The sequence below is a fragment of the Trichosurus vulpecula genome, chromosome 3 (assembly GCF_011100635.1).
Source record: "Trichosurus vulpecula isolate mTriVul1 chromosome 3, mTriVul1.pri, whole genome shotgun sequence".
NCBI classification, from domain to species: Eukaryota; Metazoa; Chordata; class Mammalia; order Diprotodontia; family Phalangeridae; genus Trichosurus; species Trichosurus vulpecula.
Genome location: NC_050575.1, coordinates 181,155,035 through 181,276,930, shown reverse-complemented (window position 1 = coordinate 181,276,930; position 121,896 = coordinate 181,155,035). Strand labels below are relative to the sequence as shown.

The 121,896-nt window shown below is 39.1% G+C and overlaps 3 protein-coding genes and 1 pseudogene across 4 annotated transcripts; 2 read left to right on the top strand and 2 right to left on the bottom strand.

The window, feature by feature from the left end:
* Nucleotides 1-5,962: 5,962 nt before the first annotated feature.
* On the bottom strand, nucleotides 5,963-13,874 carry LOC118842324. The gene is given in 6 exon segments (XM_036749891.1): nucleotides 5,963-7,174; nucleotides 7,177-7,425; nucleotides 7,428-9,279; nucleotides 9,281-10,509; nucleotides 10,576-12,491; nucleotides 13,586-13,874. Coding segments are annotated over 5 exon segments (5,127 nt in total). The 5' UTR covers nucleotides 12,182-12,491; nucleotides 13,586-13,874; the 3' UTR covers nucleotides 5,963-6,983.
* A 112-nt stretch (nucleotides 13,875-13,986) lies between these two features.
* GID8 (GID complex subunit 8 homolog) lies at nucleotides 13,987-29,623 on the top strand. Of its 2 annotated transcripts, none has more exons than XM_036753127.1 (5): nucleotides 13,987-14,163; nucleotides 15,950-16,079; nucleotides 18,579-18,775; nucleotides 19,104-19,301; nucleotides 24,500-29,623. In XM_036753127.1, exons 2-5 carry the CDS (start codon nucleotides 15,962-15,964, stop codon nucleotides 24,671-24,673), a joined length of 687 nt encoding a protein of 228 aa, XP_036609022.1. In that variant the 5' UTR covers nucleotides 13,987-14,163; nucleotides 15,950-15,961; the 3' UTR covers nucleotides 24,674-29,623. The 2 variants fall into 2 exon arrangements, with proteins under 2 accessions (XP_036609022.1, XP_036609023.1); XM_036753128.1 differs by lacking the exon at nucleotides 13,987-14,163 and adding an exon at nucleotides 14,390-14,550 and having other exon boundaries at nucleotides 24,500-25,263.
* Nucleotides 21,742-24,013, bottom strand: LOC118841215 (annotated as a pseudogene).
* Nucleotides 29,624-35,118: 5,495 nt separating the features above from the next.
* Nucleotides 35,119-73,134, top strand: SLC17A9 (solute carrier family 17 member 9). Its single transcript, XM_036751016.1, has 13 exons — nucleotides 35,119-35,308; nucleotides 46,747-46,944; nucleotides 48,508-48,647; nucleotides 59,224-59,323; nucleotides 61,619-61,749; nucleotides 62,776-62,872; nucleotides 63,364-63,460; nucleotides 66,227-66,314; nucleotides 68,220-68,254; nucleotides 68,850-68,965; nucleotides 70,064-70,119; nucleotides 70,415-70,444; nucleotides 71,745-73,134. The coding sequence occupies exons 1-13, from the start codon at nucleotides 35,151-35,153 to the stop codon at nucleotides 71,906-71,908; spliced, it is 1,410 nt and encodes a 469-aa protein (XP_036606911.1). The 5' UTR covers nucleotides 35,119-35,150; the 3' UTR covers nucleotides 71,909-73,134.
* Nucleotides 73,135-121,896: the final 48,762 nt, after the last annotated feature.

Here is a 121,896-nt window from a genome sequence, read left to right as displayed (position 1 = left end):
AGCTTCTAGGTAAAGAAAACCACTCTACTGATGCAGGCTGTAACTTTCTCTGCTAGGTACAGTCTTAGAGCTGCTTAGAGTACTAAGAAATTAAATTATTTGTCCAGGGTTACTTAAGAAGCTGTGTTGGAGTTGGAGCTAGAAACCAGGTCTTTCTGAATGAGGCCAATTCTCTAGTCATTTTGCTTTCAATACTTCTCAATAGAATGTAATAGAATACATGTAATAGAATGTAATAGAATACATTATTGCTTCCAAGAATTGGTACTAAACTGATACAAAGTGAAATAAACAGAATAATTATACAGTAACCATATCAATAAAGGAAAAAAAAATTATGAGCCTTAAGAACTCTGACCAATTCAACTACCAATCATGATTACAAAAGTCAGAAGATGAAGCACAGTACCCAATGCTAGACGGAGATCATGGACTCTAGATGCTTTTTTGACCAGGGACATCATGTAGCATTGTTTCACTTGAGTAGGTTTACTTGTCAAAAGGTTGTTTTTAATAGATGGAGGGTGAATGAGATGCATTTTTGACCAGGGACATTATGTAGCATTGTTTCACTTGAGTATGTTTACTTGTCAAAAGGTTGTTTTTAATGGAGGGAGGGTGAATGGGAAGGTAAATGATGACACTATTTAAGAAGAGACAAAAGAGATTAGAGCATTTAAAAACACATGGAAGAGACCACAAGCAATTATTTTATCTATTGGGTAGATGGAAAGGGAGAGTGGGTTAGGTTACAAATGGCTTTGAATGCCAGAGGATTTTTTATTTGATCTTGAAGGGATTGGGAACCATTAAAATTTATTGAGTTAGGGGTAGGGAGAGATGTGTGTGAGAAACAATTACTTCTCTCTTGTATTAATAACTAATTATTCAATCAGAACCAAGGTTTCCCCCCCTTTCAACTTCTTCATCCAGAAATCAAGTGGTGTGGGAAATCTCTCCCTCTCAAAGATTTACCCAGGCCAAGATCTAATCAGACAGTAAAAGAAATTCTAAGTTTAGGCTAATGGGTGCATTCCTACTAATTGTTTTTACTTAGACAGGTCTGGCAAAGTGTCGATTCTCCGTTTTGTCAGACAGGTGATATGGAAATAGACAAGTATCTTTGACTAAGATTTGAGTGAACCAAGTCATGTACCCTAAGACCCTCATTGTAATACTTATTTTCTCATTGATTGTTAATCAATCAGAGATGATTGCCTCCCTCAGGAACACCTAATTTTCCAAGAGCATATAAACTGTGAACCTACCACCATGAGTGGTCTTTCGTCTAAGAGAGGCAGCTAAATGACCACTATCTTTTTTTTTTTTGGCAGGGCAATTGGGGTTGAGTGACTTGCCCAAGGTCACACAGCTAGTACATGTGTCAAGTGTCTGAGGCCGGATTTGAACTCAGGTCCTCCTGACTCCAGGGCCAATGCTCTACTCACTGTGCCACCTAGCTGCCCCGACCACCATCTTTTTAATAAATATGCTGGCATTATTAACAAAACGATTAAATTACTCAGAAATTATGTCTCTCAAACTTTTTTAAATGCCATATGTGTGACTTGGTTGGACCTTTGCTTTAGGAAAATCATTTTGGTAACTGAATGGAGCATGAACTGGAGTGGGGAAAAAGGTGTGGCACTAGCAGGCTATTGCAGTGGGTCAGGCCTGAGAAGATGAGGGCCTGTACTTGGGCAGTGGTGGCAGTATTAAGAGATAAGGGGGCATATCTGAAAGATGTTGCAAAGGCAAAATCAACAGTCCTTAGCAACAGATTGGATATGGAGTGAAAGTGAGGAGTCAAGAATGACACCTAGGTTATATACTCTCTATAAATCAATCAATAAAGTAGTAAGCTCCTACCATGTTTTTGACACGGCGATGGGGATACAAATAAAAAAAATTGAAACGGAATGCAGGCATACAAAATGGTAGCTGGATTGATCAAGAAAGGCTGCATAGAGGTATCACTTGAGGTGAGCTTTGATAGAAGCTAGAAGAGTCTAAGCTGCACAGAGGGAATGTAGGTAGTGGGTTCCCAGGCATAATGCAAAGGCATGAGATGGGAATGTCCTTGAGACCAGTAACTAGGACAATCTGGTTGGATTGTGTGAGAGGGAGTAATGTAGGAATCAAGGAGAAACCCTAAATTAGATCTGGAGTAAAAGATGGTTTCAAGGAATTGTATTGCAGGAAGAGAAAACAAGCTAGTTACATGGTAAGAAAGAGGCACTTTTAGGAGGAAGAATGATAGGAAGGCCTCCAACACTGATGGACCTTACCTCTGGGAAGTCTTCTGGGAAGATATGGACAAGAGTCACAGGGAGTGCACAGACATGGATGCGTTTTAATCCACATTATTGGAAGAAACTTCCCAGGCAATGGGTTAACAGAGCCATTTGAGTATTTAAGACCAAGTGTTTGTCCTGCGGGTGGAGCCAAGATGATGGCTGGAAAGCAGGGACTTGCTTAAGCTCCCCCACCAGGTCCCTCCAGACACTTATAAAAATGGCTCTGAACAAATTCTAGGACTGCAGAACCCATAAAATAGCAAAAGGAAGCAGGGCTCCAGCCCAGGACTGCCTGGATGGTCACTGGGAAGGGTCTATTGCATGGAGCTGGGACCCAGAGCAGAACAGAGCCCAGCATGGGCTGCGCCAGGACCAACCAGAATGGGAGCCAGGTGTAACAGGCCTTAGGGCCCTGAATCATTGAGCTGTGGCAGTTACCAGACTTCTCAACCGACAAACGCCAAAGACAACAGAGAAGGTTAGTGGGAAAAGCTTCTGGACCAGAGTGAAAGGAGTTTGCGGTTGGCCACAGTCTTGGGGTGTTGGCCACCGTCTTGGGGGGTGGCAGAGGTGGTGCACCTCTGAGGCTGCTTCCAGAGCTACAGCTGCAGTTGCCTCCAGGTCCAGGCCCACCTGGTGGGAGGAGTTAAGTGGCAGATTACAGCGGGAGTACAAAGCCTGCTTTGCCCTGCCTGGATCTGGGCCGCAATCCTGGTTGGCGGTTCTTGGGGGAGAAGGAGCACTGGTGTGGCAGAGCTTGCTGTGTAGAAGTAGCTCTGAAAATAGCAGCCCAGCCCCTCAAGCTGGGATAAAGTACTCTCTACTCTACAAGTAGTCTTACCCCGACAAAAAACTCAGGGGTCAAGTAGTTGGCTGGGAACATGAACAGGCAGCAAAAACGGTCTCAGATTCAGACTCAGACTTTGGAATCTTTTGTTTGGTGACAAAGAAGACCAAAATATACAGCCAGAAGAAGTCAACAAAGTCAAAGAGCCTACAACAAAAGCCTCCAAAAAAAAATATGAATTGGTCTCAAGCCACGGAAGAGCTCAAAAAGGATTTGGAAAAGCAAGTAAGAGAAGTAGAGGAAAAATCGGGAAGAGAAATGAGAGTGATGTGAGAAAACCATGAAAAACAAATCAATGATTTGCTAAAAGAGACCCAAAAAAATACTGAAGAAAATAACATCTTAAAAAATAGACTAACTCAAATGGCAAAAGAGCTCCAAAAAGCCAACGAGGAGAAGAATGCCTTGAAAGGTAGGATGAGGCAAATGGAAAAGGAGGTCCAAAAAACCACTGAAGAAAATACTACCTTAAACATTAGACTGGAGAAAGTGGAAGCTAGGGAATTTAGGAGAAATCAAGATATTATAAAACAGAACCAAAGGAATGAAAAAAAATGGAAGACAATGTGAAATATCTCATTGGAAAAACCACTGACCTGGAAAATAGATCCAGGAGAGAGAATTTAAAATTATTAGACTACCTGAAAGCCATGATCAAAAAAAAGAGCCTAGATATCATCTTTCAAGAAATTATCAAGAACTGCTCTGATACTCTAGAGCCAGAGGGTAAAAGAGAAATTGAAAGAATCCACCAATCACCTCCTGAAAAAGATCCCAAAAAGAAAACTCCTAGGAATATTGTCACCAAATTCCAGAGCTCCCAGATCAAGGAGAAAGTATAATAAGCAGCCAGAGAGAAGCAATTTGAGTATTGTGGAAAGATAATCAGGATAACACAAGATCTAGCAGCTTCTACATTAAGGGATCAAAGGGCTTGGAATATGATATTCTAGAGGTCAATGGAGCTAGGATTAAAACCAAGAATCACCTACCCAGCAAAACTGAGTATCATGCTCCAAGGCAAAATATGGACTTTTAAAAACATAGAGTACCTTCAAGCTTTCTCAGTGAAAAGACCAGAGCTGAATAGAAAATCTGACTTTCAAACACAAGAATCAAGGGAAGCATGAAAAAGTAAACAAGAAAGAGAAATCATAAGGGACTTACTAAAGTTTAACTGTTTTGTTTACATTCCTTCGTGGAAAGGTGATGTGTGTAATTCATGAGACCTCAGTATTAGGGTAGCTGAAGGGTGTATATATATATATATATATATATATATATATATATATATATATACACATATATACACATACATACATATATATATATATACATATATACACATACATACATATATATATATACACACACATACATATATACATAGACAGAAGGCTCAGGGTGAGTTGAATATGAAGAGATGATATCTAAAAAATATAAAATTAAGGGATGAGAGAGAAATATATTGAGAGAGGGAGAAAGGGAGAGATAGTGTTGTACCAGAAGCGAGCGAGACACACCACAGAGTATAAGTTTTAAGTGGAGAATTTATTAGCCGGCGGCCATCGGGGTACGGCACCACAAATCAATGGCAAATGTGTTGGGGTGATGGCTTGGCTTATATAGGATATGGGGGTACAGAGTAAGGGGGAAGAGGAACAAAGGTCCTGGCTGATCAAAAGATTCAGTCACGTTATCGTACTAGTGGGATAATCTCATTTACATTCCTTGGTGGAGTCACAGAGTCCCAGGGATATCTCCCAGGAAGGGTCTGTCAAGTTATCTCTCAGTGGGATGGTCCTATCTATTGACATTCCAGGAAGGAACCAAGGAGTCTCAGGGATATCTGCTAGACAGGATCTGCCAGGTTATCTCTCAGTGGGATGGTCCTATCTATTGACATTCCAGGAAGGAGTCACCGGATCCTAGGGGGCTTGTTAAATGCCAAAGATATCTAAGTCCATTCTTTCTGGGGGGTACTTGTCAATAGCTAGGGGTTTCTCAGGGGTTCCTAATTTCTCCTGTATTACATTTCCCACCTTTTCTATGGAGGAGCTTTCAAACCTTTGAAAGAGGCCCTAGTCTGAGGCGTCTAAAGTCTGGGGCACCAAGATAGGAACAGTATTTATATGAGAACGAATAAGTTTTGAGATATAGGAAAGTAAACATGGACCTACAGCTACGGCCAGTATCAATAGAATGAGGGGGCCAGCCAAAGCACCAATCAGGGTGTTGAGCCAGGGAGAGGCACTGAAAAAAGATTGGTACCAATTCTCTCCATTCTCCCTCTCCTGCTGCCTCCTCCGCAGTCCTTCCCTGACCAAAGAAAGACTTTCTCAAATGACTCCCAAATTGTTAGCATAGAAACAGCAAGCTTCTTCCAGGGCAGCACATAAGCCTCCCTGCTTCATAAGAAGAAGGTCCAGACCCCTTCTGTTCTGGAGGACCATTTCAGCCAGAGAATCGACCTGCCGTTCCAACTGGGCAACGGATTTTTCGATGTGAGTGATATCCAGATCGACTTGAGCACTCAATTCACGATAACTGCTGTCACTTCGAATGAGGGCTGCAGCGCCTACCGCTGTTGAGCCAGCCAACCCCAATCCCACTAGTAAGGGGATGAGGATGGGCACAGCTCGCTGAGACCTCCCTGTATGTACTAGCTTGGAGTGCGAGGAGAAGAACTCTCTACCTTCCAAGCCGGTCATGAGAGAGAATCTTGGTAGAATTGCAACCAAAACACAGAGGGGGTCCTCCTGTGTTAGCAGTATCGAGGCACGGGCACACCAGGTCAGGCCATCCTTGCAGGCCAACCAGGAACCGGGTGGGGCCATGAACCAGTATGAGTCAGATTCGGGATTAGTCATCTCTATGGTTCTGGAGCAGAATCTATGGAGGGGATTTGAGAGAGATGTGGAAGAAGTGGTTAAGCAGGTGCCTGTCCCCTGCAAATCACCCAGCGTAAGCCTAGGCTGATCCCAGGTGCATTGGTCAGCAGTAGAGGTTTTCCCAATGGCCTCTTGCAGAGCATAACCCATAAAGAATGGGGGTTGGGGGTCTATGCAGACCCAGCAATCTTGAGCAAGGTTATGATTTGTTATGTTCACAAGCCGATGGGTTGATTCTAGGAGACGGAAAAGATGTAAGTTCTGATTGGGGGAATGGATGGGCGGCGGGTACAGGACAGAGACTGGTGCTCCTGAGCCTACTGGCATCTCGGGAGGCTTTGGGACATTTGGGACATCTGGGTCACCTGGGACATCTGGGGGTACCGGGATATTTGGGACACCTGGGAGCTGTGGACTTAGACCTTTGAGGACTGATTCTAGAGGTCCTATAGGGGATGATAGTACAGGAGGGGCCTTATCTCCACTGCTCACAGTGAGAGTCATCCTATCTCCTAGTTCAAATCTCCCATTCTTACCCTTTCCCCAATTGAACTGAAAGAGGGCTAAGGTCCGGGAAACTTGTGTTCCCCAGATAGGGTCTGAGGGATTTTGAATAATGATATTAAGGTCAATTCCATTTGTTTGGATGCGAAACAATGGATCTGGACCCCCCTTACTTCCCGCCCGTTCACATAGGGATCCCTTAGGGTCAGTTGAGACACAGTCACAAGTACAGAGAGCCGGGCAACCTGAATCAGTGCAGAGTAAAAAAACCCACCACTGCCGGGGATCCTTTAGATCTGGGAAACAAAGTGTTGAGGGGGAGAAAGATGCGGCTGGAATTGCTAAAAGTCCAAGATTGTCCTTTTTGTATGGTGACCACCCAGTCCAGGTCGATTTTTGGGGCATGGGGGTTTCGGGGAGAAACATAAGGGTAGAGCAGGAAAATCAGGATGAGGAGCGAGACAGTCTTATCTTTAGTGGATCTCCAAGGGACTCCGCTTTCCATTTCTCAGGCGGGGCTGCTTTGACTCGACTGTGGTGAAGCCAGGCAGAGATGTTATCAACCTTGATGGCGGTGGGTGTGGTGAGAATTACAGTACGTGGCCCTTTCCACTTCGGGGCAAGATCTGTAGCGTATACTTCTTGACAAAAACAGTATTGCCTGGTTGAAATTTATGCACAGGGTTGAAGGTTGGGATGGGCAGCGCGTCTCGCACCTGCTTGTGGAGTGAGTTCTGGGTTTCTTGGAGACCCTGAAGGAACTTAATAATAGAGGAGTTAGTTGCTTCTGCTATCAAGTCTTCTCTTACAGCAGGTAAAATGGGAGGCGGCCTCCCGTAAAGAATTTCAAAGGGGGACAAACCCAGTTTGTTTGGGGTGCATCTCACCGGAGGAGAGCAAGAGGAAGCAATGTTACCCAGTTTTCACCCGTTTCCAAACAAAGTTTTGTAAGGCACTCTTTTAATGTACGATTCATTCTTTCTACCTGGCCTGAACTCTGAGGCCTATATACACAATGTAGTTTCCAGTCTATTCCCAATGCCTTAGATATACCTTGGGAAATTTTAGCAGTAAATGAGGGGCCATTATCAGAACCAATCCTAAAAGGCAATCCGAATCGGGGTAAGATTTCATTCAGGATCTTCTTCACTACGGTTTGGGCAGTCTCATTTCTAGTGGGGAAGGCTTCCGCCCAACCTGTGAAAGTGTCTATAAAGACTAAGAGGTATTTATATCCTGCTGCAGGTGGCTTAACTTCCGTATAATCTACCTCCCAGGCCTCCCCTGGTGCACAGCCCTTAACTCGTGCTCCTAATGGGGCCTTTTTGCCTTGTTTTGCATTTACTTGGACACTTACTGTGCACCAATCTACTGCATCTTGTATCAAATTTGTTATATTATGGATGTAATACCTCTCAAGTAGCTGGTGCATTTTCTTAGATCCCAGGTGAGTTGAGTCATGGACTTCTCTAATCAATTCCCTTGCTAAAGCTTTTGGAATAAAAATTTTGTCCTCTATGACCCACCATGATCCTTCCTTCACCTCTCCCTGTTGGATAGCGAAGGAATCATCCGAGGAGGAATAGACAGGACTGGGAGGGAGCGGGGTGGGCATCAAGGGGGCAATGAGGGAAGAAGTGGCCGAGAGCCGAGCAGCAGAATCAGCAGCTCGATTGCCCAGGGCCTCAGGGGAGTCACCAGTCTGGTGACCAGGACAATGGATAATAGCAAGCCGTGAAGGGAGTTGGAGAGCGTCAAGAAGGTCTAGAATTTCAGATTTGTTGCGGATTTCCCTACCAGCAGAAGTGAGCAAGCCCCGTTCTCGATACAAAGAAGCGTGGACATGGGCTGTAGCAAAAGCGTAGGGACTATCAGTGTAGATGTTAACAGATTTTCCCTCCGAAAGACGGAGGGCTTGGGTAAGAGCAATGAGTTCAGCCCTCTGGGCGGAGGATCCGGAGGGGAGGGGGCTTGACCAAAGAACATTGAGAGATGGAGAGGAAATGACAGCGGCTCCAGCATAGCGGACACCGTCTTTAACAAAACTACTTCCATCGGTAAAGAGTATCAAGTCTGGGTTCGAGAGAGGAACATCTGTCAAATCAGGACGAGCAGATTGGACTTGGTCAAGAAGTTGATGACAATCATGGATAGGGACAGACAGATCAGAGTCAGGTAGCAGGGTAGCCGGGTTAAGGGCTCCTGTATGAATAAAAGTCAAGCGAGGGTGGTCTAATAAGAGTGCTTGGTAGTGAGTGAGGCGAGAGTGGGAGAGCCAGCGATCTGGCGAGGAGCGGAGGAGGGTCTCAACCGAGTGTGGGGCTGAAATAGAGAGGTTTTGACCAAAGGACAACTTATCAGCCTCCTTGACTAAAAGAGCAGTAGCTGCTATAGCCCGGAGGCAGGGCGGCCATCCTGAGGCTACGGGATCATATGCCACAGGCCGCTTCCATGGTCCCAATGGCTGTGTTAAGACACCCTTGGCTATTCCCATTTTTTCCGTCACAAAGAGGTGGAAAGGCTTGTGGATATCAGGGAGTGCCAAGGCTGGTGCAGAGAGAAGGGCATGACGGAGGTTATCAAAAGCAGCTTGTTCAGCTTCCCCCCAAACAAGGGGCCCCTGCCCGGAGGAAGCAGAGTAAAGGGGTTTGGCCAGATCAGCAAACCCAAGAATCCACATCCTGCAGTATCCAACCACACCTAGAAATTCCCTCACCTGTTTCTTAGTAGATAGATAGTAGAATAGGGATAGCCAGTACTGCCCTTACCCGCTCAGGAGAGAGAGATCGCTGCCCCTCCCGTAGAATGTAGCCTAGATAAGAAACAGACTGGAGGCACAATTGTGCTTTCTTTGCAGACACACGATATCCCAAAGACTGCAGAAGGGACAGAAGGGCACGGGTAGAGGTCAGGCACTCATCATAAGAGCTAGAAGCCAACAGTATATCATCTACATATTGCAGGAGGGTACAAGAAGGATGTTCCAGACGGAAGGGTGCCAAATCATTATGAAGGGCTTCACTAAAAAGAGTAGGAGAATTCTTAAACCCTTGAGGCAACCGAGTCCAAGTAAGTTGTCCAGAATACGCCCCATCTGGGTCATGCCATTGAAATGCAAAGAGAGGCTGGCTAACGGGGGCTAAAGGAATAGAGAAAAAAGCGTCCTTCAGATCAAGGACAGTATACCAAACCTTATTTGGAGGAAGAAGGCTAAGTAAGGTGTATGGGTTGGAGACATCAGAGGGTAAGGTTTCTACCCGCTTGTTGACTTCCCTTAGGTCCTGGACAGGGCGGAAATCCTTGGAACGGGGCTTCCGTACAGGCAGCAGAGGAGTATTCCAAGAGGAAGAGCAGGGCACTAGGATCCCGTGGTCTTGGAGACGTCGGATGTGTGTAGAAATGCCTCGGTGTGCCTCCTGGGACATAGGGTACTGCCTAACAGCAATGGGAGCAGCTGAGGCAAGGAGCTGAACCACCACTGGGGGATGATGCGCAGCCAGGCCTGGGGGATTGGATTCAGACCAGACCTTGGGAAAGTCCTGTTGTAACAGAGAAAGCACGGGAGAGGGAGAGGAAAGGTGGGGAAGTGCCGCAGGGGTCACAGCAAGAAGGTACTCAGCCGAAAGCGGCAGAGTGATTTCAGTATTTAGAGACCCTTTGGGAACGTTTCCCTCAGGCAGGGCAAAGGTGAAAGTGGGGGATGGCGTAGAAAAAGAGATAGTAGCCCTGAGTTTATGGAGAAGGTCTCGTCCAAGAAGTGGGTATGGGCATTCAGGCATGACAAGGAAAGAATGGGTTACCGTTCCTGTGCCAAGGTCAACCACTCTATCAGTGGTCCAAGGGAAAAAGGCAGCTTGTCCTGTAGCTCCCTGGACAGACGTGGATCGGGTTGACAAGGGGCCTAATGGGGTCTTGAGCACAGAATGTGCGGCCCCTGAATCGACCAAAAAGTTAACTGGATGTCCCCCAACTAAAAGCTGAACTCGGGGTTCCTTAGAACCAGTGGGGGTGGAACCCGGACACCCCTAGGCTTGACCGGTCGTGACCAGCACTGAGGGTGAGTGAGCCCTCCCTCCTTTTCCTTGGAGACACTCGTTTTTCCAATGACCAAACTCCCTACAGTAAGCACACTGGTTCTTATTAAGGCAGCTGCGAGGAAGGGACTGATGCCCCCTTTTCCCGTTCCCGTTCAGCGACTGGAGGGCTGCTACCACAACTTTAGCACACTGCTTACTAGTCACATCTGTAGGGGTGTCTCTATTGTAAAAAGCCTTCTGAGCTATCTCCACTAACTGAGATATGACCATTCCCTCAAAACCCTCCTGTTTCTGGAGCTTTTTTCGGATGTCCGGGGCCGATTGGGTGGCAAATGCCACGTTAATAGCCCTTCTGTTTTCTGGGGCCTCTGGGTCAATGGGACTGTAGGTCCGGTAGGCCTCATATAACCTCTCCAAGAAGGCTCCAGGAGCCTCGTCGGGTCCTTGCCTGATTTCAGAGATTTTAGTAAGGTTTGTTGGTTTCCTTGCAGCTGATTTCATGCCCTGAAGCAGATACTTGTGGTAATTACTAAGGGAGTTAAGGTCCCAGTTAGGGGACCTGGCCGGGTCCCAGTTAGGGCGGGTAGAGGGAAAAGCTTCCTCGACCTCATCCTGGTGGTCCTCAGGGCGACCCCCGGTGGCTCCCAGTACAGCCTTCTTTGCTTCCCTTTTTATCCTATCCCTCTCTTCTGTCGTAAACAAGGCAGTAAGGAGTTGCTGACAGTCGTCCCAGGTGGGGCGATGGGTCTGAAAAACAGACTCGAGCAGGCTAATAAGGGCCTGGGGTTTTTCAGAGAAAGGAGGGTTCTGAGTTTTCCAATTGTAAATGTCACTTGATGAAAAAGGGACATATACCAAGGAAGAAGTCCCTTCTGGCCCGAGAGTCTGTCTGAGAGGGAGAATGGGGGTTGGGTCTGGGAGTTTGGTAGAGGGATTAGTAAAAGAGGCGGCCAAGGCATAGGGAACCCCTCCCCGGGTGCAAGATGGAGACAGAGTGGGGACCGGATCCAGGGCTGAGGTGTCGGAGAACTTGGAGGACTCCACATTATCGGGAAGGGGAGGGTAGAGTCCCTTTCTCGGGGACCTGTCAGGAACTGTGGGAGACGAAGGGGAAGGGCGATAGGGTGGCGGTCTGGAGGGGGAATCTTTCGCCAGGATTTGGGAAACTGCAGGGAGCTCAGAGGTACAGGCTAAGGGAGGCTCCATATCTTCCGGCGGCGCCTGGAAAACAGGAGCCTCAGGGCGTTTCTGGACCCCCTTAGGAGTTAGGGGTCGAGCAACCAATACTCTAATACCATTTTGAAAGGTACAGGTTTTCAACCAGGGAGGGGGACACGTGACTAGTTGCAACCATATATCAATATAAGGATACTGATCCGGGTGTCCTGGATCCCCTGTTATTACTCGGTGTACCGCCCCCACAACCCCTCTATCTAATGTTCCCTCCGGGGGCCATCCTACACCGAAGGTTGGCCACTCAAACCTACATAAAGTTGACAGTTTTCTCTTGGTCACTTTAACACCATACCCTGAATGAACAAATGCATCAAAATGGGATAGCATACAATCTAATGGAGTCTGAGGTTTAGAGGCTGATTTTCCCATTCTTATTCACTAAGACAAACAACAGGAAGACTGGCAGCAGATGGACAGGGAGGTAAACGCCAGATTCCGTATTTACAGGTAAACAGAGGTTATCAGCCTAAGAGTGAGCTTCCTGCAGTGATTCTACAATTTCAGGAGTTCTTTCTCTCACTCTTTCTTCTCTCACCCTCCTTCCCAAAATCAAACTAACCAGTTTCCAAACTTTCAATGATTTAATCCTAGAATTTGCCCGAATTTTAATCCTATTCTCTCCGTAATTTCCATGTTGGCCAGACGGGAATGAGTGAATCTTGCTGTCATCGGATTTGACCTGAGGAGGGAATACCATACACACTCAATTGGGTATCATACCCCACAGGAAAGAAGGAGGAAGAAGATAAAAAAAAGGGTGGGATGATAGAAGGGAGGGCAGATGGGGGAGGAGGTAATCAAAAACAAACACTTTCGAAAAGGGACAGGGTGAAGGGAGAAAATTGGATAAAGGGGGATAGGTTAGGAAGGAGCAAAATATAGTTAGTCTTTCACAACATGAGTATTGTGGAAGGGTTTTACATAATGATACGCATGTGGCCTATGTTGAGTTGCTTGACTTCTTAGGGAGGGTGGGTAGGAAGGGAAGAGGTGAGAGAATTTGGAACTCAAAGTTTTAAAAACAGATGTTCAAAAAAAAAGTTGTTTTTGCATGCAACTGGAAAATAAGATATACAGGCAATGGGGCATAGAAATCTATGTTTCCCTACAAGAAAGTAAGGGAAAAGGGCATTGGGGGGGAGTGGGGTGACAGAAGGAAGGGTGACTGGGGAACGGGGCAATCAGAATATATGCCATCTTGGAATGGGGGGGAGGGTAGAAATGGAGAGGAATTTTGTAATTCAAAATCTTGTGAAAATCAATGCTGAAAACTAAAAATATTAAATAAATAAAAAAATTTAAAAAAAAAGAGGCAAGTGCTCTACAGAGGATACAATGAAACATCAGATCCAACCATCTAGGCGTTCTCATGGGGGGTGGGGGTGGGATATGCAAAACATATGCAAAGTAAATACATGATAATTTCGCGGAATTGGCACTAACTACTGGGAAGGAGGAAGGAGAGGGGAAGGTCAGCCTAGACCTCGAATGAGTAGTATTTAAACAGAATTTGAAAGAAGCCTCTCTCCAAGAGTTGAACCGCCTCGTGAGCTGTGAAGAAAAATAAAACTACCCTTTCCCCGCCCCCCCCCCCCGCCAAAAAAAGGGGAGGGGGGAGAAAATGATTGTCCACTCGGTTGTAACCCAGTTATTGACCAATTTAGGCTGAACCCTAAAGAAGGGCACACTGATCCTTAACATAGTCCTACCACCCAAGTCCCGTTCTTCTGAGCAGACCTGTGGGATATTAATCTACATCCCCTGGCTTCCCACCTGCTCCTCGGCTCAATATTTTGGGTCACAAGGCTAGGCCCACCAACTTCCTCGTCAACTCCAGGCTCTGAACCAACTGTTATTGTTTTAGTGGGAGGTGTTAGTAGCGTTAGCGTCCCCAGGACATCCCACAACTGGACAACTGGATGACGCAATCACTACGCGACGCCCACCTACAGCATCCATTTTGGCCTCTGGAGATGTCCTCTGATTGGCTTTCATCCCTTCCCATAGCTCCTCTGGGGGAAATGCTGGGAGAGAGTTGGAAAGGGGGCAGAAAGAAAAAGTTTCTACGTAAAGGCGGAAGCGACGGTTTTGCCTTTCCGGTGTCCTTCCCGCCCCCATTCCCTCACGGGGAGATTTCATTGGTCCTCAGTTCGGAACTCTCGCGAGAGATCGTTGAGCGGGAGGGGGCGGGTGGCCCATCTTCCCTCCTTTGCGGCCTCCGCCTCCTTCTCCTCAGGCGCCTCTGCCGCCACCTCTCTCCCCCTCCCCCTTCCCCGACCCCCTCCCTCGAATCGGCCGTGGAGCAGAGGCCGTTGCCGAGACCGCGCAGCCAAGGAGGAGGGATCCTTACGGTAAGATGGCGTCGGCGGGGAGGGGGCCGCGGGGGGCCCAGGAAGCCGGGCCCGAGGGTGGCCTCCTCTCAGCCTCCCTCCATCCCTCCCGCCCTCGGGCTCCCCGAGCCCGACGCTGCCTTCCGCGGTGGGCGGGGCCGGGGCTGTGGGACGCAGTTTGTTTTGGTCTCGGGAGAGCGGCTGGTCTTGGCCTGGCGGGGCCTCCGGCCTTTTTGTTGAAATGGGAAGAAGGAGGAGGAAGGAGGGCGGCGAAGAGAAGCAGCGGCGGCGGGCGGGCCGGGCAGTCTTATCGGCTGCACTCGGAGCCTGCTTAGTCTCGATGGCTGCGAAGGTAGTGGCGCCTGCTGGTAGGAAGTCTGCATGTCGTGGAGGCGCTTCTGGAGCGAAGTAAGGCAGCCTGCTATGTTTTTCCGTGTGTTCATATTTATAGTGGTCAAAAACCCAGTCCAGAAGGGGTGGGGGAACCTCCGTTTTTATCTTTGAAAAGGTGGCGTGGTCTATTGGTGCAAAAAATTGCAGTCGGAGACACAGGAGACTTTAATTCTCAGCATTTGGAGTCGAAGGACCTGGGTTAGAATCCCGGGTCTGCCGCTTAGTAGCTATGTGACCTTGGGCCAGTCAGCTTACTTCTCAGTTTCTTCGTCTGTAAAATGAGGGAGTTGGACTAGATGTCCCTTAAGTCCTTTCTAGCTCTAAATCTGTGGTCCTGTGTGATTTACTGTCTGTCTGATTTTGTTTAGTGACTAACTCTTAGTTTCTTCATCTGTGAAATGGGAGCATTAACAATTGAACAGACAGGCCTGTTGTGAGGAAAACTTTGTAATAAGCCTTAAAATGTTATATCAGAAACTATCCTTGGAGGGAATACATACAGAGTTTAGGTAAAACTCTCTTACCCCTTAAGAAGCTCACTCTCCTATAGATTGACAGGACTTATGGGCAGTTAACGCAGAATATGATAGGTAAATATTGCCGAGGAAAGGTGTCTAGGAAGTTATTTGTCCTTCATAACTTTTGTACCGTTTAGTTGAGCTTTAGGTTTTTGATCCAAGATTGGGTTTGTGGTTCCCGTAGTTGCTTTTACTTAGTGTTAATGCCTTTAGTTGGACAACTCTTAAGGTAGCTGGGAAATGTTTAGGTGTAAATTTGAATAAATTTTTGTGGAAAAGGTATGTTGTACAGTAGTTACAATTCTGATGATATCTCTACTGGAAGTTCTTTGTTCAGAATAGATGACAGTTAAGTTTCAGATGCGATCTTTACTCTTAAATTATGGTTACCATAATAGCAATTTAGTTTTTTAATTTTAAAATGTTGAGCTTGGGTCTCTGGAAAATAGAACTTATGTTTTAAAATATTTTAAAAAAATCTTTGATGTAAAAATTTCCAGGCGTCTAAGTATGCAAATTGCTGTCTAAAATTTAAAAAAAACATACTGCAAATTTTTCCAAAATGTTTGGAAAAAAAATCCAGTTTGAATTTATGAATTTTTAGATTCTAATTTAGTCCTTTTGTATTTAACTGTTGATGTTGCATAACACTGAAGAAAGTAAAATAAATTTAGAAATTTTTGAAAATCTCCAGCCCAATGAAGGTCATAAATTCTGGGTATGTAAAGTTTTCACCATGTGAATTAACATTTGTTTTTATAAGAGCTTTCATTAATCTGGCTGTAAATAAGTAATATCTGTTATTCCTATGTGTGCGAGATGCTCAAACTTTTTTTTTTTTAACCGGTTTGCATTTTACTCATGACCAAATTTCTTAATTTTTTTTTTACTTATAGAAATAGTTCAGAATGAGTTATACAGAAAAACCCGATGAAATCACTAAAGATGAATGGATGGAAAAACTCAATAACTTACATATACAGAGAGCTGATATGAACCGCCTTATTATGAACTATCTTGTTACAGGTAATTTGGAGAATGACATTTCATAAACTCTTGAAAATTATTTGTTTTTTTCTTAAACAAAAGTAGAACTTTGTCATTTAGTAGTGAAATTTTAGGTTTTTATAATGGTTCTGTGTAAATGGGCAGCATCTATATGGAAAGGTGGTCAGCTTTGGATTTAGAAAGACACTTGCTTCAGACAGGAACGACTGGTCACCATGGATAAGTCACATAACCTCTCTGTGCTTTAATTAGCTTTCTAAGCCTGTAGGTTACAGACAGGTTGCCTCAGTGGAGGCAATCTAGAGTTTCCCTATGTAGATGAAATCAAAACCGTAGGGAAAAAAATTGGTTTTCTGCTAAATGCAACTTGAGATTGTTTCCTTATTCAAAAGCCATTTATTTTTGTCCTCAATTCAATTCTGTGAGCAATGGCAGACTAGCATTATTTTTTTGTTTTAAAATTGATACTTTGTCAATAGCCGATACTTACCACACACAGAGAAAGCACGTTTCCCCTAAAATGATTCAAATCTGTTTCATTATTAAAAAACTTTCTTTGATCTTTGCAATTTTTCCAAGGTCTCCTGGATCCTGATGTTAATTTTATTTATAAAATGTAGGACATTTACTGTGTAATTACATTTTAGAAATTGAATAGAGAAACATTTCAGTCCAGCAGGTACTTATTAAGCATCTATTATGTGGTTAGCCCTGGGGAATGAAATGACCAAAATGAAACAGTTTCAACTCTCTCTAACACCTTATATTGTATTTGGTAAAGGGTGAGGGTGAGAAGGCTGGGGACACGTACACAGTAACTTCAAGTGTACAATGCTGAAAGTGTACAATCTTGGCTTTGGAACAGAGTTCAAAATATCTTTTCTTCATCACTGATGCAGTGTGACTACATAGAAATGAAGCTTTAAAAAATATTTTAGAAGACTAATGGTTTTGGTGGTATGGGTACTTCTACCAGTATTGGTGTCCACCTTTTTATGTCTCGTTGGCAGTCTTTATGATTTAGTATGACCAAAACATTTCATCAGTAGGCTAATATTATGATGAGGCATAACATAAAATCTCATGTTATCACTGTCTACTTTCTAAATAATATTTCCCACATTCTTTGCAGGTTTGAACTGAGCTTGGTTAGCCCATGGGATGTTTTTTTAAAAGATGATAAGATGTAGTTAATGTAGAAATTAAACATGTTGAATGCCTCTTACCTTTTCTGTTCTGTTAAATTAATCTCACCTCTTTCCTGAAAATACCCAATACAGTAAAGAGAAGAAAAATGAAATTGACCTTTGATGCTATAATGATTTGTTGGAATCATGTTGAGAAATGGGGGTGTTAGCAGATAATAACACCTGTTTATGACTACTGAAAACTTGTACAAGAAGTAACAGACACTTCTATAACTTAGCAAGTTTATGATAATCACTGGAAACCAAATCTGTGGTTTCTCTGGATCTTTGCCAATTGAACCAAGAATTTTTTTGAAGTAGTGTACAGCGAAGCATATATGTATCATTTACAAGCTGTGAAATCTCTGATTATTAAGAAAATGTGGCTTTGCGAAAGTCACTTAACTGCTCAGGATTGTGCTAGCCTATAAAAAATAGAGATAGGACCAGATGATCTCTAAGATTTCTTCCACCTTTATGATTCTTTGAATATGATATTGGGCTTTGTGGAGATCATGGGGTTTGTGACCATGTAAAGAATATTTTTTTTTTTTGTAAAAATGTTTTGTTGAAGCTTTTGTTTTATATTGCATTAATTTCTGAATATATATCCTCCAACCTCTCACCCCTTCCCAATCTTGTTAACTATCCTTTGTAACAAAATTAAAAGGGACGAGGCAAAGTTCAACCAAGCCAACCAAAATATCAGCCAAGTCTAACAATATATGAGATTCCACACCCATAGTCCCTGACCTTTGCAAAGAAAGGAAAGAGGTGCATTTTTTTTCCTATTCTCCAAGACCACTTTTTTTGGGTGATTATAATTGCACATGGGTCTTTTTGTTGTTCTTATTTACATTGTTGTAATTGTGTATTACTTTCCAAGTTCTTCATTTTGCATTAACTTTGCATAGGTTTGCCCATGTTTCTGTGAATTCTTCATATTTGTCAGTTCTTACAATGAAGTAGTCCATTAAATTCATGTACTGTAATTTGTTTAGCCATTCCCCATTTAATAGTAATCTACCCCTATTCTTTGCTACCACAGAAGTACTGCTCTGAATATTTTGGTTTGTATGGGACCTTTCTGCCTTTGGCTTAGCAGTGGCATCTCTGGGTCAAAGAGTTTGGCCATTTTAATCACTTTTTTAGAATAATTCCAAATTATTTTCATAGAATTTTTTTGAGGGATGGTAAAGGAATAGCTATGGGGAAGCATTAAGTAACAAGTTGATATTAGTGCATTTAGTCAAAGCAAAAGGGCCTCCAAGGATAAAGTTCCTTATAGTATTTAAAATAATTTAGTAATACACATGTTTTTCTATTTCAGAGGGGTTTAAAGAAGCTGCAGAAAAGTTTCGGATGGAATCTGGAATTGAGCCCAGTGTTGATCTAGAAACACTAGATGAACGAATCAAAATCCGAGAGATGATATTGAAAGGTCAGATTCAGGAAGCTATTGCATTGATAAATAGCCTACATCCAGAACTCTTAGACACAAATCGGTATCTTTATTTTCATTTACAGGTAAGTTTAAGGAGAGAACATCTTGAGCTTGAAGATATTTAGAGAGTTGCTGACAGTGTGTAAAATTACATATAAAAACTAATTTGTTGCTTCTAAAACCTTTTTTTTGGGGGGGGGGCAATAGTTCCCAGCTGATGATGTTATTTTTAAATGTAATTTTCAGGTGCTATTATCAGATTTTTTTTTTAATTTAAGAAATTTTTGTCAAAGTAATACTCAGTACCCAGTAATACTCAAAAATCCACGATTTTAGACCAACATCTAATAAATTAAAAAATACATCATTACTGGATATTGTCTCTAGCTGATTTTTTTAACCTTCGTATAGCAACAACATTTGATTGAACTGATTCGGCAGCGTGAAACAGAAGCAGCACTGGAATTTGCACAGACACAGTTGGCAGAACAAGGAGAAGAAAGTAGAGAATGTCTGACAGAAATGGAACGCACTTTGGCTTTGCTTGCCTTTGATAATCCTGAAGAATCACCCTTTGGAGACTTGCTTAATATGATGCAACGGCAAAAGGTAGTGAAGGACAAAATGAGTTTGTGTTTTTTTTTTTTTTAATTAAAAAGGAAAATTGTGAATTTTTTGTATGAAGGCGTTTTTGAAAGCAAATATTCCTTGTTAATACAGTATTTAGAGCTCTACTTGCAATACTATTTGATTAGACAGTGATAATACGTTCTCTAGTCTTTTTCTCCTACCTTTTTAAACTTCAGGAAACCCAGAATAATGACTGTTCATGTATAATCTACATCTGATTGCTTGCCTTCTCAATAAGGGAAGAGAGGAGAAAGGGAGGGAGAGAATTTGGAACTCAGAATTTTAAATACCAAATGTTAAAAAAAAAAATTTACATGTAATTGGAAAAAAAATTGTCAAAACTTTAAAAGAAAAGCCAGAATATATTAGTTTGATGTTGTGAGGAATGCTTTCCCTCCATAATCTCTGAAAATTTTTATCCTCATTGCAAAATTGTCCTTGAATTATATATTTTAATTCTATATCACAATTTTTTATCTTTTCTGTAGAATTGTATAGTCCTTTTTCATGTTTCTTAAATTGAGCACCATATTTAGATAGAAGTTATTTTGCAACGTGCCATCATGTATCATTCCTTTTATTCCATTCCTTCCCACCTTCCCACTCCCTCCAACACTTCTGGATATTTTGGATTAATATATCTAATCTGCTTTTGTACTTGTCTTGCCCTTTTGCAGGTGTGTATAAACCTATTTCACCTTGTGCTTTATTTTTTCCTGCTCTTTTATCTTTAAAAAAATCTTACTAAAGAAAGTCACAAGACAGTACTGGTTTGTTCTTTGTATATATTATTTCAGTTATCCTCAACTGACCCTTTATTGTTTCTGGCAGTCTTTTATTCATTTCTTTCCATTTAATTTCTCACAATGAGTATTCTAAATCTCATGCATTCTTCTCAAGCCCTGCAGACTCATTCTGAAGAAATTATCTTGCCTCCAGCCTTATCCAGAGATCATTTAATGATAGTTTTTTTTAAACTTCTCTCCATCTCAGATGTCTTGTGCTTTACTTTTCAAGTTCTCTCAGTCAAATCAATCAACTGTGTTCTTGAGTCAGCCTTTTCCTGTTTTCTAGAAGACTATTCTAACAGTTACCTCCATTCCATTTTGTTTTGTTTATCCCTTTCTTTTGGGATGCTGGCTTTTTTAATCTGCTTACAAATATATTTGTGTCCTGCAAACTTTAAAAAACAAAAACATCCGAAACACATTTGCCTTGATCTTACCATTCCCACGAATGATAGATTTCATTTTCGCATCAGGTTTATCAAAAGAGTAGCCTAAACTCACTGCCTCCACTTTTTTTTTTTAACCACCCACTTGTTACAGTAGAATTGTAAGTTCCTTGAGGGCAAAAAGACTTTGTGTTTCCGTAACCAGCACCTTGCATAGCCCTTAAAAACATTGTAGACTCCTTAATACTTGGCAATCTCCAACCCAGGATTACTCTCACTAATTGTCTTTGCTCTTATTCACATGGTGCTTAATGGAGCTGAAGGAATTCCCCACCATCCTGGCTGAGTATACAATTAATGTTTTAATGTTTTTAACCACCCTATGCCAGAGCAATTCTTTTGTTCTTAATTGATTTTCTCTCCCCTTTCTCTAAGACCTTAACTCTTAAGTTATTGAAAAAATTGAGGATGTCCTTATTGTTCTTAATGCTTCAGTTCTATTTGTCACTTGTCAATCACCCTCCTCCCAGTAATACTGCAGTGACCCAAATTCTGCATCTATAGAGTGCGAATAGTTACAGCAGATTTTGTTCTACTTGATCATTAAACGTATTTCATTATCAGAGTACTAATATTAAGCAGACTAAAAGCTACAACAATCTTAAAAGTCCATTACCTTAGAAATCCAAAATGTACAAAATACACAACTATAAAATAAAGCAGGAAATATTCATTGCCATGCAAAAATTCCAATTAATAAAATTGCATAGAAATGCAATTTGAATGGGTTAACTCAAATTTTTTTAATATAATTTATTTATTTTTTAGTTTTCAACATTCACTTCCATAAGATTTTGAGTTTTAAATTTTCTCCCCCCTCCTTAAGATGGCATGTAGTCTGTTATAGGCTTTACTTAGATATTCATACTAAACATATTTTCACATTATCAACTCAGATTTTTACATAGCACTTACGGCACAACATCAGCAGTCAGTTCTTCTGCTTAACACAATACTTAAACAACAGAAATTTAGAAAAGGAAATACATTCTTTTTGTTGTTGTTTTTCAGATCTTTGAATTTATTGGAACAAACCAAATCGGCAGCCTTTATAAATTACCTGCCTCATTAAATTAACTCTTCGGTAGTAGTCATTTTGATGAAATCTTTTCTTTCGGAGAGCTCATAAGCAGAACAGTTTTAATAAATGTTATTGCAAATCTGTTTACCATGACTTCCTCCAAGTTAGCACTGACCAGAAATTTTTTTTATAGACTCCTTTAGTGTTTCATCTGTAGATTTCTTCAGCTTTTTTACATGATCTGATTTTTCTTCTGATCAACTTTATTCTGGGGGATTATTTTGATTTTTCTTAGTAATACCCTTATCTACTTTCTTGACATTAACGTCTTTTATACACTTGTTGCTTTTAGAAGGAGTTTTTGTTGAGGTTTTTCTTTTTTAGATGTCTTTTTAGATGTCTTTTCACTTTATCTTTTGCCTTTGAGGAGTCCATCCCTTTTTTTTCATCTTCACTACTAGAATCATCTAGTAAAATTTCAGAGCGTTAGGTACGTTTAGCCTTTCTTGTTATTCCAGAGTTGCTCTGTTTCTTTTTAATGCCTTTGCTTGGTGTGGGCTTTTCATAAAATATGTATGTGTGTGTATATGCGTGTATGTGTTTATTTATTGGCAATTGCTTGCCAGAAGGCTTTGGATGCATTGAGAAATTCCACCAGGTTATTCATTCACAGATGTTCTTTAAAATGGCATTCCTAAATTTTTTCAAAATTTTTTCCTTTTTATTTTGGTCACTCTTGGTTTTGAATGGAAAGCCACTAAGAACTGAATTATAGTCTTCTTCAGAGAAGCTACTGTTGCCTGGCTTGTTGTAAAGTAGTTTATGAAGATTTCTTGTTTCATAAGTTTTTTCTTACTTAGAAGTGTGTTCTTTCAGTTTCAAAAAGTTTCTGTCCCTTTCCTGGGGCAACTGTAAATTATTCCCTTTGTAGGGAAGATACTTGCATTGTCAATCTCTCTATTTTCTTAGTCTTTTTCTCTTGCCCTTTACAACAAGTCTTCTTTTTCTTCCTCCTCTTCACTTTCCCCAGGTATATCTTTAAGACTTTAAAGTTGCAGAACTATTGCCAGTCTGCATTGGTAAAGATAACTTCCTGACTTGGAGATAGTTTTCTCTACAAATGAAATCACAAATCCCAGTCAAAACAATTCAGCCAAAGCAATTTTAAGTGCTATTATATGCCAGACGTGCTAATAAGCTCTGGGAAAGACAGAAGACAATCCTTTCCTTCAAAATGGTTCACAGTCTAATTGGGGAGACAAGGAGATTACTAGCAAATAACGTACAAACTATAGACAGGATAACCTGGAGATAATGTTATGTGAATTTGCTGCCAGTGAAGGAAAGAGGAAGTCATTAAGGGAGAGAGGGAGGCAGCAAGGGAACTGTCAGCCTGTGGAAGGAGCCAGCACAGGGTTCAATGACATGTTGGGGCCAAGGACAGAAAGGCTAGAGCAAGTGGAGGGACTCGGGGACTGGGACCAACCTGATCTGGAGCCTGGTCTGGAACCAAGAAGAATACACAGGTGGGGACAGACAAAAAGGCTGTGACATAGATGGGAGAGGATGGGCAGCACAAAGAGGGCCAGGGACAGACATAAGATACCAGAGCTCATATTGGCAGAAGATAGATATGAAGACTGGTGGATGGAGCAGGACAAAGGTTGTCTTTCTTGGCAATGGCGATCTTAGGCCAAACCCCAGATCAGGTAGTGGCAGTGGCAATTTCTACCTGTTTCCGTTCTGTTTTTTCTTGGATGTTGTTGGGTTTTTTAGGAGTTCCTTTTTTTTTTTTTTGTTGGTGGTGGTGAGGTAAGGGCTGTAGAGTACTGAGCAGCCATGGGGCAGGAGGGGGTGGGGGGAAGCACAGTACATATGGTACAGTAAAATTAACAGGTAGGTTTTTTTGAATGAGGATTTCTTTCAGAATTCTTCACATAAAGTTGAATTTGCACAGCATGAATTTATATGAAATGAATTTATGTAAAGTTAGAACTCAGTAAAGGTTAGCTACTGTTATTGTAATTATCTTCATTGCTTTCCTTTTTTGTTCGCAGTGCCCCATTTTTGAGGCCTTTGCTATCTTTCATCTGAACTAATGGAATAACCCTCTAACAGGTCACTCTGCGTGTACTTTCTTCCCACCTTCTTGCCAGCCTATAAATGTCGAAGTGTTTTAATGCAAAATTGCTATCTTGTTATTCCAGTACTCAGAAACCTCATCTTCATTGCCCACAGCATAAAAACGAAATTCATTAACTTGGTACTTAAATCCATTTACTGTTTGATCCCAACTTCCTTTTCAGTCTCACCTCCTAATGCTTTCTTAAATAAACATTGCATTCCTGCTACACTAGGCTACTAGTTCCCTGATTAGAACCCACACTTTTATACCTTAGGGCTTTGCTCATGATATATTCTCTGCTTATAATGCATACTCTCTTAGTTATCTGAATTTTAAAAGCCTAGGTGTTAACTTCTTTGGGACGTAATATTTCCATCCTTACAATGATGGAGTTGGATTATTTGTCCCTTTCTACTCTAGATCATGAGCTTGTTTTTTAGGTCCAGGTCAGATGCCACATCTTTCTCAACCCTCTGATATCTACACCAGCCAAAAGTGATTTTTATGTTCTCTGAACTCTTGTAGCACTTTTTTACGTCTATCAAATTGCCATTTTATCCACCTTTTCCTTTTATTATTGTTATTTGTGTAAATGTGTTAACTTCTTTAATTGCAAGCTTTTTTTGGTCAGGAACTGTGGCTATGTATGACTCACTGTTTCGTATATAGTAGATGCCCATTAAAAACAAACTTCTGCTTTTTTAAAGGGGTTATTTGGAAGAAGTATGAAGTTTATGTTAGTGTATTTGCTTGTTCATAATGGTATAATTATTATGTTCTAATCTTTTTTGTTTTAGGTGTGGAGTGAAGTTAATCAAGCTGTCCTAGACTATGAAAATCGTGAGTCAACACCTAAGTTGGCAAAGTTACTGAAGTTACTACTATGGGCTCAGAATGAGCTGGACCAGAAGAAAGTAAAATATCCCAAAATGACAGACCTGAGCAAGGGGACAATTGAGGAACCCAAGTAAAACATGTGCAGAAGGACAGCAAGCAACTTTACTACTGCACATTATTCTTCATTTATATCAGTCTGTGACTGAAAGATTTTTACTACAGTACAGGACTTGATTTTTTTTTTTGAGCAAACATCTTAAAGGGAGAATTGATCCTTTTAAATGCTGGAAAAAAATGTTGCATTGAAAGGCGCTGTATCTCTTTGAAAGTCTGATTTAGGCTATGCACTATGATACATTTTTAAGAATTAGATAAATTGCATTTTGCATTTTAACATCCCAGTGCTTTTCTGATTGGCCACTGAAGGATTTTAGTTTAGTAGCCATTCAGGTGCTGCATTAGTAAAGAATATCAGTTCAACTGAATGCCTCACACTTAAAATGTTTGTAGAGCACTGATTATTTGCTTTATGTTAAGTTATAGTAGCCAGATAATGCATTTTTCAAACACAAAGTTCTGTCAAGTTTTCATCAAGCATTTTTCTTCTGGGTCCCTTTTTTTTTTTTTTTTGCATAGGAAAAAAGTGTATATATAAACTTGTAAATTGTAATTCAAGGACTTCTTTTGTGAGGGTGTTGTGTTTGATTTCTCTTTGGTATTGTTTTTTTTGGGTTGTATGGTTTCTAGGGGAGTGTGTATGGGGTCAGGGGTTGTATGGTTTAATTTTATATATATATATATATATATTTTGGTGTTTTATATGGTGAGAGACTTATCCACAATGGATCAATGAACCATCTTTTTTGCAATCAGTCTTGCTGGAAAAATAAAGGTTTCTTTTTGATTTCAAGAATGACCAAAATGGCTTCTAAAGAGAGACATTATAATCTCTTTAATAACAATTTTGTCACGATGGGATTTTTGCAGTGACATCAACAGTGTTAACTGCAGCCTTAAAAATGACCATTTCTGTCTCTTCTTTCCATATGCTTGAGGAATCCTTTTGTCGGGGGATGATAGTAGTCCTTGTGCTGGTGGTGAATTTTTTTAAACATTTTGTGTTTTTATGAAAGTGGTACGGGGCTTTTTAGGAAATTCACTTGTTTGAAACCTTCCTAAACTAATGATTAGCATCTATGGAACTGTTGTACTACAGAGTTTTGCAAAGTACCATTCTTTTTTGTTCTTTGATCAGCTGTATAGATTTTCCATTCTTATTCGTTTATAGAATTGCAATCTTTTAGAAGTGCACAGTGGCTCAACTTCACAGTGTTCTGTATATGGATACTTTCTATATGCATAATTATATACATGAGTTAGCTAATATATTTGTGACATATAAATATATGTTTGAGTGTACTTTTGATCACTGACTTTCCTAAATTAATGCTAATAATAAACTACATGAAGTATTCTAGACTGCTAAATAATCAAAATGAATTTGGTGAAGAGAGCAGTGAAGAATAACATTACAAATGCACTAGCATATCGTAATAGATGTAAGTTTTCTTGTAGATTAAAATGAGTTAACTTCCCTTTGAATATTAAATATGGAAAAATTTGAATTGGCACTTAAGGTTTAATGGAAAGTAGTGACCATTAATAGTTATATTGCATTATTCTGAATCTTGTTTGCCTTATTTTGCCTTTTAATTGGATTATCTGGTTAACTTGTGAAGGTTTATATGTGACAAGAGTATTTGTAATTAAGTATCTCTGGTATTGCTGTCATCTACAATTAATTGTTTTGCTATTTTACTTGAGTTGTATTTGTTGTTTTCCAAGCTGCCACATTTAGTTTTATGAAATAGCTAAATCTGTCAATGTTTAGTGTTCAGTTATACGTCTGTTTTATGTTATGTAATAACAGGTTACAAAGATGAAACAGCTGTAATTCTTCACCAGTGATAGTCAAGTTTTTCTCTAGCCTGAATTTTTACAAGCTTAACTAATATATTTTTTGGTATGAAGTACTGGGGTGCTTTCTTGCTTTGCACCCCGTGTTTCAGCCATGGTTGTACCACAGTAGAATAAATGCTGCAGTCAGGTGAAGTTCATTCATTTCTTGAATCTTCATTCACCTGTTTGCACCAAATTATACCTGAAAACATTTTCGTATTTTTAACATTTCTTTATTATAGGGGTATTTCATGTTGGGATTTCGGGCCCTGATAAATTAGGATGGAAAGGCAATTTTAATCTCCAAATGAAAATTTCAGGAGCAGAAAAAAAAATTAGGATAGGAGTAAAGATAAAGGCTGCATAATCTTTAGCAAGTACCAAGATAGTTAAGTATAGTCCTTAGACATCTTTTATTATTAGTGTATATAAGATAGCTTATGTATATAAATAATATATATATATAATCAATTTGAAATATGCTTAAATGGTAGGGGCTATGAAATGTATAGTTACGGAAACATACACAGCAAATATCTTTGACATCAGTACATGAGTGGATTTTATCATATGCATGAAATGTCTTTAATAGGTGTTTATGGACAAATTGCTGGGATTTTGTGGTCCCATTTAATGAGTTATATTAAAAATTCATTGATTTTTTGATATTAGTGAAAATTGGAAACTGGACTTTTTATTTTTTCCATTTTTAATATACAAAAATTTATATTTTTCCCATGATATATATTATTCATGAATTGGAAGCATCCTTCTGAATTGTATATTAATAGTTCTCATTGATAGAGTACTTGCCTCTTTATGATCATCTTAGTTTTTTCATAGGACAAACAAAATTTAAATTTGACTTCAAATTACATTTGAAATGTTAGTTTTTTCCTGAAAATTCTATATTTGGATCTCACGGTTCTGATTAGATAATGTAGCAGTGTTTTTTCACAATGATTAATTTTGGCTTTATATGCTTTCTTGTAGAAAGTGCCTTTGAAGTTAAAATTCCTAAGTGTTTTAAGGCTTGTTATATTCCTGATATTGTAAAGTTATAGGAAGAGTAACCTTTATTCTTCCTTTCCCTGCTTTAAAGTCCTTTCAAACCAGATTAGTCAAGCATTATTGCATTTGAATGATATGGTTTCCAGTTTTAAAAGTATAAAGGAAAAGCTAATCTTCAAAATAGTCTTATCAGACTACTTCGTTCCTGCTTTTAAACTTATAACATATCAATGAAGGAATAGTTATATAGTTAACAGAGGACCTAGGAATGAGCATTCATTTTAAGCCTTTGAGAGGCGAAACAACTTATATTCATTCTTTTCTTGAGAATTTATGATCTTTGACAGTAAATACAAAGCAGTACCTGAAAGCCTTTGGGTAAAATGTTTTGTGGTATCTTTATTTTCCTATGATATCTATAAGCTGTTAATTTTGGGAAGCTGAGGGAACTAATTGTTTTTATTAAAGTGCTTTGCTAATTACCTTTTTGCAAATAGGTTAGGGTATCCCTGCTGGGTTGTCATTATCAAGTCTTAGTACAAACAGAAGACTTAAATTAAAAGAGCAAAGAGAGAATTGGGTTGTCTGCTGGGCATTTATTTATCTTTAAGACAGTTGAGCTTAGTAACAACTTATGGGGCTTGAAAATTTAGGTGAAACTTAATGTAGCAAACAGACTCACTTTTAGCAGTGTGTCAACCTTGATAAAAGTCCAAAATCAGTTGTTGCTTCGTTGAAATATTTATTTTGATGGCTAAATACCCCATGTGGATTAATGTCATTGACATAACTGCTGTAATTAATGTTTTAGAAGTACATATTGTTAAATTAATAATGTAAACCATATAAATTTTATATTGTATATAAGATTATAATTTGCTCTAGTGATTTTTGTTTCAGTGGGAGTTTTTTTTACTCCATTTTTTTCACCTTTAATATCTTGATAAGTGTTTCATTTCCTTTACTGTTGCTTCTAATTTGGTAGTAAGGCTGTACATCTCTATTGAAATAATCATTTGGATACAATTTTTACTTCTGTGAAAAGATGTTTTGCTAACAGCAAAGAAAAATTAACATTTAAAAAATAATATACTGAGATTTAAAAGGTAGAAGAAAGATATCTTTAGATTTAGGCTTGATATATGGAAAAGCTGATAAATAATTACAGCAATCCAAAAGTGTAAGCATTTTCCCCATCACTTGAAGTTTTCAAGCAAAGACTGGCTAGCTACTCTGGGATGTGTTATAGAATGGATTGTTTTTAGGCTAGAAGGCCATTGAGGTCTCTTCCAACTTGGAAATTGGTGCTGTTCAGTAGCATTCATCTTGTGTTCTCACTTTTTTATTTTTTAAATCTTTGTACCCATAATACAGTCCTTTGTAATCCTATGATTCTTTTAAAAATTATTTTAAAATTTAACAAAAGTATAAAAATGAGCCAGAATTTACTGAGCTCTGATAATTTAGTAATTGATCGCTTTTTTAAAAATGACCATATCTGTCAGATAATAGTAGGATAACTTGAACATCCTTTGTTTTTCCATCTAGACCATATTCCTTGTGTCTTTATAGATGTCACTGGTTTTCTTAAATGTTAGGGTAACTTTCATTCATGGAGAGATTGAGAGGGCAGTTTACACACCTGTAATCTCTGCAGTCTCAAAGAGGGGAAAACCATGTTGAAATAATGGGGCAGTTGAGGGTCTTGAAGGACAATTGTGCATCTGAAAATTTTGTAAAATACTGAGATTTACTAGTGGGAGAAATGTGCATATCTTTTTTTTTTTAAGTCCTGTCTCTGAAGATGAGTGAAAACATGTAGATCACAAAATGAACCAGGTTTGTTTTTAAAGAAGACTTTTGGAGTGTGGAGGAAAATTAGGGACTCCTCATCAGTGGTCCGTTATGTAGGAATTGACATTTAAAATTTGTCCTTTTGATTTTAAGCTTTTGCTTTTCAATTCTAAAGTTTTTATACCTGTTCAGTATTTCTTAAAGATAGCTAGCTGTTCTTTATGACTACTTCTCAAGAAAATAATATGGCAGATGTTGTTAGCTGTTAAACAAATCTGCATTTAAATGGAATAAAGAATCCCTTATCTTTTTTAATTTTACCTTTTGATAATTTCTTTATCATTGCATATTGCTATATGATTTTGTTCTTCTAACAAGTGTAACTTACTGTCACTGATAATCATATCCAAACTTTGGATTGTGATGATGTGGATTTTTTGCTTATATAATAATAGAATGCTAGATGGTATGGACTGTATTTCTGACCCAATATAGCAATCCACCAACAGTGCATTAATGTGCCTGTTTTCCCACAGACTCGTAAATATTTGTCATTTTCCCTTTTTGTCAACTTTGCCAATCTGATAGGCATGAGGTGGAACCTTAAAGTTGCCTTAATTTGCATTTCTCTAATGGGGATTTGGAGCACTACTTCTTATGAATATGTCTAGACAGTTTCTGTTTCTTCCCCTGAGAACTACCTGTTCATATCTTTGGACCATTTACCAATTGGAAAATAGCTTTTATTCTTAATAGATTTAAATTAGTTCCTTATATACCTTGGAAATGAGGCCTTTGTCTGAGAAACTTTGCTGCAAAGATTTTTGTCCCCAGTTAACTTTCTAATCTTATCTGCATTAGATTTGTTTGTGTGAGACCTTTTAAATTTTAGGTTATCAAAACTGTCCCTTTTATCTTCTGAGAGCCTCCATTCCCAATTTAGAATTCATGGAAGTAAAATATTTCAATGGTTAAAATTAGGCATAAAAAAACTTCACTAGCAACTGTAGCTGATTAGGCTATCAATAAAACATTGATACGTATTACAGGTTTATATTTGTGAATCTGCCTGAGCTCAATCTGAATAAACTTTTTCTGTGGATCAGCTTTCAGTTAAAAAAGTTGATAAAGACTTTGGGAACTTTTTATAAACCAAAACTAATCTTTGTATAGAAATGGATGTCTCCATCAGGGGTAAGGGAAGGCACTGTATTCATTCCATAGTAGTCTTTTCTAGTTTGGTAGCAAAATCTAGGTACCACTGGGAAAAAGATCTGAGTTTCCTAACGAGTGTGACCTTGGTTGCCTGGAATTGTGATCAGATTCCAATTTTAATCTTTAAAATAGGCTATACCCAACCACTGGTAATTATTGAAATAATGCATATGAAACTATTTTGAAAAGTAATATACTATTTATATTTAGTAGTGCAAAAACAGGAACTTGTTCTGTGTACAACCACATTAATTGTACTGAGTTTATATGATCAATAATATTTTTTCCCCTTTCTGCATTTCAGTGATTATGATGGTATTTCATTAGTATAGTCCTTTTGTTTCTCATTTCTTGCACCCTTTATTGTATTCATTTTCTTCTACTCAGCTTGTCAAAACTATACTTGTGTAAGAACAAAATAATTACCTTCTTCCCAAAAGTCAGTTTTGCTGCTTTTATCTGACAGCTTATAATTCATTACTGTCAATAACAGTAGAAGCAATTGTAATTTAGTAAATAGTTATTGAGCATTTATCTATTTATTAAACATCTATCCATATAGCCTAGAGGGAGTGATAAATCAGCATACAAAAAACAATAAGACAGCCTTGCCCACAAAGGTTTTTGTTTTCTGAGAAAACCCCACCTTGATAGATCTTATTATTACTGATAGACCTGTTATTACTGGATTTTTTAAAAGGGTAGAGGTTTTTTAAATGAACAATAACATGAGGAAAGTGCATGATTAAGGTGTAATCAGCAGAGACTTTTTAAATAAATTTATTTTTTATTTTTAGCTTACCACAAGTTTTTGGGTTCCAAATTTTCTCTCCCTCCCTCTGCCCCCCCGGCCAAGACAGCATGTAATCCAGTGTAGGTTCTACATGTCCTTTCACATGGAACTTATTTACATAATAGTCCAGTTGTAAAGAATTATAACCAATGGAAAGAATGAGGAAGAAGAAACAAAACCAAAAAGGAAGGGAAAAAAACAAATAGTTTTCCTCAATTTGCATTCAGACTCCATAATTCTTTTTCTGGATGTGCGTAGCTTTTTCCATCATGAGCCTTTTGGAGCTGTCTTTGAACCTGGCATTGATGAGAGGAGCCAAGTCTATCAAAGTTAGTCCTTACAGATACCGTGTGTCTGAAATCATGTACAATGCTCTCCTGGCTCTGCTCCCCTCTCTCTACATCAGTTCATACAAGTCTTTCCAGGTTATAATGAAGTCTGTCTGCTCATTTCTTATAGCACAATAGTATTCCATTACATTCGTATACCACAATTTGTTTAGCCATTCCCCAGTTGATGGGCAATCCATCCCCTTGATTTCCAATTCTTTGCCACCGCAAAAAGATGCTATATTTTTGTACATACTGGTCCATTTCCCACTTGTATGATCTCTTTGGGATACAGCCCTAGAAGTGGTATTGCTGGGTCAAAGGGTATGCACATTTTTATAGCCCTTTGGGCATAGTTCCAAATAGCTCTCCAGAATGGCTGGATCAGTTCACAACTCTACCAGCAAGGCAACAGTGTTCCAATTTTTACACATCCTCTCAAGCATTTATGATTTTCTTGTTCTGTCATGCTAGCCAATCTGATAGGAGAGATGTGGTACCTAAGAGTTGTTTTCATTTGCATTTCTCTAATCATTAGTGATTTAGAGCATTTTCTCATATACCTATAGATATCTTTAATTTCTTCTGAAAACTGCCTGTTCATATCCTTTGACCATTTCTCAATTGGGGAATGACTTGTATTCCCATAAATTTGGCTCAGTTCCCTGTATATTTTAGATATGAGGTCTTTATCTGAAACACTGGTTGTAAAGATTCCCAATTTTCCAGCAGAGCCTTTTAATTTTTATATTAGTAACACCACCTCTCTAAATTTTTGTACAGAGACCACTTTTGACAATTACAGGGAAAGAATACAAAGGACCAAGGAGAAATTGGAAGAAGGCAAGGAGTGAATCAGGAAGGAACAGCAAATAAGAATGTAGAGCAGGAGTGGGAAGCCAGTATACATTTAGGCAAATACAACTTTAGTATTTGACTAAGGTGTCATTAAGTTCAGTATAACATTAAAATTTAAATGTTCAAGTGCTCATTGTCATTACCTCCTGATTTCCTGCCTTGAACTCTAGTAAACTTCAAAAAATAGGACTCTTAAAAAAAAGAAAAAAACTGAGCACATAGAAAAACAAGGTCTTGAGTATTTAAATAGTGGATAGGGGTATAGTACTAGGGGAAAAAATGGAAGTTTTGAGTAGCAAGAGCTTAGAGCAGCAGACCTATTGAAGGACTAAAAAAATTCAGATGGAGCAAAAAGGCCCATCCCTTTATTACCTGTTTGCTGAAACTTTTAACTGTTATACTAGGAGCAACATCTCCTTAAATAAATTTCTGTACAGAAACCCATTTTTAACAATTACAGGGAAAAAATACAAGGGAGCAAAGAACAGAACTAAAGAGAGGGATGATGTTGCTTTCAAATAAACCCTAATAAGTTGATAACCTGAGTTTGCTAAATAATCACTAATACATTGCAAGAAACCCAATTTTACCTTATACTTGTATTTTTAAAAGAAGTTTTGTATCAATTGTCAGTACAAACAGCATATTGACATTAATATTTGGAAACCAACTATGAATTGCAACTCAGAACTATTGTCTATATAACTGCTACTAGTTGGATTAGAATAACAACCTTCCAAGTTCTTCTGCAACCTTTGCCACAAAGAGCCAGTAGATGAAGGTGGAGAAAGAATTCAAAAATGTTGCATTGATAATGATTTTGGAGTGTCATTTTCGTTTCATTATCAACTTCAGATATTCTACCGAGTATCTTTGGAGGGATAATTGAAATGGTTGGAAAGCTGGAGTGACTGACATATGAAACCTCACATTTTTGCCTGATGTCTGGCAGTTTTTCTGTTGCTGAAATCTGACCTTCCCATGGAACTAAGTATCTTAAAAACATACAGGTGTTTGTAAAACTATTAGCTATAAGCCATGCAACTAGTTAAAGACCACAGGAATTGCTTTTCTCTCCCAGTGTAAATCTTCCAGGAAAGTTTAATGGTCAGTGGCACAATGCAAATATTTGCCCCCCCCCCTTTTTTTTTTGGTGGGGGAAGAAGCAGCATGATGTGGATAGCTGGGAAGACCTGGATTCAAGTGTGACTAGTGCACGCTGGTTTTGTGACCCAGCGTAAGTCCCTTAACCCCTCCAAAACCTAAAGTTTCAGAGAGGGTGCTGATCTAGATTGGTGGAGGGACTTCCTCATTTGGAGTTCCCCTGTACCAATGAAATAACAGGTCCTGGTCCTGCCCCCGCCCCGCCCTAAAAGGAGGAGCGAGAACTTCAGTAAAAGCGTACCTCTTTTTCAGTATTCTGTGATATTTAATAAAAGAGGAAATTGTCTTTGTGCCATGTTTTTTTTTTAAAGCATTTTAATAATGCAAAAATGTGGCCATCTTAATGAACTTTAGAAGGCACTGGGTAAGCCCAAAGAAAAGTTTAAAATAGGCGGCTCTCCACAGCGGTGAAATCACTAGTAAAAAAAAAAATTAGTCCTTTCATAGAAGGAAAGACCTTTAGATTCTTCACCTATTTTCCTTTTCTCAAGTTCCCATACTGGCGCTGGTAAAAGTAGGGTGTTCCTTGTGCTTGGTGAATTAGAAGTCCTCCCTGCGGCAAGTCCCGCTTCTCCTACTTCGTTGGCCCTCCCTTCCCCCACCCCTTCACCACCCCTCTCCTAGCTGTTTCCCCGAACTCCACAAATTCTGTGTAACAGAAACTGAGTCAAAACGAGCAACCTACTCACTCAGGACCGAGATCTAGGCACTACAGCAACAAGCCTACTGGCCCGGTCCCGGAATTCACCTCTCAGAGAGGAAACAAATGGAGCAGCTTGGGCTCTTGCATATTTCAAGTTATGAAATTGCTGCAACGTCCCAGCCAGCGGATGGAACATGGAACGCCTCTTCCTCATATTCCTCCCCCACCCCACCCCGTAAACGGTCCGGTCCTGCCTCCCCCTCTATCTCCCCCTTCTCCCCTCTCCCCGCCCCCAACTCAGTCCAGGAGTGCCCTGTGGAGCTGGTTGTCCGAAGGTGGATGCTGAGGAGTTGTAGGGAGCTAGACAGCCAGCTGGCAGGCAGCCCCGCCCAACCATGCTCTGCAGCTGTGGCAGATCGGGGGGAGACACGTCCTGGAAACGCCCGGACAGGAAGAGCGGCTCTGACTGACACGTGGACTTGACGCGGCGCTCCCCTGGAGTCTGGTTCACTTTACGGACCGGACCCGCGAGATTCTGGGGGAGTGTCAGAAGGCTGACGAGACGGTTCGGCGGCCGAGTTGGTCCTTAGCTGGCACTTTCGGGCACTGGCCGGCCCGCCCCCAACCTCTCCTCTTACCCCCCCCCCCCTTAGGCCCCCTCCTTAGCCTCTCTGGAGAGACTGGTGTTCCGCAGACTGGCTGGGACACTCGCTGGACTGGCTCGGACGCTCGCTGGACTGGCTCTGCCAGCTTACGGCTTTGCTGTCATGGGAAAACGCCCCCAAGTCATCCGTGCAGATCCTTAGAGGAGCTTCTCTGGCTGGCTTCCATTCCCCCAGGGGACTATGGCTTCAGGGCATTGCAAACTGGGGGCCGCACCGGTCCATCACCACTGTCACCATCAGCACCAGCATCAGTTGTTGCTCCAGCAGCCGCTAGGGTCCAAAGCATCTTGTCCTGAAAAGATGAAGAGAGATGTCAACGCAGAGACTTACTGGTCCAGGTAGGAAGAACCAGCCTAGTTAGCCTGAAGTGTTTATCGCTTGGCCTCCTTCTTCCGACCTTTGAGGCCCTCTCTTCTTTGTAGTTTAATAATTTTTAGGGTAACAGTTTTAAAAGAGAAAGTAAGTGTGTGTGTGCTGGGAGAGGGTAGGGTATTAATATGTAAATAGTAGGAAAGCTACAGGTGTGAGCCCTAGGGATATTATTAATTCTGGGGAATGAGTAATGCCTTTAACTTTGTATTGTAGAGGGTTTTGTTTGTATCTTTTCACCTGCAATAATTACTCTCCCAACAGATTCATATGCAGACAGCTCCTCAAACTGGCCTTTATTCCCAGATGACTTTGGGGGCTTGATACCCTCCTTTTGGGATAAGCAAATAGCAGAAAATGGGAGAGGGCAAAATTACTAGGTTCAAGCCTTCTGGGACCCCAGACCTCTGAAAGATGGGTAGGTAGAAGGGGTGGGGGGAAGACATTTCTATATATGTACATACGTATTGTACATATATATAAATATTATACATGTATATACATATTGTATATATAACACACGCATATACAGATAGACATATATGCATACATGTATATGTACCATAAATGTATATGCCTTATATCTGTAAATATGTATATGCATTTCAAAAACAGTTTTTCATACTTAATGTGAAAAGAGACTTTGCTGGTACAGATAAAACACTATGTACTCTCTGAGTTTAGGATCATGTGAGTGAAAGGATAACTTTTAGGATTTGCTAAGTCCTTTTTGCATTATTATCTCATTCGATTCTCACAATCCTGAGAAATAAGTATTATATGTATCATCCTCATTTTACAGAGGGTTAAGTAAGCTCTGAGAGACAAGACTAAAAAGTTAAATTGCAGAAAGTTACTGACAGGAGTAGTGGATCGACTTGGATTCAAACCTAGTCTTTGCAATTTACTGTGGGACCTTGACCAAGTTATTTTTCCTCCCTTTACCTTAGAGTCATCATCTATAAAATGAGAGGGATTGATCTCTAAGGGTCTCTTCTGACTCTTCTAGAGTCTATGAATTCTAGATGAAGTGTTTGGTGTGGAATTCCACTGAAGAGCCCTCAGCACCATGCCACTCTCCAAATAGTTAATTTCTCTGTGAAGAGACACTTAGTTTCTAAGGCAGATTCTGGGAATTGTGCTGATCTAGCCACAACCACAGAAAGTTTTTTAACTTCTCTGTGTGTCCGAAAATGAAGACTTTACATAGTAAAAAGAACCAATTCAATCCAATTCATTTTTAAGTGCCTACTACACACCAGGCACTGTGAATAAACAGAGGCTTTACAAAGTGGGTTTTTAAAATGAGTTACAAATCATCCTCCCAAAACACACACACATACACACTCCAAGCAAATAACCCAAGACTCACAGAAATGAGTTTTAGACAATTGAGTTAGATGTAAAGGACAAATGAAGGCAACACTCACATTTTAATTAGGATAGTAACGAAGATTAGGGGAAACAACATAGGGATTGTGGTAGCAATGGTTCTAGAGGACTGATACAGAAATGAAAGGCAGGCAGTCAATTAAAGAAAAGCCCTCAAATTAAAATGGCAAACAGGTGACAAAGCATATATGGGTCAAGTACAGGGTGAATTATGAATGAGCAATAAAGGTATGTTGGGAGGGAAAAGAATGACACTTGAAGAATGAATCAGCAGCTGCTAGTTACAAATCATAATTGAGGCAGACTTTTCCAGTGACCAGTTACAGGCAGTGGAGTTGTACTTTGAGGCATAGTTTAGATTCTGGGCAGGTCACCCACTGTCTTCATTTCTTCTCTTTCATCACTTTTGTTTCACCATTGTAGGGTTCCCAAGGTGGAGCATGACTGGGCTCCATTCCTGAAACAGTGGTATGTGACATTTTACAGGGCTTTGTGATAATACCTGTAAATTGTTTATTTTATCTCATAGATCCTGTGTGTTTCATGTGCAAAGTGTCAATGAAATGCTAAATTGTCCTAAGTCTTGTCTTTAAGACTTGCTTTATTTAGTAAATTATAAATACTTGTTTAAAAAAAAAACAGCACAGCAAAGGGGAAAGAGCATTGGATTTGGAGTTAGAAACTTCCGCTCAAATCCTACCATTTTCACTTGCTTTATGTGATTTTGAGTGAGTCATTTAATTACTTTGGGTACATTTCCTCATCTGTAAAAGAAGGGAGTTGGATTAGATGGCCTCTGATGTCCGCTCCAGGTTTAAATCTATGATCTTATGATGCCAACACCACAATGCATTTATATAGCAGCTCATAGGTTTCATCAACTTCTGTTGGTCCAATTATCATCTCTATAGAGATGACTCCCAGGTCTGAATATCTAGCCTGAGACTCTCTGCTGAACTCTAGTACTGTATCACCCAAAACGGATGTCCCTTAGGAATCACATACTAGTTCGTCTAAAACAAAACTCATTACATTTCCCCCTAAACCTGCTCTTCTCCCTAACTTTCCTATTTCGGTTGAGGGTACCACTATCCTTCCAGTCACCCAGATTCACAAAGTAGGAGACACCCTTGACTCCTGTCTCACCCTACACATCCAATCAGCTGCCAAGTATTGTAAATTCTACCACCACAATATCTCTTGGATCTGTACTTTTTCTCTACTCCCAGGACCCTAGTTCAGGGCTTCAATCATCTCTTCCCTGGACTGTTTCAGTAGCTTGGCCTCCCTGTCACAAGTCTTTCACCTCTTCATCTCATCAACCCAACACAGCTGCCAAAAAAATATATTCTTAAAGTACAAGTCTGACCATGCCATTCCTCTGCTCAAAAAGCTCCACTGACTCCCTATTACCTCTAAAATAAAATTCAAACTCCTCTGTTTGGCATTTGAAGCTCTTCAAAGTCTGGCTGTATATAGCTTACCTTTCTAGATTTATTATACATTACCCACCCTGGCTTGCTCCCTGTAGTCACATCTAACTGGCCTATTTGCTGTGCCTCACACACAACATTCTATCTTTTCTATACTTTTGCACAGACTGTCCTCCATACCTGGAATATGCTCTTTCCTTACCTCCATCTGTTAAAATCCTCAGTTTCCTTCAAAGCTTAGCTCACAGCATCACCTCCTATATGAGGCTGCTAGTGTTCTGGGGAGAGGAGGCAGGTATAACTTTATATTACTTTATATAAGTTTTATGTCTTCCTGAATATGTACATGTTATTTCTCCTAGTATAATTTGAGGTATCTGAGGGTAGGTATTTTATTTTTGTCATTGTATTTCTAGCACCTATCAAAGTACCTGTCACACAGTAGGCACTTAATAATTGCTTGTTGATTGGTTTATTGATCCAAGTTGCTTCAACATAATGTATTACTGTTTGATCATTGTAACATCCCTCTGAGGTAGTTAGGGTAGGCACTATTATATTCATTTTACTGGTGAAGTAACTGTAGCCCACAGAGAAATGACTAGCTCATGGATCATTCAGGTTGTTACTGACAGATTTAGGACTCAGGTCCCCATTGTGTATGCTTTCCACTTTGGCACTGTGAAGGCAGCAGCTTTTGTTGTCATTGTTTAAAGTCAATCAAATGTGAAAGTGCTCAGGACTTCTTTAATCCTTTTCAGGTTATTTACAAAAAAAGTCAGTTGTATTTCCTGAATGCATGCTACGGGCAGGACAAAAAGGGATCCAAAGAAGAGTAGAAGCATAAGGCTTGCCCTCACTTAAACTCACAATATTTAACTCCAAGGCAATTGAACCACCTATTCCCATTGGCTCTCTGAGGCTGAGTGAGATTGAGAAGGGAGCCACACCAGGACTGGGGCCAACTCACAAGTCATGGCAATCAAGGATAACGGAAAGTTATTCTCTAGTCTAGAGGAAGGTGTGGTGGGATCTTTGATAATTCCATTTCCAGTGCAGAATTTCTTGGTGTGAAAGCATATTAAAAACTTAAAAACCTCTTTTTCAATTTTTCTAGCAATATTAAGAAATATTTCTCTAATAGCTCTTTCCAGACTTCCCCTTTTCCCCTAAAGAGGTTGAGAACAAAAAGCCTTGCTTAGGGAAATAGATTAAGGGGAGAAACCAAACTTTTAACAAAGAATACCTCATGTCTGATTAATATCACTGTCTTTCCCCATCCCCTGAAGTAATGGTGCTATGATCCATCCTTCTCCATTCAGTCCTTGAGGGGAGTGGTTGAAGAAGGAATTGTAACAATGGCTACTTGTTCTACCTCTATAAGGATTTGTTAACCCCAAATTGTATTTTAATATATCATGAATTTTCCTTTTTCAAAGTTCCTATAAATGCTAGGGACACATCCAAGGGCATGGGGAGACTATGTCAGTTTGGCTAGACATGGCTTGGATAATAGATAAATGTTATTAAAATCGTTTCTAGCAGATATGCCTAAAATGCAGAGTACAGTATTAATTTTTTTCTTTGACATTGGAGGTTACTGTCTGAAATGAGAATTGAGCCTTGCAGATTCAGGCCATCAATCCAGGACCAAAGTAAATGGTGGAAAATGTGTCCTATGACCAGCTCACTCTGGTAGATGAGATTGACTTCACCTGCAACTGGGTTGGCGAGCAGTTTTGCATTTACTGCCCTCACTGCATCACCAAACACTTTGCTTGTTTGGGGAGCAGAAGTTAAACTGACCATAGTATTCACTGGTAGTTGTCATGTTTTCTTCCAATTGTGCTATTGACAGAAAGGGCAAGGCACAGGAAACAACAGTGCTCTAGATAAAAGGAACAGAAATCTCTGACTGATTACATGGCTGAATTTTGGATTCCAGCCAGCCCTGAAAGGAAGTTTTTTTTTTTTTTGGATTGGAAGATTCAAGCAAAAGGAAGAGTTTAACTTGGATCATTTGGGCCCTGTCATTACATTTGCAACCTTGAACTTCCTTAGCCAATCAATCATCAAGAGAAAGAAAATTTGGACCTCAGTTCCAAAGATTAAAATAGATTCAACAAATATTTATAGCTAGGCACTAGGGATACAAGACCAAAAATTACATAGTCTCTACCCTCAAAGAGTTTCTGTTCTATAGGGTGAGATATCATACATACACGCATAAATTGGATAGTACAGGGTTACTTGGGGAGAGGGGGAACACTGATAATTGGAGGGGACCACAGAGATTTTTGCTAAAGAAGTAGAACACTGAGCTGAACTTTGCAGAATTCTGATAGGTATCAATGAAGAAGGAGTACATCCCAGGTTTGCAAAATAACTTGGGTGAGTTCGTGGAGACTGCCAGTGGCATGTTTAGGGAATAGTCCAATTTAGTGGGAATAAATAACTGGTGGGGAAATAATAAACAAAGATGGACAGGTAAGTTGGAGCCACATAGTGGAGAAACTATAATAGGGATATAATATAATAGGGAGCCACTTTTTTTTTGAGTAGGGGAATAACATGATCATATCTGTGTCTTAAGAATGTTATTTTCACAGCTATGTGAAAGGTGGCCCCTCATTGTAGGAGAAACTGGAAGCAGGTAGACCACTGAGGAAGACTTGTAAATGGAGAAAAGGCCCAGTCACTATTAACAGCAGTCTGCACTCTACCTCTTTCTTTTTAACTTTCTTCTCTAGCCTCTCAATTAACTTTGGGAGTGGAGGATAGAGATTATATGCTTTTGGCTCTGTTTATTTGGTTTGGGTTTGGAATTGAGCTACTCACCCTGTTTAAGAAATGAAACTCTGAATTCTGAATAATATTCAACTATTCTGGTTTTGAAGGCATTCTTATTAGACTAAAGGATCTCTGTGTATTAGGGATGGTAAGGTTGGGGTTGGGAAGATATCTTTTCTATTCAAAAATAATTTTCATTCACTTCTTTTAAAAAGTTTTATTGGGGCTTCTTGTTTTTATACCACAGTCCAACATAGACTATTTCTACTATTTATCATCCTTGCTAGTTTGAAGGGTGTGAGGTGAAAACTCAGGGTTGTTTTAATTTATATACTTCTTATTGATAATTTGGAGAATTGTGTCATGTAATTTATTATTTGAATTTCTTATTTCTAAAACTTTATTTCCTTTGATCACTAAGATTAGTGGATTAGATTGGAGGAATGCTTATATGTTCGTGTCAATTTCTTATATATCTTGCATATCAGACTTTTACTAGAAGCAACATGGATTAGTAAACAGTGCTCTAGCCTGGGACTCAGGAAGATCTGAGTTCCTCCCACTGACCATGTGACACTGGGTAAGTCTCATTGTGCTATTTACAATCAACCTACACTGTGGAGTTCCCTTTACTTATGAAATCACAGGTCCAATCTGAATCCAATAAAAGTTATTTGATGCAAAATTATTTTCTCACTAAATAACTTCCGTGAGAGATCAGTGAAAGTTAGGTTTCCACAGAGTAATTGTCAGTTTAAATGAGCAAGGGAGTAAAAATTAACCAAGGCAGGTGGGCCTAGCCAATCGGAAAATAACTAGTGGTTTTGTGAAAACCACAGATGGAGGATATTAGCAGAACTGGTTTAAACCAGCCAGATAACAGGGTCAAAGACAGAACTGTGTCAAATTGCTACTACACATGCTTAATTGGCTAATTGCATATTATCTTACACACCCACAGAGGGATTTTTGAATATGGGACGTATGTTGAAGGGGGGGAAACATATCAAAGAGCAGCATGTAAGGGTTGTATAGGGAACATTGTAACCCAGAACGGGAGTGGACCAGTCTGTTCTCTGAAGGGAGGTACTATGATGATGCTTCATTGAACTAACAGTATAAAGCTGATCTCACTTCTGTATTCATTGCTTCCTCTTCTTGAAAGAGATCGAAGCCCGCTTCTAGCCAGAAATGTTTTCCAATTCTTTGAATTCCTCAATAATAAATTGTTCTTGATTACCTAAATCTCTGTGCCAAGCGTTTTTCTAACACTTCTCTTCTTATTTGAGTATCCTTGACTTTGTGCATGTTTTTCCATTTTGTAAAATTGGAATTGTCTTTTGGCTTTTTTGATATCCTCTATTCCTTCTTTGCCTATGAAATTTTACTTTAATTATGGTTGTGAAAGTACCTCCTTCTATTCTCTTTTAATTTTCAGTTCTGTTACCTTTTATCTATTTGGAGCTTATTGTGGAATATGATGTAAGATGATGGTTTAATCCTATTTTCTGCCAAACAACTTGCCATATTATGAAGGAGTTTTTGTCAGATAGGGAGCCCTTTAGTTTATGTTTTTGGATTTATTAAGCATTGAGCCACTGTCTTTATTTACTTCTATGTTTTATTTGTGCAATGTGTTTCATGGATCTTTCTGATCTTTCTTGGTGGTTTTCCAAAAGGTATTTCAAATTGATGTCTCTTTTTTCACCCTGTGGCTTTATGCTTAAAAGCACCTGTGAACAGACTGATTTCCTAATGTCATTTATCTTATACATATTACTGGATTTCAGAGATGAAAAGAACATCAGATATCAACTAGTCCAACAAGCACATTTTACAAATGAGGAAACTGAGGCCCAAAGATGTTAAACAACTTTCTCAAAGTCACAGAGCTAGTAAATGGCAAGTCTCCTCCCTCTCAATCTAATTCACTTTCCAATATTTGTCTTGGCTCTCTCAAGGATTCCAGCCTTGAGGTGGACTCTCTTACTCTCTGAGGTGACTCTCTGAGCCTTTGTGATAAACTAATCTGACTCCTTACCCAAATATTTAGAACTGAAAGGAATATCAAGTGCCCATGGTCACCAAGGTAAATTAGAAGCAGAGCCAGAATTTGAATGCTGGTTCTCTGATTTTAAATCTTTCTACTCTGCCATAAATAGCTAAGCATCTACTTTTTCACATTTATTTTTTCTCACTGACCTTTCTGGAGTGCCTGTATTATATATGTCGAAGTCTAATACTTTGGCATGGTTTTTGAATCTGTATCATAGGTGCAATCAATTCATCACAGAGCCATGATGTTGAAAAGGGTTTTTTTTCTCTTTTAAATAGAGGATTTCTTCCTTCCTTCCTTCCTTCCTTCCTTCCTTCCTTCCTTCCTTCCTTCCTTCCTTCCTTCCTTCCTCCCTCCCTCCCTCCCTTCCTTCCTTCCTTCCTTCCTTCCTTCCTTCCTTCCTTCCTTCCTTCCTTCCTTCTTTTCTTCCTCCCTCTCTTTCTTTCTTTCTATTTACCTATCTATATTTTTATTATTTTGTAGTTATCACAGGTATTTCTAGGCTTAAAATTTTAGGAGGATGGAGTGGATTAGAGTAAAAACAAACCATTAACTCAGACCGACTTCCCCTCACAGCTGATGCCAGCCTGTAATTTGGTGTCATCAGCTTTTTTTTGTGTGTTTAAAATCCTATGAGAGTATCTGGTTCCTGAAATATGTGCCTTTGGTTGTATTTTCACTCTTTCTTTATTGAGCATATCTTATTTCTAACCTGTAGAGTATTTGCCTATGAGGCAAATAATTTTAAACAGGGTGCCCTCATTTGAACCAGACCGCACTTAGCTCAGATGAAAACCTAATGAAAAGAGGTGTTCTATCACCTCTGAACAAGACCTCACACAATGGGGGGCATTTTGTAGATGAAGATAAGGGTACAATGTACATGTAAACTTTGTTTCTGATCAGACCTGATGGGCTGGAAGAATTCTGCAACCTTACACAGACACATGGGGTTTGTGTCCAACTGGCCAGCTTTTTTTTTTTTTAATCTTACAATCCCAACCGTGTCACTTTATATTTAGATATTTACCTGGTACTCACAGTGGAATGCATTTGCTAAAGAGCTGAAATGTTCTAGTCAGACTAGTTGGGCCTCAAACTGGCCACAGCAGCAAGGAGGGTAAGAGTGGAGTAAGAAGGGAGCTGTTGAGACTCAGTAGCAGTTATGTGAAAGTTTTCATCTATTTATGTAAAGGGACAGCTTGACAAAGAATTGGTGGAGACTCTTTTAGAAGAGCAGGGACCTTTGAGAAAATACCATGTGGTCTAATAGCATAGGTGCCTGTTATTTTGTAAAAGAAACCCACCCCATAATATGCAATATAATCACTCAACAAGCCTTTATTAAGTATCTGCTATACTAAGTCCTGTGCTATACTCTGAGGATGCAAGGACAAAAAAGAAATTGTCCCTGCCATCAATGAACTTACATTCTATCAAGGGAGACAACATGTACACTTATAAGTATACACTATATAAATATACATAACATATATACACTTATATCCATATATGTACAAAATAAATAAAAGTTATGATTTTTTTAATGGCAACCACTAGCAGCAATAGTGGGAATCAAGAAATGCCTCATGGCTTTTGAGTTGAGCATCTAGGGATTCTAAGAGACATAGGTAAAGGCATGGCTGATTCCAAGAATGGGGTAGTCTTTGCAAAGGTATTGAAATGGAAGATAGAATATCATATGTGAGGAAGAGCAAGAAAGTTGATAAGGCTGGGAAGGTAGATGGGAGCCTAGAAGTAAAGGACTTTAAGGGCCATCAGAGTAGTTTGTTTTTTATTCTAAAGGTGACAAGATGCCATTGGAATTTCTTGAGCAGGAAAATGATATGGTCAGACTTGTATTTTAGAAACATCAAATTTAGCTGTGTGGAGGAAAAGTTGGAGTAGGAAGAGGCTTGAAGCAAGAAGACCAAGAAAGAGGTTTTTTTTATAGTAATCTACCCATGAGGTAATGACTTGAACTGGAGTAGTAGCCATGTGAATAGAGAGAAGGTTATGGATGCAAGAGATGCTGTGGAGGTAGAATCAATAATACTTGGCAAATGATTGGATATGTGGAGTTAAGAGATAGTGAAGAGCTGAAGATGGCTTAGTTTGAAAACCTGTGTGACCAGAAAGATGGTAGTCCGCTCAACAGAAATAAGGAAATTTGAAAGAAGAATTTTTTTAAAGCAAGAAAAACAAAGTGAGAAAATTATACTTCCATTTGCACTCAGGTCTCTCTCTGAAGGTGGATAGCATTTTTTTCACTATGACTCCTTTGGAATTGTCTTGGATAATGATCCAAGTACTAATCCAAGTACTAATCAGAGTAGCCAAGTCTTTCACAATTGATCATCATTACAACATTGCTGTTACTGTGCACAATATCTCCCTCTTCTTTTCACTTTACTTTGTATCAGTTCACATAGTTCTTTATGCTGATGATTCTTATATCTACTTAGCCATCTCCAACCTCTCCGCTAACCCTGAGTCTGAAATCTCTTACTGTCTATTAGACATCTCCAACTGGATGTCTTGTAGATATCTGAAACTCAATTTATCCAAAAACTGAATTCGTTCTCTTTCTCCCTCAAACATGCCCCCTTCTAAAATGCCCTGTTACTGGCATGGCCACTGCCATTCTCTTATCTACCCACTATGTGCTGCTGCCTTTCCAGCTGCTTAGGTCCCTTCCAGCTCTAAATCCTATGGTCTTATGATTATGTCTAATCTTCGCAAAACCCCTGGGAAGATTAAGGCAGGGCAGGCAGCATAATCATCATTGTATTGATAAATAAATTGAGACTCACAGCAGTTACTTGATGAAATATAGTAAATTAGTGTCAAAGTCAGGTCTCCTAACTCCTATGCCAATTCTTTTTCTACCATGGTGATAACTGAGAATTAAGTGCAATTATGGTGCTGACTCTCCTCCCTCTGTCGGAGACCGTTCATCCTCTTTCCCACCAAAAGTTCCTTTAGGTTATTATGAATTCTCTTCTGATTCCCCAAGTTGTGCAAATCAAGGATCATATGAGTTTCATATGACTAACCTTTGTAATCTTCTTGAACAATTTCCCTTTTCCCTTAAGCAATGAACTCTTTTCCCCTGGGAACCACTAGTTGTGGCTTTAAGATTTCTTTTCATGGATATATTCTCTTGTTTTTTTGCTTTATGAATTTCTAGAATTTTATATTTTTCTGGCTTCGGTCACCTTCCTTGAAATGGACATTAAGTATAGCAAACTCTGGATTTTCATCAGTAAGGAGGAGGATCCAATGAGTGGTTGTTCCAGAAATAGTCTATTTAATTTGTGATGCACTCTTGACCTAACAAACACGTAAATCTGTAATTTTCCTTTTCTCAAAGGGTTTCTTTAAATGGTGCATTTAATAGTTTGCTTACAGACCATTAACTATTTACCCAGACTTTTACTATTTGACTGATCTGCTTGACTGATAAAGCTCATGTTTGAGGAAACTGGATCTGCCAACAAAACCTATAAAACAACACAAACTAATAGGTAACCCCAGAAGATACACTTTGTCTTATTTTGATGTGCCATAAAGATAGTTCTTGGTGGTTTCTTTTTCATTAATTATTTTAAAGAAAAAAATCGGATGACTTTAATCTTTTATGTCTTACTTTGTGGAAGAAAAAACGATTCAAGTTGTTTTAAATTGCCTGAGGTCTTCTAATAATCTGACTCAACTCTCTTGGTGCTTCTTCTAGGCCTGAATGCCAGGTTTGGACTGTGATGTTATTGCTGGGGACGTGTCTCCTTTACTGTGCCAGGGTCACCATGCCCATCTGTGCTGTATCTATGAATGAAGATTTTGGCTGGAACAAGAAGCAGTCTGGGATCCTGCTAAGTAGCTTCTTCTGGGGTTACTGCCTAACTCAGATCATGGGAGGCCACCTTGGGGATCAGTGAGTTCACTTGTTTTCATTTTGGATGTTCCATTGCTTGGCATCAGATGACTACCCTCATCCTGGTTCTCTTTCCCCTCAATCCCCATTTCCCCCACATTTTTTAGGGAATGAGGTCATCTGGAGCTTTACCTTAGTTGGGTTAATGGTTATGAAGTTGGAAAAAAGGGTTAGGGAACAGAAGTATGTAACAAGAGAGGAAAGAAAGTTTTGACAGGAAGTTTTTTTTTTAAAGAGAAAAAGTAGTCATTTTCCTTTTAAACTGCAATAAAAGAGAAAGGATTCCAGATAAAAACATATTAGAGAGGGTATTCTCATAATTTAGAGCAATTATAGGTTAAGGGACCAAAGATAGTTTCTTAGATCGTGTTAGGGAAGGATACATGAAGTGACCCAAAATCATACATAAAAGGGCAGAAGAGTTGTAGGCTCTCTCATTTTCTGATTCACCTAGTTTGTATAGATGTTTAGAGGTATTGACTAAACAAAAGATGGCTTCACCTACTACAGCATATCAACTATGTACCTCCTTTCCAGCTCCACTTTAAAAAAAAGTTTTATTGCCACCTTTTCTCTTTATGCTGCAGTCATTTTCTCTTAATTCCTTTACCCTGCTCTGAATATTAAACCCCTTCCTTATAACAAAGGAAATATATGTGTATGTACACACACACACATACATACATACATATATATATGTGTCTGTGTGTATGTATATATATATATATGGTATTGAGTATGTGTATATATATTGGTGTGTATATATATACATAAACATATACATACACACATATATATATGTATATAAATGTAAAATAAATAAGCAAGGCCAGTGGGCAGAGGAGGAACCAAGAGAAAGAAGGTACTTTTCCTTATCACTTCTCTAGGACTGAAAGAATCACAATTCATCAGATTTCAAATATTTGTAATACCATTATTACTTACATTATTGTATTCATGTTGTATATTATTGTCTTGGTTATTCTTTCTTCAGATGGCCTCAGTTCATCCTCCTTTCTGTCATTTCAACCATGGATACCACAGGGCAGAAGGAGGGGAGAGGGAGGCAGATAGGGAAAAGGGGAGAAAGAGGAGGGGGAAAGGGGAGGGAGGTGGGGGGAGGAAGGTAGGGAGAGGGAGAGAGAGTAAGAGTAAGAAGGAGAAAAGTAAGAAAGAGTGGGGAGGGAGAAAAAAAAAGAGAGGGGAAAGGGAGGACGGAGAGTAGTGGGAGAGAGGGAGAGACAAAAGTGAAAAAGAAAAGCAAAAGAGAGGGGAAAGAAGGGAGAGAGGATAGAAAGAAAGTGGAAGAGAGGGAAGGGAGAGAAGGGAGACAGAGAGAGACAGAGACAGAGAGAGATGGACAGAAAGATGGACACCAGAGAGAAAAGCAAGAGGGTAAAGGAGACAAGAAGGAGAAAAAGGGAGTGGGAGAGAGAGAAGAAAGGAAAGGTTGAGAGAGAAGAGAGGAAAAAAGAGAGTAGTCTCCCTCCATTTCTTACTCTTCCTTTGATTGTGCCACCCTCTTTCTCCTCCTGTGTAAATCCCATCTTCTCACCCTTCCAGGATTGGAGGAGACAAGGTCATCTTGATCTCAGCCTCAGCCTGGGGTTTCATCACGGCTATCACCCCTTTGCTCTCCCACATCAGCAGTGCCCACTTGGTCTTTATGACTTTTTCCCGAATACTCATGGGGTTATTTCAAGGTGAGTCTTTAAGAGGTAACTGCTCTTTATTTGGTGATTTTTTTTGTCTCTTTCTTAATAAACTGTTTTGATCCAAACAACCAGGCAAAATTCAGACAAAGAATATGCATGTAGGTGACTGCATCACATCTGTCAATCTATAGCTTTTGTAGTAAACTCTGTACTGTTGGGCACAAATGGGAAATAGATGTGTACTGGAAAGCTAGTGAGAAAATACATAGGAATTGCTTTGAAAATTGAGAAGTGCTTTGAAAATTAGGAAGTGCTGTCCAAATATAAGAAATTATTATTATTTTAAAAATATCTATTTTCTAATTGCATGTAAAAACAATTTTTAACATTGGTTTTTAAAAAAAATTTTGAATTCCAAATTCTCTCCCTTCCTTTTTCTCTTCATCCGTCATTGAGAAGGCAGACAATTTGATATAGGTTATACATGTGTGGTCGCGCAAAACATGTTTCTATATTAGTCATATTGTGAAAGAAAACACAGACTCTGACACCCACCAAAGACCCTAAGAAAGATAAAGAAAGTAAAAAAAAAGTATGGTTTGATCTGCATTCAGACACCATCGTTCTTTTTCTGGAGGTGGATAACATTTTTCATCCTAAGTCCTTTGGAATTGTCTTAAGACTGTTGTATTGCTGAGAAAAGATGAGTCATTCACAGTTGATCACCATACAATATTGCTGTTACTGTGTACAATGTTCTCCTGGTTCTGTCCATGTCACTTTGCCTCAGTTCATGTAAGTCTTCCTTGGTTTTTCTGAAAGCATTTTTTTGTAGCACAAGAGTACTCTATCACAATCGTAATCATAATCACAACTTGTTCAGCATCCCCCAATTGATAGATATCCCCTCAATTTCCCTTCTTTGTCACCATAGAAAGAGCTGTTATGAATATTTTTGCATATATAGGTCCTTTTCCTTTTAAAAAAATCTTTTTGGGATACAGACCTAGTAATGGTACTGCTGGGTCAAAGGGTATGCACAATTTTATAGCTCTTTGGACATAGTTCCAAATGGTTCTCCTGAATGGTTGGATTAGTTCACAACTCCACCAGTAGGGTATCAGTATCCCGATTTTCCCACATCCTCACCAACATTTGTCATTTTCCTTTTCTATCATATTAGCCAGGTGTGAGGTGGTATCTCAGTTATTTTAATTTGCATTTTTCTAATCAAGAGTGATAGAACATTTTTCAAGATGACTGTAGATAGCTTTGATTTCTTTGTCTAAGAACTGCCTGTTCATATCCTTTGATCATTTATCAACTGGGAATGACTTGTATTCTTATAAATTTGACTCAGTTCTCTGTATAGTTGAGAAATGAAGCCTTTACTAGAGAAGCTTCCTGTAAAAGTTTCCTTCCAGTTTTTGCTTTCCTTCTTATCTTGTCTACATTGGTTTTGTTTGTACAAAATTTTTTGAATTTAATGTAATCAAAAGTATCCATTTTACATCTTGCAATGCTCTCAATCTTTCATTTGGTCACAAGTTCTTCCCTTATCCATAGATCTGACAAGAAAACAAACTGTTCTGTGCTCCCCTAATTTGCTTATGATATCACCCTGTATGTCTAAATCATGTATCCATTTTGACCTTATCTTGGTATACAGTTTGAGATGTTGGTCTTTACCTAGTTTCTGTCAAACTGCTTTCCAGTTTACCCAGCAGTTTTTGTTAAATAGTGAGTTCTTGTCCCAAAAGTTTGGATCTTTGGCTTTATCAAACACTAGATTATTATGGCCATTTACTACTGTGTATTGTGTAGCTAATCTATTTCACTGATTCACCACTCTGTTTCTTAGCCAGTACCAGGTTGTTTTGGATGATACAGATCTGGTACAGCTAGGCCACTGTCCTTCACATGTTTTTCCCATTAATTCCCTTGAAATTCTTGACTTTTTGTTCTTCCAGACGAATGTTATTATTATTTTTTTCTGGCTCTATAAAATAATTTTTTTGGTAGTTTGATTGGTATGGTACTGAATAATTAATTTAGGTAGAATTGTCATTTTTTTGGGATTGGCTTATCCTACCTGTGAGCAATTAATATTTTTCCAATTGTTTAGACTTGGCTTTATTTGTGTGAAAAGTGCTTTGAAATTGTGTTCATATGGCTCCTGGGTTTATCTTGTCAGTTAGACTGCCAAGTATTTTATATTGCCTACAGTTACTTTAAATGGAATTTCTTTTTCTATTTCTTCCTGATGGATTTTGTTGACAATATATAGAAATGCTGATGATTTATGTGGGTTAATTTTATATCCTGCAATTTTACTAAAGTTGTTAATTATTTCAATTAGTTTTTTAGTGAATTCTCTAAGCATTCCATCATATCATCTGCAGAGTGCTACTTTTGTTTCCTCGTTGTCTATTTTAATTCCTTCAATGTCTTTTTCTTCTCTTATTGCTATAGCTAGCATTTCTAGTACAATATTGAATAATAGTGGTGATGTGGGCATCCTTGCTTCACCCCTGATCTTACTTGTAGCTAAGTAAGCTTGTAACTTGTCCCTATTACAGATAAGGTTGCTGATGGCTTTGTTATCAATGTGGTCAATTATGCTGATAGTTCTCCTAATAGTGAACCAGCCCTGCATTCCTGATATAAATCTTACCTGGTCATACTGTATGATCTTTGTGATATATTGCTGTAATCTCTTTGCTAGTATTTTGTTTAAAATTTTGGCATCAGTACTCTTTAAGGAAATTGGTCTGTAGTTTTCTTTTATATATATATATATATATATATATATATATATATATATATATATATATATATATGTTCATACATTTAAAGTAGTTAAACACAAGGTAATTTGGGACAGAAAGTACTGGCAATTGTGGAGTATCAGTTAAGACCTCCTGCAGAAAATGGTTCTTAAGATACATCTTTTTTTTTCCACAATATCTACATTTTTTATTTAATATTTTTAGTTTTCAGCATTGATTTCCACAAGATTTTGAATTACAAATTTTCTCCCCATTTCTACCTTCCCCCCCGCTCGAATATGGCATATATTCTGATTGCCCTGTTCTCCAGTTAGCCCTCCCTTCTGTCACCCCACTCCCCCCCATACCCTTTTCCCTTACATTCTTGTAGGGCAAGATAGATTTCTATGCCCCATTGCCTGTATATCTTATTTCCTAGTTGCGTGCAAAAACTTTTTTTTGAATATCTGCTTTTAAAACTTTGAGTTCCAAATTGTGTCCCCTCTTCCCTCCCCACCCACCCTCCCTAAGAAGGTAAGCAATTCAACATAGGCTACACAAGTATCATTATGTAAAACCCTCCCACAATGCTCATGTTGTGAAAGACTAACTATATTTTGCTCTCTCTTATCCTGTCTCCCTTTATTCAGTTTTCTCCCTTTACCCTGTCTCTTTTCAAAAAACTTTTGCTTTTGATTATCTCCTCCCCCTATCTGCTCTCCCTTCTATCATCACCCCTTTTTTATCTCCTTCCTCCTTCTTTCCTCTGGGGTAAGATAACTAATTGAGTGTGTATGTTACTCCCTCCTCAAGTCAAATCCGATGAGAGCAAGATTCACTCATTCCCCCTCACCTGCCCCCTCTTCCCTTCCAATGAACTGCTTTTTCTTGCCACTTTTATGTGAGATAATTTACCCTATTTTGTCTCTCCCTTTCTCCCTCTCTCAATATATTCCTCTCTCATCCCTTAATTTGATTTTGTTTTTTTAGATATCATCCCTTCATATTCAACTCACCCTGTGCCCTCTGTCTATGTATGTATGTATGTATGTGTATGTATGTATGTATGTGTATATATATATATATGTATATGTGTGTGTGTGTGTGTGTATGTATATTCCCTTCAGCTACCCTAATACTGAGGTCTCATGACATCATCTTTCCTTGTAGGAATGTAAACAAAACAGTTCAACTTTAGGAAGTCCCTTATGATTTCTCTTTCTTGTTTACCTTTTCATGCTTCCCTTGATTCTTGTGTTTGAAAGTCAGATTTTCTATTCAGCTCTGGTCTTTTCACTGAGAAAGCTTGAAAGTCTTCTATTTTGTTGAAAATCCATATTTTGCCTTGGAGCATGATACTCAGTTTTTCTGGGTAGGTGATTCTTGGTTTTAATCCTAGCTCCATTGACTTCCGGAATATCATATTCCAAGCCTTTCAGTCTCTTAATGTAGAAGCTGCTAGATCTTGTGTTGTCCTGATTGTGTTTCCACAATACTCAAATTGTTTCTTTCTGGCTGCTTGCAGTATTTTCTCCTTGATATGGGGGCTCTGGAATTTGGCGACAATATTCCTAGGAGTTTTCTTTTAGGGATCTTTTTCAAGAAGCGTTTGGTGGATTCTTTCAATTTCTATTTTACCCTCTGGCTCTAGAATATCAGGGCAGTTCTCCTTGATAATTTCTTGAAAGATGATATCTAGGCTCTTTTTTTTTGATCATGGCTTTCAGGTAGTCCAATAATTTTTAAATTATCTCTCCTGGATCTATTTTCCAGGTCAGTGGTTTTTCCAATGAGATATTTCACATTGTCTTCCACTTTTTCATTCCTTTGGTCCTGTTTTATAATATCTTGATTTCTCATAAAGTCACTAGCTTCCACTTGCTCCAATTTAATTTTTAAATTTTTTTTTAATTTTTTGGAGGGAGAAGGCAGGGCAATTGGGGGTCAAGTGACTTGCCCAAGGTCACACAGCTAGTAAGTGTGTCAAGTGTCTGAGGCCGGATTTGAACTCAGGTCCTCGTGACTCCAGGGCCTGTGCTCTACTCACTGCACCACCTAGCTGCCTCTCCAATCTAATTTTTAGGGTTGTATTTTCTTCAGTGGTCTTTTGGACCTCCTTTTCCATTTGGCTAATTCTGCCTTTCAAGGCATTCTTCTCCTCGTTGGCTTTTTGGAGCTCTTTTGACATTTGAGTTAATCTATTTTTTAAGGTGTTATTTTCTTCAGTATTTTTTGGGGTCTCCTTTCACAAGTCATTGACTTGTTTTTCATGGTTTTCTTGTATCACTCTCATTTCTGTTCCCAATTTTTCCTCTACTTCTCTTACTTGCTTTTCCAAATCTTTTTTGAGCTCTTCCATGGCCTGAGACCAATTCATATTTTTCTTGGGGGCTTTTGATGTAGGTTGTTTGACTTTGTTGACTTCTTCTGGCTATATGTTTTGGTCTTGTTTGTCACTAAAAAAAGATTCCAAAGTCTGAGTCTGTATCTGAGTCCATTTTTGCTGCCTGTTCATGTTCCCAGGCAACTACTTGACCCTTGAGTTTTTTGTCGGGGTAAGACTGCTTGTAGAGTAGAGAGTACTTTGTCCCAAGCTTGAGGGGCTGGGCTGCTATTTTCAGAGCTACTTCTACACAGCAAGCTCTGCCATACCAGTGCCCCTTCTCCCCCAAGAACCACCAACCAGGACTGTGGCCCAGATTCAGGCTGTGCAAAGCAGGTTTTGCACTCCTGCTCTAATCTGCCACTTAATTCCTCCCACCAGGTGGGCCTGGGGCTGGAGACAACTGCAGCTGTAGCTCTGGAAGCAGCCTCAGAGGTGCACCACCTCTGCCACCCCCGGGACAGTGGCTAGCTGCGAACTCTTTTCACTCTGTCCCGGAAGCTTTTCCTGCTAACCTTCTCTGTTGTCTTTGGCATTTGTGGGTTGCGAAGTCTGGTAATTGCTGCAGCTCACTGATTCAGGGCCCTATGCCTGTTCTGCCCAGCTCCCGATCTAGTTGGTCCTGGCGTGGCCCATGCTGGGCTCTGCTTTGCTCCACTTCCAGCTCTGTGCTATAGACCCTTCCTAGTGACCATCCAGGCTTTTCTGAGCTGGAGCCCTGCTTCCCTTTACTATTTTGTGAGTTCTGCAGCTCTAGAATTTTTTCAGAGCCATTGTTTATAGGTTTTTGGAGGGACCTGGGGGGAAGCTTAAGCAAGTTGCTGCTTTCCGGCTGCCATCTTGGCTCCACCCCTATAGTTTTCTGTCTCTGTTTTTGTTCTTCCTGATTTAGGTGTCAGCACAATATCTGTGTCAGGAAAGGAATTTAGTAGGATTCCTTTTTTGCCTATTTTTTTAAATAGTTTATACAGTATTGGAATTGATTTTTTATATACTATTGGAATTAATTGTCTTAAGGAGGTCATTGATCACTTGTTCAATTTCAGTTATTTAAGTATTCATTTTCCTTCTCTGTTAATCTAAGCAGTTTATATTTTTGTAAATATTCATCCATTTCACTTAGACTATCAGATTTATTGGCATGTAATTGGATAAAATAGCTCTTAATTATTGCCTTAATTTCATCTTAATTGGTCATAAATTCATCTTTTTCATTTTTGATACTGGTAATTTGGTTTTCTTGTTTCTTTTAAATTAAATTAACCAGTGGTTTATCAATTTTGTTGTTTTTTTTTTTTTTATAAAACTGACTCCTGGTTTTATTTATGAGTTCAATGATTTCCTTATTTTAAATTTTATTAACCTCTGTTTAGATTTTCAAGATTTCCATTTTGGTGTTTAATTGGGGATTTTAAATTTGCTCTTTTTCTAGTTTTTTTTTTTTTAACTTGCACGCCCAATTCATTGATTTGCATTTTCTCTATTTTATTGTAAAAGTTTGGAGATATAAATTTTCCCTTATGTACTACTTTGGAATATTGCCTCATTGTTGTTGTTCTTTTTAATGAAATTATTGTTTTTATGATTTGTTCTTTGGCCCACTCATTTGTTAGGATTAGATTGTTTAGTTTCCAATTTTTATTCTATATTTCCATGACTCTTTATTAAATGTATTTTGTATTGCATTATGATATAAAAAGATGTATTTAATATTTCTGCTCTTCTGCATTTGGTTATGAGGATTTTATGCCCCTAAAACATGGTCAGTTTTTGTGTAGGTGCAACATACTACTGAGAAAAGGCATATTCTTTCTTATTCCCATTTATTTTTCTCCAGAGTTTTATCATGTCTCGATTTTCTAAGACTCTGTTCATCTCCTTAACTTCTTTTTCCTTTTTGGTTAGATTTACCTAGTTCTAAGAAGGGAAAGTTGAGGTCCCACAGTAATATAGTTTTACTATTTCCTCCTATAACTCATTTAACTTTTCCTTTAAGTATTTGGATGCTGTACTATTTGGTACATATATGTTTAGTATTGATATTACTTTATTGTCTATGGTACCTTTTACACAATGCAGTTTGCCTGCTTATCTCTTTTAATTAGATCTGTTTTTTGCTTTTGCTTTGTTTGAGATCATGATTACTACCCTTGCTTTTTTTTTTTAACTTTAGCTGAAGAATAATAGATTCTGCCCCAGCCCCTTGCCCTTAACCTGTGTATGTCTCTCTACTTCAAGTGTGTTTCTTGCAAACAATAATATTGTAGGATTCTGATTTTAATCCACTCTGCTATCTGCTTCTGTTTTATGGGTGAGTTTATCACATTTACAGTTATGATTAGTAACTTTCCCCCCATGTTTATCATTCTCTTTCTCATTTCACCCTATCCCTTCTCAAAAGTGTTTTACTTCTGACCACTACCTCCCCCAATCCACCCTCCCATCTATTAGTCTTCTCCCCCTTTCTTTTCTCTTCTTTTTCTCCTACTTCCCTGTGGAGTCAGATAGATCTCTACACCCAACTGAGTGTGCATGTTATTCTTTCTTTGAGCTGATTCTGATGAGAGTAAGGTTCAAATGTTGCCCATCTCCCTTTCCCCCATCTGTCCTTCCACTATGAAAGTTCTTTCATGCCTTTTTTTGTGGTATTTTACCCCATTCTACCTCTCCCTTTCCCTTTCTCCTATTGCATCCTTCTTTCTCACCCCTTAATTTTATTTTATTTTTGGATATCATCTCATCATAGTTAACTCATGCCTATGCCCACTGTCTGTGTATACTTGATTAAACTGCTCTAATAATGATAAAGATTTACAAGTATTATCTTCACACATAGGAATGTAAACAGTTTAAGCCTATTTAATCCCTTATAATTTCTCTTTCCTGTTTACCTTTTTATGCTTCTCTTGAGTCTTATATTTGAAAGTCAGATTTTTCTATTCAGCTTTTTTTCATCAGGAATGCTTGAATGTCCTTTATTTCATTAAATGCCCATTTTTTCTCAATGAAGGATTATACTTAGTTTTGCTAGGTGGGTGATTTTTGGTTGTAATCCTAACTCCTTTGCCTTACAGAATACCATATTCTAAACCCTCTGATTTTATAGTGTAGAAGCTGCTAAATCTTGTGTTATACTGACTGTGACTCTACAATAATTGTTTCTCTCTGGCTGCTTGTGATGGTTTCTCCTTGACCTGGGAGCTCTGGGATTTGGCTATAATATTCTTGGGAGTTTTCATTTTGGGATCTCTTTTAGGAGGTGATCAGTGGATTCTTTCCATTTCTATTTTACCCTCTAGTTCTAGGATATTGGAGCTGCTTTCCTTGATAATTTCTTGAAAGATGATATCAAGGCTCTTTTTTTAATCATGGCTTTCAGGTAGTCCAATATTTCTAAATTATCACTTTTCAATCTGTTTTCCAGGTCAGTCATTTTTCCAAAAAGATATTTCACATTTCCTTCTATTTTTTCATTCTTTGAATTTTTAAAATTGTTTCTTGATGTGTCATAAAATTATTAGCTTCCACTTGCCCAATTCTAATTTTTAAGGAATTTTTTTTTTCAGTGAGCTGTTCTTCCTTTTCTATTTGGCCAGTATTACTTTTTAAAAAGTTCTTTTCTTGCGGTAGCTAGGTGGCGCGGTGAGTAGAGTCCTCCAGGTCCTGGAGTCGGGAGGACCTGAGTTCAAATTCGGCCTCAGATACTTGACACACTTACTAGCTGTGTGACCTTGGGCAAGTCCCCCCTCCAAAACAAAAAAGTTCTTTTCTTCAGTGAATTTTTATACTTTTCCCATTTGGCCTATTTTGTTTTTTTAAAGTGTTATTTTCATCATCATCATCATCATCATCATCATTAGATTGTATTACTCCTTTACCAAGCTGTTAACTCTTTTTTTAAATAATTGTCTTGTATCACTCTTATTTATTTCCCCAATTTTTCATCTAACTCTCTTATTTGATTTTTAAAATCCTTTTTGAAATCTTCCAGGAATTCTTTTTGGGCCTGAGACCAATTCATGTTTTTTTCTTCAAAGCTTCACATGTATCTGCTTTGATTTCCTTGTCTTCTTAGTTTGTGTTTTGATCTTCCCTGTCACCATAGTAAGTTTCTATGGTCAGGTTCTTTTTTGTTGTTGTTGTACGCTCATTGTTTCCAACCTATTTTTTGACTTCATGTTAAAGTTGTGCTCTGCTCCCAGGGTGGAAGGGCCACTGTCCTAAGATGTTTTCAGAGCTAATTCTAGAGGTCTGTAAGTTTTCAGTTCTTCCAAGGTGGCATTATCTAAGGAGAAGTGTGGTCACTGCTTTCTTAGCCTGTACTCTGGTCTTTGAGTGACCATAAGCATTTTCTTCCACCCTGGAACTATGACCAGGGTCCCCACTCCTGCTCATGCTTTTGCTTGCCCTGGAACTGTGATCTGGAACCATAGATGGACAATGAAACAGAGTCCTGCTCCTGATGAGCAGAAGGCCCTTATAATCTCCTTTTGACTAGTTATCCAAGCCCCTTACAGTCTGTGGGCTGAGAACTTGGCATGCCAAAATGTACACGCTGCCAAGGCCTGCTTCTTGGCTGGACTGTACTTTACTCTCACCCCAGTGAGACTGGCCTTTCTTGCCGATCTTCTAAGTCATCTTTGGCTGCAAAATTGTTTCACCCCATTCTTTTGTTGGTTTTTGCCACTTCAGAATTTGTTTTGAGATGCTATTTTAATGTTTAGAAGGGAATCTGGAAGAGCTCAGGTGAATCCTTGCTTTTACTCTTCCATCTTGGCTCCACCTCCTATAAGGAATTATCATTATCAAACATTCTGCTGACTAGAGGTAACAATCTTTAACATGTATAACATTTTGTAGTTTACAAACTATGTTGTTTTGTGTCTCACATCAGCCTTGGGAGGGAGGCAGAGCAGGTAGTTATTCACAGTCTTCACACAGTCTTGCCCAGTCCTTCTGTGACATTCTTGATAGCTTTGCAGTCACTTGAAGGCTACAACACCTTAAAGGTTAGAAATTCTGTGTTTCCAGATGCTAGAGAGTCCTCTGATCTTCATGAATTTTTTCCACTTCTCTGAGGACAAGAAATCAAAAAAGACCTTTGTTGGAGTAGAAGACTTGCTGGCTTTATGGCCATTGGCAAACCTTTTAACTACTCTGAGACCTAGTTTTTTCATCTGTGAAGTAGGTATAATAACACATATAGTACTTACATTACAGGTTTTTTTGTGAGGGAAACAATATATGTGTTATGTAAATTTCTGTTGTGGTGGTGGTGATGAAGATGATGATGATTTTAATGGTACCCAAACTGGGGAGCTGATGAAACCCACTCAGGTACCCTCCAGGACAAATCATCTAACCACATTAAATGAATATGTATGTTCACTGAATGAATGAATGAAAGAATGAAAGATTTGGGAGGGCATTAGTCTTTCCCTTTGATTTGATTAGTCTGTCTTTTTTGTTCTAGGGGTTTATTTCCCTGCCTTGACGAGCCTATTGTCTCAGAAAGTCCGAGAGAATGAACGAGCATTCACCTATAGCACCGTGGGTGCTGGTTCCCAGTTTGGGTAGGTTCTACTTGCACAGTAATGAGATACTGGGGTTGGGGGGGAAGGGCAAAGGGGATAAAAGGAAGGATGAGCTTATGCGATCATGTCATGTTCCTCAAGCCAAGCAAGCTGCTGTTGAATTTGAGCTACAAATGATTCAGCCTCCCAAGAATGACACGTGGAAAGAAATACCAGGAACTGTTTGTGGCAGCAAAGGACATCAACACAGGGCACATCTGGATCTCTGGATGACAGGCATCCTGGAGGGCATCATTTCTAGATGTGGAAGCCTGAGGCTGTTGCTCCGGGAGACAAACAGAGACTTGTTCCTGAAACTATTCATGCCCTTTGAAATGCTGTTCCTTTATGCACATTTCCCTCTCTTGGTGTCAGGAGGGTTTGAGGGTTTTTGGTTGGCAAATGGTGTAGAGGGGGAACCATCACTTCATCTGTCTCTTTTTTATCTGTGCTGAGGGAGATGAGGTAGGTCATTCCCTGCTCTCTTTCTTCTTTTCAAATTCCCTCTGTAGTTGTCCTGATGCAATTTTGGACAGCAGGTGTTATGGCACAGATGAGGTAGCAGGACCAAAGGGCATGGAAGATAGGCAGAAACACAGGCTTCACATGGCTTCTAGTTAGGGTCTGATTTGTTTGACTGTATAATGTCCTCTGCCTCTTTTAGGTGCAGACACCCCACTAACCATGTTCAGGGGCAGATGGAGAAAGACAGTTTGGTTGAGGGAGGGGAGGTCATTTCAGCATCCTTTTGCTTCTTAGGATACTTTGTTCAGAAGTAACAGAAGGAATATGTTACAGAAAAACTACAGAGTTTTTTGCTGTGTTAAAATGTTGTAGTATTTGATATTAGTTGAACAGACCTTTGTCTAAGACTTCAAAATTTTTCTTTTAATTTGAGATTTTTTTTTTTGTGTTTGCACTAGAACCTGAGAGAGCACCAAGGTGGCCCAGTGGATTGAGCACTGGCTTGGGAGTTGGGGGTCATAGGTTCTACTGTGAGTTCTGTGATTAATTCACCTTGAACAAATGACTTTCTATCTCTGGACTTGAGTTTCCTTATCTGCCATTAAGGGTTTGGATGCTGAGATGCTTTCCAGATTCAGCATTCTAAATTCTAGATTTTACAGAATTTGACAGTTGGAAAGGCATTTGCCTGAGTTCTCTTTTTCTAGTCCAACCTACATTCAACAAAGAATCCCCTCCCCAAAATACCAATGATTGGTCTTGCAGTCTTCTAAGACCTCCACTACCTCCTGTGGCAGCCCGATTCTGCTTTAGGATGGCTCTAATTATTAGAAGTTTTTCCTTACATCAAACCCAAATTTGCCTCTTTGCAGCTTCTATCCAATGCTCCTAGTTCTGCCCTCTGGCAGAAAATAGAACACGTTAATCTCTCTTTCACATGATAGGCCTTTATGTACCTCTCTGAGTCTTTCCTTCATAACATTCAGAATTCCCTCAAACCATCCTCATAGGACACTTACTGAAGGGACTGGTGACACCTATCCTTTGGACGTTCTCCGGTTTATCAGTGTCATGCCCCACCTCCCAAATCCCCATCTGAACACAATACTCAAAATATGGTCAAACAGGGACAGAGGATAGCTGTACTATCACTTTCTTTTATTCCTGAAATCTATGTCTTTCTTAATGCAACTTAATCATCTTTTTTTTGCATCATCTTTTTTGGCTTGCATATTTTGCTGTTGATGCATATTAAGTTTGCATTCCACTAAAAGCCTTAGATTTTTTATTTCCATATTCATGAATTCCAACATTCCATTGTTTTCTCTTGCACGTATTCCTGTTCTTTGTCCTCACCTTCCTTTCTACTCCCTCTACTCCTCAGGTCCACCCTAGGCATTAACCCTTCCCTATCCCTCATTCTATTGCCACTCATGCCTTGCAAAGCCTCAACCTCGGATTGCTACCTACTATGTTATTTTAGTCAATGCATATATTGTCCTTCTGACTCTGGTCAAATCCTACAGATCTTTCCATGTTTTTCTGAATTCCTCATAATTATCATGTATTACAAGTACGATAATATGCCATTACCTTCATATACTTCAATTTAGTCAGCCATTCCACAATTCATGGATACCTGTTTAGTTTCTAGGTTTTTTTTTTTTTGCAACCATAAGAAGTACATCTGTGATTTTTGATCTATATAACGAGTTTTTCTTTTTGTCTTTGCTCTCATTGGAGTATGTCTCCAGTAATAGGATTAGTGGTCAGTGGGTATGAATAGTTTAGTGACTTTTATAGCCACTTCTTTTCCTTTTCTTGTTTCAGGACCCTGGTGATTGGAGGAGCTGGCTCTCTCCTCTTGGACTGGTATGGCTGGCAGAGTGTCTTCTACTTTTCTGGGGTGCTCACTTTGATTTGGGTCTATTTTATGTACAGATACCTGCTGAGGGAAAAAGGTAATTCCCAAGATGACTCTTCCCCAGAAACAGTTCTGATGCCATCTTTTGGGGTGGTTCCTTGGGAACCAGTTACTGTTTTCCCATCAGGGTTGGTTATCATCTTATGGGAAATGGATTGAAGCAACACATGGTGCTTTCCTTTTGTGGGAAGAACTCCTAAGAGAGGTTACTGGCAAGTGTGCTTTTGGCTTTTCAACATGATAACTTTCATCTGGGGTCAGACACTTCAACTTGTCTTACAAAAGAGCCTTTTCTTAGCGAAAATTAACTTAAATTGAGTTTTCATAACTGAGAGATTTGACTTTGAAGCCCAAAAGACTTAGGCTCAAGTCCTTAGGGCCTAGAAGACCTGAGCACAAGTCCTGTCTCTGACATCCTGGCTGTGTAGTCCTGGGTCAGCCCCTTCACTATTTAGTGCTATGAGTAACTCTCTAACATTCTGAGTTGCAGAAAAGGGGCCAGCCTGTATCAGTAGAGGAAGTTTCCTATATAAATTAAATCATGGGTTCGGTTCCTATCCTGTAAATTTACCAAATTTAGAACAAAGTTCACTTATAAGACTTGGGACGAAATAAATATTTCTAGGGGATCTCAAAACTAAATCAGAGTGCATTTGCTGTGAAAAGGTTAAAGATTGGGAATCAAGGAACAACCTAGTTTCCATGGTCCTGGGGGATGATAGTTTTAATAAAGTGACTGGTTTCACTTTTCTCAATTTTTTTTTCTTGCGGGTGGTCTGGAGTTAGGCACAAATATGAATTCAATGATAGGGCTGTTTACTGTTTCTTAATAGGTTCTCAGCAAATACATCCTGGATAAATGAATAAGGGCATTCATTTCCACTAAATTTCCACAGTGCTCATAGATATTCTGCATGAATTGGCTTATTCCTGTGCATTAGGGGTTGCACAATTATATATGTTAAATATACTCATTGGAAATGACCTCCATTAATTCCAAGTGAACATAGCATATTTAATGGTACCGAATGAAAATTTGCTTTTAAGTGTTTCTTTCCTCCAGAACTTGTAATATCCTTGGGAATTTTGGCAAAAGGCTTTTCCATTTCCAAGCAGAAAAAAATTCCCTGGAGACAGTTATTTCGGAGACCTCCTGTGTGGTGAGTAAATATTTGTGTGGTTGGTTAGAATATGGTGGTAAGCAGGCTGGGGTTGTAGGTTCAGTCCCTTGGAGAGCCAGTTAGTTTTGCTGTGCTCCAAGGCTACAGACTCTGGCCTGAGTGCGCCATCTTGAAAAGGTATGCTACTGGGTAAAAGGGAAACTGAGTTCAGAGTGTATTTTTATGGCTCAGGGCAGATGCCTGCTATTGAAGAAATAACTCAAAGTTCAGGTCCTGGTGACAGTAGTTTCATATATATATATATATATATATATACATATATATATATATATATATGTATGTATATATAGGACACATATTTCAGAAACTTTGTGAGCTATGACTTCAGGTAAGCTCCAACAAACTACTGCTACCTCTTTTCTTTGGTTACTTAATGGATTCACCAGCTTGTTTGGTGTATAGTTGGGTTAACATTTTTCCCCTAGAGTCCTCTGGACCTATCAATTCCCTTTCTGTTTCTTCTCTTACAGGGCAGTCATATTCGCTCAACTCTCTTCTGCTAGCTCATTTTTCATCCTCCTTTCCTGGCTGCCAACCTTCTTTAAGGAAACTTTTCCCAACTCTAAGGTAGGTTGACCTGTTCCTCAAGGGGTGAAAGGATTGAAGTTGCCTCTTGTTGAGAGAAGAGTCCACTGAAGCTGGAATGCACACATGGATGCATTAAAAATCCTTATCTTAGAATTGCTTTCGGTTCTGGTGTCATGCAGATCAATGGTTGTATTTGGCCAATAGTCTATTATTATACTTAATGATGTGTGCTTTGTTTACCTTATATTGAGGCAGTGCAGTATAATGGTTAGAGAGTCAGCCTCAAATCCAAGAAAATTGCCTCTGATCCATGTTGTGTAACCCTAGGCAAATCAATTAATTTCTCAGTGCTCTCAACAATACTGTTTAAGAAAAAAACTGTCTTTTATTTTTATATTGCCTAGATTTGTCTTCACTTCCTATTGAGCTAGCCTAAAAATAAACACTTTTTTAAATAACAAAAAGAGAGAAATAATTCAGCAAAACTGATCAAAACAGCAAAGTCTGGCATCATGGGTCACACCCATGGCTCCCCACACCTCTGCAAAGTAGTGGGGAGAGGTTTCTTCTCATATCTCTTTTTTTGAAAAATAGATTTTGCTGTTATTTTTTGTTTTATAACTGACTAGATTTTTCCTCTGTATCTTTCTCAGAGAGCCATTCCCTTTAACAAAGGATTTTTTTAAAAAGAAAAAGAGGAAGAAAATTGCTCTCCCCCCAACAAAACTGAGCATCAACACATTATAAAAATCTGACATCAAATGCAGTGTACACACTGTTAGAAGCATACTTACATTTTCTAGGAATAAACAATACATGTTGGGAAGCCAGGAATGCTTTAATTGTATTTTACATTTATTTGGTCTGAATAAATGGGCATGTCCCCTGGACAGAGTACAGGAGAAAGTACAAAGACTCAGATGGATGCCAGTCCTTTTATTGACCCCCCCCCCACCCCCCTTCGAATCTCCCGCCAGGCTCTTCACTGGCCAGATGCAACCCCTGACAGCCTACGTCATGCACTCCTCAAATGGCTCGGTTAAGCGTGCGTACAAGCCTCTGACCTTTCACCCAACCAGAGGCCTGGTTTCTGCTAGATCATAGCTCTGATTAGAACTAGTCACCTGACTTATATTCTGCTAAAGCTGGGGGGAGAGGGATACTTTCAACTCTATGGAAACAAAACTGCTCCCCCCCATTTCTTCCAACACACACCCATGGATCCCATACTTTTGCAGATGAGTGGAGAGGTGTCTTACTGTTTATCTTCTTTGAGGACAGATTTCTTTATAATTTTATTACATTCACTTTCAATTGTTTTATGGCAGTTCTTTTTCCCATTTATGTTGCTGTAGTTATTGTGTCTTGTTTACTTGGTTTTGCTTCACATCAGATCAGTTCATGTAAATGTTTTCGTTTTTTCCTCATTATTCATCATACTTGATGGTTTTTACAGTAGTGCAGGAATATTCCATTACATCCATTTGTCACAATTTGTTTACCCAGCTCTCCATTGATGGGTATCTACCTTGTTTCCAGTTTTTTGCCACCACAAAAGGTACTTCTCTAAATATTTTGGCTTCTGTGAAGCTCCAGACAGTGCTCTAAAACTATACATTTCAGACAAGGTGCCAACCTGCATTGCTGGAGGGAATTTCCTCACCTGGAAGTTCCCTATACAAAAGAAATCACAGGTCTAGTCCTTATCCTAGTCCCTTTCTGTAGCAAACATCGTATACTGTGTCTAAGCCTGCTATAGCCTTTGCTTTTTTTTCTTACTATGGCTGCTTGAATACCCTCTCAGTCACCATCAATGCCATCATTTTGGAATGTGAGGTCCACGGATATGTTAATTCTCAGAATAGATATTAAAGCAACTAAACCTGCTCTTGTAGCAGCTACTTGGGAATTTCATTGTTGAACATTTGCTATCAAAACTTGCTCCACTGGGTTCACAGATAATGATAAACACAGTTTGTATGTCTGTGTATTACCCCATGGTGATAGATCTGACCAGGCAGTCACCTGAAAGGGAGGGGAGGGATCTCAGACTTTTCTATATGTCATAACATTTCTGCTGATCCTAAGACAGACTTTCCTCTGTGGTCCTCAGATTCCAGGGTGTTAAAATAAGCATGGCTTTTGACAACAAATCATCCATAAGGACACACACACACACACACACACACACACACACACACCCCTCCCTTGTTGTCTTCACTATCTTCCCCAAAGGTCTGGTTAATCATCAAAGTACACAGACACAAATATAAGGAAAAATGCCAATCTCCAACCCTCCACATTTCCAACTGCATTGATATGCTACTCCAGGGTCCTACCTAGCTCTCTCTCTTTTCTTGTGTGTGACCACCAACAACATAATTTTATTGGGCTAGTCTTTCATACAGATTCTGATATGGATCCTCTCCTTAAATCTCTATGCTGATGAAATAACCCCTCTGCTAACCTTTCCCCCCTCCCCCTTTAAATACCAGCCTTCTTCTGTATTTTTATACCATTGTGGTAATGCCATGGCTACCCACCATTAACATTATTGTTGTAACTTGCAATTCCATGCCCAGACTGCTTATTTTTTTGTAGGAAAAAATACTCAGAAGAGCAGAGGATGTGCCCAAGGAGTCTGGAAAGGGCCTGTTCTATAAAACCTAGAGAGAGTTAGTAGCAGAGGCCTGTGGCCTAAGCCCCTGAATCCTTGATCCAATAGCCTGACTTTCTGGGAAAGGGCCTGGCTGGCCTCCAGCAGGTTACTTAATCTTCCCTCTGGGGATGTTTTATCTTTTTCAGGGCTGGGTGTTCAATGTTGTCCCCTGGCTGATTGCAATCCCTACCAGCGTGTTTAGTGGATTTCTTTCCGATCACCTCATCAGTCAGGGTAAGGACTGCCTGCTGCTCCCTCCTGCTTCCTGATAGCTTGGTCCCCAGTTCCCGAAATAGAGCAATCATGGATAAATATAACCTCCCCTTAAGCCCCTCTCTGCATCCTCTTTTCTCCACCCCCACCTTCCCTACCCCACTCTCCCCAAATGTATGGAGAGAGCCAGAGGCTGGGGCTGAGGAAAAATTGTTGGGTGAACAACATAGAGAATGGCACTGTACCCCTTTCATCTGATATGCTGTACCCCTCCTCAGCATGAAAGGGACAGGATTGTCCAGTGGTTTCTAGAGATACTGCCTGGAATGCAGACTTTCCTCCCCTTTTTTTAAAAGTCTTTTTTTTTATTATTATGAACATCAATAAGCAAGAACATTTTCATATACAAAGAAGACCATAAAGAGAATATTGTATAACAGACAAAACCATGAATCTCTATTATGTACAATTAAAAACATTTATTATTTCTTTATTTTTGACATTGGTTTTTCAAAAATTTTGAATTGTGAATTTTCTCCTTCCTTCCATCCCTCACCCACCTTTTGTAAGGATAGGGTGGAAACCACTCCATTTAGCTCTAATAGCTGTGGATTGAATCATAGAGGATTCCTCCTTTGTCAAGGTGCCAGAGCCAAATGGGAGTGGTTTCTGCCTTACCTTTAAGCCTTCACACAAATATCGAACTCGGGTGAAGCAGGAAAAGCACTTGCTTAAGTATAAGGAGGTATGGACTCTAGTCCTAGCCCAGCCACTAAGTACCAGTTGCTTAAGCTTTGGGTGAGTCACTTCTCTTCTCTTGACCTCAGTCTCTTCAGTAAAATGAAAGGGTTAGACTAGGGCATTAAAAACATGGGTGGCAGGAAAACCCTATGGATTTAAGGTTGTCATTCTCCTAGGTGATTTTTTTTAAAGGAAAGCCTTGATGTGGCAGCTAGGTGGCACAGTGGATAGAGTGCTGAGACTGGAGTCAGGAAGACCTAATATGACTTCAGATACCTTCTAGCTGTCTGACCCAGGGCAAGTGACTCTGACTTTCACCCTAACACTAAATTTTCCTCAATTTCCTGATCTTTCCAATGAGCTGGAGAAGGATATGGCAAACCACTCCAGTATCTTTGCCAAGAAAACCCCAAATGGTCATAAAGAGTTAGACAGACTGAACAAAACAAAAAAAACCACAACAAGTTGTAAATTCTTCTAACTTTGGATTAAAGGAGATCACTAACCCTTGTGGGTTGACCATATTCCATCTGGGTGTTGATCAGTTGTTATCGGTTGACCTGTGGCATATGAAAATAATACTGTACATTGGAACTTTTCCAAGCACTTTCAGATGTCATCTCATTTAATCCAAATCCATGTCATACTGAGCGATGTCATCCTGGTACTCCTAGATGATGGTGAAGAGATGTATGGAGGTACACATATACACACACCCCCATGATCCTCTGCACATATCAAATATTTACATTCATGCATATGAGCATTTGCAGACATGTTACCCTGAACACATATAAACATCTATATTTATAAGTTCATATGTATATGTACATATGCGTATATACTTGTATAACTCAATTCATTTCAGCAATGAATGAATGAATGAATGAAAAAAAGCATATATTAAGTGCCTGTTATGTTCTAGGCACTATGATAGAGTCTGGGGATACAAAAACAAAAGGTAAACAGTACCTGCCCCCCAAGGAGTTTACATTCTTCTGGAGAGATGTAAACCAATATAGACACAAAAATTTCTTTTCTTGAGCAGCCAGCATTGTGATTTCCTAGCAGAATACTCTATGGGCCTCAGAGGGGTCAGGACCTGATTGATCACTGATATACCTTTAATCAAAGATTCTTAGTAGGATACAGTGTGAAATAACAGTCTCATTTTCCCCATTTCAGGTTATAGAACCATCACTGTGCGCAAATTGATGCAGGTATGAAGTCAAGTTTAACTTTTATTTCAGATCCTCCCTGTCTGGCTTCTCATGACCCAGGGAATTTCCCTGATGTTTGGATCCATCCTCCTAGCATTGCTTCTCTTCTGAATGAGGTCAACATGTGACACATCTAGCCTAAGTCAGAAGATGTCTTGTTCACTTATAGTTCTTTATAAAGGGTGGTAGAGAGGTTAACACATGAGGTGACAAGCTTCAGCTACTCAAGGCCTTCTTTCTATTCTGACTTGTTGGGCAATCTTTTCTCTATAAATCAGTTTACTTATGAAATGGGAGCAATTCCTACTTGATTTCCTGGTGACCAAACTAGCAAGCTCATTTGCCTCCTTCCTCATCTGAGATTGGCAGCTGGAACCATCCGCTGAGGTGCCAGCTGCTGCTCAGTGTAGAAGTTAGTCAAGAAGAAAGCAATCCTGCTGCTTAGGGCAATGTTGCCTTTACCCATGAAGGTTGTTTCAGAGCATTAAGGATGACCTATTCTCACCTCTCTTGTCCAAGATGGGGAGGGAGTTCTTTCCTACTCTGAAGTTGGTTCTATGAGTGAGTGCTAGTGACTTTTCTGTTTCTCTAACAGGTGATGGGGTTAGGTCTGTCCAGTGTGTTTGCCTTGTTTCTGGGTCACACAAGGAGCTTTTGTAAATCTATTATATTTGCATCAGCTTCAATTGGACTCCAGACTTTTAACCACAGGTAAGAGGCCTCTCTCTCTACCTATTGGATTGTCATCTATTCTGTGCCATCTTCATGTTCACCCTCATCATCTAAAACAGTAATCAGCGCATAGTAGGTACTCAACAGATTGGTGCTCAACCCATGGCTTTCATTTTGTAGATGAATTTTAAAGACATCCATACATCTCTGGGTGTTGTGACTTGTCTTTCTAAGATGTGCCCCGAGCAGATTATGAATACTGAAATGAAGATTTTAAAAGGGAGAACTGCCCATGAGGCTGGTTTGATTTTTACATGTATGTGCCATACATTCTGGTTAAATTGCATCTTTTATTTTGTTTGTTTTTTTGCGGGGGGCAGGGCAGGACAATTGGGGTTAAGTGACTTGCTCAAGGTCACACAGCTAGTAAATGTATCAAGTGTCTGAGGTCGCATTTGAACTCGGGTCTTCCTGGCTCCAGGGCCGGTGCTCCCCTAGCTGCCCCTAAATTGCGTCTTTTAAAGATAATTTAATGTATGATCATCTGACATCTGTCTCCCCCCAACTTCCCTCTTCCTTTTTTTCTCTTTCCCTTCCTTCTTCCATAGTAACAATATTTAGTTCATGTGGTAAGCTCAGATAATTTCTTTCGAATTAACCCCTTAGTGATGCTTTTTAAGTAAATGGCTACGATATTGCAACGCGAACATTACAGTTGTCATTCACATGATTTGCTATTTGCTTTTCCTGTTACTTCCACTGACAGTTTTTCACTGCTATACTGAGAGCTACTATGCCCATCTTGTAGATGAGAAAACTGAGGCACCAAAAAATGCAATGCGCTGCCCAAGATCCCAAAGCAGATTAATGTCAAAGGCTACACTAGAGCTTAGGGTCTACATGTCCCTAACTTGGGGCCTTACCAATAGATTTAAAGGCGATAATAATTCCTAGGGTGGCTTAAGCCTTTTTGGTGGTTCGGTTTATTTTTCCCTCACTAAATTTATATCACTGTTTCCTTTGATTTTTCCTCCTTGTTCCTGGAAAGTTTGGTCAAGTGAAAGGCTCTCCCCTGCTGAGTGCACTGTTCCAGTTCTGCCAGAACTCACCTTCATTTTCTTTTCTGTTTTACAATAGTGGAATTTCAGTTAACATTCAGGACCTGGCCCCATCCTGTGCTGGCTTTTTATTTGGTGAGGATGCATTTTTGACTCTGCATAGAGAAAGTGGTTGTTTCCCCCACCCCTGGGGAGGAATTCATCAGAGGAGCCAGCCTCGCAATCATTCCTTGGCTAGGAGGCCTTTCCCATCTTGTTTCCCAGCCTATCCCTAGGAGGCAAGGCCCCTGGGCAGTGTCCAAGGATTCAAGCTCCCTGATGCTCTGTCCCCCTAGGGAAGCACAAACATGGAGGTTGTCAACATAGGGTACATTCCCATAACTATCAGAAGGAAGGTTTGCCATCACTTTTCTTTCTGTCTTGTTCATAGGCGTAGCAAACACAGCTGGAGCCTTGGCAGGTAAGTAGCACACAACTCAGAGAACTAGGTCCTGAGCTCAGCCAGAGTTCAAACCTTCCTAACTTACTGGTGAAAGTTATGCTATAAGTGACTGTACCTTCCAGAACCAATCTCATTTGGGAAATCAATCTGGAGGCCTCATCCTCAGAATGGACACAGTCCATTTTGTTTCATTTATATGGTTAAGGTTAATGCTTTTCTGTACAAGGTGACCTCTGGAGGACCCCAGAACACCTTATGATGCAGGAACTGTTTGCACTGCAGACCGAAGCCCAGACATTGCCTTAAATTATGTGTTTAGCCAAATGTTGGGACAGGCAATAAGCACATGGGACTTGTTACCTGTTTATCAGCTAAAAATAGACATTTGTTATAACAAAGTTAAGAGAGAGCCATAGATAATATCCTTACAAGGGTTATTATCCTAGAATTTCGGTTAGAAGCAGGGGTGTGCTGGTCAATGTTTACAATCAGATTTCTAGGGGGAAAAAGGTACTTGTGACACATTTTAAAGTTTAATATGCATTATTAAAATTTTCTCCATCATTTTATTAAGTCCAGACAATCAACAAATCAATACATCGAGTCCTGATTTGTAGCTTTGCTGGTTTCTGAGGTGTAAATGATTAAACTGAAATGACCAGTGGGCTCTCCTGAATTGTTTGAGCTGGCTCTAGCACACTCCTGGTTGGAAAGGACCTTAGAGGTTATCTCGTTTGACTTCCCATCCAGAGCAAAGGTTTTCTCTACAATCCCTCATGGGGGTAACCAGTTCCTGCTTGAATACTTTATTATTTATAAAGTAGGTGATAGCTTTAGTTCTTAGAAAGCTTTTCCTTACATATCTATCTTGTAATTTCTATCTATTTAATTTAGTTCTCTTTCCCAGAAAATCATACAGAACAAGACTCCCTTTTGCATATGATAGTCCTTTTAATATTTGAATAAGACAGCTGTCATGTCCTGTCTCCCCTAGTCTTCTCTTCTCCAAACTTAACATCCCTAGGTTCTTCAGGTTTTCCTCACATGATATGATTCCCAGAGATCTCTCCATCCTAGTCACCTTCTCTTGGATCTGCTTGTCAATATACCCCCTAAAGCATGGTGCCCAGATCTGAATATGAGATTTCAGAACTTACGGTTGTTTAGAACATATCTCAAACCCTTGGGAGGACTACCCCAGATTTCCCCAAAGCATCTCTCATTCCACATCCTACTCTTAACCTGCTATACACTTGATCCAGGATTATGTGAGTCATTTTAGTTGTAAATCCTTTCTTCTTTTTTCTCCTGGATTCAGGTGTTATTGGGGTATGCCTGGGAGGATATCTGATTGAAGCCACTGGCTCCTGGACTTCAGTTTTCAATCTTGTGGCCATCATTAGTAATCTAGGACTCTGCATGTTCCTGGTATTTGGAGAAGCCCAGAGGGTGGATTTCAGCTCTGCTTATGAAGACCTTTAACTCTCCAGCCTCATGTTGGAAGCAGACCACTCGGACAACAGAGTTGTATTCCCATTTGATTGTTCGTAGGGGAAAATTATGCAGTTTTCTAAGGGAAAAGTTTGGTTTGTTCCACTGACACTGAAAATCAGAGGCAAAGGAAAAACATTGTGGGCTTGAGGAAAACGGAGAAGACGCAAAGACCTACTCAGACATTAGCTTCTACCCGTAGGTCTTCCCTGATCATACTAAGAGCTTGCTCTATGCAAATTGATGTGAAATTATCTCAGGATACTTTTGAGACATGGCCTTGAATAGTCCATTGATCTATAAGGAGCATTTAATTTTGGGGAGGAATCTCAGGCATGTGACAGTTTGTGCTTTGGCACTGGAGACTGATTTCTCCTGTTGCCCCAAATGCCTTTTCCCTTTGGACAACAGACCTTTCTAGGTTACTGTCTTCAACTCTCCTTCCCCAAGGGCAATACATTGGCCTCTCAAAGCCAGGTGTGAAATCTCCAGGGGCAAGGATCTCTGGGGACTTTTTTTTAATGCTCTAGGGCATGGTTCAGATCTAGTTGGACCAGCTGTGTTCCATGCAGTCAATAGAAAAGTGTCAGCTATGAGTCCCATTTGATCCTGTGGATTCAATGCACACACATGTTCTTGCTCTTTCACTCTCAGCAACTCTGTGTGTGTTCTTACTTCGCATTCTGAGAATGCAGGAGACATTCCAGATAAGCCATAGCTAGATGGCAGCTGGCTATGGGATTCCTCTGCAATAGGGGATCCATAGCCCTTTGAGTGCTACCCAACCAGACACCAACTTTTTAGAGTTGTATAGTTTTTTTCTTTGCAGGGGAAAGCTAACCAGCTCTGGCTCAGAGAAACAATGTTGTTCAAGGAGTTGCTATGAGGCCTTGGGAAGGACATTCCTTATCTCTGTGCCACAGTTATCCTATCTGTAAAATGGGAATAGTAACATCCATGCTGCCCATTCCTACCTCAAAAGGTCATTATGAGGTTACCAAGATCATAGAGGAAGGTATGCTTTAAGTTCTTTAGAATAAAGATGGTTTCAAATGGTGTGGTTGTTATTAATGGGTCTCTTTGTTAAGTAACTAGTAGGCTGGTTAACCTCAGACTGGGGAAATCAATGACATTTTTTCCAGATGTTCGCTGAGCCTCCTTTGAAGAAAAAGGCAACATATTAATGCCGTAGAAGAATAAACTAGACAGAATTTTATTTAAATGATGACTATTAAAAGACTAGTAAAATCAAGGCTGTCTTCATCATTTCAGTTCATTTATTCATGTCTCTCTCTGTGTTTTAATTCATTTGGCTAAAGGCAAATTATTTTTTTTAGGAAGAGAGATCTCTCCTAAATTCCACTAAGATAAGTGTATGAAAGAGTTATAAACTAAGTTTCTAGGGAGGTTCCTGAGACCCATTAGCCATTGAAAGTCTCCTTTTCATAGCAGGGGATGGAAATTTGCTTTTCATGAAATGTGGCCAACCGAGAGGAGTGGAATACCATCCTGAGGACAGGATTTGGAACAGAGTCAGGAGTTGGCTTCAGTTGAGGTGGAGATCTTAGGCATGTACCCTTCTCACAAGCAGGGCTTTTTCTCCCCTTTCCCCCTCCCCCCCAAAAAAAAGAGTTCTAGAGAATGACACATTATACTCTGAGAAAACAAAACTCCATTCTAGCAGATCCAGTGGGAGAAAGCTGGATTGAAGATTTAGGGTCAAAGTTGTCTCAGAGAGGTGTCCTTGGCTTGCTTTTCATACTTTAGCCCCGGTTGTTCCTAGGGAAAACTGGGTAGTATCTAAAGTTGTTTTTTAGAACTGCTTCCTGAATGTAGATGATCACCATTAATAACTAGAACAGTTATTGTGTGTATGGAGATGTGTAGGACTAGTCTTTGAAACAGAAGATTGTCTGCCTAATATGATGTGAAGAATGCTGCGAAGGCTCCCAGATCTCTCTCTTTCTACCAATGCAGTAACTCGGTTGCAACTTAAGGTATTAGTGGGGTCTGCTCTTAGTCCGCTTAATAGTTTTGTTTCTAGAGCAGTGAGAGCTTGAGTGACTTGCCCAGGGTCCCACTATTGGTGTGCATCAAAGATGGGACTTGGATCCCTGACTTTGAAACCTTTTCTGTATGCACTATGCTATACCATCGGTCATATGTGCATGTAAGTAAATTTACATATATAATGTTTGAGTCTCCCACTCTAATTATCTAGTTATATATGATAGATATATATGTGATCTATCTATTAGCTATTTATTAGATATAGAAAGATTACATATATCATATATTGCATATATAACAAGATAACTAGGACGGGAGACTTTAACAGTTTCTTTATACATCAATCTAATAGTGACACACCTGCTCAAAAAATCTTCATTGATTCCCTATCGTCTTGAATAAAGTACATATGGTCCTTTCCCTGCTGTTGAAGATCCTCCGCCACTAAGAACCACCCTATCTTGGTAGCCTTATCTAGTATTATTCCCCACCATGCATTCTATAATACAACCCCTGTCCTCCAAACTGGTCCTGCAATTTTCCCCCCTCCATGCCTTTTCTCCTTTGATTTTCTATGCCTGGAAATTCCTCACTCCCCCAATTCATGTGTCAAATCCTTAACTAGCCTTTAAAAGTCACCTTGGGCAGCACCTGTTCCATGAGGCCTTTTCTGAGTTTCCCTGTCAGTAACAACCAGTGCTTCTCTAACATATTTCTGTGTTAAGTATTATGGCCATTTGTGCTGGTGTCTTCTCCTTCAGCTCCTAGCCCAGTGCCTGGCACATAGTAAGTGCTTAATAATTGTTTATTTATAGTGACACAGTGACTGACAACTAGAAGCTTGTTGAGGGCAGGGGTGGTGTCTTATCTAAATTTTGTATAGCCACAGTGCCTAGTACAGTCCTCTGCACACAGTATATTGTTAAACAGGATTTACTGAATTTTTAAAAGAGAGGGTAGAGTTTGTTTCAGGAGAGGCAGACCCGGGTTCAAGGCAGGCCGACTTGCCTCTGACACATATTGACTGTGTGACCCTGGGCAAGTCACCTAACTTCTCAGTGCTCTAAGCAACTCTCTTAAGTCTACAAGTTGCAGAGATGATACCAACCTGTATTAATGGAGGAGATTTCCTCTCCCAATAGATTGGGCAGGAATCAGCCCCACTTTCTGCTGCCGTCCTTTCCCTGGGTCACAGGGAAGTCACAGGTCCAGACGTTATGTCTATCCCTAGCATCTAGCATAGTGACTGATACCTACTAAGGGTTTAGTAACTGCTTGTAGAGTGACTGATTGACAGGGTGTGAAAGGCTTCCAGGAAAATGTTTCCTTCTGTGGTGTCTGACAGATAATTCCACTGTAGCCCAACAGAGGGAGCTATTGGACAGGCTTCTGTCCACCCGTCCAGACAGAAAAGAAGTCCTGAGCTATGACCAGCCATCATTCCGTTCTTGAATCACTGATATATGAGAAAGGAAGGTCTCAGGGTCTTTACATTTGATCTCAGTATTAAAATAATAACAAGTCACATTTTATTAGAGCTTTGAGAGCCTTCATCAAGACAATCCAGTGAGATAGGGAGTGCGAGCATTATTATCTGAGCCCTCCCACCCCCTTTTTTTACAATGAGGAAACTGAGACCCAGCAAAGGTGAAAGGTGTAGCCCAAGGTCAAATAACTTGTCGGTGAGAGAACCATGCCTCGAATCCTAGCTTCCTGCTCCCAGTTCATTGTTTTTTTCCTTTTTCACCAAGCTGCCTCTTTTACATTTAGCCAAATTCACACAATCAGTTCACCGACGTTCATGTATCTTTGCAACATCCAGGAAGTTAAGAAGGACAAGGATTATCATTCCTATTTTATAATAGATGAAATTGAGGACTAGAAAAGTCAAATGGCTGGCCCAAGATCACAAGAACTTAGATTTCTGGAACTTCAGGCTCATACTCTTTCTATTGCACTACTGTGCTTCTTATTATAACCTGCCCTCCCCCCCCATAGTATATATACAAAATAGAAATATATATTGTAATAAATTAATACATCTATAATTTTAATTATATATCACATAATACAGTATCTAAATATATTAAATTTATATATACTTATACACACATATGTAGATAGATAGACAGAAAGAGGACTTGGTGGAAAAGTATTGGAATGGTTTTGTGACAAAGTCAAAGGGAAGTGATGAATAATTCCATCCTGGCCTACAGGTAAGAACTAGGCCCTCTCTCTGCTGCCCTTAGGCTTCTCTTTCCCTCTTACCCAATTTCATCCTACATGCTTGTCATTGGTCTCCAAAGGGCATGAAGCACAGGCCCCTGTGACAAGAAAAATTTTATGGCAGTTCAGACTTGAGCACATCAATTAATGAAGAATTTTTCATTCTAAGCTTTAAGGTGTAAGGGTGGGGTTAATTCATTTACTCACTCAAGCTACCTCATACTAATTTAAGTGATAAAATGAACAACCATCTTAGATAGACAGATAGATAGATAGATAAAACATTTATCACATATCAGGAACTATCCTAAGGATGGGGCATACAAAACCCAGGAAAATAATGTTACCTACTCCCAAGGTGCTTACATTCTAAAGGGATGAAATAACATATAAAGAGAAGCTGGAGAGGGGGAGAGAGAATGGAGGGTACCTGCAGGATGACAAGATAGCTCGTCTGGAGGTGAAGCAGGCCAGAGAGTAAACCAGGAGTCAACAGGGAGGCTGGGGTTTTTCATGTCATGTTGGTTACAGGAAGGGATTCACCAATCATTGAGCTGGCCACAGGATGGTGTAATCATAGGCTTTGGACTAAGTACTAAAAGTACTTGGAGCTGGAATGAGGTAATATAATCAGAAGGGATTGGATAGGCTGATAAAACTTGGCCATATCCCAGGGGATGTCTAAAAATTATAAAACTAATTTGGAACTGGGGTTGTTCTGGGAGTTGGGTTATGGCTTTCCAATAAAACCCCCCCAGAGGAGAAGGATCTGCTTGGGTGTGGGAAAGGGCAAGCAAATAAATATTTATTAAGCACTTACTATGTGCCAGGCACATAGTGCTAAGTTCTAAGAATACAAATATAAGCAAAAATAAACACAGTCTCCGACCTCAAGGAGCTTCCATTCTAATGGCAGAAGACAACATACCAAAGGAAGATGAAAGGGTGGGGGAAGTTACTCATGGGAGGCTGGCATAGAGTGTCAGAGTCTGGAAAGCCAGCAGTAGAGCTAGAAGGAGAATGGAGGTTATCTGATCTGGATTCCTCCCCCAGATAGAAGCCCCAGAAGTCACTTATTAATGGTAGGAGAGTTCTGGTATGGTAGAGAGATGTTCAAGTGTGAGAAAGCTGCAGGGATATATGGAAGTTCTCGGATGAGGAGGCCCCCCCACCCATGCTGAGGGAAATTCCAGAAAAAAAAGGAAGGTGAGGCACAGTGGCAAAGTCAGAGAGGAGGGGCCCTAACTTTGGCCTTGGTAATGTCTCCACCCCTTGTCCTCTTTTGTTCAGTGAAGGACCTTTTGAACTTTGATGTTTTGGGAGAATGTTGGACTTTCAAGTGGCATCCCTGAATCAGCCAATGGCAGCATCTGCATTGGGAGCCTAAGACATACTGGATGTCAATTCATGGCTCTACAAGGAATCCAGCAAAAGCAAAAAAAAAACACCAATCTTCCCTCCAAAAAACTGCATCTTGCCTAAAGGATACATCTTGAGCGCCCCATAAATGGAAGAAAAGAATTTTCAGCAACCGAGAAACTGTAAATTGTCCCATCTCCCAATGTGCTTTCTGAGCTTGATCCCATATTCCTCTGGATTCTATAGGTACTTGTGGGAGGGTATGTCACAGACTTTTGGAAACAATATTTTGTATCAGCTGATCTTGCTGTACTACCTTAGCAAATACCACCTTTCTATAAGCTACTTAAGGCTTCCTGGTTGAATAAAATTATTCTTAACTTGGAATCTTGGGGAGAGACACACTGATGGGACTTGAGCCAATGTCAGTAGAGATTTGCCCCAACTCCTCAGAGGAAGAATGCCTCAGGAGCACTAAAAAGTTGCTTAGCACAATGTCTGGTACATAGTAGGCACTTAATAAATGTTTATTGATTGACTGACTGACTCTGAGAGGGAGATGTAGCCCTGCTTCAGGATCCAAGACCCATCTGTGAGAGAGGGAATTAGTTTAAAAATGCCCTAAAGCATATATATGGGCTACAAATGTAATAACCGAGGCATCTCTTAAGGCCATTGCAGTTAGATTGCTTTGCATTAAAAAATAATAAGTAATTCTGAAATGCCTTGCCCTTTCCACCTCCAGTCCAAAAACAGCCATTCTCTGGAAAACAGCCAGTCTATTAATCGTTAACAGAAAAGAGTCCTTTGACTTAGGCAATATGGTACTGAGGTCTACTATTGTATTTGAGCAGGGTTCGGTTGCCTCCCCCTATTGATCTTATCTACTTTGTTATTTTAGAACAAAATCAAATTGCTATCTTTTGTTTTTACATAGCCTAAATTTCCCAGTGTTGTTGCAGTCATTTTGTGTATTATTTTCTTGACTTTACTTTTTTCACTATGCATCATGCAAGTCTTCCCTTGATTCTCTGAATTCTTCTTATTTGTTATTCTTATATTGCAGTAATAATTCTGTTACACCCACATACTACAGTTTGTTAGGCCATTTGCCCAATTAATGGACACATATTTAGTTTCCAGCTTTTATTGCAAATAATGCTTTTATGAATGGTGTTTTATATCTATTTGCTTTCAGCAGCTCCTTTCAAGATAGAGTCTCAGTAGTGGGATCTCTGGGTAAAAAGAAATGAACTGTTTAGTTAAGTTTTCTTATCTAATTATAGAGGTTTTGTTTTTCCCCCCAAAATGGTCAGATCAATTCATAATTGCTTTATAATTAAAAGCATAATAAAAACCAATAGATTTCTTAATACTGAACTGAGGCTGGGAAACTTCTTCCTGAAGTTCTGATGTTTTTGTCCAGCTCCATCTATCTGTCTGCCATATTAGAAAGAAGTAGCAGGCAGAAAGCCAAGGTTCGAATCTCAGCTCTGCTGAGTACCATCCATGTGACAACAGACAAATTGTGCCTTCTTGGGCTGTCAGTTACCTCATCTGTAAAATGGGAATAATCCTGTGAAAAATATGGATAAATAACCCATATCCACAACATAGGTTTGTTGTGATTGTCAAATGATGTCATGGATTAGAAAGCCCTTTGTAGTCTGCTGTATACATGTAAGATACTCTTGGAAAAGGACAATAACTTATCCAAGGTTGTGTGGTGAGTCAAGGTCAGTGTCAGAAGTAGAGCCCAGGCCTCCTGACTTCTAGTCTAGGATTTTCTCCACCAATTCACACTGAGTGATGTGATTAGAGTTAGAACAGGAGGTTGAGTTGAATGTCAAAACTATTCTGCTTCTTTCTGCCCAGCATCCTTTCCCAACCCTTACTTTTGTAGTGCCGTAAATTCAGATCTGGAAGGAACCCTAGAGGTCATCTAGTATAGTCCCCTCTTTTACAGATGAGGACATTGAGGTGTAGTGATGTTAAGTGACATTTTCCATACTACATAATAAGTGTCGGAGGCAGGATTTGAACCCAAGTCTTTCTGGCTTCAAGTCCAGGCTCCAGCTACTACGCCATACTTACAACTTCACTTAGTATAATAACTCGACAAATTAAATTCAATTAGCATTAAATACCTGCTGCATGCTGAGGATACAAAGTCAAATCAAGTCAGCAAGCATTCAGTAAGTATTTACTGTGTACTAGGTACTGTACTAAGCATGGGAATATAAATGCAAACAGAAAGACAGTCAAGGAGCTTACATTCTAATGGGGGAAGATCAACATATAAAAGGAAACTGAAAGGGGTGTGTGTGTGTGTGTGTGTGTGTGTGTGTGTTTGTTCCTAAAAAGGAGTACCCACATGGGAAGATTCTGGAAAAAAATCTGGAGAGCCAGGAGTGGCTCTGGAGAGGCCTGGGGATTTTCCTTAAGATGGATACTCTGAGAGGAATTAACTAATTAGAGGAAGGGGCTTTCAGGATGGAGCATACTTCAGGAGTGAGGAGGCCTCAGGGGCAGAGGTGAAAAGATGAAAAAGTCTTATCTTTAAGGGGTTTACATTCTAATTGCAGAAAATGGCATATACACAAATAATTATATTACATGGGAGAATTCGATAGGGGCAAAGGAGAAGTCCTGACAAAGTACTCTGGGGAATGTTAAGGAGAGAGATGTCATTTAGCTGAGAGATTCAGGGAAAGCATCATGGTGGAAGAGGTAACTGAGAAGTATTCCACTAGACAGAGATGATGAGGGAGTGTGTTCTGAGTTTGGGGAAAAGCATGCAGAAATGAAGGTACAGAAGCTAGATTGAAGAGGATGAGATAGGGAAAAGTGAGTCATCCAGTTTGGTTGGAACCTATGGCTCACGAAAAGGAGGATAAAAGAAGTCTATAAAGAGAGCTTGAAGCCAAATATTGGAGGTCTCAAATGCCAAACTAAGAAATTCATTTCTTCTTTAAAAGCAATAGAGAGCAACTGAAGGTTTGTGAACAGGGGAGGGACTTGGTCAGACATACATAGGGAAGAATGTTTTGGCAGTTGTGAAGGATGAATTGGGGAGGAGAGTAGAGATAGGGAGACCAGTTAGTTAGGAGCTTATCAGTTAGGAGGTTATTACAATAGTATAAGTTCACTTCCATGGGGAAGATCTAGCCTTACCTTGAAAGGAAGGGCCAAGCCTAGCTTGGGCCATTCCGGTCATGGCCAAGTTGGGATATGAGAATTATAAGTGGAAAAAGGGAGAACATGTTTGAACCAGCAGGCCCGTTGATGATTTTCCCAGGGCTCTCTCAGCTGGACCTCAGCCACATCTGGCTATGAAAAGCCACACCCTTGTCCAAGCTGATGGAGGGGAAAGAGGGAAACCAAAAACATAACTCCCACTATCTTTTCTAGTTATTTCAGACAAGCTGGGAATGGGAGGTGGGGTGGGAGGAAAGAAAAGAAGGAAAGAGCTGATGCATGTTTGATATATACTTTTGACAGGAATTTTACTTTATTATGTTTAATTGAAAAGTGTTAAAGTCTCTAGCATGAATATTCAACCAGCAGCGTTTGGTGATGTTCCAGGAGTTATGATTGTCTGTGATTCCAGGACAGCTCTCAGCACGGGGCCCTGTCAAAGGGAGAGTGACAGTGGGGAAGCTATTAATTGAAATAGCTTCATTAATTAGTAATTAACAGCAGGGTAATGACTATGTCACACATCGTATTTCAATGAATGCCCTTCATGTGTTATGGGGCCTTTAATTAAAGGATGTGCATTTTAATTAAAGGCAAGTTCAGCCCTTTGGCCTTTGGAATACAAAAGATGTTTCTAACTTTCAGAGAATAAGGAAGAAAAGGTTAGGCAGTAGCAGGCATAACCTAGGTGAACGGTACCTGTCAAGTGAGATGGAACAGGGTCCTGAGTTCTAGACCATTCTCGCAATTAGGGAAAAGCAGGGAGGATAGTGGCAAAAGGAAGATTAATCTGACTACTTTCTTCCAGAGAAGATTGGTCAGGTCCTCCCCCACTCGATTTCCAGCAGCTGCTGATCTCCTCTGTCTTCTCTAGTCATTGAAACATTCATTAACTCATTTCCTTGTACGTCCCTCCTCCAATTATTTGTTGAACCCAAGATCTGTGAGGCCTCAGGAGAGAGGAATGGATTTGTCTTTTTCACATCCCTAGTTCCAGAGTTGTCTATTTCCAAATGTCTGAAATTCAGCACGTAAACCTAATGAAGAAAAAAGGTTTAATGTTGGCTTGCCTTTTCCTCATGGCCATAGAATACTAAAATCTCATTTTATAAATAGGGAAACTGAGATGGTAGGGAGGGGGAGACTTGCCCAAGGACACATAACAACTCACTGACAGATATTCCATTCTTTCTTGTTTTTAAAGTTTGTGCTGTAAACTAGGCCCTATAAAGGATCCATTAAACTCTCTCATTTCCTTCCCCACTCCCTGCCCACCCCCCAACACAACCACCCCCCCCCCCACCCCATTCCTAGCTAACTGCTCTTCCTCTGTGTAAAAAGACTTGGCTATTAACAATATCCTGAAGCATTTTATAGTATAAAATTCCAGTCAGGATTTTAGACTCTAGGGGGTTTCTTTGGCACAAATTGAAGCTTTGTTTTTTGAAGTCTTGTTTGTGTTTTATACAAGATAAAAACAAACATAATGTTTAAAAATGATATAAGGACACTGAAACCATTATCTCCAGTAGAGAGAGGCAGAACAACAAGGTAGGTCTTCAGTAGGGTCTTAGAAAAAAAAATGAGGCAGAAATCCTAGATTGCAGCAAGAATGCAGGACTTCAGAGATTGTCTATCTTGTAACCGATAAGGAATACTCTCAGAGAGGTCCAACTGGCAACCTGTGGGCCCAAGCTGCCAGCAAAATTTAGGAGTGAGGCCCAAACCAGATTAAAAAGTAATTGGGAAGTGTTTAACAAAATAAATAAAAGATATAATACAATGTAAATTTGTGGTTTTCTAATCCAATATGTGGCCTGCGGGAATCTGTTTCTATTTGAGATCAATATCACTGCCCTACAGCATTCCCAAGCCATCTGTTAGCCTCAACTTAAAGACTTCCAGAGAGGGAGAACTCATTATCTCTTGAGGAAGCCCCTTCCTCTTCAGGACAGCTCTCATTTAAAAAAAAATTTAAACAAATAAAAAATTAAAAAATTGCCACGTACATTGTAGATCATAAGATAGAATTCAGTATAAAAAAGTAAATTTCCATTTCAAGAAAACCTACATAATAAATAATACACATTGTTTTCAAAGCTGCCCAGCTTTTCTTTCCTTCCTTGTTGGTTTTCTTTCATTCTCTGCTATGTACTTTTTACTTTATCATCTCCTCCATCTCCTCCCACCACCCTAAAGAAGGCTACGATTAAGTCTGGATATATATATATACACACATATATGTATACATATATGTATATATATTTATATATACACATACATACAAACACATATATGTATATATACACATACATAGCTATCTATAAACATAAACATATATATGTATACACATATGTAACATTGTACTATGCTTATTCTTCTTATCATCTGTTTCTCTGAAGGTGAATAGCATTTTCCTTCATAAATCCAAGTCTTGTTATGTTTTTCTAAATCAATTGATTATGTGAAGCCTAAATCTGTCTGGAACTTCTGCCCTAATTCCTTCTCTTTCTCCACTCTGGGGACAAATGTAGTGCCATCGTGGTTGTTGTCATCAACATCATCCTTGCTGTAGTCATCAACATAGTAGTAGCAATGGTAGTGGTACTAGTAAGTGGTAGCAATAGAGATGGTGGTGAAAGTAGCAGTAATGGTAGCAGCAGCAGCAGCTAGTGTATAAGTTTTTCAAAGCACTTTACAAATTTTAGTCTCATTTTATCCTCACAACACTCCTGCAATGTAGGTGCTATTATTTCTCCCATTTTACAGATGAGGAAACTGAGGCAGAGAGGTTAAGTGACTTGCCCAAGGTCACACAGCTAGTAAGTGTCTGAGGCAGAATTCAAAATCAGGACTTCTTGGCTTTGGGACCAGTGCTCTATCCTTCCCTCTTTCACAGGAAAGCCTTTCACACACTTAAGAAGAGCTAACATGTCTCTCCAAAATAAACAAACATAGTTTCATCACCAGATGCTCACAGGGTGTGTTCTCCAGTCCCCTCACCATTCTGGCCACTGTTATTTGGACATTCTTCTGCTCCTCAATATCATTTCTAAAATGCAGTGCTCAAAGCAGAGCATGTTATTCTGAGTGTAGTCAGGTTAGGATGGAGAATGGTCACCTTTCTCACTTTGGACACCATGTTTCTGGTAATGCTTTGAAACTTCGAATTAGCTTTTTGTGCTGTCAAGGTTTCAATATAGTAAATTCCTTATGTCTTTTTGAAATGAATTGCTTCTTAGACACATCTCCCCCATCCTGTCTTGTACAATTGATTTTTTTTAAAAACCCAAGTTCAAGACCTTTTAATTATCCTTATTAAATTTCATCTAATTAAGATTCAGTCTGCATTTCCAGAACTCTATCCACTGTGCCCCCTAGTTACCTCAGAACTCATTGACAGTAACTCAATAATTGCAGGAACAAATTCTTTCAGTTCAATAGAATATAGTTCATCTGGGTCTCATGACTTATACTCATTGAAAGAAGCTAGGTACTACTCTTACCATGTCCTCGTTTGGGTTCCAATTCTCTGTTAACAACATTTGCTCTAACGTTCCCGTTTTGAAATGTCATTTTCCTTGGCAGAGAAAATTTAAGCAAAATAGGAACTGAATAGTTAGTTTCATCTTCTTTGCATAATCTCTTTTCATGGTCCCAGTAATGGGTATTCACTTCTCTCTTGGCATTTACAGACTCTGTTAGTCATTCTGTAGAACTCTGAAAGTTACAGTTTCTTCAGTAGGTACTGATGCTTTTTTAAATAATAGGTGTCTAGTATGTAACTTCGGCTTATTATGAACCTTCAACAGTCAGCACTCCTCTTTCCTTCCTCTTTAGTAACATATCCCTCTGCTTTCCAACTTCTTATCACAGGTTTAGAGTCTCTTCTGCTTTTATAATGTTTTTCTTTATTTCCCACCAGTATCATTTCTTCAAATCTATCAAGGGAGGCCTATTTTTTTTCAACAAGCCAGGGAATTAAGAAGTTTTTTAATCCAACCTTTATCTTTTCTAGACCTTTTTATCTTTCTATTTTTCATCTTTTCTTTTTTTTAATTTAAATTTATTTATTTAACATATTTAGTTTTCAGCATTGATTTTCACAAGAGTTTGAATTACAAATTTTCTCCCCATTTCTACCCTCCCCCCCACTCCAAGATGGCATATATTCTGGTTGCCCTGTTCCCCAGTCAGCCCTCCCCTCTATTATCCCACTCCCCTCCCATCCCCTTTTCCCTTCCTTTCTTGTAGAGCAAGATAAATTTCTACGCCCCATTGCCTGTGTATCTTATTTTCTAGTTGCATGCAAAAACTTTTTTTGTTTGTTTTTGAACATCTGTTTTTAAAAGTTTAAGTTCCAAATTCTCTCCCCTCTTCCCTTCTCACCCACCCTCCCTAAAAAGTCAAGCAATTCAACATAGGCCACCTGTGTATCATTATGTGTAACCTTTCCACAATACTCATGTTGTGAAAGACTAACTATATTTTGCTCCTTCCCAACCCATCCCTCTTTATTGAATTTTCTCCCTTGACCCTGTCACCTTTCGAAAGTGTTTGTTTTGGATTACCTCCACCCCCATCTGCCCTCCTCTCCATCATCCCCCCCCTTTTTTATCTTCCTCCCTCTTCTTTCCTGTGGGGTAAGATACCCAATTGGGTATGTATGGTATTCCCTCCTCAGGCCAAATCTGATGAGAGCAAGGTTCACTCATTCCCCCCTCACCTGCCCTCTCCCCTTCTCCCACAGAACTGCTTCCTCTTGCCACCTTTATGCCAGATAATCCACCCCATTCTATCTCTCCCTATCTCCTTCTCTCAGTATGTTCCTCTCTCATTCCTTAATTTGATTTTATTTCTTTTAGATATCTTCCCTTCATCTTCAACTCACCCTGTGTCTGCTCTCTCTCTCTTTTATATATATACACATAGATATATACATACATACACATTCACTTATATATATACATAAACATATATATGCATATTCCCTTCAGCTTTCCTAATACTGAGGTCTCATGAATCATACATGTCATCTTTCCATGTAGGAATGTAAACAAAACAGTTCAACTTTAGTAAGTCCCTTGCAATTTCTGTTTCTTGATTACCTTTTCATGCTTCTCTTGATTCTTGTGTTTGAAAGTCAAATTTTCTATTCAGTTCTGGTCTTTTCACTGAGAAAGCTTGAAAGTCCTCTATTTTATTGAAAATCCGTATTTGCCTTGGAGCATGATACTCAGTTTTTCTGGGTAGGTGATTCTAGGTTTTAATCCTAGCTCCATTGACCTCCGGAATATCGTATTCCAAGCCCTTTGATCTCTTAACGTAGAAGCTGCCAGATCTTGGGTTATTCTGATTGGGTTTCCACAATACTCAAATTGTTTCTTTCTGGCTGCTTGCAGTATTTTCTCCTTGATCTAGGAGCTCTGGAATTTGGCGACAATACTCCTAGGAGATTTCTTTTTGGGATCTATTTGAGGAGGCGATCGATGGATTCTTTCAATTTCTATTTTGCCCTGTGGCTCTAGAATATCAGCGCAGTTCTCCTTGATAATTTCTTGAAAGATGGTATCTAGGCTCTTTTTTTGATCATGGCTTTCAGGTAGTCCAATAATTTTTAAATTATCTCTCCTGGATCTATTTTCCAGGTCAGTGGCTTTTCCAATGAGATATTTCACATTGTCTTCCATTTTTTCGTTCCTTTGGTTCTATTTTGTAATATCTTGATTTTTCATAAAGTCACTAGTTTCCACTTGCTCCAATCTAATTTTTAAGGTAGTATTTTCTTCAGTGGTCTTTTGGACCTCCTTTTCCATTTGGGCAATTCTGCCTTTCAAGGCATTCTTCTCCTCATTGGCTTTTTGGAGCTCTTTTGCCATTTGAGTTAGTCTATTTTTTAAGGTGTTGTTTTCTTCAGTGTATTTTTCAGTATTTTTTTGGGCCTCCTTTAGCAAGTCATTGACTTGTTTTTCATGGTTTTCTCGCATCCTTCTCATTTCTCTTTCCAATTTTTCCTCTACTTCTCTAACTTGCTTTTCCAAATCCTTTTTGAGCTCTTCCATGGCCTGGGACCAGTTCATGTTTTTCTTGGAGGTTTCTGTTGTAGGCTCTTTGACTTTGTTAACTTCTTCTGTCTGTATGTTTTGGTCTTCTTTGTCACCAAAGAAAGAATGCAAAGTCTGAGACTGAATCTGGGTGCGTTTTCACTGCCTGGCCATGTTCCCAACCAACTAACTTGACCCTTGAGTTTTTCAGTGGGGTATGACTGCTTGTAGACTAAAGAGTTCTATGTTCCACGTTTGGAGGGGAGGTGCCAGCTCTGTCACACCATCACTACTCCTTCCCCAAGAACCCCCAACCCGGACTGGGCTTAGATCTTCAGCAGGCTGTGCACTCCTGCTCTGATCCGCCACTTAATTCCTCCCACCAGGTGGGCCTGGGGCCAGAAGCAGCAGCAGCTGTAGCTGCCCCACCTCCGCTGCCCCTGGGGCTGGAAGCCCAACCGTGAACTCCTTCCACTCCTGCAGCTTTTCCCACTAACCTTCTCCGCTGTCTTTGGTGTTTGTGGGTTGAGAAGTCTGGTAACTGCCACAGCTCACTGATTCAGGGTGGTAGGGCACATTCCTCCCGGCTCCTGGTCTGGTTGGTCCTTGCTGCTCACAGTGGGCTCTGCTCCGCTCCGCTCCCAGCTCCCAGCTCCATGTGGGATAGACCTCACCCAGAGACCATCCAGGCTGTCCTGGGCTGGAGCCCTGCTTCCCTCTGCTGTTTTGTGGGTTCTGCAGTTCTAGAATTGGTTCAGAGCCATTTTTTATAGGTTTTTGGAGGGACTAGGCAGGGAGCTCACTCTGGTTCCTGTTTTCCAGCCACCATCTTGGCTCTGCCCCCATTTTTCATCTTTTCTCCAGTAGATAAACCAGTATTAACTGGTATGCACATAGTTGCTGATTGCCTGTAAAACAAACAAAAAACACAGCACACACTACTAACTTTTTCATACTTGAAGAAACTGGGAACTTGGTTCTCTGTAGCTTCCCTAACTACTGAAGACTGGATATCATACTACATGATAATTAATTGAAAGAATTTGAGATGTTTAACTTGGATAAGATGGAGAGACATAGGGCCTTTGATAATACAGCTAGGTTGATTCAGAAGTTTTGAATACTTGGATGTCAAGAGTAGCCATTTATTGGACTGGTGCTTATTTGGAGTGGAGACTCCCAGGGATCTTCCCTTGGTGCTATGCTGTCCTTCTTAAAAAAAATTAATGGCAGATGAATTCATAAATGTATAAATATAAATTCATAAATTTAGTGTTCTAAATGCAGATGAGTAAGTGAGACTACTTACCAAATTTTTAGATGAACCAAAGATAGAAGGGATAGCTAACATGTTGGATGACAGAAATAGCATCCCCAAAGATCTCTATAGATTAAAACAATGGGTAGAATTTTACCTTGTTGATGAAAGTTAGTGGAGATAAATGTAAAGTTCAAAACAGGGTTCAAAGATTCATTTGGACAAGGACAGAATGGAGATAGCATGCTTAAACAAAGATTTTGGTGTTTTAGTGGCCCAAAAACTCAAGTTGAGTTAACTGTATAGCATGATAGCCAAATAGTGAACATATTATATGACACTGGAAAAGGCATACTGGTAAAAAGAGGGAATTGATAGTCTTATTGTACTCTGCTATGGTCACACCATACCTGAAATACTGCCTTCATCTATAGGCACTATATTTTTTATGAAGGACATTGACAAATTAGAATGTATCCAAAGAAAGGAGACCAGAAGGGTGAGAGAACATTTTTCTCTTCAAACTATCTGTACTGTCTATCTCCTTCCACTTTCTCTTGATAAAGATCCCTCACATCGAAGCTTTGCCAAGAAAATGCATATTTTCCTGAGTTTTTTCCCCAATTTTACACTTTGAAGCTTCTTGACATTATCTCCCATTACTTCTTCCTTTGCTCTACTCTTAGGATCCTTAGCTTCCTTTAAGACTCAGTTCAAGTACAACATCTCCAGGAGGCTTTTACAAGTCCCTCAGCTTTTAATGCTGTCCTTTCTTAGGCTATTTTCTATCTACCCTGTATTTATATTATATTCTGATTTATACATGTTGATTTTTTCTCTAATTATTAGACTATAAGCTCCTTGAGGGACTGTTTTCCTTTTTCTTTGTCTTCCCAGCATTTAGCACAGCACCATGAACATAGAAACTGCTTAATAAATGCTTGCTAATGGATTGATTGATAGTCTTTGATAGAAGTGGCCTCTTTTTACCAAGGCCAACAACCCTAATTTGTGCTCTTGATCTCCTTCCCTCTTATTTCCCAAAATTTGCTCCATTTAGTATTCCCTCTTTTTTCTCTAATCTTCAATCTATCCTTATCCACTGATTCCTTTGCTTGCCTACAAACATACCAAGATCTACCTTATCCTTAAAAACCCTTTATTTGACTCCACAATCCTCTCAAACATTGTCCTATTACTCTCTTCCCTTTCAGAGCCAAATCCCTTGAAAATATTATTTATACTTATTGCCTTCCTTTCCTCACTTCCTACTATCTTCTCTACCTATTGTAATCTGATTTCTGACCTCACCACTAAACTGCAACTCCTCTATTCAAGAAACCCCATAATCTCTTAGTTGAAAAATTGAATGGCCTTTTCTCCTTTCTTCTAATGCCATGGCTATTATCAACGACTGCTCCTAAGTATCTCTTTTATAGCAGACTTTTCTAACTTGCTCATAATGGGCTCTTCATCAATGATCAATAACCAGGACATCTCTATTAATTACTACCAAAATGGGCCCCAATGCAAATATCAGCTGCAATCAGGTAGTTATTTTGGGGGATAATTTTCTAAAGAATTAAAGCTTCTAGTCACTTTCCCTCTCTTCTTTGGACTCAGTCTGCTTCTTTTTCTGGACACACAGGTCTTCCAAAATGCCCTTCTTACCACTTTTCCTATGTAAGCTTTTAGCAATATGCTGCAGCCTACTTACGCCCACCATGTTTCTTTTTCATTTTCATTTGCATTATTTTAAGTTCTAATTCTTGTGAGAACATCAGGTTCCGTTATTTATAGCCGCATAGCATTACTGAGAGAATAGTGGTGTTAATTAGATGGGATTTTGTGTTGGTGACCAGTTTGGTATCACTGAAAGTACTTCACAATTTCCTGATTCTCTGAAAGTCCAGAGAATTTTCCCCAATGGTAAAGGCTCTCCTGGCTTCTAGCACTGTAAGAAATAAATTCAAGCCAAATCTTCTACTCATATCTGGGCCAGTCTCATTGCCCATATATGCAGTCAGAGTATATAACTTGACTGACAGTCTGGATACCTGCAATTTTCTGGGCAATATGAATTTTTCATCCTCTTTGTTTTTAAAATATGGATGGTTAAGTCAATTTTTTCCAAGTTGCTGTAGATTTCACTGAGGAGGCTTTCTATGGTTATGGGGACATCAACAACAAATAGAAACATTTGGAGAGCATCATCATTGCTAAGAAATCCTACTTTTGTCCAGAATTCACAGAGGATGTCTTCCATGAATGCCTTGTTTATATTATTTTAATATTCATGATGTAGGCACCTTGTCTTAAGAGATGTGTTTTGCTCCATCAAGTCAAATATTTCCTTTAAATCATTAGACAATAAATGTAGTAGGATCTTATATTCTCAACACTACTAATAGTAATAGCAACAACAACAAAAGAAAAATTCCTTAAGAAAGAACATACTTACAAAGGGCATATACCAAGTGTGCTGAGGCATATCTTAATGTCTCCAAAATAAAATCTTGGGATTTTAATTTAATTGCATGACACACCCTTCTAGTTTTAAAGTATGGATTCTTGTATTATGCATAAAGTGCCAAATAGCTATAGCAGTGTATAGAAAATCCATGTTCTCTCACAGCATGCATCCCCACTGCTATGACACTGCATTATCATTGGTTCTCCACTTCCCTTCTGAATACTATTTGTGTCAGACACACCCAATGAAGTCTATGGTTTATAATCTTTTTTTCATTTACTCAACTGAAATAACATGTCAAAACTGTGGCTTTACATCTTATTTTAATTATTTGATACACCTTTTTGAATTTAAAATGTGAATTGGTCAATTATTAGGATGAAAAAATGAGCATAATTAATACTTTGCAATCTTACCTGTTTGGTACAAGAATTGTAATAAATGTGCTGATGGTAATGCAAATACTTAAGACTGCTCAGTTAATGACTTATATGAAGACAATTGCCACCATCAGTTCCAGTGTATGCAATAAACTGAGCAATGACTAACAGACTTTGTCTTTTAGTTCATGTCACATAACTCCAGTTCAAAGCTCTCAAGCATTACATCTGGCTACCTTGTTTGTGCAATTAAAAAAAATAAATTGGAACACCTATATGAATTATCTAGCTATCCTTCTCAGTCTAGATTAAGTATGTTTACCAGAAGTGAAGCTGGAAATATATAATTTTCAATCACATAGGTATGATTGAGAATATAGGTACAAGTGGTCGAAATGCGGCCCATCTAGAGATTCAGAATCTTGTTTTTGCTGTAATTTCTTTTCCTTTAATGATACAACTATCAAAGGCCACAGATATGCAACACTGATTGATGAGATAGTCAGAAAATGGCATAGAGTCAACAAACACTTAAAAAATTGACAATTGTTGAATCTTAGGTGTTGAGTGTTTTTCATTGTCAAAGTTTAAGAATGGAAATTAGTGATGTGTTGTAGATGAAGGCAAAGATAGTGCCATGTCTGAAGTGGAATGGAATGATTAATTGTCAATATTCTGTGTCTGGAAAAAAGTTGAAGACTATTCAGGGTCACAAGGAAAAATCATACAGTTATGAGACAAGTATTTTTCTAAATCATGTCAATATGCTCTAAAATTTGATTCTGTAATGGCAAAATATGTGCAACACAATCTTCTCAAAACCCTATGTACCTGAATAATTATATCCAAAATAATTTAATTATGTACTTTACACAGCATTATGAAATAAGAAATTATATCTTCACTAAATGGAAAAAAATTGGTCTCAGTTCTTGCAGATGACAGTACTGACTGTGGGCGCCATGAACAAATGTCCATTCTTGTGCAGTCTTTTTGATGATAAAACATACAGTCCAGCTGAACAATTTGTGTCTCTTCAGAGATTATTACCAACAATTCGTTTTGCTCAATTTGGGTTAACTCATTATAAAGATTATTAAAACTGATTGTATCTTTGGTTGTTATAGCCAAAATTTGATATTTTGCACCTCACTTTAAGTTTGTATTTTTAAGTTAAAGTTTAGTTAAGTTTTGTTAAGTTCTAAAGTTTTTGTTTGTCTGATGAAAACAAAGAATGTCCTTTATGATTGAGTATTCAATAAATATTTACTTTTAAAAACAATAAAATAAAATTCTCTGGTTGTACACTCTAATTAAATCTGTCAGGTACTCCTATATCACTGTTTGTAGAACTTATTAGTTTTCAAAGTGCTTTAATAAACATACACTGAGCAGCAATACCCACTCTCCTGGTAAAACTAAAATGATCCCTTGGCTTTACTCTCTCCATGACCTTGGGCACTTATCTTTTGGCTTCAATTTCCTCTATGATAAATGACCAATTTGGATTAGGTGATCTGTCAGGCCTCTTCCAGCTCTATAGTCTCTGATTCCATATTACTAAGAAAACGAATTATTTGGCAGTTGAATGAAAGATTGTGAGGAAGAGAGGGAGAGAAGGTTAGAGAGAGTAGGTAAGGGCAGCCACTACAAACAGGAAGGTGAATCTTGTGGTTTTCTAGGCACCAAGCTCAGGAAGTGAAAATCTCATCCTAACACTGAATAGATTCTAGTTACCCCAGATTCCTGGTTATATTTATCTTTGTATTCTGTCAACAGACATATTTCTATATGTGTATCCCTTCCGTTCCCTTCCCTTTCCTTCACTTCCCTTATTTCCACAATTATTTATTAAATACCTATTTTATTTAGAGCACTATTCTAGGCACTGGGAGAAATAAGTTTAGATGTTTAAAGCTGTCAGTGCCTGTCTCTCTGTCTCTCTGTCTCTCTTCTCTCGTCTCTGTCTCTCTCTCTCTCTCTCTCTCTCTCTCTCTCTCTCTCTCTCCATCCATGGAAACTGAGGAGGGAGAGAACATTGACAGTTGGAGGATCAGATAAGACTTCACAGAGTAGCTAAGCCGAGAATGTTGATCACACAAAGGGGAATGGTATGAAGTAAGGTTGGAAATGTATGTCAGAACAAGACTATGAAAGGAGTTTGCATTTTATCATATAGGCAAGGAGAAGTCAGTGAAATTCTTTGAGCAAGGGAATGACATGGTCGGAACTTTGCCCTAGGAAGATGATTTTTGACAGCTGCATAGGGGATGGATTAAAGAGGAGAGAGTTTGGAACTCTAGTTTGATTCGGCATAGAATGTGTTAGATAAAGTTGTGAAGGTTGGGGGTGGGGTACCAGGTTATGTAGGACCAATTATATGAGATACTTCTTTTTTTCTTTTTTTTTTAAATTTATTTTTAGTTTTCAACATTCGTTTCCACAAGATTACAAGATTTTGAGTTACAAATTTTCTCCCCATCTCTACCCTTCTCCCACCCCAAGATGGCATGTATTCTGATTGTCTCTTTCCCCAGTCTGCCCTCCCTATTATCACCCTATATGAGATACTTCTGATAGAGGCAGAAGAATGGATTAGATGGGGAGTTCTTAATATTCTTTGTATAGTGGACCCTTTTGGCAGACTGAATAATGTTTTTTTAAATACACAAAATAACACACATAAGATATAAAGGAAGCCAATTATATTATACACACACACACAATATAATATAAATTTCACAGAGCCCAGGTTAAGAACTCTTGGATAGATGGCCTATTAGATGAGGGTCAGCTATTTTTTCCCATCAAAGTAAGGTTATTAACAGTTTGAACCAGAATTTGAACCTTAATCCTCTGATTCTATATATAATTGCTTTCCATAATGTTTACCTGAAACTAAGGAAATTGGTGCAGTACTCCTCTCTAATGTAATCAGCAGAAGAAAACATTAAAGTACATTTTTAGCCTCGAGTATGGTATAAAATTTTCCAGCTAACCAAGGAGAAGTTGGAAGGTGGAGCTTACCTTACAAACCCATATACAAAAGACACATGTCAATAAGAAGTTAAATAATGAAAAATGTGTTAAACTATGTGTATCTCAAATCCTCTTTTCTTCTTGTAAAGGCTCTTCTACCTAACCCCCAAAGACTAAATCAAAACTCTCTTGATCCTGGGACCTACTTGTGTGTCTGAGACAGACCCCACCTCCTGCCTCTTTAGCCTCCTTCAGCTCAGCATTTTGTAAGCATAGTGACTGGTCCCCAGTGTCTGAAGTTAACCTGATATTTCTGGCCTCTTTCTTCATGGTAATCTTCAAGTTAGGAGCTTTCCCAGATCTCCAACATGCTGGCTTTTGACTTTACCATGATAAATCCTCATTCTAATCCTATAGTAAATCTTTTCTCCTGCTTCCCCCTTGGGTAGATGTGGGAGAAACAAGGTTTCTCCCAGGTTTTATTTGGCTTACAAACTCTTTTATTTGGATGTCCCTGGGATTTCCATTAGTGTTGGTGCATCTGTGTGTGCAGTTCTATAGGTAGAAAACCATATACACAGGTGAGCATAAAAATGGATGTAAGACAGAAGGTGAGTAAAGAATCCTGAAATCTCCCTCCTAAACATTGTGGCCATTAGGGAAGGAAGTTTAATTCACTTCATAACCTTGCAGGGAGATGCTGGCAAAGGAGACAAGATTCCTGCAGGACACTTCACAGGTTTATAGGATTTTGCCAGAGGGCTGCCTTAGACCCATTTTAGCTCAACCCTCTCCTTTTACCTAGGCACACACAGAGAAAGTAACTTGTTGATAGTTATATAACTAGTGTCAAAACTGGGATTCAAATACAGGTGTCTCAAAGTCACATCTTATAGTCTTCTCATTATACCATATGGTTTCTTAAATCAGAGAGACAGAATTTGAACACAGGTTCTCTGACTCTAAACTCGATTCCTTTCCACTACCCTTTCTTAAAGCTCAAAAAGTTGGCACAATACTTATCTCTTTTGAAATGAGCAGAAGAAAACATTAAAATATATTTTTGGCCTGAATTATGGCTTTAAGTTTTCCAGGCCAGTGGAAGGAGGGAAAATATGAATCATTTTCAGGTTCAGAGTATGACAATTAATGCTAAATACATTAAATAATTTAATTGGACAGGTTATATATTATGTCGCATATCCCTGGCGTTTTTAATGGTGTCTCAATTGGTTTGTCCTTGGCACTGACATGCTATTTGCTGTAGGCCTTTTCCCTAAGTAACTCACTCATTGTTGGTTTAGTTATTGCCTCTGCAAGAGTGATTTCTGGAAAAAGGAAAGGAAGTTAATTTGAAATTCCTTTCACAAATAAAACTATGGCCCCCTAGTTTTCAGATGTGAGACTGAGGTCTCCCTGGACCAGGCATAAGCATATTCCCAGGAAGCCAATGAAACCTGAGCTGTAGCCCCTACAAGTGGTTGTTTCAGGTGTCACATAAGCCCTCAGCGGTAGGGTTGCCTCAGGTATACTGGATTTGGACCTAGAAAGCCTGAATTTTGAGACCAGCTCTGCCATTTTCTAGCCATATGACCTCAACTGAGACTTTCTGAGGCATAATTTCCTTATCTATAAAATACGGATACTTAAAACCTGATTTACCTGGCTCAAAGGGTTTGTGCAGAGTGTTCCTAAAGTCTGGACACATAAGCAAAAATACATATTTTCAGGAAATGAAACGAATGAAATTTTCAACATTTTATTTAATTAGAATATTAACAAATAACATGTTCAATATTATTTCCATCATCTGTGATGCAAAAGTTGATGCTCTTTGCAAGACTCACGTGAACTCGATGCAATAACTCCACATTGCCGTTAATTTTCCTATGTGTCCAGACTTTAGGGACACCCCGTAGTTCAAGCTCTCACCTCCTTCCTGGTCTACTAAAATAGTTTCCTCATTGAATGCAATGCTTCAGATCTATACCTTCTCCAATCCATCCTATGAAAAGCTGCAAAATAATCTTTCTAAAACTGATCAAATTACTTCTCTTGAGCAGTGGCTCATGAATCTTTAGTGCTTTCCTATTTATTGCCTCTTGGATAAGTACAAATATTTCAGCTTGAAATGTGAAGGCCTTCACAATCTGGCTCTAGCCTATTTTTTCAGACTGATTTCATATTAGTCCCCTTCATATATTTTCCATTCCAGCTAAACTGACTTTCTTGCTGCCCCCTGGATGTGACATTTCATTATCTGCCTTCCTGTAAAATTTTCCCTTGCCTGGAATGCCCTTCTTTATTTTCCCTATTTCTTAGAGTCTTTGACTTCCTTCAAAGTTTAGCTCAGGTACTACTTCTAATAGAAGCCTTTCCTGATATTTCTAGCTGCCAGATCTCTCTCACTCTTTAAATTACATTGTATTTGCTTATGTGTTTAGAACATAAATTCCTTGATTTCAGAGAGTGTTTTTCATTTTGTATTTTCATTGTATCCTCAATGAATAGCTCAGTGTTTCGCATGCAGTAAGGGCTTAATGAAACTTGTTGAATTAAACTGAAATTGGTGCAAAGCACATTATAAGCTATCAAGGGTTATATAAATATTAGCATTATTCTTATGAAAAAATTAGAAAAACCATTGTACTCAACAGATACTAGTATTATCAAGTATTCCTATATTATGTATGACTGTTAGAAGTTTCAAATTATTTGAATCAGAAATTTCATTTATGTGCATGGTTATTTGAATAGCTACTCTTTGGTAATCCAGTGTGAAGTGAAATGTAATAGGTTTTTATGTGCTTCTTTGAAGAATAGTCTGAAATACAATTCTTATAAGCAAACAAACATATCCTGGTGGAAAGTGTTAAGATTTTATTGTTAGAAATGTATCACATTATACTGGATACATTGTAACTTTGTTTAGTATTTAGCATTTTCTTAAAGGGGTTATTTGCAATTAATTATTTTTCGTTGGACAGCTTTTGTTTGGGTATATGTATTAAAATGTAAATATCTGTTTGCACATACAGCATCCAGACAACAAAGGTTCTTAGTGAAGATTTTATCAATAAGTTACAACCAAAAAGTTCATAATAAAATGGTGGCTTGAAAGAGTTATTATAGCTTCCACCAAAGTCTCCCAGTCACCACCCTGAAAATGCTTCTCTTATGGGCTAACTCAGATATAAGTATATTGATTGAGTATATAATTCTTAATCTCAGTCATGTCTTTGAGCTGAGCCCCATATAGGGCAACTCCTTTGTTGTTAGAATGAGGGAGAGGAAGGTCCCATGCTATCTGTCTGTATTGACAACCAAAAATGGGCTCCTTAGCACTTAGTCAACAAGTGCCCTTGACTAGTTTGGCTTTTTCCCCTGAACTGAATGCTGTTTGTATGTTGGACTGGAGTAAGCTTGTCGGCCCCTTCACCTTGCTTCCCTTGCTTAAGCTGATGGAAAGAACCTGTGCTTTCCCGGTCAACCCCTTCAGCTTGCTTAAGCAGATTGAAAGAACCTGTGCTTTCCCCGGCGTACCTTACACCCCCGCAGAAGCTGGATGGTTAAAAGCAGCTCCCGTTGGAGCCAGAGGCTGCTATAGCCACAGCCACAGCCACAGCCACAGCCACAGCCACAGCCACAGCAGAAGCAGGAGCTGCCAGTAGCAGAGCTGACCTACGGGAGGAAGCTGAACAAAGACTTCAGGCCAGTGGGTAATCTTTTTACCATAGAGGGGGAAGCATGATTTTGCTTTACGCAATCATGCTTCTCTGTAGCCTCCTGGTTACTCTTTCAAGGCGTACTTATTGGGCCTGGAAGCTTTTGATCAATATATCAAAATGGGGTTGCTGGTTCATGGGTTGGTTACTGTGGAGCCTAAATATATGTTTTGATTCTTCTGCCTTCTACTTTGAGAGTTTCTTATATCCGGCGGTTCCAAACCTTTCAGACATGTTTATGATCCTATTTGAGATTATAAACTCTGCCCTCCTAATACACTGTCCTAGACCTGTACTGCTCTTCCCTAGTTCTTATTTGTCCTTTGTTTCAAAGAAGACCAATGACATCATAGGGTGATATCTTGACTTGCATGTGAATTGGATTTAAGTGAAGCAGAGTTGCATTCTTATCAGCCTCATTCTCTCTTCCAGAATTATTGATGTCCAGTGGCAAGACGAAAGTCAGGATGACTGGTGATGGCCCAGGATGCAGCAGATGACCTTGGTGTCTTCAATGTCTCACCAAGCTCTGAGCACTTCACAGTGCCTGTTTCAGTTGCCTTCATGGCTGTTGGATTAAGTTGCCTTCATCTACTCATTTCACTAGGAAAAATTTTCACATGCTTGGGATAGACATCCCCCTAACTCACTGATGGGTTGGAGGCCTGTTGGTTACCCTCAACCTGGTTTAGCCTATGTGCCAATGTGGTTTTACCCAGGTGTGGCTGCTGTGCATGCTACAACTTCTTGAAGCCACAGGTGAATGTTGGATGATAGGTGGACACCAAAGTCAGATGAGCAACCCTGAAAAGGGTTCAGTAAGCCCTCACATCACAGTTGCAAGTCCTCCTGAACAACCCATCCATCCCTTTTCCCTACTTAGAAGTGCTGTATTCAGTTTTCAGAACATATTTTAGGAAGAAAATTGACATTAAGTCAATGTATGAAGGGGAGGGCAACTAGATGGTGGGAAGTCTGGAGCCCATGCATTAGGAAGATTGGTTGAAAGAACTGGGGGTCTACAACCTAGAAGAGAAGTCTTGGGAAAGGCATGTACTTGATAGCTATTGCAACCTGGGGCTCAAGCCTAGGCATTTCATAATATTCTCATCTTTTGTGGAAAGAATGACTATTTGATTCTCTGTGCCTATATGAGGGGTGGAATTGAGAACTTAGGGGAGAATTATTTTTGTTTCCAGCTTTGAAAGCTAACTCATGTGGTTCTGGGATCTCTTCAAGGAGAGATGCTTGGAGGGAGAGAAAGACTCCAGGAAGAAGCCAAAAAACATCTTGAGGATGTCCACATTTCCAGCTTGTCATATCAGAGGCTTCCAAGAATTTTCCCCTTGGGTGATATCTCTCGGTTGAGCTGAGGTATCTTGTTTTCCCAAGAAGAGGGGGATGGGGAGAATCTTATTCACTCTGGTTTTTAAAAAATATTATTATTTATATAACTTTTCTGGTTTCCATTTACTATCAGATTGGATAAAGGGATTTATTTATTATTCAATATGTGTGACAGTCTTGTGAAACTAGCGTTTGATGGGAAAGGAGTCAAGCCTTCAGTTTAACTTGGGACTCTCCCCATTAAGGGATATCAGCAAGTTAAAAATAGCTTGAATTTAAAAAATCATTTCCTCTTTATAATATTTAGGAGGGCAAATAGATATAATTCTAGTCTGTAATCCCCTCTCTGAGGAAGGTTAGAGTGAACTATCCTCATGATTCTAATCTCCTGCTCCTCTCCAGATAGAAATCAAAGACTCCTTTGGAGAAGAGTGGATTGAGATTCCAGAGATACCTAAAGAAGCCTATACATGAGCTGCATTTAGACAAACACTTTAGGAGTACATGTAATCTACGTGGGTTACACACATACCTTACATTATATTCAAGTATTTGAAGTATTACTTTGCTTGGCCTCTGAGGGTTGAATTAGAAGTATTTTAAATTGTGAAGAGGGAGACAGGCTCAATATGATAAAAATATTTTAAAATAATTAAACATTTTACTTTTTCAGTTACATGTAAAATCAATTTTTAACATTCACTTTTAAAAATTTTGAGTTCCAAATTTTCTACCTCCAGGGTATATACCCCTATGATTGAGAAGGCAAGTAATTTGAAATAGGTTATTCATATGCCATTGTGCAAAACATTTCCATATAATCACATTGTGAAAGAAAACACAAACCAAAAAAAATAAAAAACAAAGTAAAAAATAATATGCTTTGATTGGTGCTCAGACTCCAATATGTTGGAAATTTTAAGAACTGGAGCTGTTGAAAAGTGAAATGAGTTGCCACAAGATGTAGTGAATTCCCCTTTAGTGGAAGTCTTCAAGCAAAGATGGAATGATCTAATGAGATTACACACACACACACACACACACGCCCACACACCCACGCACACTCACACACATACACACATATGTATATATGTATATATAATGTTTGTGTGTATGCATGATGTATATATACACATATACATATGTATGTCAAGAACTTTGTAAACATTATACATTTTAGCTATTATTTATTTGAAGTGCAATAGAGGAGATTCTTATTCATTTATAGGTTAGACTAGATAACATTTGAGGTTCCTTTAGGTTCTGAGAGTCTATGATTCTGTGATTTGTCAAAAAGGCCTCTTTGCAGAAGTCCCATAGTTCTCTGGTGTTCATTTTCCTTCTTTCATACCCATTAATAATAATAATTCAAGAATGAATCTACCACTTTAAGGTGGTCAGTGGTTTTGAGAATCCATTCTAGGTGGGTAGGTATTCTGGGAAATATCTAAGTTTGGGCAGACTCTGTTCCAGGCCCCCAGTAGATAAAGGAATGCATTTCTTGGTCAGCTGAAGTCACATCCAATTGGTGACGAAAATCTGTACTAGAGTGATGAGCTGAATTAGATGGCACCAGGGTCAGGTAAGGGCAATGATCAAGGCAGGCAACAGATGTTGGCAGTAGTTGAATTCAGGAGTGACAAGGGAAAAGGTTGGCAGAGTGAGCCACATTCAGAGGGCTGCTTTGTTGGGATGTAGGCCGAAGCAGTTCAGCACCACGGAGAGTTCTGAAGGATTGGTGAAGCTCACTGACGCAGGTCATTTTTTTTTTTCTTTTTAGCTCTGTATGCTTGATGTAACTTTCTGGTTGTTGTTTTTTTATTTTTTATTTTTTTGGAGGGGGAAGGCGGGGCAATTGGGGTTAAGTGACTTACCCAAGGTCACACTGCTAGTAAATGTGTCAAGTGTCTGAGGTTGGATTTGAACTCAGGTCCTCCTGACTCCAGGGCCGGTGCTCTACTCACTGCCCCACCTACCTGCCCCAACTTTCTGGTTGTTAAAAAGAATGTTAGGGTCTCTGAAATTTGAAGGTTCTTCCTCACAGCTTTCTCACCCCAAACTCTCAAGACTTTTTGGCATTTTGTGTCAGATACCTCAAGGCGGGAGACTAGTGTAAGAGAGAGAAGTTTTCTGATTTGGGGCTCTTAAGAGCATTTCATGTTCTCAGGCATTCTGACTGAGGAGAATAGGGGGTAGCCCATCCTCATCTTCATTCGATAGTGTGTTCTCTGGAGTATTCTTTCAATGTGAATCCCTTGACTGCCTTTCTGTCTTCTTCCCTTCTTTTCTAAAACATCCCCCAAACTTGCTTCTCTTTCCACAGAAACCACCTGCTGTTTCCAACTAGGATTTTTATCCTTTTCCTAATCTAAGAATCAAAATATATTTCCTTTTATACCCTGCTTTTGAGCCTTTTAAAGGATGTTTACTGTTCAAACAAAAGGGAAAAAATGGAAGTAGAAAGGCTCCCTCCTATTCTCCACGCTCTTTTCCTCTTCTCTTTTTGCCCAGTAGGGCAAACACTCAAAGGAATGAAGTTAAGGTTTACTAGTGCTTCAGGCTGTCCTGGGAAGTTTGTCACAAGAGATGTTGGGTGATGAGCAGTATGGGACTTCTGGGTAAGTGGTAGTGAGATGGAACAGGAGTTAAAAAGTACTGAATCTTGGTGGAGGCAGGGCATGTGGCCATAGTGGAAGAGAGGGAGAAGTAGTGCCAAGGTCTGTCTCCTCTTTTTCCTCTCCATGTCTGACTCACCACCAGAACTGTAGATCATGCCTGGATTCTTAGTGGAGATGAGAAGCTGCAACTGGGTAGAGGTTGGGGAAACAAACCTAGGAAGAGGGAAGAAAGGTTAAAAAAATCTCACGTAAGGAATCAGGAAAGAAAGTTTTACTGATGGTTAGCTGTTCGCTAATTCTCAGTACAGTATCTTAGTAGAGGGAACATAAATTGGGGAGTGCCTGTGTTTTTTGTGGATGGGGAATTTGCCTGCAATTGAGTTGACTATAGTCTCTATCTTAATTTGATGACTCTTTGCTATTCTTCCAATATCAGGTCCATACTGAGCAAATGGGGCCTCAGGCTAATCTCTTTTGAGCCAGTACTTGTTTTTCTCTAAACCATCTGTTATTTTGGGAGCAGCACCATGCAGGAATTTGGGGGATAAGGACAGGCCCTGCAGTGGGGACATGACTGCTTCAGTCTTCTTTGGTGGAGAGTTCCCTCCTAAACCCTAGGTATGGGGTTTGGTTTTCTCATTAGTCCTTCCTGCCAGACCCCTGCCTATGACCTCATCCTGAGGCTGAACAGATACGTTTTCCGTCACAAGCCCATCTCTACAATTGGCCATAATTGGCATCTTTGCTCTAGTTCTCAGCAGCGATAGGGAACATGGGGTGCACCCTGCATCCAAGCAGTCTACTCAGGGAAGGAGCATGCCTCCCTGTGTCTTCAGAGCAGGATTAAAACATGGATGGGGGACCAGCAGGGGTAAAGATGGGGGGAGGAAGCTTGGGAGACTAAGGGGATTAACTTCTTTCCTCTTTGCTTTCTGCTTCCCTTGGTGCCATGGTGGGAGGGGAGGCTCATCCTTTCAGTTATAAAGAACAATTAATTTGTTTATAGAATAAAGAGAGAAAGAGACAGACAGACAGAAATTCAGAAAGTCAGAGAGATAGTGAGAGCTTTAGAGGTAGACCGCAGCTTTATTTATTATACTTAGAAGCTGTTCTTCTTCAGTGAGGCAATGGCATATTCCCTCCCATTTAGATAGATGCACTGAACTCAGTAGTCAAAATGGCTATGAACAGCCCCCCCCCCGCCCCTTTTGCCATTCCTTCCATTTCTTCCTATGTCCTTTTACTTTGCTGTTTTATTGTATTTGCTCTCTGAGCATTAGCCTTCTATTGTCAAATCCCATGTACTGGTTCTCACTAGCAAAGGATCTTTCCTTTCCTCAACAACCAGATTCAAAGTGGTTTGAAGAATAAATGTTTTTCTAAGTTTTAGCTGACATTCAATTTTAATGACTTTTTAAACAAAGTAACTATTAAATGTGCCTCATTTTATCATTTCCTGATGTCTGACAGGTGTTTTTGCCCATGTGGGAAACAGATGCTAATAACATTTTCCCTAATAGCTCATAAATAATAAGCATTTAGCATTTTCCTTTGTATACTGCTCTGTCAATAGCCAATTTACTTTTCAGAAGCCTCACCGTTTTCCTGTCAATCAGTTCTTGCCTGGGGCACTTTTTGGTGATTAGAAGCCCCTTGGAGAGTGAGAACTCCAAATTAGTTTTAAATAAAAAATAAGAATATTCATGCTGTTGAACATCTAAAGGTAAAAAAAAATCTGGGTACATAACTATCACTGGTGGAGTCACGGTACATCATAGACAAGGACTGACCGGTTGGTCTCCAGAGAAAGATGAGGCAGAGATAGACACATGACACGGAGTCATGAAGGCAGCAGAAAAATAACTTTTAAGAAGAGGAAGGCATGAAGGTAATTTAAGTTTCAACCTAAAAAAGCTGTAACCACATGAGAGTCTCTGCCCTTTATTATATTGAAAATATAATTAGCAGCCAGTGTGGCAGAAACATTTCATGTTTACCCTGGGTGTTTTTTTGTTTCCTTTCCTGACATTTTGCCGAGGACATGAAAGTGTTTCTAGAAGAGAAAAAGTGGGGGGAGGGAAGTCTGTCTCCTTGAGAGAAGAACAAATGTTCTCTTTGAAGAAGTTTACAATGAGCTGGAAAGGAACAAGGCTTTCAGTAAAGGCAGCACATTTTAGGGCTTACTTGGAGCTTCAGGACTTTCTAAAATGCTCAAACACTTACACTTTCAATTGGATTAGAAATTGGCTTCAGGGTATATACCTTTGAGATCAATCTATGTCCCAAGATAGCTCTAGATATGCAGCTTTACAACTTTAGGATAGGATAAGAAAGGCATGGGAGAGGTGAACTTCTCTCTTCCCTTCATGATCCTCTATTCCTTTTGCATCTCTACTTTGAGAATTTCTCTCAAGACCATACCCCAAACTGGGCCAATAACCACTTGATACTATTGATTCCACTTTATTAAAACACTTTCCTTTGCTTCTGTGACTTTCTACTTTCATGGCTTTCCCCTTACATTTCTCACTCCTCCTTTTTCCTCTGTGTTCTTGCTCCTTTATCTTTCCTTGTTCCCTAAAACTCTGTACTTGCCTTTTCTCTTCTCTATATACGCTCATTGATTTTATCATAGATTCATTAGCTTCCACTTGCTCAACTCTAGAGCTTTAACTCACCTTGATGGACGACTCCCACATTTGTTTCTCTAGCCAGCTCTCTCTTCCATACTTCAGACCAGGAATGACATCTCTACTTGGATATCCCACTAGCATTTCAAATGTGACATGTTCAAAATAGAGCTGATTGTTCCCCCCTCCCCAAATCTCCTCCTCTTAGCTTCTCTATTTTTATCAATGGTGCCACTATTTTTCTGGCCACTTAGGCTGAAACAGAAGTCATTTTTGATGCCTCTCTCCCTTGCCCCCTTCCTCTATCCAATAAGCGGTTAAATCCTGTGCATTCTTTCCCTGTCATATCTCTCGCATTTTCCTTCTCTTTTCCTTTCCTGCCTTCAATCCCTTCCCTTCCTTTTCCTCTGTCATCTATCCAGATTCCAACTACCTCACTAGTGAATTAGTAGGGGTTGGAGGCTCATTTTTTTGATCCTTATTGCCTATAACTTTTTATCTCAATTCCTCAGGTGACATCCAACAAGAATGTTTCAACTGACCTCTACTTATCTACCCAAATGCTCCTTCTCCCACTTCCTTTACACCCTACTAAAGCTAGTTTACTTGCAATTATTCTCCCAAGTATCATGGAATCATGGATTTCTAATGTAGTTAGGAAAATAAATGTTGGCTTCTAAAAAGTAGCATAATATAGTGGAGAAAGTGCTAGATTTAGAATCATGACACAAAAGTTCAAATCATGGTTCCATCACACATTAGCTGTGTGACATTAGGTAAGTCAGTTAACTTTCTGAAACTGTTTCTTCATAAAAATATAAGTAATAATTTTCACACTGAAACAGTGGATAGAGGGCTGCTGACATTGGAAAGTTTACTTGGTTCAAGTCTTGCCTTTCACTCATACTAGCCAGGTGACAGTGGACAAATCACCAAACCTGTCACCCCAGACTACTTTGTTTATAAATTACAGATTAATTGCAACTCTGCCTCACTGTGGAAGTTTCCAAACCAAAAAAAATCCCTGTACTAATGAAATCACAAGCCTAGGCAAAAAAAAAAAAATTACCATTTACCTCAAAGACATAAAGAAGTAGAGTGCAAAGCTTACAATGCTATATGAATTAAATGAAAATTTTAGTTATTTTTTTTCTGCTAGGTGAGCCATATTTATTAATTGTCTTTTCATTATTTTTGGTTTCTTTGGTGGGTTCATCCTATGGAGATCCTTACTGATGCTCAGGGGCAGCCCAATGTTGTGAAACAGGCACTGGGATTGTAGTCAGAGCATCTGAATTCTAGTACAAATTCTGCTGTGGTGACATTGAGCAACACACTTCTTTGGGGCTCATTTTCTTTGCCTTAAACAATTCATAGGGTCACTGGGAGAATCAAATAGAATAATAGATAAGAAAATACTTTGGAGACTAGACAATTGTATGCATGTATAAAGGATTATTGTTAATAAGAAATACAACAATAATAACAGTAACAAAAATGCCCATCTAAGACTCAATTGAAAGGAGCTCAAAGAATACGAATGTTGGGTAAGGTTGATTACAGGAGGCCACTCTGAAGATTGTGACACATATGGAGAGAAGTCCCAGAATTTAGGTATACTAGAATAAGACTAAATGATTCACCAAACAAGAGAATGAGAGACATTTGAATTTTCTTCAGTTGTGAAGTTGACAATAACAACAAATACTTGTGTGAAACCTGGCTCAGAGTTTTTGTTGTGTTTTCATGACCTCCTGTCTGTGGTTCTGCAGAAAAATCAGTAGCTTACAGTTCATATTCTCATATCTCTTTAAGGTTTACAAAATACTTACCTCAACACAGCCCTCTGAGATGGGTAGTGTAAGTATTTGGTAAGGTGGAAAGAAGACTTGGTTTGGACCTGGGTTCAAATCCTGGCCATGCCGTTTACTATATATTACAGTGGGAAGCAGACTACATTTGGAGTTGGGGTTCTTGGAAGTAAGGAAGAGAGAGAGAGACAGAGATTTTCTTACACAAGAGTTTTTTCCTTCCCTCAGTCCTACTGAGTGTAGGAACAAACACCCCACTGTAGTAAGCATCATTCCCTCTACACCCCTCCCAAAGAACCTGACAATCTTCTTTTTAAAAGAACTCCTATGTCTTTGCTAAACCACCTAAAGTTTGAGAGAAGCAATCTTCTTGCTTAGGAACATGTTTAGCTTGGAGACAGTAAAAGTAGATTACTAGTGTTATATGATTGTGATAGAATGCAGCTGTGCTATAAGAAATGACAAGCAGGATGCTTTCAGAAAAACCTGAAAAAGGCTTACATGAATTGACACAAAGTGAAATGGGCAGAACCAGGAGAACATTGTACATAGTAATAGCAATATTGTATAATGATGAACTGAATGATTTAGCTATTTTCAGCAATATAATGATCCAAGACAATTCCAAAGGACTTATGATGAAAAAATGCTATCCACCTCCAGAAAAAGAACTGATGGAGCCTGAATGCAGATTGAAGCATACTTTAAAAAAAATCTTCTTTATTTTTCTTGGTAGTTTTTTTGCCTGTGTTTTCTTTTGCAACATGGCTAATATGGAAATATTTTGCATGCCTACATGTATCTAATCTATATAAAGTTGTTTGCCTTCTCAAGGAAGGAGAGGAGAGGCAGGGAGAGAATACAGAACTCAAAATTAAAAAAAACTCTGAATTTTAAATAATTTTGTGTACATGTAATTTAGGAAAAAAATAAAATAAAAACTAAATGTAAAAAAAGTAGATTACTGTGTTCTTTGCTAAATAGTATACCAAAGAATTTCTTATATACTTCTTACATACATACTTGTATGATTTTAGTCAGGACACCATTTGTACTAGCATAGGGAAGACATCTTTACACATTCATTTCCTTATACACTTTTTGAGTACAAAGAGGCTTCAGAGATCTTTTATTCATCATTAATCTTTCATTCCTAAGGATGGATCGTACACAACTGACTTCATTGTTCTCAAGAACTAAGAGCCCATAAATAAGGTGCTTGTCTGGAGAACCCTCCCTGCTCTCCTAGATCTGTGTGCTTATCTGGAGAACCTTCCTTGCTATCCTGGTTCTGTGGCCTTATAAGAATGCTTCTTTGTAGATCTGGGTCCAAAGATCATGAAAATCAAAAATTATCAAAGCTTCTGCCTACTGAGACTGGAATCACGGAAAACTGATAAGAGCATCAGGTGGGGCCCCTTTCTGTATGTAAGTAGGAGCCAATATCACTCAACTTACTGGTTTCTTCATGGGAATTCTCCCTCAAAAGCCTAAAGTCAGATAATCCTTCTGCACTTGGAGAAAAATGCCCTTTTCTAGAGGTTCTTAAAGAGGTCCATTTCTTTCTTTTAAAAATATAGCTTTTTTAAAAAAAGAAGTACATATTAAATTTAATATGGTAGTAACAAAACTGCGCTCATGTTATTCACCTTCTGAACTTATTGCTGTTCTCTATTGTGTATTTTTCAAATATTTCATTCTTGCTCTTTTTTTCCTATTTTTGCATCACCCTCACTCCTCCTTTTACCCCTCTTCTACCCTGAAGCTCTTCCTTGTAACCAATAAATATAGTCAAGCAAAACAAATAAATACATCGACAATGTCTAAATATGTTGCTTTATGCACCTCTAGTCTATCATTTCTATATCAAGGGAAGGGAACCATACTTTATCATCAGTCTTTTGATCATTGCATTGATCAGAGCTCTGACAGTTTTCAAAGTTATTTACTTTTAAATTATTGTGGTCATCATGTAAATTGTTCTCCTACTTCTACTCACTTTACTATTTCATACAAATCTTACCAACTTTTCCCCAAATACATCTTGTTCATTATTTTTTATGGCACAATGATATATTCCATTATATTCAGATACCATCATTTCTTCAGCCATTCCCCAGCTGACGGGCACCTTTTTGTTTCTATTTATTTGTTATAAAAGTGCTACTATAAATATTTTTGTACAGTTGAGTCCTTCCCAACTGAATTTGATCTCTTTTAGGTATGTGCACAGGAGTGACATCAATGAGTCAAAGGGTTCACATGAATTAGTGACTTTTTGGATATAGTTAAAAATTGTTTTTCCAGAGTGTTTAGCTCTATTCACAGCTCCACCAATAGTGCATCAACTTGTCATTTCTACTAATGACCTTGCAAAACCTGCAATTTTCCTCTTTATTTTTAATCTTGGACAACCTACTGGGTATAAGATGAAAACTCAGAATTGTTTTATTTTTTTTATCATTATTTATTTAATATTTTTAGTTTTCAGCATTAATTTTCACAAGAGTTTGAATTACAGATTTTCTCCCCATTTCTACCCTCCCCCCACTCCAATATGGCATATGTTCTGATTGCCCCATTCCTCAGTCAGCCTTCCCTTCTGTCACCCAGCTCCCTCCCATCCCCTTTTCCCTTACTTTCTTGTAGGGTAAGGTAGATGTTTATGACCCATTGCCTGTATATCTTATTTCCTAGTTGCATGCAAAAACTTTTTTTTTGAACATCTTCTTTTAAAACTTTGAGTTCCAAATTCTGTCCCCTCTTCCCTCCCCACCCACCCTCCATAAGAAGACAAGCAATTCAACACAGGCCACATGTGTATCATTATGCAAAACCCTTCCACAATACTCATGTTGTGAAAGATTAACTATATTTTGCTCCTTCCTATCCTATCCCCATTTATCCAATTTTCTCCCTTGACCCTGTCCCTTTTCAAAAGTGTTTGCTTTTGATTATCTCCTCCCCCATCTGCCCTCCCTTCTATCATCCCCCCTTTTTTATCTCCTTCCTCCTTTCCTATGGGGTAAAATACCCAATTGAGTGTGTATGTTATTCCCTCCTCAGGTCAAATCTGATGAGAGCAAGATTCACTCATTCCCCCTCACCTGCCCCCTCTTTCCTCCCAACAGAACTGATTTTTCTTGCCACTTTTATGCAAGATAACTTACCCAATTCTATCTCTCCTTTTCTCCCTCTCTCAATATATTCTTCTGTCATCCCTTAATTTGATTTTATTTTTTTAGATATCATCCCTTCATATTCAGCTCACTCTGTGCCCTCTGTCTATATGTGTGTGTGTGTGTGTGTGTGTGTGTGTGTGTGTGTGTGTATTCCCTTCAGCTACCCTAATACTGAGGTCTCATGAATTATACACATCATCTTTCCATGTAGGAATGTGAACAAAACAGTTCAACTTTAGCAAGTCCCTTGTGATTTCTCTTTCTTGTTTACCTTTTCATGCTTCTCTTGAATCTTGTGTTTGAAAGTCAAATTTTCTATTCAGCTCTGGTCTTTTCACTGAGAAAGCTTGAAAGTCCTCTATTTTATTGAAAATCCATATTTTGCCTTGGAGCATGATACTCAGTTTTGCTGGGTAGGTGATTCTTGGTTTTAATCCTATCTCCATTGACCTCTGGAATATCATATTCCAAGCCCTTTGATCTCTTAATGTAGCAGCTGCTAGATCTTGGGTTATTCTGATTATCTTTCCACAATACTCAAATTGTTTCTTTCTGGCTGCTTGCAATATTTTCTCCTTGATCTGGGAGCTCTGGAATTTAGCGACAATATTCCTAGGAGTTTTGTTTTTGGGATCTTTTTCAGGAGGCAATTGGTGGATTCTTTCAATTTCTATTTTACCCTCTGGCTCTAGAACATCAGGGCAGTTCTCCTTGATAATTTCTTGAAAGATGATATGTAGGCTCTTTTTTTGATCATGGCTTTCAGGTAGTCCAATAATTTTTAAATTCTCTCTCCTGGATCTATTTTCCAGGTCAGTGGTTTTTCCAATGAGATATTTCACATTGTCTTCCATTTTTTCATTCCTTTGGTTCTGTTTTATAATAATCTTGATTTCTCATAAAGTCACTAGCTTCCACTTGCTCCAATCTAATTTTTAAAGTAGTATTTTCTTCAGTGGTCTTTTGGACCTCCTTTTCCATTTGGCTAATTCTGCCTTTCAAGGCATTCTTCTCCTCATTGGCTTTTTGGAGCTCTTTTGCCATTTGAGTTAGTGTATTTTAAGGTGTTGTTTTCATCAGTATTTTTTTGGGTCTTCTTTAGCAAGTCATTGACTTGTTTTTCATGGTTTTCTCATATCATTCTCATTTCTCTCCCAATTTTTCCTCTACTTCTCTTACTTGCTTTTCCAAATCCTTTTTGAGCTCTTCCATGGCCTGAGACCAATTCATATTTTTCTTGGAGGCTTTTGATGTAGGCTCTTTGACTTTATTGACTTCTTCTGGCTGTATGTTTTGGTCTTCTTTGTCACCAAAGAAAGATTCCAAAATCTGAGTCTGAATCTGAGTCCATTTTTGCTGCCTGGCCATGTACGCAACCAGCTACTTAACCCTTGAGTTTTTCATTGGGGTATGACTACTTGTAGAGTAGAGAGTACTTTGTCCCAAGCTTGAGGGGCTGCACTGTTGTTTTCAGAGCTATTTCTATACAGCAAGCTCTGCCACACCAGTGCTCCTCCTCCCCCAAGAACCATCAATCCAGACTTGTCTCAGATATTAAGCAGGCTCTGCACTCCTGCTCTGATCCGCCACTTAATTTCTCCCACCAGGTGGGCCTGGGGCTGGAAGCAGCTGCAGCTGTAGTTCTGTAGCTGCACCACCCCCGCTGACCTGGGGCAGCAGCTGAACAGTGAACTCCTTTCTCTGTGTCCCTGCAGCTTTTCCCACTAACCTTCTCTGTTGTCTTTGATTTTTGTGAGTTGAGAAGTCTGGTAACTGCCACAGCTCACTGATTCAGGGCCCTAGAGCCTGTTCCACCTGCCTCCTGGTCTGGTTGGTCTGGGCTCTGCTCCCAGCTCTGTGTGCAATAGACCTTACCCAGTGACCATTCAAGCTATCCTTGGCTGGAGCCCTGCTTCCGTCTGCTATTCCGTGGGTACTGCAGTTCTAGGATTTGTTCAGAGCCATTTTTTATTGGTGTTTGGAGAGCCCTGGGGGAGAGCCCTAGGGAAGTCCTTGCTTTCCAGCTTCCATCTTGGCTTTGCCCCCATTTTATTTTTTAATTATATTTTTGTTTATGTTGTTAAGTACTTCCCAATTACATTTTAACCATTAATTAAAAAATTTTGAGTTCCAAATTCTCTTTAGCATCCCTCAACCCATAGAGAAGTCAATCAATATAATAACCATTATGTATGTGAAATCATGCAAAACATATTTCCATATTAGCCATTTTGCAAAAAAAGCAATTAAAATAAAGTGGAAAAACCTTTCAATATGCACTCCGAGTTCATTAGTTCTCTCTCAAGAGGAGGATAGTATTTTTCATCATGAGACCTTAGGAATTATCAGAATGATTAGAGTAATTAAGTCTTTCATAGTTGATTGCTATTACAATATTGCTGTTGCTGTGTGCAATATTCTCCTGGTTCTGCTCACTTTGCTTTGGATCAACTCATATAAGTCTTCCCAGGTTTTTCTGGGAAACCATCCTCTTTGTCATTTCTTACAGCACAATAGTCCATTACAAGCTTATACCACAACTTGTTCAGCTATTCTCCAACTAATGGTCATCCCTTCAATTTCCAATTCTTTGCCACAACTAAAAGGCTATGACAAATATTTTTGTACATATAGGTCCTTTTCCATTTTATTTGATATCTTTGGAATACAGACCTAGTAATGGTATTGCCGGTCAAAGGGTATGTACAGTTTTATAGCCCTTTGGGCATGGTTCAAATTGTTCTCCAGAATGGTTGGACCAGTTCACAATTCCATCAATTGTGAATTAGTACATGTATTTTCCTATGCCACCCTCCCCCAGATTTATCATTTTCCTTTTCTGTCATGTTATCCAATCTGATAGGTGTGAGGTGGTGGCTCAGAGTTGTTTTAATTTGTATTTCTGTAGTCAATAGTGACTTAGCATTTTTGCATGTGATTTTTTTCTTCTGAGAATTGCCTGTTCCTATCCTTCGACCATTTTTTTCAATTGTAGAGTAGATCTTATTTTTATAAATTTGACTTAGTTTTCTAAATATTTGAGAAATGAGGCTTTTATCAGAGAAAATTGCTATAAAATTTCCCCCTAGTTTCTTGCTTTTCTTCTAATTTTTTTGCTGCATTGGTTTTGTTTATGCAAACTTTCATATTTAATTAATTGAAATTATCCTTTTTATCTCCCATATTCTTATCTATCTGTTGTTTGGTCATAAATCTTCCCTTAACCAAAAATCTGAGAGGTATTTTTTCCATGCTTCCCTAATTTGATTATGATAACCCCTCTTTATGTCTAAACCATGTATCCATTTTGACTTTTTCTTGGAATACCAGGTACAGCATTGTTCTACACCTAGTTTCTGCCCAATTATTTTCCAGTTTTCTCACCTGTTTTTGACAATAGTGAGTTTTTATTCCAAAAGCTTGGATTTTTGTGTTTATCAAACACTAGATTACTACGGTAATTTACTTCTGCATATTGTGTACCTAATCTATCCCACTGATCAACTACTCTATTTCTTAGCCAGTACCAGATGTTTTGATGTTTTGATGATTACTACTTCATAATACGGTTTTGAAATCTGGTACTGCTAAGCTGTCTTTCTTCACATTTTTTTTCATTGATTCCCATGATATTCTTGACCTTTTGTTCTTCCAGATGAATTTTTTATTTTTTCTAGCTCTATAAAACAATTATTTGGTAGTTTGATTAGTATGGCACTGAATAAATAAATAAATTTTGACGGAATTGTTTTTATTATATTGGCTCAGCCTACTCCAGAGCAATTAATATTCCTTCTAATTGTTTAGAGCTGTTTTTATTTGTATGAAAAGAGTTTTGTAATTGCATTCATTTAACTCCTGTGTGTGTCTTGGCAAGTAGAATCCCAGGTATTTGATACTGCCTGTAGTTATTTTTAATGGAATTTCTCTTTCTATCTCTTCTGGCTGGGTTTTGTTCATAATATTTTTGAAGTTGTTTTAATAATTATTTGTCTTATTGTTTGTGACTTGGAAGCATTTTTAATATGAGCACTGATAGCTTGCATTTCTTCTTTTAAATACTACCCATTCATATTCTTTGACCATGAATCTATCACTGGGGAATAGCTGTTGTTCACATATGCATATATATGTTAATCAATTCCCTATATATCTTGAATATCAGACCTTTATCAAAGAAATTTACTGCAAAGACTTTCCCCAGTTAACTCTTTCCCTTCTAATTCTAACTACATTTATTTTGCTTGGATAAAAACCTTTTCAATTTTATGTAATCAGAATTGTACAATTTATCTTTTATGATTATCTGTATCCCTTGTTTAGTTAAGAATTATCCTCACCATATCCATATTTGTGAAGGGAATCTTCTCTTCTAATTTGTTCATGATATGACAGTTTATTAGATATTTGTCTAAAACTAATTTTTTCTAAACTGCTTTCTAGTTTTCCCAGAAATTTTTGTGAAATAAGGATTTATTTATTTAATACTTATAATTAAGGGGGCACATTTTTTCAGCAGTCATATCCCTGCCCATATAAAAACAATGACTAGCCAATTTCATCCAAATTTTAATTTGCTAAATCTGACTTCAGAGACCTTAAATTTTGTGCAGGAGTTGTCTTTCTTTTCTCTTGTGTGGCTGCTGACTTACTATAAAAATCGACAATTTAGAGAATTTTCTACTCATTGATAGAGAAACGAATAATCCCCTTGAAATACCAATTCAAAGCCCTTGAGGGAATTTAAACTTCTAAGCAAGATGAACAATGGAGTCTTTCCAACTTCATCTTGAATAATAAACCTGGTGAGAGTGTTTATAACACATTCAGGCTCAGGTGACCTAACTTCCCAAAATGTTCCTTGCTTCCTTTCTGTCTTATAGGCAGAGAGAGGGAATTCCTTAGGTTTCTTCACAGGTGATACAAATGCTTTATTGTGGCCTATTTAAAGTTTGAATATCAATGCTCACAGCACGTTGCTTAGCTGAAAAGGCTCCCAAGAAATCCATGGTCATCTTGTCTAAAAATGGTGCTGAAACCACCAATCTTCTCCAAATTATCCAGATTTGTAACTTTGTAGTCATACTTGAATCTTCTTATCCAAGCACTTGTCAAGACTTGTAATCAATCAATGAATCGGTATTTATTGAGCACCCACTATATGCCAGACACTGTGTTGGGTACAGAGGATGCAAATAAGGGTGTGCTGACAAATGTCTAACAACACGGTCTGCCCCCCCCAAAAGGTATGTATGACCCATTTTAAAACAATCTATATTATTAATATTTTCTCTATCATTTTAAGTCTGGACAATCAACAAAACAGTAAATCAAGCCCTGATTTGCAGCATTTGCTAATATTCAAGGTGTAAATGCTCACACTGAAAATTTAACAATCAGCTCTTAAGAACCTGTATGAGCTGACTCCAGCACACTCCTGAGTACAGGTTCAAAGAATGAAAGAATCCTTATTTGAAAAAAGCTGGTTATTTCTACCTCTACAACATCTCTTACATTTCCCCCCTTCTTTCCATCCATATGGCAACCACCCTAATTCAATTCCACATCATTTTCACTTGGACCACTAAAAATGTCTCCTAACTGATCTCCAAGATTCTATCTCTCCCCTCTCCAATTCAGTTTATACACAAGTTCTTAAGTCATATTTCTAATCAAACTGCATCTCTATTCAACCTTTAGCAGCTTCCACTGCCTGCAGATAAAAAAAAAGCAAAAACACAAATTCCTTAGCTCAGAATTTGAGGCTATTTACAATCTCACTTCAAAACACCTTTCTAGCTTTGTTTCATACTAATTCTCTTCACTCATTTTTATGTATCAGCCAAACAGAAATACTAGCCATTTCTTGAAATTGTGGCTCCATTTTCTGTTTCCATGTATCCTCATAAACTATTCTCCTTTCCTGGAATGCTCTTCCTCTTTATCTCTGCTGCTCAATCCTGGTCTTCCTTCAAGACTCAATTTTCTCAGTCTGATTCTTTCACTTGTTAGTGCTTTTCATGACTTCAATTTTCTGGGTATTGTATTCATTTATGTACTTGTGTCCCCCAAATAGAGTATGGACACCATAGTTTTGAGGGCTATTTTGAGCTTACTTTGCATCTTAATAAGCACATAGTAGGTGCTTAATAAATATTTGTTCAATTGAACAGTGAATATCATGGTATAGTGGAAAGAGCACTGGAGAGAGGAGAGATCTTTCATTCACTCTCTTCCACTCCATCCTTCTTATCACTGACAGTCATCTTCTTTATACATACGACTGGCCATGACACTCTGCTCCAAAATGTCAGTTGCTGCCTATTGCTTATTGAGTAAATTTCAAACGCCTTTACCTGGCATTCAAGGCTCTTTATGATCTTGTGACACCTACATTTCCAGCCTTTCTTTCATATTACCTCCCTCTTTTCTCTATGCCCAAGTAAAACTAGACAATTCTCTGAGCTCCTGAACATGTCCTGTGTGTTCCTACCTCCCTGCTTTTCATTATATTATTTCTTGTGCTTAGAATGCACATCCTCCTTTTTCCCCCATTGAATTCCTATTACTTTTTAATGATCAAATAAAATTCCATCTCTTCCACAAAGCCTCTTTGATTCTTATGTTTGGTAATGATTTTTATTCTCAAATCTCACATGACATTTTGTGTATGTCTTTCTGATGCACTTAGGTACTATAGTGATTTGTGTTTGTCATAGAATCTTAGAGTTGGAAGGGACCTCAGAACTCAACTAGTTGAACATATACCTGAACAGGAATGCCTAGATCCTTTTAATCTCCTTCCCATGAAGTCTCATGGAATTTTTTTGTTATCTCTTTTAGATACAGACATTTTGTTATAGGATGATTATCTCTGTGTGTACCTTATCTTCCTTATTTGATTATAAGATTAAATCCCACTAGATTTTGAGTTTCAAGAAAGCAGGAACCATGCCTTATATAAACTTTTATTCCTCAGAGCCTAGCATATTGTTCTGTACACATTGCTTAATAAATGTTTGTTGACTAAAAGACTGAGAATAAAGAGACTTGGATTTGAGTTCTGGCTCTTTCATTGGTGCTGTGTTATCCTAGACAAGTCGAATCTCTTTTGTGTGTCTTAATTTGGATGCATTCAATGATCTTCAAGTTCTCTTTAGTCCTCTCCCAGATAAAAGAAAACTTTTTTTTAACCTCTTAAAGAGAAAAATCTGCCCCATAAAAGGCAAACTTCTCACCCTTCTTCCTTTTTAACATACATAAATTGCAACACCCATTATCGATTGAGAAGTTTTGCTGATAGCTAACCTTTATCTTTTGAGATGCACTTGATACACCATTTCTTCTTATTTCATTCTTATTAGAACTAAAAATCCCCTGGACAATCTTCCTTCCCAATCTGTGCCTAGAGGATTGGTATTTTGTAATCTCTTATCTTTTTCTTCTTCAACCTGAACAATACCAGTTACTTAGCCTTTCTTTGAAAGTTAGTTTTCATCCTCTCCATATCCCTTCCCAGATTTTCCTATTGCACCTACTTTGGAAAGCTCAGACAGTGCTGCAGGCACTAGGTAGAATGGCATGCATTTGGGCGATTACTCTACCAATTACCCCTCCATGCCATTCTTAGCACTTACCTAAGGAGTTAATCCCATGTTATTATTCACATGCTGGCTGCTATGGTGGGAAGATGTCTTGGTTATGTTAAAGGTGCTTGAATGACTATTTCTTATCTTACTACCTAGCTCATATTAGATACCAAGTCTCAGGATATTGCACTAGCTTTCTTGACAGAGCAGTTGGGTTGGAGCATATGCCATTTCAGCCGATGTCCCCAGTTAAAACCCTTGTCACATTACTAAATATTTTAGCAAATAAAACATTTTTTTAAACATGCGGCCAGATGTCCAAGTTGACATAGTGCTTAAGGCATTTGACTGATAAAAAGCCAGGGCTCTAGGTAAACGGGGATTTAAAAACATGTCCTGAGGCAAGTGTGTGATATTAAAAACATCCTGGGCTCTTTTGTCTGGCGATTTGCATAAGTTGAGGTTTTAAAGAGAGTGTCCATCTGTCAGTGAGCACTCTCCCAATACAACAAAGCATTGATAAATATTTGGAGCCGCTGTCCCCCTTTCAGCAGGCACCAGCGATGGAACATAATGGTTTCAGCTGGGATCTCCATGCTTTGTGCCATAAAAGGAGCTGAGAAGTCGCTTGGAAGCCATGTTTAATATTTATGAGTACTGCTGCTCTGCAGTCACAGGGCTTGGGGCCCAAGCTGAAAGTGATTTTGTAGAAAGTAACAGGCAGCTACAGAGGAAACTAACTCTGTGGTGTGTGTCTATATGTATGCGTTTATACTTTTTTCCCCCCTTGGCAAGTCTAATTGTGCTCCTGGAGAAATACCCATTAAATATCTACTACCAAGAGAAATGCACTAAGGGATCATGTACAAGATAGAGTGAGTCCTTTTCTAGACAGAAAGAAAGGAGCTGTTGTCTTGGTCTCTTGGAGCATGTGTTCCCATAATCCTTTAAGAGAGAGCCTTCTCTAAATAGAGCCCAACTTTCTGTGATGTTTGAGGAAAGACCAGATTTATCCTCATGCAAAGTGAGATCACCATGCAAACACAAAGACTAGCCATATGTAGGTTAGAATCCATTTCCTCATGTCTCTCCATATCGCTGTTCGGGAATTAGAAGCATGGGCTATGTTTTCACTGTACTGTGAAAAGATTCAATAAGAAATGGTATTTTTTGTAAACACTATTTTCAAATAATGGGGGTGGGGTGGGGAAGAGAGAATAATGCTGCTGGCTTGATTAGTGAAAAATTTTAACGATAGATTGTGAAAAGAAATTAAAATTGATACAAATTAATATTCCTTAAACTCAGATCTGACCCTGCTAGTCCCCTACTCAAAAATTTTCAGCGGTTCCTTACTGCCTCTAGGATAAAATACAAAATTCTTCAGACTGACATTTAAAGTTCTCAACAATCTGGCTTTCCTTTATCTTTCAGGACTGGTTTCTTGTCATTGTCCTTCTTTCAATCTATGTGCCAGTCAGAATGACCCATTAATTTTTCTCTGATCTCAGTTTGCATCTGTTGTCTCTGTGCCTTGGCATTGCCTCTTCCCCATCCCATTTCTGAAATGCACTCCTTCTTCATCTTTGCTGCTTAGAATCTGTAGCCTTCTTCAAGGCTCAACTTGGGCGCCATCTTCTACTTTCTACATACCCTTATTTGTTATTGCTCCTTCTTTACTGAAGTTACTTTATCTTTATTTTTCTATGTTTACATCTTGTAACCTCGTAGTAGAATGTAAGCTCCGTGAGGGCAAAAGCAATTGGATTTTTGGCCCTTGCGTTTTTGAGGCTTAGCACACTGCCTTTCACATAGTAGGGGCTTAATAAATAGTGGTTAAATTGAATGAAGGACACTAAACCAAACCAACTACTAAGAGTATTTCTAAGTAGAGGCCCTATAGGAAGGACCTGCTTTAATGAATAGGTATGGCAATTATAATTTGATGGCAAATCCAATCCATTTGCATGAACAGTGGTACTCAGGACTTTAAAGTAGGGTGACCATTCCTCCTGAAGCCTTATTTGCACTCCTAGTTTGGTGAGCAAACCTGTTAACCATAGGTAATGCAATGAATAATGATCGCTCTGGTTGGCTTTTAAATAGACAAAACCAAATCTTATGCAATAGATGTATGCTAGAATAATTATGTTGAGTTTTTGTAAATCCAATCTTACCTTAGATGGCTGTTTCAAGGAACCTGAACATGACTCTTTAAATAAAGTCAATAGCCATTTCTCATTTATCTATTCTCTGTAAGCTTGGGTTTTCATGGCCAGACAGACCCTGTCTAACATTCTTGATTGGTTCTTGGAAAATAAATGAGGTAAATAACCTTGCAGGGCCATTTATATCCTCAGGAATAAATGGAAGGAATTTAAGAATAACTTAGTCTAATCCTCTCATTTTACAGAGAAGGAATATAAAGTTAGAGGAAGTAACAGACCACGTGGTAATTTGGGGAGTTAGGTAAATGATGTTATGGGGTTTTTGTTGTTGCTTGTAACTTTATTCCCCTATAATGTCACATTGTTTATAAATGTGTCAAAGATGTTGTTAGGAAGTCATAACCCAAAGTTATTGGCTTAACTTTTTCTGGGGTACATCTGTATTGTGTTTGTTGAAAATGGAGCTCAATTAAGCTGTGTTGTTATCCGTCCTTCATTTTTGAAGAGAACCAATGACATCACAATGTTGGGTTCAGGGTACAGTGTGTTTGGCTGCGGCTGATCAGTCCAGTATGAGTTTAGAAGGCTCTACTGAAGATCAGGCACAAGGAGTCCATTAAAACATTTGGGATGGAGATGTCTGGATTTGCCCAGTATATGTTTCTTTTGTGCTGCTGCAATTTTATTTTGCTCTGACATGGATATGTTGTACTTGGTAGTCTTGTGCCAGCATCTCCCATGTTTCACAATTGGTACTAAAGTTCTTCAGAAAGACCTTGAGAGTGTCCTTGTGCCAATAAGATGCTGGGAATATGGTCTGATGCAAAAGTATGATTTGATTTAAAATCTTAGACCTTGCTTCTTGACTTTTTTGGGGCTACATAAATTATCCGCCCAACTTACCTATTAGCTTCTCCAGCGAATATGCTGAGTCAGCACTAGGAAATGAAGGAGAAACAGCATCCAACTTAGCATTGAGGGAGCTTTTTATATTTTAAATTTATTTTTAGTTTTCAACATTCATTTCCACAAGATTTTGAGTTACAAATTTTCTCCCCGTCTCTACCTTTCTCCCACCCCAAGATGGCATGTATTCTGATTGCCCCTTTCTCCAGTCTGCTCTCCCTTCTATCACCCCACTCCACCCCGCCAACCCTTTTCCCCTTACTTTCTTGTAGGACAAGATAGATTTCTATAACCCATTGCCTGTATATCTTATTTCGCAGTTGCATGTAAAAACATTTTTTTAACATTTGTTTGTAGAACTCTGAGTTCCAGATTCTCTCCCTTCTTCCCTCCCCACCCACCCTCCTTGAGAAGGCAAGCAATTCAATATAGGTTATACATGTATCATTATGCAAAACACTTCCATAATAGTCATGTTGTGAAAAACTATATTTCCCTCTATCCTATCCTGTCTCCCTTTATTCAATTTTCTCCTTTGACCCTATCCCTTTTCAAAAGTGTTTGCTTTTGACTATCCCCCCCTCTCCCAATCTGACCTCTCTTCTATCATCCTCCCTCTCTTATCCCTTTCCCCCCTACTTTCTTACAGGGTAAGATACCCAATTGAGTGTTCCCTCCTTAAGCTGAATCTGACGAGAGCAGGGTTTACTCAATCCCTTTCACCTATCCCCTCTTCCCTTCCATTATAACAGGTTTTTTTTGCCACTTTTATGTGGGATAATTTACCTCATTCTATCTCTCTCTTTCTCCTTCTCCCAATATATTCCTCTCTCACTCCTTAATTTTATTTTTTTAGATATCATCCCTTCATATTCAACTCAGAGGGTGCTTCTTTTAAGGATGTCTGAAGATTATCAGGGAAGGCTAAGGGGTTGAACTATAGCTTTTTCAGAAGATGGGTAATGGGACCCTAGAAGAGGGCTGCTAAGTAGCTTGTTGTCTACATTGAGTCAGAATAGGACAGCAGAAGGTAATAAAGTAATGTGGTTATAGAATTTTCCTTTAAGGAAAATATTAAGACAGCCATTTTAGTGCTTACTCCTTCTTCCAAACTAAATATTCATACCAGATGAGAAATAAGCCCCTGTTCTGCCCTATGAGCCTAATTTGCTGGCTTAGGTACCCTCAAAATCCCTAAATTGGCTGACCCAGTTGAAACCTTTCAAGGTGGGAAAGAGTAAGAAAGCAAATTCTCATGATCCAGGTGGGCTACTCTTCCTCTTTTTTGCCAAAGGCCTCTTCACCATGGTGCTTAGGAGGAACTCCAGAGTTCTTCCCTTATCTCCACCAACCAACAAGCCACAGCAACCATGGTGATAGAAATAGTAATAACTACACATTCACTTATTTCTTATCAGCAAATTTGTGAGGCAGGTAGAATTAAATAATATCATTCCCATTTTATACATGAGGAAACTGAAGCTCACATAGGGAAATTGACTCATTTAAGGTCACATGGCTACTAAGTAGCACAATATGGACTTGAATCTAGGTCTTCTGACTCTAAATCCAACCTTTTTCCCATGACTCTGTGCTACCCTATGCTTCCCTTGGGGAATATACCCTGTAACTCAGACCTATACAACTTGGCAGTAGGTAGGGGCCAAAATTAAAATAGGTTAAACTTCCTCAGGCCACAGATAGGATTTTAGTGACTCACTTTCCAAGTGAAGGTAACTAGAGACAGACTGATGATGGTTGGTTGTCATGGATCATATGAGAAACAGGAGAGAGCACACAGCTGTGGTCTGCCTAAAATCCTTTGGCAGGATGCTTGTGGTCTGTGGGCCTTATGTGGTGCAGGCCTGCTGTAACTGAACTGACTTCAGGCCTTGTGACTCATTGCCCAAATATCCTCTGAGGGTGAAGGGATCTGATTCCCATCATTTTCTTGATCCTTTTCCCTCTGATCCCTAAAAGGCAGCCGTTGATGCTGGATCCCCAACCAGCAACTTTAGAGTTTTCCAACAGTCTATTTGCTTTGTTTCAGAACAATGGGAGCTTTAAAAAAAATCC

What these genes read in the sequence shown, in the direction of transcription:
- GID8 (XM_036753127.1), top strand. Translation starts at nt 15,962, where the DNA reads ATGAGTTATACAGAAAAACCCGATGAAATCACTAAAGATGAATGGATG. An exon ending in TATGAACTATCTTGTTACAG is followed by an intron (nt 16,080 to 18,578) that starts GTAATTTGGAGA and finishes TTTCTATTTCAG; the next exon opens with AGGGGTTTAAAGAAGCTGCA. An exon ending in ATCTTTATTTTCATTTACAG is followed by an intron (nt 18,776 to 19,103) that starts GTAAGTTTAAGG and finishes ACCTTCGTATAG; the next exon opens with CAACAACATTTGATTGAACT.
- SLC17A9 (XM_036751016.1), top strand. Translation starts at nt 35,151, where the DNA reads ATGGCTTCAGGGCATTGCAAACTGGGGGCCGCACCGGTCCATCACCAC. An exon ending in ACTCATGGGGTTATTTCAAG is followed by an intron (nt 48,648 to 59,223) that starts GTGAGTCTTTAA and finishes TTTTTGTTCTAG; the next exon opens with GGGTTTATTTCCCTGCCTTG. An exon ending in ATACCTGCTGAGGGAAAAAG is followed by an intron (nt 61,750 to 62,775) that starts GTAATTCCCAAG and finishes TCTTTCCTCCAG; the next exon opens with AACTTGTAATATCCTTGGGA.